At 34.1% G+C, this 144179-nt stretch overlaps 12 protein-coding genes across 14 annotated transcripts; 5 read left to right on the top strand and 7 right to left on the bottom strand.

The window, feature by feature from the left end:
* The first annotated feature begins 40560 nt into the window (after window positions 1-40560).
* Window positions 40561-47806, top strand: sr (zinc finger domain-containing protein striped). The gene is made up of 2 exons (XM_013318103.1): window positions 40561-40849; window positions 43946-47806. Exons 1-2 carry the CDS (start codon window positions 40645-40647, stop codon window positions 44896-44898), a joined length of 1158 nt encoding a protein of 385 aa, XP_013173557.1. The 5' UTR covers window positions 40561-40644; the 3' UTR covers window positions 44899-47806.
* A 2990-nt stretch (window positions 47807-50796) lies between these two features.
* On the bottom strand, window positions 50797-54823 carry LOC106122230 (protein TAPT1 homolog). Of its 2 annotated transcripts, none has more exons than XM_013318138.1 (10): window positions 54591-54823; window positions 54242-54509; window positions 53691-54004; window positions 53462-53559; window positions 52941-53179; window positions 52548-52736; window positions 52076-52225; window positions 51662-51776; window positions 51392-51535; window positions 50797-51162 (listed from the first exon to the last, which is right to left on the bottom strand). In XM_013318138.1, exons 1-10 carry the CDS (start codon window positions 54703-54705, stop codon window positions 50959-50961), a joined length of 1836 nt encoding a protein of 611 aa, XP_013173592.1. In that variant the 5' UTR covers window positions 54706-54823; the 3' UTR covers window positions 50797-50958. The 2 variants fall into 2 exon arrangements, with proteins under 2 accessions (XP_013173592.1, XP_013173593.1); XM_013318139.1 differs by having other exon boundaries at window positions 54242-54506.
* Window positions 54824-55127: 304 nt separating this feature from the next.
* On the top strand, window positions 55128-56439 carry LOC106121909 (8-oxo-dGDP phosphatase NUDT18). Its single transcript, XM_013317742.1, has one exon. The coding sequence runs from the start codon at window positions 55308-55310 to the stop codon at window positions 56307-56309; it is 1002 nt and encodes a 333-aa protein (XP_013173196.1). The 5' UTR covers window positions 55128-55307; the 3' UTR covers window positions 56310-56439.
* A 3282-nt stretch (window positions 56440-59721) lies between these two features.
* LOC106122145 (peroxisomal N(1)-acetyl-spermine/spermidine oxidase) lies at window positions 59722-63518 on the bottom strand. The gene is made up of 3 exons (XM_013318033.1): window positions 61709-63518; window positions 61304-61424; window positions 59722-61061 (listed from the first exon to the last, which is right to left on the bottom strand). The coding sequence occupies exons 1-3, from the start codon at window positions 63061-63063 to the stop codon at window positions 60876-60878; spliced, it is 1662 nt and encodes a 553-aa protein (XP_013173487.1). The 5' UTR covers window positions 63064-63518; the 3' UTR covers window positions 59722-60875.
* A 415-nt stretch (window positions 63519-63933) lies between these two features.
* On the top strand, window positions 63934-68768 carry REPTOR (repressed by TOR). The gene is made up of 6 exons (XM_013318034.1): window positions 63934-65311; window positions 65961-66147; window positions 66766-66970; window positions 67378-67628; window positions 67938-68051; window positions 68331-68768. Exons 1-6 carry the CDS (start codon window positions 64580-64582, stop codon window positions 68423-68425), a joined length of 1584 nt encoding a protein of 527 aa, XP_013173488.1. The 5' UTR covers window positions 63934-64579; the 3' UTR covers window positions 68426-68768.
* Window positions 68769-73126: 4358 nt separating this feature from the next.
* PSMG1 (Proteasome assembly chaperone 1) lies at window positions 73127-74266 on the bottom strand. The gene is made up of 3 exons (XM_013317821.1): window positions 74106-74266; window positions 73614-74035; window positions 73127-73323 (listed from the first exon to the last, which is right to left on the bottom strand). The coding sequence occupies exons 1-3, from the start codon at window positions 74192-74194 to the stop codon at window positions 73151-73153; spliced, it is 684 nt and encodes a 227-aa protein (XP_013173275.1). The 5' UTR covers window positions 74195-74266; the 3' UTR covers window positions 73127-73150.
* Window positions 74267-74563: 297 nt separating this feature from the next.
* Window positions 74564-78257, top strand: Cul5 (cullin 5). Its single transcript, XM_013317980.1, has 4 exons — window positions 74564-74713; window positions 74781-75342; window positions 75716-77346; window positions 77647-78257. Exons 1-4 carry the CDS (start codon window positions 74705-74707, stop codon window positions 77782-77784), a joined length of 2340 nt encoding a protein of 779 aa, XP_013173434.1. The 5' UTR covers window positions 74564-74704; the 3' UTR covers window positions 77785-78257.
* Window positions 78258-78303: 46 nt separating this feature from the next.
* Window positions 78304-85993, bottom strand: Eif2g (translation initiation factor 2 gamma subunit). 2 transcript variants are annotated; one of them, XM_013317982.1, is made up of 10 exons: window positions 85754-85993; window positions 85401-85575; window positions 83128-84660; window positions 81211-81447; window positions 80715-80932; window positions 80273-80458; window positions 79787-79969; window positions 79330-79467; window positions 78847-78995; window positions 78304-78392 (listed from the first exon to the last, which is right to left on the bottom strand). In XM_013317982.1, the coding sequence occupies exons 1-10, from the start codon at window positions 85814-85816 to the stop codon at window positions 78335-78337; spliced, it is 2940 nt and encodes a 979-aa protein (XP_013173436.1). In that variant the 5' UTR covers window positions 85817-85993; the 3' UTR covers window positions 78304-78334. The 2 variants fall into 2 exon arrangements, with proteins under 2 accessions (XP_013173436.1, XP_013173435.1); XM_013317981.1 differs by lacking the exon at window positions 83128-84660 and having other exon boundaries at window positions 85754-85988.
* Window positions 85994-86316: 323 nt separating this feature from the next.
* ATPsynO (ATP synthase subunit O, mitochondrial) lies at window positions 86317-87916 on the top strand. Its single transcript, NM_001312568.1, is given in 4 exon segments — window positions 86317-86415; window positions 86499-86750; window positions 86831-87022; window positions 87674-87916. Coding segments are annotated over 4 exon segments (627 nt in total). The 5' UTR covers window positions 86317-86388; the 3' UTR covers window positions 87830-87916.
* Window positions 87917-89444: 1528 nt separating this feature from the next.
* Window positions 89445-92423, bottom strand: CCT8 (chaperonin containing TCP1 subunit 8). The gene is given in 6 exon segments (NM_001312755.1): window positions 89445-89953; window positions 90372-90567; window positions 90643-90869; window positions 91012-91386; window positions 91466-92023; window positions 92277-92423. Coding segments are annotated over 6 exon segments (1638 nt in total). The 5' UTR covers window positions 92337-92423; the 3' UTR covers window positions 89445-89731.
* A 1302-nt stretch (window positions 92424-93725) lies between these two features.
* LOC106122220 (kelch-like protein 5) lies at window positions 93726-100356 on the bottom strand. Its single transcript, XM_013318129.1, has 10 exons — window positions 100003-100356; window positions 99528-99688; window positions 99248-99450; window positions 98716-98913; window positions 98196-98378; window positions 97766-97918; window positions 97251-97411; window positions 96664-96871; window positions 96067-96256; window positions 93726-95590 (listed from the first exon to the last, which is right to left on the bottom strand). Exons 1-10 carry the CDS (start codon window positions 100233-100235, stop codon window positions 95448-95450), a joined length of 1833 nt encoding a protein of 610 aa, XP_013173583.1. The 5' UTR covers window positions 100236-100356; the 3' UTR covers window positions 93726-95447.
* A 5931-nt stretch (window positions 100357-106287) lies between these two features.
* Window positions 106288-137400, bottom strand: jeb (low-density lipoprotein receptor domain-containing jelly belly protein). Its single transcript, XM_013317661.1, has 3 exons — window positions 137282-137400; window positions 107302-107462; window positions 106288-106692 (listed from the first exon to the last, which is right to left on the bottom strand). Exons 1-3 carry the CDS (start codon window positions 137346-137348, stop codon window positions 106633-106635), a joined length of 288 nt encoding a protein of 95 aa, XP_013173115.1. The 5' UTR covers window positions 137349-137400; the 3' UTR covers window positions 106288-106632.
* Between the last annotated feature and the right edge of the window lie 6779 nt (window positions 137401-144179).

The following is a 144179-nucleotide window of genomic DNA, read 5'->3' as shown; positions in this document are numbered from 1 at the left end:
GATAATCAACTTAAACATAAACTTACCTTTTTCTATCGGTAAGATCGAAAAATATTATTCGTATTTCATCATTGTATTAGCAATTCGTACTTAAATATACCAAAAAAACAAAATTAAAAAAAAAATACCGAGCTAAGCTCGGTCATCCAGATTTTAGGTATTAAGAGAGAACGACTTATCTAAAACAATTGAACTATTACTTTTGTTTTAAAGCTTATAGATTACGCAACTTTCATATATATCTTACATGTAGTTCAAATTACAACTAGACAATCAAATAACACCAAGTAACACCTTTAATAGAAAAATTGAATTCTTGTCGTATCAGATCTAAGTTTTGACTGATCAGCGTTTTCTCTACCTTATCAAACTGTTGTAACCAGAGCCTTGGCGTATCCCCGAAGCTACGATGTCTTCGCCATAACTCAAGACGATAACACGCCCAGCTCCACCGAGTTGTTAACGACAAATAACAAAGATAAGGTAACGGCCGCCTAAACGACCCTATCTGACGTACGATAATATTTAATAATTATTTACATTCTACAATCAGATGGGACACGTGCACGCCATTTACACCGTGTTTACAGAACCAATTTTTAATTATTTATTTCGACCTTTTACCCTTTAACCTAAGAGTAACATATTGTAGAAACTTCGAAAGGTTTTTAAGTTGAAAATGTTGTAGAGCGTCATTAGAACAAGTTGATTATTATATTGTGTTATGTAATAATTAGTCGCGTTGTATTCTAAACTGGCTGTAGCCCGCGACTCCGTCCGCGTGGATATATAAAAATACTTTATTAGTGTTAGCCTATGTGTTCTTTCAGATTCTGTTCTATACATATGCCAAATTTAATCGAGATCCGTTGTGCCGTTCTAGAGAAATCTTCAAACACCCATCCATCCATCTAAACATTCGAATTTATAATATTAGTAATTTAAATAAAAAGCAGCTCTTCAAGGCATAAATTCGAAAAAAAAAGTAAATGAATAAATAGAATCCTATGGTCGTCTCCTGGCTCTATGCTACCTCCTAACCAATTTCCAACCATATCGGTAAAGCCGTTCTTGAGTTATAAATAGTGTAACTAACATGACTTTTTTTTTCATAAATGTAATATAGCAAGGGGTTTACGTCATAGAAAACCTATTACTTACGGTAGATTTCTGAACTTTTATAAAATAGAAAAATGAATTTAATATAAAGTGACCCCAATTGACTAACACAATTTGAAATTTACAGTCTGTACACCAATAAGAAAAAAGAAAAACGTTACTCATATTACGATGTCTCTTGAATTTATTAGGTCACAAATAGAAACCCATCGGTACCATTACGCTTCCCTTAATATGCAAAGTAAACACGATTATGTATTAGCTAGTAATTGAGTTATTCACACCGTAAGCTCGCAGAAGTATCATGCAACCTGTAGAAATATCACACTGTATTTAAAATTTTAAACAAAATGATAAAGTTCAAATAATTGGCTAATTAAATGAAACCCAACACATTTATGATTAACCTAATCAAGTGGAAGTTATTTCATCCTGTACCTCATTAACTTCAATCTATATAATGGCTATTTCTAAAGTGTAATACGTCTTATATTTTATTAAAAACTGCCTTGCCGGTGTCCTATTCCAATGCGGTGATCAGAAGCACTGCCCGACCCAAATGGACTCTGAATTAAATATAAATTTGATCACATTACACCTTTAACCTCACCTACTTTAATCTAATACTATTAACTATTAACTGAACTAGAATATTCTGACAACCAACCTCTGCTTACTCACAAATAATGTTGCAACATGGAAACGTAATAAATACAAAATGAGGATAAATATTGTGTCGTTTTTGAATTAATCTTTGTATCTTTATAATGTACTAACTGTCGCCATCGACACCTTCTGCGCGGAATTTAAAAAAACTTAAGTAGCCTTAGTGTTCTTAGGGTTTTTATCAATGTTCATAACAGTAGCTAATAATTACATTTCACCAAATCTATTGTTTCAATTTAGCGTCAATAGCCTAATGGTTAAGGGTACGGATTTCCGATAACGAGGTCGGGGCTTCGAATCCCGCCATTTGACTACTGTAAACCATATCGTAGCACAAGCCTAGAGCTTAGTTAGAATGGTAAAAGAAATATTAGCAAATTTACAAAAAAATCTGCTAATATTTAAAAAATCTTAACAGCCAGAATCTTACATTGCATATTAAAACTCTTTGTTAGCAAATTAAAAGTTTTAAGTTCAAAACAATCTGATAATTAAACCGTACAACAACAAAAGTAGATAATCTAATTCACTGGCGCCAATTAAAGCACACCAACGCGCTTCTGGTCGTGTCATAACATGTGACAGGAACATGGTCTGCTCTATCAATGTCCATCGGACAAGTGGTTTTATTGCGCGCAGACGGCTAAGCCACTGTTGCTACAAAGAGCCGCAAGCAACCCGAGGCGCCGAACACCGTTCACTACCGCCACAATGAATACGCAATTACTCCGCAACGATTATTTATGCGCCTAGTGACAACCACCTGCTGTCAAAATTGCTTGACGAACCTATCTGTTAAGCTGACCGATTGTTTCCTCCAGTTTGAAAATGTTATATTAAATGTACGTAACACATTGTACTTGAGAAAACATGTGTTCATAAGTTTATGTTATAAGAAAAAGCTAAATATATGGCCACAAATCGGGACTTTTTGAGTACAGTAACATATAAATTGTCAGCGTTAGTATTTCTGTCGAATTATGACGTGGTAACATCGTACGACTTTAGAGCGTAGCTTTTAACCACATACATCCACTAAAAACACCTTAAAAATAGCACACTTGCTATAGTATACGTTTATCAGTAGAGTCTACAAAAGAGGCGTAACATTTTATTTAAGAAGTATTTTATAAAGTTCCAAAATGAAATATAAATACATTTAAAACCGTTTAAATTTATCAGTAGCTCGTAATGTAGCGGGACGCGTTACCTGTAACCGCATTTGTAGCTGTCAATTACAGCGGCCATTGTAAAACAGTGAACGTAATGACACGATACAAAACGCGCTACCACTGATGTTACGATATCCATTTATGACGGCTTCGTCCTGCTGTCACGCAGCTCCTCGCTACTGACCAGAAAACTAGGAAATAGTTTTGTAAAATTCATACAGTGAGAACGAATCTCAAATATTATGATCGTCTTATGTTTTATCTTCGTATATTTTTACTAATTTCAATTTCAAAACTGTTCTCAGGATCCCTAGCGGACATGCGTTTTCAATGTCATAAATAACTTTGTCAATCCGCTAACTTAATAGCATAATTTATCCGTCCCTGGACAACATAACGAGCGCAGCGGATAATAAAGCACAAAAGCACAAGGTGATAATAGCTGTCCGTAAATAATGATTCCTGATTGCCCGCGCACACGGCGAAGAGGTCAGTGCGGATATACCGTTGGTCATGTCGGACCTTGCTTAAGTTCTACTCTTAAAGGTACAGGTAAAAGTTTTCCTAAGGACTATGAAGTCAGCGCAATCTCCTAAATAAAACAACAGCATTAAAACTAACTCGCAAATTTATAAAGCTACGTGTTAATCATATCATTGTTATGAAAGATAATCTATCTGTCCTTGAGAAGAAAACAGATTACTTTTAATGTTATACAGTGACTCACAGTGAGAATGTTTTAGTTACGTCGACCACTAACTAGCAGTTAAAATAAATGTTAAGGTGAACTAACTACTACATTTCCAATGCACCAACTAAGCACGAAGTATATTAAAAAAACTATCCTTTTCATATATGAAACCTTACAAGACAACTTATAGATATCCAAAAAGATAGTAAAATGACATCGTCTAAGTTTCCTACTGCATCAGACCATCGGCATATGAGTTAGAAACTAGGGAGTATGCGTAAAAGACCATTTACATAGTCCCATTCTATTCCGCTGAAACTAAGGTACCGAAAGCCGGACGTACCACACCACAAGCGTCGATGAGTCGGTTGATAGCCCCACGACGCACCATTTATTCACGCTGCAATAAATTCAAATTACCGGATTAACAATAGTACGGATAACATCGAGCGATACACGGCCGACCGCTGTCGATACCCGTGTGCCGTCCACACTACTGAATACCTTTGCAAACTACAAACGCCGTTTGTACTAAACTCATGTTCAACAACATTTCAAACCAACCCCAATAAGTAGCCAACATTCTTAACACGATAAAATTGATAAACTCTCATATAGTTGTACATCTTACTAATATTATAAATGCTAATATTTGGATCGACTGATGGATGGATGTTTCTTTATAGGTATCTCCGATACAGCAGAAAAAATCTCGCTGAAATTCGGCATAGATGTAGAACATTGTCTAGAAGAACTCATAGGATACTAATTAAGTTTTTTTTTTCAATTCCGCGCAGACGGAGTCGCGGGCGAAAAACTTTTACCAATATTCAAGATATAATTTATATTATTTTATAGCTTGATTTCCACGAGCAAAGCTTTTCGAACCTTATACTCTGTGAAGATAAGCAAATAAAATGTTTAAATTATAAGCTAAATACAAAATGCTACGTGTTATCGTTTCTAGAACATGCGAGGTTACAAAATGTTAGAACCCAATAACTATTAGCTAACATGAACGAAAATGTGAATTTAATAGAAATTCATTGGAAATCAAATGTTTTCTTCTGATAAAATATTATTTGATTTTATTTCACATAACTTTATCTACAAGAGATTTAACGGGTGCATAACATTTCGGCTTTTTAATTTTGTTTGTCGGTTATACAAATATTATAAAATAATGCTTAAGTAGGCTTGATAAATATTCATTATGCATGTAACCTGTCTGTAATATATTTATTGTATAGAATTTCTTAAAATGGCTAGTGAAGGTAAGATAAAACATGACAATGCTCGCTGTAATTGCTTAGATATCGGCTAAGTAATTCCGTTCGATTATCCATTGGAAATGGATTTAATGTTGCTTAACGCTATTTGCGTATACAAAACTGTGGTATCAGTAAACGTCGAGGGCTAGAGGCGAGCATGCTCAACTCTCATGAGGTTGCTATCGAATGAGGCGATACAACGCAATGAAAACCAACACCGCGACGAATCGAACGTTGTCCCGTCGCCTTTGAAATTTGTGCAATATTTCGCCCTTTTCACGCAGATATCCCGGCCCGTGTCCGAGCGTCGGACGTGAAACGCAATATCGCCGACTGAACTCAATAAATTATACGCGCTCGAACCGGCTTCGACGCGATTTATATGTCAGCCCGGATGAAATTTTAGATTAGTGTCTATCATATCTATTGTGAATCATATCGACAATACATCATGTCTATTCAATAAAATTTCAACCTGTATTTATTCGCCTACCAACTAATTTATTACCAAATTAATTTGATTAGCATTTCAACAATAACAAAATTAAAATCGATATTATTCATATTTAAATTTTTTCAAATTATATTAATAATATTAATTTTTAATAATCTAAATATATTGTAATGTAAATGCATGCAGATTTTAAAATTAAATAGTACATTTTGAAAATTTTCCAAAGCATAAAATTTTCCCCTCACGCATATTAACTCGTATTACTATCACGTAAGATCCGAAAATACAGTATGTAGTTTAGATGAGAGGAAAGAACCGGCGACTGCGCAATTACTGAACCGTCGCATTCCTGCGGCGGCGGCGCGGCGCGGCGCGTCGCGGACGTTTACTTAAATAGATTCAAACGACTGCATGCGATTAGCGAACTAGCGCACACCGACCATTATCTCTACACAAAAATGAAAAATATTTTCCAACAAATAAATGTAATACAAAAATCTTATTATCATTGTAGTCTTTGTGTCAGAAAGATGGAAATGGAAATTGAATATCGATTGTTATTTGACCATTAACATTTGAAACTGTTAAGTACAGATGTGTTTTCTTTAAAGAAATTAAAGAGATATATTATATAGGAGGTAGTATCGTATAGTATAATGAGTTAAAAATAAATTAATATTATTATAAAAAGCGTCTCTTTAAAGTCTGATGATCAGACTTAACGCAGAAGCCTAAAAACTTCTACTTAAGTCTATCTTATAATATCCTAGTATCTATGTATTTCTTTGCTACGAATTGTTCGTATAAATATAATTAGTGCTAGATGTACAAAATTAAACTTTTTCCAATATCAGGAAATATTCTTGTAAAAACATGTCACAAGGTAAAAAATAGTTTCATTCGATACTACGGGCTTATTATATAAAAATAAATGAAATTCTAATAATAATAGATTTTTATAGAGCAGTCATAACCTCAAAATGCCACGACATTGACAATCTCGTCAATCAAACAGCAGGAAGCGAACAGACAACTTTTATAGATGTCTTTTGTCAGACCGAAACACATACTGTATGTAATAAAATGAAAATTGTGACATCTTCTTTAGAATGTTCTTTTTAACAATATCTAGTTTCGATAAAAATAATTGGATATTGGGAATCTTGCTACTTGTTTATGACGTTAAATGTTTGAGAAATAAAAATAAAGAATACATATACAGGATGTACTAAAGTATTTGATGTCATAATAAATTTACCTTACGTTTTATACAATTTTCCTTAAACAACAAATGAATACAAAAAAATAGTCTAATACAGAAGAAGAGAGAGACAGGGATTGATTTTTCAAGGAGATATTATGTGCCAGAGTTGTTCGTGTCCCCATCATGGGATTCAGAGCATATGCGAGTCAGGCGTGATTAGGACTTTATTACGCTGGGCCAGAGTGTGTTCGTTGTCTTCGTAAGTAAATGCAGGTTGCATCACAATGTTTTCTTTCGAAGTAAGCATGGTTAAATGTACTTATGAGTATAGAAAATTCATAAATACATTTGTACCAATGCAGGGATCGAACAAGACCAGGCCAACGACCGAGTATTTTCAAAGCTTTGAGTTTAACAATACCCAAGTCAACACGTCGTAGTTAAAAATCTCAATTAATATAAATCAAAATCATAACCATACTGTAACTTATATTTTTCCTATTTATTTTTTCGTACCGGATACTTGCGCTAGTAACTCGTTACCTAGAACCCTGGAGCGACAGGCACTATCAAATGAACAACCAGTTCACTATAAAGACAGCTAATTTTAATTTTGTTCTCATCAAATTCAATATAAATTTTACAACTATTGTAATATTACAAGTCTTGCACAATAATCAACTACTTACGATATGTTTAATTGGATAAAGTTGTAAAGAATTTCGAGAAAATTGTGCACCACAGAGTTAAGAATGATTTGTACTGAAATTTTACTTAGTTATATGTATAAATTTAGATTTTTACAACATTCAGCATTGATTTTCGACAAAATATTAAATAAATTGGAAGCGGAAATAGATATAATTCAAACTTGCAGCAGCAAACAGGCAATCAATCTATCGGACAAGCCGCATTGTGCGACCGCAGAGACACCTACCGACCATCCATCAGACTCTATCGATTCATTTACAATCTTCGCTACTACTTATAATTGTATTCAACATTTCCTATATTGTTTTACTAACTATCGAATTGATCCGCGTGGAATTTAAAAAAATCATTAGTATTCTATATGTTCTTCCAAACTATGTTCTATATGTATGCCGAATTTCATCCAAACCCGTTCAGCCGTTCAGGGGGTACCTTCAAACAAACATACATGCATCCATCCATCCATCCAAACAATTGCATTTATAATATTAGAAAGATTTCGACGTCAAAAATAAGTACTCATTTAATATTGTATATCTCCAAAACTATAACAAACCAGATGTTGTTTGATTATCGTTCAATTAACTTTATAGTTTAGGAAAAATAGTAATTTAAAAAAAAGTACTACTTACTTTTGACGTCAAGTATACTAGACCGAATCATTCACTTTGGTTGTTTCCTTCATTTAAATAATTAATTTAATAAGTCTGTTTTTAACGCCAATAAAAATTAAATAAAAAAAGAAATCTTAAAACGAATCTTCATAAAGTTAATTAAAACATTGCGCATGCGTTCAAAAGAGAACATTTCAAATTACCACTGTAACCTAAATTACAAAGAGATTATTAGATAACTAAAAATACTAAAACATTTACAGGCCACATTGGCTTCTATCCAACACAAAGCTATAAAGCCACTGTAAATGATTGTTTTATTTTCTCCTAGTCCTTAAAATCCAATTTTCAAAATAATTAATATTTAATATTAATATTTTTAATGATTTAAATTTATTAATGAAACACAAAATTAAAGAATATTTTTTCAACTTTGATGAATCACCTTAAAGGTTCTTATTAGGTTATTCATCTTATTTACTTATTCACTATGTAAAAGTTTTCTGTTTTGTTTTTCTTTTGTTATACAATTTTGTTGAAAAGATGTGTTCGCCTTTAAGTGTATTACATGATAAGGTGTTCTTAGATATAAACATTTTTTTATGAGATTATAATCATTCATGTAATATGTTGGCTTCCTATTATAAATAAAAATTAATAAAAAAAATGAAAATGACATTTTCATAGAATGTGAAAGTGATTAGTATCTTAGAGTAAGATATTCAAATATAATTGTAGTTATAGTTATAGAGCGATTTATTACGAGAAGTTTTCTATAAATGTTTAAAGCATAACAAATAATCATCAGTACTTGCTATCTGTCACTAGTTTCAAATTAGACAAACGAAACTCTACCCGTAGTAGACGTTTTGAGCGTACGATTTGGTTTCTATGTCCCTTCTATCAATAGTTTTCGTTATATGCTCATTGTCTTTGATTAAGGTATTAGCGCTTCAAATTCCTTACTTTACTTTCAAATTATGATACTATATTATTTATCAAAATGAAATACATCTTATGTTTTTGTTTCTCATGGTTTAGGAATCCCGTACAAAGACGAGTTCGGGATGCTGACGGTGGTCGACGCTTGGAGCGATTTATGCATCGAGTACTGTAATGGCCATATTAATGGAAATTGACACGGGAGACCGCTGAGTCCGTTGAGCCGGCTCGTGAGAGAGCCCTCGCCGTACCCGTTTAAGGAAATATAATATGAACGGCAATCACCATATAATAATATCGTCCTCACACGTTGGACACCCCGGCCGGAGTCGATCATCACGCTAAACGACAACAATTAATTCGTCGACACCGCGGTGTTCTATTACCAGTTTTATATCTCACAATCTTGTTTTATCGTCGTTTAAAAATATAGCACTAGTATCGTTTTTAATGTACTACGCTGAAAGATGCTGTTTACGTTATATTCCGGAAGATATTAATGTCACACGGACCGCATTCTTTTATGCGTTTTATTGCTTTTTTATAACAGTTGTTATCGCTTTGTCACAAACGAAGTTAGTGTTAAACATAGATACACTAGAACCTGGATAAGCGAGAAGCTCTATAATTAAGATTCATTGTCCGATCCCAGCAGACGACCTTCATAAGCGAGAAATTGGCAATCTACTTGCTCAAATACAATTCAAATAAATTTGACTCTGCTGGAAGGTTAAGATGCAGATAATAATTATAAATAACTGAATTGTTTCTATTCTTTCTAAAAACGTAAGTCACTATCTCCGTTAATGTTTCGATATTCATTGTAAGTTAAACGCACTTCAAATTGAAATTATCTTTAAGTGACATTATTTATGTTTGTTCTATAAGTATCCTATAATTCTATTACAGGCAACTATTACTTTAAGCCGCGATAAAGTCAGATTACGGATGGATAGCCTAAGTGTCCCCCGCGTATTATTTATTGGCGAATAATGGCTTCTAATGGCCGCTATTGAATCTGCCACCTGGATATCCTTTATTCCTGCGATCCGCGAGGGGCGGGCCGCTGTCTGGATGCACGTGAATATTCATAACAGCAAACGTTTCGATTCAACTCGTGATTTAATCGATACACGGCCGCACTAACAAACAAAACGTAATTACTCGTTAAGCTCCGATTCTCAATTGTTTTTCGATTCTAAAAAACAAAAATCGTGGACCACGCAAAAGGAAACTTTAAAAGTATTAACGTTCATTTCTTCATACAAGGATGGTATATGGCTTTTAATTCAAAACAAACAAGCAGCGTTTAAAGTTTAAATAAATACGTTTGATTCGGCTTTTACTTTGGTCCAAATAAGCTGTTGACTCCGATAGCTACAAATGGTTTTACTTAGTATCGGCGCTTTGGTTAAGTTCATATTAGTCATAATTTTGCCCGCATTGTACAATAATATCTTTTCTTAACTAACGTGTTATTCTTGTAAAGAACGTAGCATTGCAAGCACTTACTTAAATTTATATTAATACGATATATTTTAAAGATTATGGATGAAAAGAAAAAGTAAAATGCTTTAATAAAATACAAAAAATGTTCTGTATAAAGAACTTTCTTTGAAATACAAAGTAGCCATTAATACGTATAAAACTATTTAATACGACAAAGAAAATGAAATTTTCAATACACTAGTAACCAATACAGACATCTATTCTAAAAGAGTTTAGTATAAAAAGATTAAATAAAATTAATCTTCTTGAATCGAGTCAATATACTTTCAACTTCAATTGTTCGCGTATTGGAATCGCCAGCAGCCAGCAAACAGCAACATTCTAACTAAAAATCACTTACAAAATGGATACATGTAGATGGTCATCAAAAACGAACATAAAAACAAGTGAACATACGAATTTATTTGGTCCGTATGTCGATAACGTGCCGAGTGGCGAGAGTTCAATCTTTTGTTTTCACAGCGCGATGGCATTGAAATTTATTGGTTGTGTACTCGATAACCAGTAGAGGCGTCCCACGCGGCGTTGTACAATGATCGTCCAGCGTCGTCAGTATCGCGCCTTTCGGAAGGCATCGCCGGCACTATGCTAAATACGGTCCATAAATAGCAAAGGTTATGGTCTCGTAAAAACAAAGTCAAGCTGCGTGAACACCCTGCGCGCCTATAAACAACGCACGTCATCGCGCACCGTCCCCAGCCTTTGCTTGCTTGCTTGCATGCATGTTGCACTAAAACGAACACTCGTGCGATATCTCGATGCGGGCGTGGACATAGCCCGCCTAGATTATCTCATCAAATAAGTCACGGGATAATTCTAGATGTTTGTAAGATAATAAGACAAACCCCTGAAGTTTATTGAAACAAGAACAAAAGTGTTATATGGAATAAATAATTATGAAATATCAAGATAAAATATCTCACAAGTTCAAGATACAAGTCGCTTAAGTTTTTTCTTTCCGGTACTAAATACTCTTCGTGTTCGTATATTAATTTCAAAAAATTTACTGCCATATCAACTCTCTTCACAGACGTAATAAACTCTCCGAAAATTACACAATAATTCTTTATCTCACCTGATCTGTAAGGTGAGGAAGGCACATTCCACTCTATTCCATTCTACTTCTTTGAATTCGCTTTAACATTTGCGTCAATAACATGTCACCAGATAACTCGCTTGCCACTGATATCCATAAAAATATCTCCACACTTCTACACCTGTAATGCCGTTAATAACTACTGCCCACATTTATATCTCAATAGTATTATGATAGATATACATTCATATTGGATATTAAGAACTTAATTACTGAAATCTTACCAGTTGTCTAATTGAAAGAAAAACTTCTATTATTTATTCAGTCTGTACTACATTTTAATTGTATAAAAACTCACTAGCTTACTTATTAAGGTCGTATATGTCACAAAATTGTGAAAAAATAAATGTTAAAAAGTTTCATTGCTATATGAAAATAAATGTTAACGTATAACCGTTTATAGCGCGATAAAATGTTTAATAATGTTATATTTATACATTACATTAAATTTTGATTAAATATTGTAAATCAAAGAACTCGACTCTTGTACATTAACATTTGAAATCGATATTAAAAACAAATATGAGGTGACAGTTTACAAGAGGAAGGTATAACAAGGTCTGTGTTATTGGTGTCGCCTACAGAGAGGCACATCAGGGCGCAATTTGAGGCGTCATTTTAGTCACCAAAGCAATCTAAGCATGCTGCGCCGACCCGAGCCTGTCGTATCACAGGGCGTTGTCAAATATCATTATAAGTACCTCTCACATATTATGTGCCCAAGAGGGTGCGATTTTATTGCTTTAGAATATAACACCTTTTTAAAATACGTAATTTAGTATTTTAGGCGAGTGTAATGTGGCCTTAAATATGTTTGATATACCGAACAATGCGAAAGCCACTTAGGTCTTTCTATGTCTCATAGATATCTATAATGTCTAAAAAACTGGCGAGTAATTTTTTCTTATTCCAAAAACAACTCACAAACACATCAGTACTAAAGTTTAAGAAATATATGTAATAAAGTTGAATTACGAAAAAAATGTCTTCCTTGTTTACGTCTTTTCTTATTTATCACTATAATAAATATTGAGTTTTTAAAGTCGCGTATCGGACATAAAATATTTCAAAGTATTTACACCATACTTTTGTTTATTGACATCATCGAAAAGATTATCTCAGGGGAAAGTAATGAAATGCAAACGGATTAAATCATCACGAAGTCTTGTCAGTTCATTCATAGTCTGAAATAGCGAGCTACAATGTAATGTTCTAAAATAATTGTTTGATACATATCCCCTTTCACTATGCAGAGACAATTTTCACACGGCAAAGATAAGGATATCTCAACAATACTGCAAAGCTAGCACAAATTGAGGGAAAGTAACATCCAATTTTGATTACGTTGACCAAACATCTTTAGCCTTTCGGACAGTGTATAAAAACTAAACGAGTCAAAATAATAATTGTTTTCTCTTTGACACTCTCTCAATATAATAAAAAATTATTGAATATTCAACTTTTTTTTCAAATTATTGAACTGCAACTTTTTATGTCATTGTTCTCTATTAATAACTTCCTCCTCTACGTACCTATTTGCCCTTTACTTTAGATCTGTTCAGGATTGCCATGCCATATAATAGGAATGTAGAATAGTGAGAGTAGAATCTTCTTTTCGCAGTGATTTGGAGCAACTCTTTCGTCAGATAAAAAACTCAATACAACTTGGTAGCAGTATGGTGCCAATAAATGCCTTTGCAGCTCCAAATTACACACCGTAAATTCCATAAAACCTCGAAAATATCTTTGTTTCTATATCCGGATAAACGGTGTTCAGATGGCGGTCCTCGTAGGAACACAATTATATCGTAGCTCCAGGCCAAAGCCGCGTCCGATGCGCCCGCGACACTCGGTGCCGACACGCGGCCTGACCTCTGCCACCGATGTATCATTTTGCCCCCAACCAGTTGTTTACATCCTTGCTTTTGAAAGGGCACTAACGAAACCGAATACAACGAATAACTAAAGCGCACAGTAAGAGATCATTTGTTTTTACCCGACTGACTCAGGAATCGCGTAACATCTTAGTACGAATGTACGTAAGTTTGCGGGTTTGTAAGTTCCATTGCGACTGACTATAGACTAAACGATTAAATCTTACATTTATTCAATTTTACTATATTGGTCAATTTAATTCTTTTGTACATTTGGAATGTATTTTATTATCACATCTACTGTCTCGTTAAATATATTTTAAAAGAAAATACCTTGATGTTTGAGAAAATCGAACGACAGATTATAAGGTTACTGACCTTTACTAAATTGTTAAAAATAGATGTTTCTTTGTTAAACATATTTGGTAAATATATTAACTATTTTACCTACTCTGTTATAATATATCGTTGCGATGCTTTATTCAAATGTAAGGTGAATTCAGCGTTGCAATTGCAACGCGAAGTTGAGATTTGATTCTAAGGTGAGATAAATCTGCGAGTTGTCGATAGATCGCGAGCTTTATTAGAGCATGCGAATTGAATACAAATAGGCGACATGACGCGTGCAGTCACGGAACTATGAAAACTTGTCTACTCGAAGTGTTAAAATTAGATTTACTTTAGTTTGTTTTGTCCATATACAAACTGCACTTTTGTCGTAGACCGTTTAAGGTAAAACACTTTTTGACAATCTCTACAGAATGACTGAAAAAGTAAAATAACGTAACTAAGAATTATATCAAGATATTCGAGTAATACCTACTTTTATTTTTCTACTTATCTATCTCAACTGATACGTATTAATTTTGAACCTTTATTCGTAGCTGCATTAGGTACTAGAGACAAGTTGCACGGAGGAGGCTAATGCATAAGCCGCTTACACAGCTATTTTATATAATCCTGTATTTCATGACCTGTATACAGCGTTAACCACTGCCGAATAACCGAACGGAACTGAACATGTGAAGAACCGATTCTAATGCATGTTTTTAAGGGTTTGAGCAAACAGTATGATCTGTTGATGTGATAATTTGCCGGATATGCTTGAGAAGTTGAACAGACACATTAATAACATTGATTCTAATTTTAATTTGTGTACATAAAGTTGTCATACTTTTTGAATTAGTTGTGTAACTTATATACGAAGTTTTATTTGATTATTTCATATATTTATGACTACAGTTAGTTTTATCGATAGTTACTAACAGTGTATCAGAGAGGCGTGTAATTAAAGTTCTAGTTGCTTTAAAAATCAGGTTATTGGTTATAAATAATATGAATATCGTGAGCTTGGCTACTACCACGCTGCGGTCCATCGAGACGTTGATTTATCACATCAAATTGTGTATTTTTCATCGTCAATGATCTCTTGCTGTTTCGGCGTCGATAAGTGCCGTTTAACACTTGATATAGTGTCGGTAATTTGTAGCCGGGACCCGCTTTTTCCTTTTCAATTAGGCCAAAATTGGACTTTATGGCGTAATAACAACGAGCTTGTTTAAAGAATTTAACAAGCCGGCTTGTTCTTAGTTAAAATTAAATTGAACGGAAGTCTATTAGACACGTCTAATAAGGCGTCAACAAGCTAACTCAAGAGAAGCTTTTAAGACATAGATTTTTATAATGTAAATTTTGTATATCATCAACATTTTACAAATACGTAAATTGAAAAACATTGAACCACTATTTAAGGATACTGCGCCAAATTTATGAAAATATAGTCATCCCTCTGATTATTATTAACAAAACAGTGATAATAATATGTTTTAAATAAAGATTTCGATCTCAAAAACGAACGATAATAAAAGCAAAATCTATTTCTTATAGATTCATTAATGAATAAATAACAATTATAGTAGCAATGTTATCTTAGGTCGTCTTTCTATTTTCTTATTTTTCTTAGTCGAGCGTGAAATAAAAGCTTTTTAATTAACCTTTTCTTCTTCGATAATGAACGAAAGGTTTTCTTTGTTTTGATAAACAGAAATTTAAAAAACAGTATAAGTGTACTGATTCTTTACATTTATTATAATATAAATAGAAAATATTATTTGCGAATACATTTCATCTCTAGACATTGTAGATGGAGCTTAAAGTATTAATGTATTGAAAAAAAATGGTGTTAAATTTTTCTATTGAGCAGAATCGATAAATTATCCTAAAAATAAGAACTTTTGAATATAAAAAAACGCAATGATTTGTTAAAGTTATCGCCAGTAAATTATGTATTATCTAGTTGTAGTTAATTACATATATGCGTGGTCAACTGTAAAAGTACGCACTTCGGTCAATGGAACTACGTGTTGCGAGTGTTGACGTAATATTGTAAAAAGTTTGAAAATGGCACTTACCACGTCGATGTCCCGGTCAACGCCTACAGGTGCCTGGTCACTCTGTCGGTGTCTGTCGAGTCAAATAAGTACACACTAAGTCACTACCATACAGTCTAAAGACGCCAGCGAGATGCACCACTTCCCGTAAGCGAGCTATAGACGCGTCATTATCGTACCGAACGCGGAACCGTGAACTTAGCGACCCTGTACTATTAACAAAAGATATTACTTCTGACAACTTCCGATGCTGAAACCCAACTGACTGGCGTTTACTCACTCCCTTTCCCGCACACTACCCGCAGGCCCCGCGGCCGGCCGCAGCGGTGGGGGATTTCAAAACTACCCGCTTGTGCAGGAGAATAAAAGTAACCGACCTACCGTCTCTAACTTATAAACCGCCAAGTTTAAAATGTCATTATTATGACGTCACTACATCGCAATTATACCGAACAATTTAATAAGTATTTCTTTTATAAAAGAAAATGAAAACATCTTTGTCACTTTAAAAAAAACATTAAATTATCTTCTTAAAATATGATGTTAGACATTTACCGTGTAGTATAACAATGTATAAAAATGATTTATCAGGTGAATGCTATAGTAAATGCCCTAAATAATATACAAAACTACATAACTTTTCTCAATTTAACCACAGTTAGTTGGTAAATCTTGGGTTTGACCCGAGTTCGTACATTTACAGTAACATACACATTCGTACAAGTGTTCGGTGAATTACGAATGTGCTTGTAAATGACATTATAACAAATATCTGTTAACCACAACTACCTGCATGACTGATAATAACTGCTCGCTTAGTTTATTATCTTAGTTGTTTAATTAAATAGGGTCCGAGAACTCCATGCCGAAACGTCGTAATGAGATGTGTTGACCATGTTCATTCATGCATGTATTTATCTACAATTAATGTTATACGTTGATTACATTCTATAATATGTATTTTAAATTCAATTAATTTAATCATATCTTTTTTTAACTGCAACGTAAAAAAAATAATTACAGAATGTTAAGAAAAATTACTTATATAGAAATCAAATTTTACGCTTATGGGAACGATTTAAATATTCACAAGAAGTTCATAAGAAAAATTATTTACCTAGCTGGCTACCTAAGATCTAAGATCAGACACAGCATGGCTTTTACGCACTTTTAAATAACCAACTGATATTTATCTTAATATTTTAAGTCGAATAAATCACTTAAATTAATTACAAGAAATAAAAAAGAAAACAAAGTTTAAAAATGCACACACAGTCTACAGACAGCTAAAATGGCGTTGGACGGGACACATGCTAAGAGGAAACAAAGAGAAATGGAATAAGCTAGTAACAGATTGGTATCCAAGAGATAGCAAAAGAAATAGAGGCAGACAAAACAAAAGATGGGAATATGATTTTAAGAAAATAGCTGGACCGTTATGGATCCCCTTAGCAAGAGATAGGAATACTTGGAAATCTTTAGAGGAGGCCTTTGTCAATTGACAAGCTTTTCAATACAAACAAGTTGCCGATCATTTAAATACTAGTAGAATTGTTTAAATTAATTTAGTTTTTTTTGTTAATCATAACTATCATAAATTGTAAAGCAATAAAGGCTATTTTATTTTATTTTATTATTTTTTATTTTATTATTTTTTTATTTTAAATCACTTAAATAGGAAGGTGAATATTGACCATATAACTATCCAAATACTTCTAAATTCAATCAAATTGTAACATTGCTAATATTCAAATAGATAAATAAAGTAAATCGTGTATCCATTTTGGTAACATTTGCTATATAGTTACAACGAACTTATTAATATAAATGTGGGTGTTGATTCTTGACAATATAACCTTAAAAGTACAGTCAATCGAGTTTGTTTTTTATCCAAAAGCTAAACAAGTGATAGGCTAATCGGGCGGTGACGCTATAGCCCGCGTTGAAGCCTTATAAGCCAATGTTCCTACTCGCCCCCGCGCACTCGTCCTAATCACGGAACCTTCGCAGCGAACCGATTTTTTTCCACACAGGCCTTATTTATATGCAAATGTGACAAAATTATTGATACGTGAAATTAGTGATTTGTTCAGATCAAAAATATATGGCCTTAACAGTCTGTAAATCCTTTGTTTCGACAGCTACCGTCGAATACATACCATCATATGGGTTTCAAAATTACATACTTAAAGATGGCGGTATGAAGTCTTGTAGATTTCCTTTTCCATGAGTCGTCTATGTCAAACGCTAAATTAATTACGTCAAATATGATGATAATTAATAATGTTCATGAAACGAAAGTGGAACTAATTAATAAGTGAAAAAGCAATAAGAATAAACAAATATATAGAGAAGCTAAAAATATTTCCGAGATGTCAAATGGCTAACTGGATTAATTAAACAGACAGTCGTCGACTGTTGCTAATTACGAAAACCGTTAATACACCATCCCATGGAAATATCGATGGGCTATTTTCGTTATTCCTGCTAACTGGCCTTCGATATTTATTTATTATCTAAATGAGAAGTTATGAAACGACCGCGTCATTATATAAGAGACAGTGAGCTGATGTGACGGCAGCATGATATATAAGTGCGTCATCGCGCCCCACTCGCCCCACGCACCGTACTTGTCCCATTCACCCCATGCTCCTCTACAGTGTTATCAACGCAATCTGTCATTGCTCTCATTATCTAACCGATATAATTCCTTATTGGAAATTATTACTACCTATGCCCGCGATTTCGTCCGCATAAAATACTGGTCTCGGGTATTAATTTAATTAGGCTTATTATTTTACTTAAACTTATCATATTTACATAACCCTTGCATACTCCCATATAAACTTTCATCCCCTATTCCCTTTTGTTATTTTTCACTCTGAAGGAAAAAACATTTACAAACTTTGAAGACAAATATCCAATACAAATTTTCATCCCCACTTTCAACCCCTTACAACGTTAAAAAGTAGCCTATTCTCTTTCTCACGCTCTATACTATCTGGGTACCAAATTTATATTGGCTCAGTAGTTTTGGCGAGAAAGCGAGGCAAAGAGATAGATAGGGTTTACTTTCGCATTTACAATAGTAGTAAGAATTTTGGCGGTATTTTATCACTACTTCTTGTATAAAAACAAAACATCATTTGAAGAAAAGTTAATTTTTTACGTGGGTGTGAATATCTTGTAGTTTAAAGGGCCTGACCTATTTATAGTGTGGGATGACATGTAATTTATTTTTCGCCGACGTAACGTCAATCCAATTCAATGGTTTCTTTAATAAATAATGGCTTGTTCTATTTATCTACGTACGAAAAGTTACTGGGCTCGCGTCCTTTACCTTTAAATGCCATAATACCACGTGGGCGTCGGAAGTACGTGGGCTTAAATGATTAGATTTTTTCAAATTTATTCCCACCTAAGTTTTTGATTTTCATTTACACCTGTTCCTTATATTGCATAACTATTTACCACGACTTCGTGGTATCTCATGTCAAAGTTCGATAAGATGTGCTGAACTATGCAGAGTTGTCGAGGAAATGTAAATCAAAAGTATCCCAAGGGAACCCTGTGCATTTCCAGGATCTTAGATAGCCTATATGTTGTTCCGGACTATGTTCTACATCTATACCAAATTTCATCGACTTCCATACAGCCGTTCCAGATGCCCCTTCTAAAACCATTCCCATTTATAAAAATAGTAAGATAATAAGATTTTGTTTATTCCTAACAAATCATCCTATTGCAAATGTTTCGACTACAGACTTTGCTCTTGATGGCTTTAACAAGGTATTTACTCTAAAAATAAATATTCGAGTACACTTACAAAGAAAATGTGAAAGAACGTATTCTATTCAAAAAACAATGCTTACTCTACGAAAGTATTATTTTAACGAAATCTCTCAGAAATAGAAATTTAAACGAAGCCAAATAAAATAAATTATTTCTAAATATTAATGTAAGAACACGAAACTGGTAGCTCCATGAAAATTAGAAATACTGAGAAAGTATTATACATTTGCATAGTTAAAAAATTTTGCGTATTGCAGTAATAATCAAATTATAAATATCACATTTATTGAACGGAAAATGAAAAACAATTGCACTGAAGATTTTCCTCATACTTTTCATATAACCTTGGAGCACAATTTAATCGTGAACTTTGACCTTTACATTGTAAGAACGGAGATCAACAGATGGTTTGTTGGCATGGCAACGCTCAAACGATTACCGTCTAAACTCTTAGCTTTATTTTTGTTAAGCTTTGTACTTTATCCTTTTAAGCTTCTTACTAAATTAGTAAAAGTTTGTAGATTTCATTAAATAATAATCTTTTTTGTATGTAACATCTTTAGAGAAATAACTCGTAACAACCAATTCGCATCGTCAAATATTTTTTTTAGTCTATATTTCATTAATTTCTCTCTCGCTCACTTATTACGTCTCCTCATGACCAGGTGTTTATTTTTAGTGTGAGCGAATGATTTATCCGACGTACGTAACTCGGTAACTATCTCGAGCGCCAACGTCACGGGAGCGCGTGGCGTGCGGCTAATTGTGGCATCGCCAAAACGGTCCCTGCCGGCCAGAGTAAAAGCGGAGCGTGATTCAGCGCGGAGAAAGCGGTCGGCAGGCTGCTGAACGGCCGAGCCTCCTCGCCCGCGCCATGCCGCGCGCCGCTACGCCCGTACGACCCAAGCTTTTCGCACCTTCCGTCGTCGTCGCGACGCCGCGCCATTTTCCCGCGCACGTGGGCGACGCCGGCCTAGCGAGGGCGTCCGGCCCGCGCGCCATTAACGCGTCCGTCGTGAATGAACGCCGACCTCGAGCGGGTGGCTGCCATCCATTGACAGGGCGCGCGCTCCTCGCTCGCCGCACGCCGCACGCCGCACGGGGGCGCGCCGCACGCCCTCGCGTCTCGCCGCCTCGCGCGCACCAGTCGAGGATGTGGCGCTCGACGCGCGACTCTCGTTCGCGAAACCCGTGTTCATTTATCAGTAGACGCTCGGATCCGCCGTGGTGCTGAGCTTTAGTTAACCACACGTGCTGTGATTGTGTCGATTAGTCGATAAGTAGTCTCAATACTCGTGGATCGTGTCGTGCGTATCGGCGTCTCGGCGCAGGAGTGGCCGGTCGCAAGTCTGTGCGTGCAGTGCGCAGGTGTGTGTGTCGTGGTCGGCGCGGGGATGCGAGCGTGCGATGCTCTCGGTGATCGCGATGCGTCGGCCGGAGGACGAGGAGCTCGGCCACGGCGACGGCGACGAGTTTGTGGACATATCACAGATGCAGCTGGTCGTGGAGGCGGGCCCGAGCGGGCTGCAGTATGCGGGCCCGGCGCCGCCGCTCGCGCAGCCCGCGCCCCCCTCCGCCGACACCGCCTCCACCGCCTCTACTTCCGTCGACGACCTCTTCGCGCTCTACTTCACACCGGCAACACAGGGTAAGGTTGCGACTCCTGTAGTCACGTGTCTAATCAGATATAGGTATACCCAAGTGCTGCTGTTGCTTTACATCGTCAATTAAATACAAAAGTATATTAAAATAAACTGATATTTTTAACAGTAAACAAATATCAAAGAAGAACAAGGTATATTTAAAAAAAAGTAGCCTCGGTTCAGTATATTTTTCCGAACGCTTCAAAATATATTACAAGTGTTTGTAGTGACAAACTATGATGCATAACATACTACGTACCTTGATCTTTACACATGCATTAAATATTGTACTGTGTCTTCCTTTTTTAATATCGATCAAAATATTAATTCGGAATGCTGACATAAATAAAGATTGACACAACAAACTTTGTAGAATGGTCAAAAACAAATACTACCTTTGTACATTCAATTTTTACTTCTATAAGAGGGGCCTTGAAGGTGCTTATTAAACCTTCAACTTGTATGACGCAGTAACAACCACAGATGACAATATTCTCGTAATCTTTGCTTATGCGAACGGGTTTAATAATACCGAAAAGTACCTGTTTATATGCAGATATCCAGTAAAATAAAAAACTAGCATTCGTCCATGACTCCGTCCGCGTCGAATTTAAAAAAAACTTAATTAATAGCCTATATGTTCTTCCAGATTATGTTCTACATCTATGCCAAATTCCGTTCTTAAGATACCTTCAAACAATCATCCATCCATCCATCTAAAAGTTGGCATTTATAATATTAGTAAGAAGTAAAATAAGATGTCAGGTGGATGAAATATTTTTAGGAAGATTATTATTTTACTTCTCCACTAAATTAGCGTGAACCTGCTCGGAAATCTGGCCAGATAAGAACTCCCAGAAGGAATATAACCTACGCCTAACGTGGAAGAAGAATATTTAATGATCGATAACGTTGTCCATTTCTAAAATTCATTGGGGTGCATTTCACCTATCGAATCGGCCCATTTATGCAACAGATAAAGTCTAATTAGAAGTTATGTTTGATGTCAAATTAACGCCTCTTTATTTAAATGGTTACTTGAGAGCTCCTTATTATAGTTATCTCATACTCTAAGTGCGGCGGTTTAGATACAACCGAAAGTCACAACTGCGTAGCCAGTTTAATGATGCTAATAGAAAAACATTGTTCTATTAGCATCATTAAACTGGCTACGCAGGAGCACTTGTTACTGATTAATTGATAATATTCTGGGAACGAGTTCCTAGCACCGCGCTCCTACAATTGCAAGATCAGAAGCAGTGATTCCGTTGTCTGCTATTAACAATCCAGTATGGCCTGCCGCATGCAAACTCTGTGATACTGAATTAAACCCTACAAAATGGTTGACATCGATAACGATTTGTATTGTCTGATATTAACACATATCTCTCTATATTGAACAGACATTTAAAATATGTATCAATAGATAAATCAAAAATTAATTCACAGGTATTTTGCAATTATGTCTCATTCTTTATTGAATATCATACTAGTGTTCATAGTCGCTGGATGCGAGAAACAGAGGTCCACGTATTGTGATACTCATTGGGGATGGCTTATACCTAGCAGTGAAGGGATACAGATGATGAGAATAGTTGTAACGTTTCGTAACTCATAGTGAAAATAATAAAATTCATAGCACATTAGACTACACTTGATATATAAAATATTAGTAAATAAACAACACAGTTTTAGAAGAATAAAATGCTTCATAGATAACAATATGTTCAAAAGGATTCAAGAAAAGAATGATCCAAGTCTGAACTTCAAATCCAAAACGATTACTCCAAAGACTATAAGAAACTTGAGCAAGCTAATCATAAACATGCACATACTCCAGCAGTTGAAATTAAAAAAAATGTCACGCATGCCTTTCAAATAGATTCTTAACATGCTTATAACATAATCATAGATTAAGAAAAACAATAAACACATCGACAGCACAAAGTGTTGCACAACGAACATTCGAATATCTCTTAATGCGACAATATTCCAATTTACGACTACTTTATATCAATATCTCCAATTAATGCTCTTTATAACGTTTACGAGGCAATTAGATATGCAAAGTGGTCATTGGGTATAGCATTAAACAGAAAAATGTGTTGCGGACTCATCCTCGGCATTCCACAGATGTACGTACGTAAGTGTTCATAGTCCGTGGCGTCAGTTCCCTTCGTAATAATTAGGATCAGCGTTCGTATAATGTTATCTGGGACGGATGCTGCTAATCGACTGAGTGTCACCAACAAAATGTTATCTTGTCCTCCGGACAAACTACAAACATTGTGCAAAAACAATCTCATATGTCTTTTCATTATTTTTTTTTGCAATACGATGGTAAACGTGCAAGCAGGTCATCGATGTTATGTTCTGTCCATAGGCAGTTGACGCTGATCAACTAACGCCTAACGCTCTGGGCTTAGATGGTAGACAGATACCACGGACATCCATTTGGATTGGATTGTGGACCAAACGAACCCGCAATCTACTTTTCGCCTTTTCGGGAGACGGAACGTGATGGGTGGCGAGTCGCGTCGCCGCCATTTTCTGCCGGAAATTCCCACATATCTTTAAAATTTATTTGCTGATGTGTGCGGCTTACATCACGATATTTTGCTTTATTGTAAGAACCTGCAGATTACATAATGTGCTGCAACCCCTGAGGCACCGACGTTCCTCCTTAAATCACATTGAATAATTATATTGTGAAAAAAATCCTAATCGTATTAAATATTTGTTACGACTCAAAATAATAAAAAGATTTAAAGAATGTAAAATAAGGAAAAAGTCTTATGATACGAAATAAAGATATTGCTACAAAAAGCAAGGAAATGTTCCCGTCACTCAAACGGATGAGCAACGAAGAATTTTCGATTCCATTTCCTTTGTACTTTTAGTCTATTTTTGTTTTAGGATATTTTATAATAAATACGGTTTTGTTTTTCGTTAAAATTTTAAACATTGCATCCTCGGAACATCATAGCATAATTTCGTTGAAACTATTCAATAATTATGGAACACAAGCATACGGAGATTTTTTATGTATTCATGTAGACAAAAAGGTTATTAATATTTAACTATACATATATTTATGAACATATAATAAATTAATTTGGTGCAGACAAAATTCACGAGAATTTTGTCTACACCTAAATAATAATAATGGCCTAATCTATAACATCTGAAAAGAGGTGGGACTAGGGTATACTCATTCGTCTCTGATTGGATGTTATCAGAGCAAAGGCGTTGGTAATATCTAAATTCTATGAAAAATAATAACATTCACTGGAAGCAAATGTGAGGGCTTCTTCGTTCTTCTCATAAAAGTACATAGGTATCTGCTTGCTATAAGCTCATCAAAAATGGCGAATATTCCATTACGTCTAAAACAAGCAAAACTAATTCCATTTTGAAATGCTTATCAGTTTTGAGAATATTAATTCTTACATCTGAATAGAATTTATTACTAAAGCGACGTCTGATGATATTTGGAGTTTTAATAATTGGAGTGTAGAAAAATTAAAACTGTTGGATTAACAATTATTTAGTAAGAGCTGTATATTAAGGTCAACTCTTTTTAAACACCCTATGTATAGATACAAACATATAGATAAAATTATTACAATAGAACAAGAGCTCATCTTAACATATGAAGAGTTTCAAAAGGGACATAAAAGGGCTGAATTGAAACCACGCACCCATACATGGCACCTAAATTATCTGATAAAGATATCAAATATATCTGAGCTCCTGGTAATGCGTGCCGATACTGTCAAAAAAGGTGCATCCCACGCCCAGCGCGTCAGATGAAGAGGTCGGCTCGTCAGAGGTGCCCACACTAGGGGCCGTTACACCTTGCCGTTCCCAGATGTGCGATAGCCAAGTCTTTGTATGGCCGCGGGCAGGGGCCACGCACGTGCTTTTGTACCGGGCCGCGCCGTCTCACGTCGCCGCACATAAATCGACAATCTAGTCCTTACCAGACAAATGCCAACCATGTAGACGCCGATTTGCATCTCGAAGATCACTAGCGACCGCGACTTAATCGCCGGATGCTTTTATCCATGTATTTTAATAAAACTTCATAGCGTATTATGAAATAACTTAAACAGCGGCACATAAGTTTTCTGGATACAGTGCCTACATCTGTTTACTTAAATGCTTAAAAAAATACCTTGCTACAAAACTAATTGTTTTCTTTCAATCGAACACAATGACACTGAAAGCACAACTCGGCAACCGGAGAGGTTAGTATCCTTTGAAATTACACAGATCAGATGTACTTAAGTGTTATGTTTTGGCGACTTATCCTTGTATCCCCTTCCTTCAAGTGCAACAGTTTAAGCCAATTCGAGTGTCTATTGTGCCGGGAAGTAAGTTCCCGCGCTTGCGGCGCACCTGCGGCCAATGATGGAGAACAATTGCTATCATTAGCGACCATCGTCGTCCGTCGGGGCGCACGCTAAACATATTCAAATAGTCCCAACTACAATGCGACTTAATTTTAAAGTCAATAAATTATCGCTAATGCTCAATTTGCGTCGACCGGTTAACAATGCCCGTTCCCGCAATTACTTAAACGCATGTAACAGAACGATACGATCTGAGTTCGGTCGTCCGGCGTCATTGTCTCACCAGATACGAACACACGGGCCGCAATTACACCGCATCGAGTGCCACTGACTCACGGCCGCGATACGGCCGATTGATTGCGCCATAAAACTTCGCTCTCGGTCAACGTAATTAGTATTGCACTATAACAACATCCTTAAACAGACGAAAACGTCGCCTCTATCTTTACACTGGCTTTTACCCTTGTGTACAATTATCATACTGTTGTTTCCAATACAATTTTTCTTTTTAGAAATCGAGGAAGCGTGCACGTCAAATGACTTTGTTTCAAGGTCAGTAATAGTAAAGCCGGCTTGAAATTCCCGTAGACTTGGACGAAATGAAATAACAATCGCGTAACACTTACGACCATAACAGCAATGAGTTATATGTACGGGAATTTTCTTTTTAAAGTGTCTTGACGTTCATTCTCCATATTACCTTTCCTCGTAGTATTTTATCCAAAGTTTCTAGACCAAATGCAGAAGTATAATACTGCAGTCATCTTAAGTGAAGCTGCTGCGATTGTCCAACAAACCTTTGATATCTGAGACTGATCTTTGACACAATAGAGATAGCAATAGGTTTTAAAAGGTGGTTTTGGTCTCAGAGACTCATGATTAATCCGACAATACAAGCATTACTGACAAATGAGAACATTTTACTGAGGTTGGCCGTCAGTTCAGCGAAACCATCCCTGTCCTGTGTCAAGCGAAAAAGTTACTCGTATGTACGTACTGCATTAGTGTATATTTTTACAATTCTGATTGCGGAATTTCTGCCATTACAACGTATGAATAATGAGATATATGTAAACATCCTTGTACGCAAGTAGAATTATGTTTAATATGGCATATGAGCTTTCGTTAAGATAACTCATGTTATATTCAGGTAACGTAGTATAAAACAGCTTCTGGTAACAACTGAGTATAATAACACGTTCGTGTTGTCCGGGACGTTATCGCGACACGAAATGTTTTTAACCGTAGATTTCCACTGTCGAAACATCGAACAAAAAAACATGTTTTTATTTTAGATAAAAATAAACTAGTTCATCACCATTATTATCAACCTGCCCTTATCCCTATTGAGGGTCGGCACAGTATGTACTACTCCTCCATACATCGCTATCAGCCGTCATATCCGAATCAACCTCCTTCCTACGCATATCCTCTTTCACATAGTCATTCAATACTTTTTTTCATCTTCCTCTACCTTTGTAGCCATGCACATTCAATCTCATTACTTTTTTGCTTATATTATCATCATCCCTCCGCATAACATGTCCAAACCACTCTAATCTTTTACTCCTCATTGTAGTAAACATTACTCCTAATTTCTCGATTACTGGCGCTACTTTCAAACTTCCTCAAATATACACATTTTTAACTTTATCCTTTCTTGTCGCACCACAATAAAAATGAACTAGTTGTTTAGATGAAAACGCCAACATATTAATTGTAACATTTAAAATTTTAAGAATTTAACTCATAATACAATAACTAGCCGTAATGTCAATCTGTCTGAACTTGGTACAATTATGTTGAAGGAACGGCGGACAATGCGAGTTTATTTGATGATAATCTCTGCTAGAATTCCACAGAGTGCGACCATGTCTGTGAGTACGTGACCGACTGTGGAATAGATACTGAGCTAGGATCACAACACTTTCTATCGGTTTACCATCATAAGTTAAATTAGTAAGATATTTTTAAGGAAAGTCGGACTCAGTTCGAGGTTTTTTGGGAGTTTCCTTCCAAAAAATTGGCAGATTTTATACCACAAATTGTTTGTTGTTCAGTTGAGAGGAAAAAAAATGACAAAATGAAGAGTTTTACACTTCTTCAGTTGTGCATTGACTGACTTTTTGTGTTAGATGACGCAGATTTAGCTGCGAAGGGGAACTTGCTAGTTAAAATGTTAAATCGGTTCTACACTGAAAGGCGATGAGCGTTTTACTCACGTTAATCTTGGACAAGCGATTTTTCAAGATTTACGAGAAGACGACAAATTGAATAGTATCTGTTGTGAAGCTGGAGCGTCGCCAATGTCCCTCTCGTTTTAGTCTTTGTGCAATCGCCCTATTTTTCTAAAGTGTACCAGTTGCACGCGTCACGCCCGTGCGTTTCTGTAACGACTGCTTCCAAAATTAATACATTTAGCTTTACTTACGAATACTTTAAAATTTCGCATCTTTGTACTCGTGTATAATATTTTAAGCATTATTTTTTTGTGAGGTTCCTTAAGCCACTGTTTATTCATTCAATATCCTCTGTCTTCGGGAAAGATGTTTTGATGAATCGATGGATGTTTGTTTCAAGGTATCTACGGAACAGCTCAACGAATCTCGCTGAAATTTTCCATAGATGTAGAACATAGTCCGGAAGAACTCATAGACTACTTATTAAGATTTTTTTTAATTCCGCGCGGTCCAAGCCGTGGGCGACAGCTAGTATATAATTAAATACACAATGATTGTTTCGTAATTTCTGGACATTCTTTATAATCAAATTTAATTAGTGTTCAATCTCGTAAAAGTTTAAAAGACAATTGAATGATGTAGAGATACAATTAAAAATTAAAACACTTTATGGTTCATTAAAACATGACATAAAATAATGTTACACTTCACTGTCAACGTCTTGACCATAAACAGCAAGACAATATCACGTCTCGGAGCGTTCATTACTGCATTAATACTAATTATCTTCGTCGTCTCGGTCGCGTGCCCTCGCTTTTGACTCATTGCGATCTCTCACAACTAATGTAATAAGCAGCATAATAGAAAAAAAGCGGATCCTCTAATTGACTGACAAGTGCAAGACCCTGACCGCTGTGATGAATATTGAACAAAATTAGTTGCCTCATCGAAACTATAAGCGACGTTCCATTTGCAATAACCTTGTCTAGTGAAGTATTGTGCCCTACTAAATGTGTTATACCGTGTCAGACGGCGGACCATCAATCTTTTATTCAGTCGACCATAAAACACTTCAGCGGCCAACGCAGTATGTGGTCGTTTGATGATATTTCCGATTTTAAATTATGTTAAAACCCCTTCTATTAGTTCTCAGTGTCTATTTTATGTTATTAAAATCTTCAATGTTTATTATTTTATTTATTTTCATATATTATATTTATATGATTTGATATTTTTCACGTAACAATGCAAAAATGTTATTTGTAACAAAATTGTTAAACTACTTACGTCCATAACTGTGAAATAAACAACTTAAAAGCATAGCAATAGTAACAGGGCGTTTGCCTAATACTAGAACTCCACTTACCTGACGTACATATTTTCGTCCCATTCATTCTCTTTTACAAAACAGGGACAACAATATTTATTGTCACACATGTCATTGCAGTCAAAACCTATAATAAGAATGCATAAATATGAAGTATCGTGATGCCACGGAACGTTTACAACATTGGCTGCATCAATCAATTCCAATTTGAAATTTATTTTTAATTGAATCGCCAGTGACGTATAGATATTATTAATTTAGCTTTAGTGTTTGAAAAAGAGTTTTGAATCGTGCAAATTGAAATAAATATTTCAATTCGAAGATGATAACTGTCCGGTTAATGTTATATGACTGCCAGGTGGCAATGATAGTTATATCTGACACATTTTTGGCTGGATTAGTTGATGACAGCGTTGTGTAATCCAAATTTTATTAGGTCAATAAAACCAAGAAAGTTTGTTACATTTACAATTTTTTATTACTTTTTTTCTTGTCTCTACAATGACAATTTTAAGTGTCAGGGCCACAACTCTAGATGTGAATCGTATTCTCTCTTTATTAATTAGTATAGTAACTTAAGTAAGGGAATCACTAAAGTAGAATTTAAGGCATGATGGTATTTAAAATTTAAAACAAAACACTGAAGTCGATTCCTTGAAACCTAATAGTTATGATTGTAAATGTGCAGCGAGAGACAAAGCCAGCGCAATCACATCCAAGCCGAAGGTTTGGTGACCGAGTTAGCTGTGTGAGTCACAGGTTCTCGGACGAGTGGTGTCCTATATCGCTCATTATTTATGGGTTGCAGAGTAGCAGTAATTGCGGTCGGGACCTCGCAGCACAACGCTCATTTATCTAATTAGTGTTGCCTGCTCGCCCGTCTGCAAGTCTGTCTGCGCGTGCGCGTGCCCGCGCGACCGCATGCTCACTCGCACGACTGAGTCTTAGCCCTCCAGACAAAACTAGCTGCTAATTCACACGTTTGATATATACATTGTACTAAAAGTATTTAATATTGTACTAAACTGCTCTTAATATTATATAATAAGTTTTTATGGTAACAGAAAACTATAAATACTGGATAAAAGAAAACAATGAAAAAATAATATACATGTTTTCTCAGGATGCTTATTCCGATGCAGTAATAGTTTATTGAATAGATTGAAAAATTGAATACAACAATAATTTATATAAACTATACGAATAATTAAATGTCATTAAATTAAGAAATATAATATTCTAATAGTTCATCTAAACAATAACAAAGTTCATTAATTTCTATTTGATCTCTGACGCACACTATCTTTTTATTACTTAATTAATTTCATAAATTTATTTATTTTTGTGTCATGATAATGCTATCATTATTGGTTGCTTGATTAGAAGTTTAGAGAAATTTTATTAGAAATTAAAATTATTCAATGTAATCCCTCGTCAAATTACAAAGATGAACTTGTTTCCACAATAACTAAGTTAAATTAAGTCCTTAGATAGCGATGAATAAATAAATAATAATATATAAATTAGAGTTATAAACATTGAACTTAATAGCTGTTGTGTTCTGAGAAATAGACTTGAAGCCATTTATGGCTTCGCCAAACTAGCGCAGTTGGATAAATAAACATATAATATAAACCTATCATTATCCCCTTAATTAAAACAATGTTGTTTATTAATAAATATGCTTTCAGTCAGGATTAATATCGTATCCAATCTAGGACAAAATGTTCTATGTTACCACGAAAGCGAACTGGAATCAAAGCGAAGCGTAACGTGAAAACGTATTATAGCAATTTAAGGTAGAGTTTGCTTCACGGTTTTATTTGTCTTGCAAGTAATAAGTCTAATTTAGTCCTCTTTCCCTTCCCACCCTTTTTCTCAAAAGGAAAAGATGGGAAGTGGAAGTGGACTTTCCGGATGAGAGGATGCATGGAAAGGGAACATATTTTCTTTCACTACATCCTATCCTCCGTCGATTAAAGGTAGGCAACGCATATGCAATTACGTATGTCTATGGGCAACAGTCAATTCGCTATTTCAGCGATTTCAGGTGGCCGCTCGCTCGTTTGCCACCTTGAATAGAAAAATATATATATATATTTTATCGATAGTTCTCTATAAATAAATAAAAACGTATAAATGATTATTAAATTGTATTACGCTTCAATTTGTTACAAATTACTCGAGCAAAAACGTATCAGAAGAAGAAAATTGACTCAATTCATCTGTTAAATTTATTAAATTAATTTGAAGTTTATACCAAAATAATATTGAGGTACTAACGGTGGTGGTTAGACAATTTTAAATTGGCTGAAAAAGTACGATTGTATTGTGTAGGTGTTGATGTCAATGATATACTGTAGGCGGAAGGTTATAAGGCAGTCACGGCAAACCGGAATAGATCATCGATTGTTCCTATTAACATAGTAGTGTAATTTTGCTTCTACGACATTGCACCACATTAAGACATGCAATCGAAAACAAAGTTAGAAATTCTTCTATCTTACTTCTTACTAATATAATAAATGCGAATGTTTGGATGGATGTTTGTTAAAATTTATCTCCGAAACGGCTGCATGGATCTTGATAAAATTTGGTATAGATGTAGAACATAGTCTGGAAGATTCATAGGCTATTAATTAAGTTTTTGTTTTTAATCTCGCGTGGACGGAGTTGCGAGCAACAACTAGTGAGAAAGGTGACGTGAAAATGTTGAAAACAAAATTTATCATTTTGCAAGATAAGTTTACGTAGGCGAAATTTCCTAATACGTTGTAAAGAAACATTCACAGTTTAGTTTTGAACACCGAGCTAATGCAAGTCTCGTATGAGTCAAGCACGGTTCGCAAGAGCAGCCGGCAGATGGCAACTGTGTGTTGGCGGCAATGTTTCTAATCCGTAGAACCTGCAGACCTTACCTTGACTCCTACGCTTCGCTGTGCCTTTTACTGAATGACTACATCTCGTCCGTGCCCCAACATGCGCACCACAAAGTTATGAAGTTCAATCAGAATTCAAACATTTAAAGTAAGGTAGAATCTTTTCACTAACAACTAAATTTTCGAATTGCGAATAAAAAAAGAATTAATAATTAATTGTTGTTCCTTAAATTTTGACTGGACAAAAGAATTCTAATGATTAATTTAGGATGCTTTTTGATTATTAACCAAAGTAAACATTAAAAATCTCTGCGTTGTATGTTAATACAAAGTCATGTCCCAATCGCGTTTACTATATAATTAGTGGTACAGTTTCCTTGTGATATTATTCATGAGCAATGGCCTCTAAGCTAATGAATGAATGAACGGAGCACGCTTGCGCCGCCCACAGCGGGTTCATTCATACGTAGCCGAGCGCCCGACCAGCCTGTCAATGTAGACCTACAGTGTGTACCAACCTTTATGTCAACATTAAAACCATAGACGAAACGAGTTTTTCCTTCTAAATTGTCTATGTCAATGTCGAGAAGCTAAAATGAAACACTCTTAATAATATTAGCAAGAGATCTCTACTTTCTATGATTTCAAACAATTTTATAACTTTTGTACTTATATGTTCAGATCGGAGAGGCGCTATAAACCTACTTATCAAATAGGATCTGAATTAGAAACGTCACTTTTTATAAACAGTTTTAATCACAGTACGAGCAGAAATCGTAATTAAAGTTCTTGAAATCATAAAACCTTGAACTTTTTATTAAAATTTGACGAAAGTCATTATTCAATTAAAAAATTTGAGGGCAAAGGTCGTGATCGATAGGTAAAGGGCAAAGTTGACGGTACACTTTAGACGGTTGCGGTCGACGGATGCCGAACGATGAATGGAAGTTAAAGGGGGAAGTTGGCTGAGGGTGTGGGTAGGGGAGACTTGTGTAGGAGAATGGGTAGGAAGGGTTTTCGTGGCCATGGCCACAAGATGACGTGCAGGGAGGCGCACGCGCGGCAAGCGCAGGTTCAAGGACGAAGCATCGACCGGCGGCAGTGGCGCGCCGGGCCGGCACGCGCCCGCACGTCCGATCGATGCTGTCGCTATGCCAGGGTTAAATGCTTACTCAAGGCCTCCATACACGTTTTAAGGTAGAGACATCTTTAAGCAACCGACATTGGATGATCAACAGTTGAATTTCGCCATTCATGGACTGCAGTTTGCAGGCTTCGAAAAAAAAACGCAAACCGCTTGAAGCAGTTCACATATGGCGGTCTTTACATTTATTCCTAGAAGTAAATAATAGCTGTCAGTTATGAGAGATGCATTGATGTAAATAAATCAAATGGAAAATTACTTTAACCTAGTTTCTATACTAACATTAGTCTTAGCATTTACAAGTATTAAACAGAAAATTTTAAAACACGTCAGAAATTGATTCTTTATCAGTCGAAGCACAATAAATATTTTCGATCAGATCTTTGATATAATCACGTGAAGTCTCACAGCCGCAACTCTACTTTTGAATCTATTATTTAAAAAAATACAGCTAATAAAGTATTGTATAAATATAATTTTGACAAAAATCAAACAATTTTTGATTCACTATAAAGTCTGTTACCAGAACATAAAGTACAAAAAAAGATACATAATCGGCTCGTTATAACAAACATAAATCGGTATCGTGACACCGTATCGAATAGCGGACTTACAAATGTGATGTTTAAGACATAATGGTACATTATCTTGTAGGTAACACACGCGACGTGTGCTACTCTAGTGCTTATTTTTCCAGCGGGACTTGATTGCGAGCGTAATCCGCCGTAAATAAGAGGCGCGTGCTCGTGCGCGTGCGCATGCGCCTCACTGATTGCATTACTGCGCTACCCGCACTACGCCGCCCATGGAGCCGCTGTTTCAATAATTATTAAATTATAAATTAATCTTTCGGAAACGGAGACTCGACGGAAACTATGTTCATATATTTCTGAATGCAATGTGAGTTTATTATTTTTTAATTATGCGTAACATATTTTTCTTCTCTTTGCTGACAAACAATAGAAACATTCATTACGAAGAAAATTTATTGATCGAAGTCAATTGAATCACTTTTAATGCCATGTAATTTCAATGCAAAATTATTATTATAATAGTATTTATGCATTCGAAATAAGTGTAGAAATATGAAATAGTCGAGTCAATGGTTTCAATCGCTGATTGCAAATGCAAGTGTCACAGGCGCGTGTCAAATCGCGGCGCGCCCACGCGGCCCGCGCCATTCCTGCGCCTGCACATCCCAGTCGCCATGATTCAGTTATGTTACGGACATTCCCGTTTCAGTCTAGAGAAATTATACCTCTATGAAGTTGTTTTTAAATGCAGCAATTGCACCACAAACGCATTTTGTAAACTGTTAAATATAAATTCAGAAAAACAACTCTACAAATTGGTCTATTACAGGAAACTAGATATGACTATTTAATATATTATAGTTAAACATTAACGCTAAAGATCTGGAAATTTTTATTGCAATATTTTAATTGCTAGACGATTTATAAAATAACTTTTTACTGTTAATAACTTTGGATTAAAATTTACTTGATGCTTTTTTACTCTGTCCGTTGCTTAACAAATTTCTGGCTACCCTACGGTGTTGGTTGCATCGATAATAATTTTGTTTTGCTTCTTTGTGCTCGCCTATTTGTATCATCGTTTAGTTTAGTCTAGAAACCACATGTTCAAGTAACATTCGACACTGACACTCGCATTCTTAAGCCTGTAGTACACTGCCAAAGCAAACCGCATTCGCAGCAAAACTTAATGCTTGTAACACACAAACGGGAAAAGGAAATGCTCTTAATTTAACTTCGCGTATTAAGCGTGTCTGCTATAGAGTTCAACGGAACTAATTAAACAAAACATAAAAGCACCTTTAAATTAATAAAACCCTATACATATTTACTGAAGCTTCTTGATCTTTTCCGCCCGCATTATCTCTTCTTTATTCGTCTCTACACGAACTGTTATTCAAGCGAGCGATGTGCCTTTGACATTTGAGTTGTCCATGTGTGCGGCCGCAGAGTGTAAACAGTCGGCGGTGGTGTGTGCGCCATTCATGAATTTCCCACCGGTTCACGGAAAACGAAGCCGTGGTGTGGGGCAATATGGGGGTGAAGGTTGAGAGCGGCGAGGGGGATGGGGCCGCTCCCCGTTTATGAATGAGGCCGTACGTCATCGGCATCGATCCGCACCGGCCCCGGCCGTGGCCGCGCGCAAGGCCAGCTCGCTTAGAGCCACAGGTGTCGGTTGACGCAAGCCGCCCAGGACTTTTCCGCAAAACTAATTTTTGTCACTTGACGTCATAGCAATTGATAATCGAGCACAAATACGTTCACACTTTCACGTTATCTTCATAAGCTCCAGTGATAAAAGTGCGATTGTCTTTATTGACGCAACCGTTGGAGCAGCTGACGACTTGTTGACTCTTTGTGTACGTAAAGCATTCGCTTCTAACCTTTTACGTACTAACATTGCGCACCTGTAATAATAAGTAAAGCTTTTCAGTAACAGAAACCTACATTCACTTATTTCTGTACTATTATAACAACTTTCTTAACGTTTTAAAAATGAGCTTTCGATCTACAAAGCTTGTTTGTCATAACCTGTGAGATCTTGTGATCTATTTAGTAATTTTAATTAACTGTTTTAAACGAAACGGGCATTATTTAGGCATTGTTGATGAGGAAAATATTTGTCTGTGTAAAGCTTGTTACGTTCACATTTTCTTCACAAATCTATTGTAAATGTTACAGTTGCTATGCAAATTAAAATCGCAAGTAACTTAACATTAGATGGCATGTTTGTATGTATAGTTTTATAGAAATTGAATTATTTCGACTTGGGTATACTGGAGTGTAATTTATATATTGTTGACAATAAGCAAGTGTCAGCTGAAATGTGTTCGGAGGAGCGGCGTTCGTGCGTCACGAATACTTAATACGGGTGGGGGTAGGGGGTTGTGGGGATGATAACCGCGTCACGTCACGCCACTGACCACCCTGTTTCACTCCCGCCGGTAATTCATTACGCTCGATTACTGTCCTTAAGTAAAGTAAGGGCGATTTTTGCTTTAATACATATAAGTAATTTTTTAAATTGAATCAGTTAACCACTTAATATGCGCTATGCACGAAAACAAGAAATCATCGTGATGTATGAGATTTGTGCAGCGATTCAATCGTTCGGAAAATGCACTGACAAATAACTTTGGTTGAAGTCGAGAGGAATGCTTTCACACAAATTTTAGTGACAAGCCCATTGATGTTAGGGTGATGTGGTCGAAAAATGCTACGCCCTACACACGAACTTTAGTAAAACACTACTTATATCGCATTAGGCGATATTTAAATTATGTACTTCTGCGGCTTCAATGCTTCATACAAGTAAGGTACTGAATTAGATATGATAAAGATAAACACATTAAATTCGGTATAGTCGTCGTCAAAAATCGTCGAAATATTGTTATAGCCAATTCAGAAAAAATGCTTCCGTTAATATGGATTTTTCATCGTTTAAATACAAAAGAAAGACTTTATTTGGAAACGAATAATTTACTAGGGAAGAATTTCCCTTTCGTTTGCGCAGTTTATCTCTGGTCATGCGCCGGTTCGTGCAATGCTCTGTACGTCAACTACGTAAGAGCGGTTACGTCGCCGCTTCGATTACATAGATTCTAAATGTGGCAAGATAAACATTTGCAAGCTTTTTCGAGCGCGACCCACGTCATGGGCTGATGTATGTGTTTCGAGATTACTTTTCGAGTGTCCGTGTAATTATAAGCGTGACAGCGACGTGACGCGCCTCAGCCGGCGTCACGTCGCACGCTTGACCGATGAGCCGCGCTAATCACGTCACGTCATGCCATTTTAGCAGAGAGTTATCGGTCATCGGGATTCGACGTATCGTTTTCAGCTTTCACAATATCGGCATAATTGTAAATAGGAGTGAAAAAAACTTATAACTTATTTTACCTTAAACTTTTACTCAAACTTAAAAAAGGACCAAAAAAGGCCGCTAGCACACACGTATCAGACAAAACGCGGAATTGATTCAACTTGACGCCTGTCTTCAGTTTTATAGTTACAAATACAGTCAGAAGATAGACATAGAATTTAAAAGTGATCTACACGAATCGAGTTACAAACTAGGGCTGTATAGATTAATAACATTACTAGGTCGCAGTTCTAACTGTGTCATAAATCATGCGGCAGTGAAATGTATCACGCGTATCTCACCGTTAATGACTCTAGAGATGATATTCATTGAAGTACATTCATCAAAGCTATATTTATCAATAGAGCATCGTCACCTCGGATTGCATTTGCAATGTGATTATTATTAGCGCTTCCCTAGCCTCGCCACCTCGCCAAACGACCTGATAGTTATTTTGATATCACTTTCTATGCATTAGCGTACGTTTACACTGTTTATAATCTATCAAATTGATAGTACTAACTATAGGCTTTTATTGAAACACCTCAAAATTTAAATATTATCTCACATTCATCGCCGGATTTAGAGTACCGCGAGTTTGAATGACCATCCGGGGTGCTGGACATAAAGGGCGCTACGAATTTCAAAATCTCACATAAACCTGTGCCCCCTTCAAGGCATGGTAAAAAGAGTGCTTTAGAAATCTCGCGCTATGCGCTAGTAAAGTTTAATCTGTCTAGATCAAATATCAGTCTCCAAAAGAGGACACCTTGTTCAAGGCTGAAAAATAGGTTTAGATGACCTTATTTGTTGGTAATTGCTAAATGTAAATATATCTATAAATATCATTCATATTGCCATTCAATTACCTATATCACATATTTAATAATGTATCTGTTTTGTTTATAAACATAGCCATCATTGATGTCATTGAAACGATCTCTTGTAAATTCTTGACAATTTCAATTGCTGACAAGATCAAATTACGATGTGAAACCTATTAAATGTCAGTGGATAATATTAATAGTCAATTCAGTTGCGGTGCGTGCGAAAGTCCCCGTCTGAGACGTCTACCCACCAATAAGTGTCTCTCGGCCGTGGGAAGCCGACCGTACGGTGGCGACGCTACTCGTAGCAAATAGTAAACACTTCGGGCCTGTAGGTTGTAGCTCTGCCACTCTATAACTACTAAGACATGACATTTCTGACACTCTACTTGCATGAGATACCCTCGATTAATCTATTGTAAATGTCAGGTACCTAAATTTAGTTTTTGATTATAAGGTAATCGACACTAAAGTAAGCTACATGTAAACAGTAGAAATTAAACATTTTGGATGGATTCGTAAACCACTCAGAATTGGTTCTTTAACCGATAAGCTACGGAAATAACATATATAGCCTCATCCATTTCAAAAGTTTACGCACTAAATAAATCGTCAAAATAACTTGTACAAGTCGATAAAATTAATGATTCCTCTAGAAGCACAGCTAATGACGTTCGTGATATCGTATAAAAATGTAGACGAGATGAAACACCCGCACGTTACAAATAGACAACGCGCATTGAGGTAACGTTCAGAAATAGAACCCCGCCTCCGAACTCCGAACCAAAAGTAGTCAAGTTAATTTTAGAGCGATCCCAGCTGGGACGTTTCGGTGGTGTGATTCACCTGCTGAAGAGTCGATTGTTCGCGTTGCACGTCAATCGGCCGCGTGGTGTTTACGCGCTCGTCAGCTGACGGCCGGGAATAGTCCTGACGCCGCGGCCGAGCTATGCGCCCGCGCACCCGCCACCGCCCGCGCCCGCGCACACGCAAATAGCGCGCTATAATTAGATGTCGGTGAAATCGTGGGTTTGTTATTTTTCTTTATCGTGTCCGTTATGCGATAATTGGGTTAGCCGCTGCCGACTGCATGTGGGCCCGTGGCGCCGTAGTGTCTCGCGCGGCGCATGTCCTGGCGCCTGCTCTCGTCCTTCCTTCGCACTTCGCTCCCACTTTTGTTATGACGCACTTTATTTTAATAGTTCGTTATCTGCCAAACTATTTTTGTATGCGTCACGTGTGCCGCATAAACGGATTCTACTAATAGTCTTTTGTGTTATATTAAAACTCATAACAAAATGTGAAACGGAGTTACAAACTATCAATCAAGCGTTTCGAAGTCGATTTCTTATCGTTCGGACAATATGACTTTTTGACATCTTTATTAGTGGCTGGATATGCCAATACCCAGCCTGTAAGCTATCGGTGGAGAAATCATGAAAGAAAACCAACTTAATTTTGTAATTGTATAAAGGGAGTGAATAGATGGACGAAGGAAGTTGAGCGAGGCAATGCGACGCCGACCTCATAATACACTTAGATATGTTGCGCCAGAGGGAGATTGAATTTAAATCTTATAAAATAAAATCAATCTTTCCTCATTGGTTTATTTATTATATGAAAATGAAAACATCAAAACGATATTTTAGCAATCATCTTTGGTGGTAATGATGTTAATTTTTAAGAGCCGCTTCGCATTAGTGTAAAACACTGAACACTTAGGTTTGGTTGGTTTTAAAGTATCCGAAGCAATATAATTCAACAATCAAAGACGAGCGAAGCGAATCCGTTTACCTAATTGAGAAGTTTCGCATTTGCTCGATTAGTTTATTTACTTTGAACTCAAGAAAAAAAAAGAAAAAAAAATATTATTTATATTAGCGGTCAAGGTTACTTTGTCAGAGAAGAATTTAAAAAAACTGTGGCCTAATAAGTCCGCATGCATAAGCTGCCATCCCATAAATGAACAGTCAACATAGGTCCAGCCGTTCCGAAGATTTCCCGGACCAAACGCCGCTTTGCGGACTAACTTTAAACTTAATTAACCTCTTGTAAAAAGTTGCAAACAAGAAAAAAATTATTTTTTTTGAATAATATAAAATAAGCACACCATGTTCGGTGTGGTTTGACACACCAAAAAAATCCATTATTTTTAATAGGGTAATTTTAAAAGGGTTAGTGATGGAAATCACAGTTCCATCAGTAGTAGTTCCATACTACTGATGGAACTGTGATTCGATACAAACTAAAATCATTTTTGTCTATAACTCATTTGTATAAAATATTAACGAATCCTTTGTCCTTTGGGTTTTTGGAGGTGTAAATTAAAAAAAATATATATTTTTATAATTTTATGACAAATAAAATTTACATCAACTTTCGAGTTAAGTACTACGGTAAAAAAACACGCACACAAAATAAAAAATAAAAAGCGGCACTGTGACAACGCCGTAGCAGCTTAGCTACATCAAACAATAACTTCAGTAGAGTATTGAAACTGTAAAGGCGTTCAAAACAAACAGAAACACCTGGCCGTCACAGAGCAGTGAGAAACGAAACGCGCCCGAGCGCTTGGCGCGGAGGCTCGCGGCGAGACGGGCGTGCGGCGGTGAACGGGCCCGCGGGGGGCGAGGGTGGCGGGTGGCGCAGGGCGGCGGGGGCGGTGGGCGGGCCGGGTGGTGACGTCACGCGGGGGGCCGCCGCCGTGCGATTGGCCGGTCTGCGCGCGCCGATACCGAATATGGGACCGCGGCTTCATTGATAAAACGGGCGCGCGGCACGCGCGGCGCCAGTCCCCGTCGCGCCGGCCGCACGCTCGGCCGTTTCCACACTGGCGCTGTTCGTAATCCCGCTGGGCCCGTGGGCCGAGGAGCAGGTGGTGCCGGACGGCATGGGCACGGATGCGGAGCCACCGGCCGGGCCGCACCTGCTGTCGCTGGCGGACATGGGCGCGCTCGGCTTCGACTGCGCGCTCAAGCCAGCGCCTGCGCTACCCGCCGGCGCCGGCGGCGCGCCCGCAGATCTCAACACGCCCGTCTCTACCTCCGATCTGCCGGCCTTCTTCCCCAGCCTGCTGGAGCCACCACCCATATCAGGTGCGCTGCTCGCCTAATGTTGATGAGCCGTGGTGCAGTGGTCTCGTGCAGTGTACCGTCGCGCAGTATCTCGCGGATCGCGTCGTCGCCCGTGTGTTTTCAGTGATTGCCATTGCCATTCATGTTCAGTTAACTAGTGACGTAACGAAATCCAAGATTCGGTAAATATATCTTTGTTTTCAAACAAGACAAAATATAAATATAAACATACTAAAGAAAGTTGACGTTGGCTGGCTAAACCGCCGGAACTAACAATATTGTGTAGTAATTTAATTCAAAGCCTTCTTTCTTTCCTAAAAAAATACATATTTTTGAAAAAATTGATTGTCTATTTACATATAAGTTGATAAGATCATTCAAATTAAATAGGCAATCATGTTTTTACTGACCGTGACCTTCATGCAGTAGGATAATGCAACAGTACAATGAAAACATACGAACGTTAAACTTTATACGCGGCGGCTATATACGCTATTTAATTTCAATTAATTTGTAAAAGAAAATATCGAGTGATAAAATATTTTATTTATTTATTAAGACAGGTCAACAGCATACATATAAAAATAGCAGAAAAACAAAAATCACACAAACATTTTACATATGTATGCCAATAACAGGCATGCACAAATTTCGTTAGACACATTTTTATTTATACAATTTTATACACTTTCTTTTTTATAATTTGGATAGTATATTTTTAAATATAATATGGATAGCTAATTAAAACAGCTGTTATATAGAAAAAAAGATATACCAGGAATATTAAGCCATATAAGACTTAAATGAAAAAATGCTTTGTTTATAAAAAAAATATAGTTATAAATATTAAGGCTTTAAAGGGTTAAGGCGATGACAAAATAAACATCATCATTTCATTCAAAGTCTCTCTAGCGTTAGTTTTATTAGTTATTACTTTTTATTACTTGAATTATTCTTTGACGTTACCAACTAACCATCAAATCATATACAAAAAAACATGTCAATTACAAAAGCACAAGAAAATTTAAATTAAGAACGAAAAAAACAAGATAATAGTTGGATGAAATTAGGAGATAGTATTGTAAATAAATAAACAACGTAGTAAACACTTGTCTTTATAATTTAATTACAGTTAATATAAACATGACAAAAATATTTATTATTTTTCCCTAAACAAAGTCTCTTCCCTTTTTGCACTAAGGTCATTGATCTCATTTTCAAGAGAGTAAACACATCGCATACTTCATTTACCCTAAAAATAATAGATACTGACATTTCAATAGCTTTTGTATAAAAGGATATAAATTCATGCAATTTGATAATAGTAGAGTGATAAGTAAGTTACACTTGGTTACATATTACAAAATAAAATGCTAAGTCATTATAGGTAGCCTACTATATCTATATGTACTAAACATCGTGAACCATTATAAACATGATTAAAATAAACCTCGATAGCCTAGTAATAAAGTTTAATAGTTAGTGAGGGTGGACGGCATAAGTTGATATACATAGATATGATAACTCACTAGCACACCCCTGTTAAACTTACTAATAAATACGAATATTTAAATGGATAGATTGATGTTAGTTTAAAGTTATCTCTAGAACAGCTCGATGGATCTCGATAAAATTTGACATAGATGTAGAACATAGTCTGAAAAACACATAGGCTACAAATTAACTTTTTTTTTAATTCCCCGCGAAGGGAATTCCGGGTGATAGTTTGTTTGAGATAAGTGAATTAAGGTTCGTATCGTACTGGAGCTATCTTGTCATTACTTTCATGTTATCTTATGTGCCTATGTAAGTTTTACATATTTTGTGACAGAATAAAACAGCTGGACTTGTAGCGCTATACCGCAAATCCAGTGCAATGACACTTATATTATATTAACACATATTGTTGTCTTTGTTTAAAAAATTTTTTTTAAACAAAATGAAAGAGATGTCAATATTTATCAATACAAATGTGACGGCGATCGAAAACTACTGTTAAGCCCATCGTTTTATTTATAACGAGCAATATATCGGTGATGTTCAGAGCGTATGCTAGCCACGGCACCTCGCAGTGATACTGGCTATCAGCTTCCGGACGCACTTATCAACGTTTCCCGCGCCACGCGAACGAATGTACGCTAAAACTTCTACAACTACTAACAACACTATTAAACAAAACATAAATCATAGGTATACTTTAAACTTAAAAATACGTAGGTTAAAAAATTATAAGCCATCTAAAGTTCGTTTGCCCAAACTCTTATATAAATGAGTACAAAATCATGATACTAGCTACTAAGGTGATACAAATTAAAATAAAATTAAGAATACTAAGCTTTTCAAATGCAAAAGTTGGAATGGTTGCAAGAAAACTCTTAATAAGTTATTTTTTAATCTAAATAAACCTTCGATTGTTATCAGGACGTCACTGTTACACTAATCTTATAGGACAATGCCATGGGCCACGACAGCGTAGTAAATTATAATTTTTTTTTAACTTGTTACTACGTTTTCCGCATAGAGTCAGGCGATAATTAAACTCTCAGCCAGATTATGACATGCTACGTACAAATTAAAATGTTACAACAGGTTTGACAACAGGTTAGGCGACAGCTAATGTCTTATATTCAGGGCATAAGACCGATCGTGTACATCACGTACTACGCTGTATTAGTTTTGGTGGAGATAGTATCTGGTACTGCGACGCGAGCATCGAGCCTAATTAGCTCACGCCGGCCGTAAGACGAACAATGACTAATGAGAGACAATGTATGGCGAGGGCATGTCACCACAACGAACCAATCTTACGTCTTCATTTGCCCCTTTCTAATTAAGATTGATGAACAAGTTAAAAATCTGCATCAATATTGAGTGCACAAGTTGCTGTGCACCGAGCTCTGCGTCGACATCTTTATCATCAAAATCTCAGGCTCGCACAGGTGGTCACAGTACGACGCGAAAATTGCATTCAAATCGTTAGAGACGTTTTTGACACAAGTGCAGTATAATGTAATCGTGTAATAAGGATCAATAATTTTACAGGCCGTAACTTTGAAAGAGAAACTATTATTGTACGCACATTGGCACGTACTAATGTGGGATATTCGTTTGTTGCAGGATCTCTAGCGGGCGACGAGCTGTCGTTGGGGTGTTCCCCGCGGCGCCACAAGCACGAGGCGTCGCTATCGCCAGGTGCGCGGGCCGAGGACGCCAGCAACGCATCCAGCGCTAGCGCCAGTGCGTCACTGTACGGGCCGCCGACCGCCAAACGTGCGCCCTCGCCGCCGCTACAGTGGCTGCTGCCGCCCGGCCCTGGCCCCGGCCTCGACAAGTATTTCCAGCATGAGTACGAGGAGCGCGTCGACTTGTTGCCTCCCGAGTGCCAACCCGCGTACTGCGCACCGCAGCAACCCTGCGCGCCCCAGCACTGCGAGTACCGCCCGCCGCCCCCGCATCACACACAGCATCAACCGCACCAGCCGCACCCGTCGCACCAGCCACACCCGGCGCAGCAGCACTGGGAAGCGCAGGAGTACTCCGCGCCGCCGCAGCCTGCGCCCGGTCCCTCCGGCCTGCCCAAGCGCGAGCCCTACCCCAGCCCTGTTGGCGACCGACCCGTGCAGCTCGCAGAGTACAACCCCTCCACGAGCAAGGGCCACGAGATCCTCTCGCAGGTGTACCAGCAGAGTGCGCAGCCTCTGCGACTCGTGGCCGTTAAGCCGCGCAAGTACCCCAATCGGCCGAGCAAGACGCCCGTGCACGAGCGGCCGTACGCCTGTCCAGTGGACGGCTGCGACCGCCGCTTCTCGCGCTCAGATGAGCTCACACGGCACATTCGTATCCACACGGGCCAGAAGCCGTTCCAATGTCGCATATGTATGCGCTCCTTCAGCCGCTCCGATCACCTCACGACACACGTGCGCACACACACTGGCGAAAAGCCGTTCGCGTGCGATGTTTGTGGCCGCAAGTTCGCGCGCTCCGACGAAAAGAAGCGGCACGCTAAAGTGCACCTCAAGCAGCGGCTGAAGCGCGAGCGCGGCTCCGCGCCCCCGCACGAGCCGCTCTAGCGCACGCGCCACCCTGCGCTCGCGCCCCGCCGACACATTCCACTCGCGCCGCGCCTTCTCTCAGCGGCCACGGCACACGTTGAAGTTATCAAATAATTTCATCGCCTAGGTGTAAGCACTGTCTTAAATGAAGCTTTATTAAGTCTACATTTGTAAATTCACTGAAATTTATATGTAGGTAATATATCTTTTTATACACATTTGTAATTAATATGTTGGATATGATCGACCCGAAGTATTCGTTGAACTATCATCAGATTTAATCGATCTGGATCGGGAACAAGTGTAGACTGCTAGCGGTGCGGCCTAAAACTATGTATGAAACGCATCCGAGGTATTGTAGAATCGCCGCCGAGGATCCTCTGCGCGACGTCCGCACATATCTAGATTGCGCGGCGCGCACCTGACGAAGGAAAAAAACTTCTTTTATAAACTAAATTGTTTAAATTCGATGTGAGTGCATTATTATTAATTACTCTTAGAGAAGTGAAATGAACTGTGCCTACATATGAGTAGGGGAAATGTGAAGGGTGAGACGAGGCACACCGGCCGGGCGTGTACTTCAACCGCGAGGCGACTCTCGGTCGGTAAACTTTGTTTGACTTTGTTAATTATTTAAGTATTGTATTATATATTTATTAATCTTATATACTTGACTAAACTAACGTGAAATTGTGCCATTCGTTTAACTTAATACTGCGTGCCACGGCAGTTTGAATGATACTAAATGTAACACGACTGCTATTTAAGTGATAGGTGTAAAACCTGATGTTAATATAACGCTACGTATTTTGTTTTATAATATTTCTAGTCGAAAATGTGAACGAGTGAATGTCGACTATTGTTTTTTCTTCATATACTTTATTTTATTGTTTTATTTTTACATTTTATATTAATTTTCGACAGCCACTGTCAATCTTTACTCTTGCTCAATTGATTTGTTTAACAAAATTTGCTCAAATCTCTCTGACACGAACATTATTGCACTAACGCCTGTTTAGTATAATGCCTTGCTCTCTCTTTTATTTGTTCTAACACATTACTTCTCTTACTTCCTGCCAGTGGTATTTTGTGCTTGTATCCTCGTGCGTGTAGACTAATCTAGCTAAATTAATTAACGTGTAGGTATAAAATTATGATCTCTTAATCTTTATTAATAATTTGCGAGTATAGCCCTCGGAGTGATGGGCTTTTTATTTATAATACTCATAAGTACATGTAGTTACTTATAAGATTAATTTTGTATTTAGTTTAAAGTTACTGTGATTAAGTTACAACTCGTTGTCAAGTCACCGTTGCTTTCGCTCGGTTTGTACAATTACATCGAATTGTTACTCTAGCATTTTCACGATCAAAATCTGTCTACGATTGTTTATCAGTACAAAATTAAGCACAAATAGCCTAACTTAATACATGAAAACGTGACTCGTATTGTTAATATTATAATCGCCCTGCCTTATACCTATAAGGTAGGTTTGGTGCAATGTCTGTTTAAAATTTATATTTATTATATATTTAATTATGCGTTGCATTGTTCTGTTAATCGTTCAAACTATTTATCATGTGTAATTTAAGAACAAACGTTCCACCAGAAAAAAGTGTTAAGTACTTTTTTTAACAATGATATAAAAACAGACAGGGTGGTACTTTGAATGGCGATGGTCTTTATAAATTTAGGACATCTGACAATAATATTACTGACCCTCGCTCCGCCGGTTTTTACAATGAAACTGCAATTTTTTTTGCTGAAATCAACTATCAAATCGATAAATTACAAACGTAAAAGAACACTGAGACCAAAGCGAGTTTGATATCAAAATGACACGGATTTGGTTCGTATCGCCACATTATTTGTCAGGAAAGCTAATTTCGCGAAACCTTATGCCTAGGTGATTCTACATTCCGCTTATATCTGTTGACTTTAGATGTTACGCTTCGCTTTGGTTTCGGTTCGCTTTTACGACTGTTTACAGCGTTTACAAGTCCATGAGGTAGTTCCGTTTTAAATTCAAACCACTTTATGTTACACAGCATTGGAAAAACATCCTACATATGTCCACTAAGATCGCCTTGTTATTGTTTACAGATTGCATATCTCTACCTAAATTATTTCTAACGACTATTTCATATATAACTAGAGAAGCTGTTAAACTATTATACATTTTATAGATATATTTCACGCCCTCCACGATGCCAGAGCTCGTCAATTAGAATAAGCGCCAAAAGATAAACATTTGCGTACAACAAATATATGATATGGATACGACATGTAATGTACGCGTTTACAATGTTTTTACTATTTTAAAGGAGACAAAGTCTCTGTTAGACAATGCTAGCGTAGATAGATATATATATAATTAATGCATGATAGACAAACGAGTGACGATGGAAACTGAGAAGACTAAATTCTTGAATTGTTTACGTAAGCATCTCGTTGACGTTGTTGTATACGGTACGGCGACTGTGCGAAGTTCGGGTCGCTACAGCGCCGAACCTTGTTTGTGTTCGCTCTGTGGCGGTGCTACGCATTGTTACTACTTTTTACTTTCACGTTGATGTTCTAGCTCTTAGTCGATTTTCAAATTGAAACAAAAATATTTCAAGGTGTTCACCTGATAGTGAGTAAGTACGAATTTCTGTATGAGAGTTATTTAAGCGAGTGCGCATGCGCAGTCGTCCGTGCTGCGCTCTACTGAACGGTGTTGTTGATGTTTTAAACATATTGTAATTAGTTTTTAATAGGCTTTAAGTATATTGTTAAATCTCACTAATTTTTACTAAATTCTATTTAATATATTTGTAAATACACTCGGACTAAATTTGAATTTAATGTGTATATAAGAGAAAAAGAAATTTTTATTTAATATGAAATCACCTAAGGTGCGAAAATACAAATTGTTGAAAACTGAAATCATATTGTTTACATTTACTTTGATATATTCTTACCTATACTTCCCGTCCTATCCCTGTGTTCTTCAGAAATTTTATCAAATCTTTTGAATGATAAGTGACAAGCTTCTTGTGAAAATAATCATATTTTATCAGAAGCACCAAATGCAAAAAGCGAAGAATCATCCTGTAATTCGCAACAGTCAGTTTATATATCTTTAAATTCATGGTATGACTTGCAAAAGTTATCACAAATCGACAAAACGTCGTGTAGTTTTTTTATCATATAAAGTGATTAAGTTCGGTATATTTCTGTATGGTTACAACTAATTGTCCAGAGTGAGTGCTTATCAGCATATTGTTTGCTTTAATTCACTTTTCATACAATACAACAAGTCTGTTAACTCTTCACGCAAGTCTTCTACAAAAGTGCCACAGGATTCGAACTTAACATTCCGCTCGAAAGAACGTCGAGAAATCAATTAACAGAATATGGCTTGTAAATCTTTGAATATTAACGAATTAAGTTCAAGTACGATAATTGAAGAACTTTCCTACAATAGCATAACCGTGTTTGGACTTTTACTGAAATATTGTTATCTCGTCGTTTTCTATCCAACAGGAAAGGGATAGCACTATTGTTTTTGTTTTCAATAGTGTAATGTTAAGCTCATATCACAATAAAGCTCGATATTTAAATAAAAGGTCAACACGACATACGACGGCTTTGTTTTTCTAATCTTGCATAATCAATAAGAAAATCAAAGTGCTAAGCTATGTAAATGTAATGCAAACAAGTTCTTATGCGAGCAAAAAATATCGTACTACATGTATAGTAGCGACATCTATATTTCATTTTTGTAACCAAATTAGTAAGTATTGATGTAACAAAAAACAAAGCTATGTTGGAGGCATTTTGTTCATAGATGGCACTATCAAATAATTTTTAGGTTATAAAATACACAAATAATATTCTTCACAATAACAATTATTAAAATAAATGTTGCTTGATTTACGTTGTACTTTGTTGATTGACTACATGACTCTTGATAAAGTAGTGTGATTCATACTTTATTAATTAAAATCATATACAAATAAAACACAAAGTAATTTTTGTCTTTATTACGTAAATATTTTTTTTTACTTCAAACATAAAAAAAATTTAGGAACATAAAAAATCAATTTAGAATTACTGTAAATATAAATAAGAAATAAGTTAAATCTATTGTCTTTTATAATAAATAATATTTTAACTCGTTTTCCAGCAGAAACAATTTCGTTTACTTAAATTATACAATTTTATACGCTAATACAAAACCAATATATTATATTTTAATGTACATAACCAATGACCTTAGTACCACTGTCTTCATAAATCAAAGCCCAAAAAACTTTAAATATTGTCTTAAAATATAACATGTGCGTTAAAAATAATTAAACATGTTGTTTTCTAAAAGTTTCATTAACATTTATCCTTTATTCAGTTAGCAGTTCGAATAATGGCCGGTTTACATTATTCCAGTCCAGCGCTGATTTCGATCACTGGACTGGAATAATGTGAACCGGGCTATAATCAGTCTAATGATATTTAATTTCAAACCCGACAATTACCAGTCTTTACAAATAAGCTAGAAGATATTAACTGCATGCTAAAAGCCCATATTATGAAATACTATACCAACTATTTTTTTTTTTTATTATATTTACGTCGATTAAGTAAAAGAGGATTTAACCATGAACTATTATATATCTATATATTTATTATGTAACATTATATATGTCCATGCTTATGCCACCAAACTGCTATACTTACCGTGAGTTTCTAAGAACAAAATCTCCGTTTAAAATGTATTGCTATCTCTGTTTTTTTTTATGGTAATGACAGAGATGACGATATATTTTATACATAGATTTTGATGTCAGAAAAAAACGGTTAAACAGATATAAAGTTTATGTAACTTTTTCAACAATTAAAAAACACACACACAAATAATAATATAAAAATATAACACAAATCGATATAAAATTTATAGACCCATTTATTATAAAATCTTCAAACAGATCGCGTTTGTGAGTTTCGACTGTCGAGACACTTTTACACAAAGACAACTCACATTGTCTTTGGAAAAACAGAGACAATGTTGTCACCATGACACTCGAAAAACACAATTAAGATGTATTCAATACTACTAGAAGTAGCCGTTGCCCGCGGTTCTGTCCGCGCGAAATTAAAAAAAAAACAAAATTACGTTCAACATCTATGTTAAATTTCAACGAAATCTGTTAACGCGTTATGGAAATACCTTCGCAACATTCATCCATGCATCCAAATTTTCATATTTATAATATTAGAGTAGGATTATAGAAAGTAGGATTGTCAACACGACTAGAAATGAAAATCCTTTCAGAGACAAAAACAAGACACTCCAATTAATATTATCTAAAATGATAGCAATATAAATAAATTAGTACTCAACCATTAAGTTGGCACGTCTCGTACTAGTTTACGCTTGAGCCAGACGTGCCAACTCGAAAACTTATCATGTTTTTGTACACTATTTCGGCGGCTGAAAGCAACGGATATAGAGTTTTCTGTATGTAACTTGGAATGTATTTTCACTATTCTAGACACAATATTCCAATAAACATTCGTCAACTTTTTAGCAAACAATTTGTACGAGTATTTTATAATTGTCGCCCGATTGACTCGTTTGTATATATTGAAGACTGGGATGTCATAAAATTTGACTTAGTCAAAGTGTTCATACACTTTAATAAAGTTTGTATCAATAAAAAGGGAAACGTCAAAATATTAATCAGAATCGTGGAGTGTGGGGTGTGAGTGTGGGGTGTGGGGTGTGCGGGGCGTGCAGGGTATATGGTGTGTACGGGGCGTTGTCGGGCGTGGCGCGGTTTGATGTGTTAATCAGAAACATATTGAGTGGACCGTGTGGTGCTTGTGAAGCGTGCGAACGTGTGGGGTGTGTGTGATGCGTGTGGGGCGTGGGGCGTGTGGGGTGTGTGTGGGGCGTGGGGCGTGTGGGGTGTGTGGTACGTGTTGGGAATGTGGTATGTATGGGACCTGGTGAGATTGAGTGTCAGTGTTAGGTGTGTGGAATCTGTTGGGCTAGTGGGGTACGTGGGGCGTGTGGGATATGGCAACTTTAGGTGTCAGTGAGAGGCGTGTGGAGCATGTGGGGCGTGTGGGGAGTGTGGGGAGTGTGGGGCGTGGGCGTCGTCATCGGGCGTGGCGAGGTTGGGCTCGGACTCGGCGCGGCGCTTGAGGCCGTCTGCGTCGGGAGAGAGCGGCCGCTCCGGCGCAGTGGGTTCACCCGAGGCTGCCTTTATGTCAGGCGCACTGCGGCTTACGTCCGCCTGCATATTAACAAAATCAATTATAATCTTACTAATATTATAAATGCGAATATTTGGATGGATGGATAGATGTTTGTTTCAAGGTATATGTAGATTATATATGTAGGTATATGTTAATTATTAATTCCGCGCGAACAGACTCGCAGGCAATCGGTAGTGTATGTATGTTATCATCGCACGGGACTCTGTCCACTCGATTTATTCTTAAATGAAATATGTATAACATTACCAGTTCTGTATCGAGGAAGTCTCCCGATTCCTGTTTCACTTGGGGGTTCATTTTGTCGTTTAAATAACACACGCCGTTTAAATCAATGGCACTGTTTGAGAATATGGCTGCCGCGCCTGCAGACGCATCCACTAGGGGCTCGCTCTAAAACATTTATAAAAAATGTCCACATCAATCTCCACTACTCGGAAGAAACATATTTAAAAAAAACATTGTATGGCATTATTTTTTTTTTAACTTAATCTATAATTATAAAATATAAATACTAACAATAACCACATCCTCTGGAATCTGGAATTTCAGTTGCACTGGTTTCCTTGCGAGGGGCACTTCACACTCTGCGGGCTTACTAAATGATATTTCTTTCGTAACTTCTTTCGGTTCTCTGAAAAACATAATAACTTCAATTTAATCCCTAAAAAAACTTATAATTAGTTACTTTCGCAATATTATAAATATTGATTCTAAAACAAATCACAAACTTGACAACTAATTTGCAATCTTTCGTTCTTTATTTCAGATGCGTTTTCGAGCCTTCCTTTACAATATTTTCTATTAAAAATATAGAAGGACAAGTAGATGCAGCAGGGTAGGGAAAGAAAAGAAAAAAATCCTTTCCTGTGCATACCATCCTGTCTATTAGTGACATGTTATGACATGACATCTGTCAAAATTGAAGGTTACCTTTTGGGTGTTGTGTGAAAGCTGTCATTTTTGTCCATTTGATGTTGTGATATAAGAGCACAGGCCTTGCCCAGTATCACTATTGAAATCAAAACCCTCACCGTTATCAAGCATAAGTAAGCCAAAATTATAAGGAACATTGCTGCAAATCTGAAAAGATAAACAAAAACATATAGTTGTCTTTGTTTTTCCTAAGAGAATGAAAGGGATAGCAATATGTAAAATTGTCATGACTTTTATTTTTTCCTACATAAAAACTTTGCATTGAAAAAGTTCAGTGCCACTAAAAAGTCAGTGAAGGCAAAGGTATTTTTTGATCCATTATTTATCATCAAATTATAAAAATAAACATATGACCATAGGTTTCTATGTTGTGAAACTTGTTTTGACAACACTCTCATTTAAAAAAAACAGACGATATGTGTCCATAAGTGTCATGTCTGTGGAATTTTAAAGTTAAACAAATACGAACCCATCAATTTTGACAGCATGGACTAGAACTCTTGTAATCACAACTCCAAGTGGTAGAGGAATAAAACCCATTCTCCGAGCCACCAGATCTGAATGATCACTAAATGCATACTTCTGCCTTGTCTGTGCAACGTCGTAGGCCAAACTCACTGTGTATTCTCTGTATACACCATACGGTATTTCATTAAACCTGGAAAAATTAAATAAAAGTAACAAAGATAAATTAAAAAGAATTAAAAACTGTGTAACACTATCTTCTTATACCCTAGTAATTTGTTCTCATTTATTTATCATAAATTACACAATAAAATCAATAAAAAAAATCCACAGTCAATGCACACAGATACAAAAACATGATTAAACCATAAACAAGTAGAAATAAAAAAATATATACCTAGTGATAAATGCATGTTTAACCCAGTCAATTATAACTTCAAATGTCAACACAAGAACACAATCAGGAGCGAGTATCCAAAAACGATCTTCTCTCCATAAATACTCTTTCATAGTTTGCAGCACAACTATAAAGAGCAGGACAGAGAGATGCAGCCTCTCTCTCACATCACTGCATGACACTTGAAATAAGTTGTTCTTGTCGAATTTCTTGAAAACACTCCCTTTTAACTCTACAAACTGTAATATATTAAATACAACACAAATCAAACACAAAAACATAACACATAAAATTCTATTACATTTGAAACTTTTTACTTCTCCAAATTGTCTGTGGGCAGTGTCTATCATTTAGCTATTTTATTGAAATCAGGTGACAAGCTTTATACCAGTTTCATCTAGTGTAGATTTGCCATTATGGTTCTTATAGATGTCAGATATGACAAGACTTAAAAAAAATCCCAACAACACCCGAGGGTTGGTTACAAGTTACGTCTGAAGTGATAATATTCATTTACTTACATTATTTGACATCATTATCATAAGGAGGCTTTTGTTATTAGAGTTGAAAGCAACATTTAATGTGGTAGCTTGGAACAACACTAGTAGACTGTGGAGGACTGTTGAATATTGTTAAGAAAAATATGAAAAGAATTTATAATAATAATAATATAAAGCATAAAAAATATGTATGTTTTTGATTAATTTAATATTATCATTTTTCATTCATGTTTAAAAAATAAAAGGATACACACATAAGTCATTGCAAATATAAAATGTGGAATAACACCAAGGTGTTCTCTTCTCCGGTCCCGAGGTTCAGTGGCCGTCCAGAACAAAGCATCAATAATGTCCTGACCAAATGCTGAGAATAAACGATCCCCAACTTCCAACATGTTGTAAAATATATATAACTTCATAACACTCTGGCTTTTAACTAAGTGGTACATCATGTTTGTGTCAATATAACACATTAATATGCTACATATTAATAATATAAAACCTTTAAGCACATCACAAGTTTCTGCCGGTTTTAATATACTTTCGTGTTGATGTGAATTAAACCTAAAAATTAATGTCAATTATTACAATTTTACAGTTGTATGTTAGTTATATTTAGGGCAATTTTCTATTTCTTTACCAAGATATCTTGTTTCAAATCAGAATCTAAATAATGTCATAAATAGTAGCATTGACAAACATGTAAAATATTAAATGATGAATATAATTTTGTTACACTCTCCTTTGGTTTAAGTGTATACATGAGTCCTTGTTTATGAATATTAACATTATTATACTCACCGAAAACATCTTCTAAATAATCTTTGAAAAAAAGACCAAAATGCCATTATAAACCGTAGTGGTAAAAATGTATAAACAAACAGCAGCGAATCGGCGCATTGGAAAAAACCGTATGCCATGAACTTCTCCAACTCCTGTGGAATTTTGATAAATGAGTAAACTTTCTCTCTTCTTGCTGAAAACCTTTCCTCATCGTGCTCCAAAAGATATCCTCGAGTCAATTCAACGTGCAAAAATGCAAATAATGATGATGATTTCTCAGACACTTCTGGAAAAATTACAATATTGTATGTATTAAGTCGATTATTATACTTGAATGAGGCAATCGTGTCGTAAATAAAATGCACACCTTTTTGTTTTGTTTCTTTTGCAAACTTTGAATCTATATCTCCAGAACTATGAACATTTGTTTTGAACCGTAACCTTTTCGTTTGTTCTTGTAGTTCTTCATTTTTTATTACCATGTTTAGAATTAAAATGAACTAAAAAATCATGACATATATTAAACAACTATAAAAGTTTAAGTCAGAATTTTATTAGTAAATATTCTGTAAACTGAAAAGCGAATAATCATGAGCTTGAGTCAAGTGTATAAATATATGTGACAGTTGTTTGTCAATGTCAAAAACGTTTCAATTTTTTATTACATTCAAACAGTTGATATGATAAAAGTTTAAAATATTTTAGGAAACTGAACTACGCTAACTACAGCTATAGTGAATAACTATTTATTTTCAGTTTTTATTTTTTGCAGAATTTAAACGATTCGTCAGTAAAATATTTAAAAGATATAAGCAGAATCTTTAAAAGTGTGTCAACTGGTCAATTTCCCAATTGTCACTGTCAAATGAAATGTCAAATGGCAATTGTCACTCGCCAACGTTTCTTGAAACGTCTCAGTCGCGTCATGGTTGTTTATTTACCGAAATTCAAACACTGTTCGAAAATCTAATTTAAATTCATTGAACATTATAAAATATGTTGTGTAAGAAAAACAAGACACTGTGAATATATTTATTGAAGATTTTATTTTAGGAGTTATCAAAATTACGGAATCTAGGTAACTATGTCGCGACAGGTCGATTCCAACATTGCACTTTTGTTAGATGGTTTAGGCCTCGAGGGTGAAGAAAATGACTTTTGTGATTTTACAATAGCAGATCAAAACTCAGTTGCAGAAGCTCAAGGTATTACTCCAACTACTCCATCAAATTTTAAACCCGTGTTAGGCAAAAACGTAACTTACGTTGTCGCATGTGTAATTCTTAACGAACACAATGACTTACTTATGATGCAAGAAGCTAAGGAAAGTTGCGCTGGAAAATGGTATCTTCCCGCTGGTCGTATGGAAAAGGGTGAAACAATTGTCCAGGCAGCATGTAGAGAAGTTTTGGAGGAAACAGGCTTAGAATGTGAACCTAAGACTTTGTTGACTGTAGAGACTGCCGGCGGCTCTTGGTTCAGATTTGTGTTAACCGCTGATGTTGTTGGTGGTGAACTTAAAACTCCTGCAAAAGCAGATAAAGAATCTTTGCAAGCCAAGTGGATATCCAATCTTCAAGAGATATCTTTAAGGTCCAATGACATACTGCATCTTATTGATAAAGCTAAATTGCAAAAACAAAGTAAACCTGGACAAACATGGCATCAAAACATTCTGCCAGCTTTAACACCACACTCCAAAAATCTAATGAGACTGATTATTGTAATAAAAAAAAGAAGTACAAATAGAATGCATGTATTGTTAAGTGAAAAAACTTCAATACATTTCCCAACTTGTGAAATTAACCCAGCCAAGAGTGTACATTCTACATTGAGGAGGTTCATGGTTGAAATGTTTGGTGCTGATGTAGGACAACACCGACCTTTGGGCCTGCTCAACCTGGAGGCCGATCCATCCGCTGATGGCTGCTGTATCTCTTTACTTGTGGTATTCAGGGCTCCTCTGGAAGAAGTACCTATCATTGGTAAATGTGCATGGCATGAAATACCCAGAGAATTTGAAAACAAATTTCTACCAATGATAACAACTAAAAATTCCACAATAGAACTACATGTTGTTCGTTGATTTTGATGTAATATTGTATTCATGACAATATTTGTGTATATTACTCTTATATAATCCCATTTAGCTCTCTTAATTTTTAAAAGTACCTTAACATTATTAACAATCATTTAATCATCCACTATGTATGTATTTTAGTAATGAAAAACCATCCACATTGTATAAGCTTTTAAAATTAAAATTCCATGTAATATTTCAAGCTTTTACGAATATCAAAATATGTAGTATTAAAATTAATTTTTTCATTGATTTACGAAGCAAAATAATAACCTGATTTTAAATATATTTTATCTATCTTGACATAGTATATAATTGCTGTAGGTGCTATTTTATAAAATAACTATCTTTATAGTTAGCTGAAGAGTACATACCCAAGCCTTGGGTAACACAATAGTTTTTTTTTAAACAATTTTACAGAACACAGAAATGATATTTACGACAGTAACAAAAGATTGGTTAAGTAAGTAATAGGCAATTTGGACGATAAAATGTCAACAAATGTTGTACATTTGTTGTTAAAAATTGTTTTTATCCTTGCTAAACTAACCATATAATGAATCTCTTCTAATTTGATCTTTAGTTATTCAGTTTTAAGACATATATTAAAAATTATGCTGTTAAAACTTTTTTCTCAACAATAACATTTTAAATGCAATTTTAATATTTTATTGTAACAACAAAAAATATTAATATTGCTAATGATCATCACTTTCATTTAAACAAATATTTTTGATAATCGTCAATTTAATCAAAAATAGTTTTATAATTTGTTTTGACTCTGACGTTTTGTTTTTCATTGAAACTTTATTTGTTTTATGTTAGTCTCCATTTTGACTTGTTTTTCCAAAAGCTAAACAATGTGCCTTATAAACTATAAAGGTCAATAAATTTAGATCAACTAATTTACGACATAAAATGTCTGAAGAAAATGTACCTCTAATTTTAATCATATAATTTCTTCTCTCTAATGGCTTTAATTATATTATTTTTACACTTTTTTTTTAAATTATTTTTATTTTGTTGTTTTTATTCATCGTCAGTCATATTATACCAGTTTCTTATAATGAAATGCGTTTTATTGTATAACCTGTATGTGCAACTGCTAAAAACATATTGTTATAATTTTTTTAACAAATATGCAGGAGTGCAGAATGGCAATATCCTATTGTACGAGTGCTTCGAAAGTAAAACCACAGAAATGAAGACTGACAGAGATCGAGAAACTAATCAATCTTATTTCGTATATAACACGAACAGTTGAACGCCACTTCCTCCGCGCAGAATTAAAAAGAAATCTGATAATATTCAGCCTACATCACCCGAAGAGAGCGTTGTTTCCAAAGGTCAAAGAATATTAAAATCGGTTTAGCAGTTTCGGAGCTTATTTAATGCAAACAATGTTTTGATTGAGAGATGGGAATTAATTACCAAATAATTTTCCTTTATAACTGTGGTGTCTATTCATAGTTAGTTATTATTAAACAGTCATCTCATGAATTCTAAAAACTTAAGAAAGAAAAAAACAAACCGAGCTACGCGCCAAGTCATAATGAGCTCATTCGGCGAAGGACTGACAAAAATAACTATGATTATCCGCAAATATGTTAGGCGATGCGCTACAGTCCGCTCTCTTATTATGTGCTCAAATACAAAAAAGGACTTGACAGACAGACGGACGGGCAACAAAATGATTCTATAAGGCTTCCTTTTTTCCCTTTCGAGGTACAGAACCCTAAAATGTATCTAAATGTTAGGATACCAAGAAATTTATTAGTATAAAAGGTTCGTCAATGCCCGCCTTTCACTGTGAGTGGAAATGCGGGGCAGAAATAAGTTTCCAAGTGTATATGATTTTCACTTTCGTTTTGAACGTACGAGCAAACGGGTAACAAAGTTGAACTCGTTTTCGAGAACATATAAACCTCTCGTACTGCTTTCAACCGTGTTACTGTTATGTGTAAATTTTTACATGAAAAAAATTGTTAAAAAGACTTGGCTACAAGCCAGCCTTCTCAAATGTTATACTGCTGTTTTATTTCAATACATTTTTACTCTCGTTAAATATTATTAATTATTAAGAAACTTACAACACTTGCAATTATAACAATTACTAAATTAACTTATGAAAGTTTGCCGCGCAGCCGGCGTCTAGTAGTAGGTAAAGGTATTTGATATCTCAAACAGGTATAGGTGATTCATACCGTACTGGGCCTTCGCATTCCATTCGTTTTAAATAAGTAAAGTTTTGCAGATATCTACGTTAATCTAGTATCAGTACTGAGCATAATAAACCTTGATTTTTAAATACACTTACCACTACCTTCTAACATGCAGATGAGTTGATAATTTTGATTCGAGCAAACTGTAAATAAACATAATAAAATATGCCGGAGGCCAAATTTTCGTCTTCCACTTCCCATCCTTTTCCCATAAGGAAAAGGTGGATTTGGTTGAGGAGATGCATAGGAAGTTGGAATATCTTGTTTCTTCTGTCCCCCCTTCTCTGTTGATTTAAGGTAGGCAACGCATCTGCAAATGCAGATGTCTGACTCACTTCGTTATTTTCACGAATGCAACTAGCCGCTAGCTCGTTTGCTACATTTTACTATAAAAAAAGTTACAAAAGCACGCGTCGATGTCTTTTATAAGTCTTAACTTATGCGCATTCTGACCGTAATCCAACTTTTTGTTACAACTTTAGTGACCATAGTATATTCCAGACATATATATAGATACGTCAACAGTAGAGCTAAGTTGATATAAAAGCGTAGAACAAATACAAAACTTAGTGCAAAATAAAACTAAACGTATAATATACAGCAAGATTTTAAACAACTACCGCTTAAAATTAAGCATTTAATTGACCATGAACATTAATATCCTATCATGTAATCTTACATTGCGTGCTCAACATAAATACTGTTGTTATTTAATTAGTATGTGTAATACGCTTTCCGAGCTATGGCCTTCACAGCTTCGGCGCCGGTGAGACTAAGTTAAAAAAATTAAAAACACGTTTATTTTAACCTTTGTATCGACTACATAAGTTTATAAAATAACAATTTATTACCTACAATGTAACCACTGCAACGAAGCTGCGACAAATTTTTTTATACGATTGTTTAGACGGTTCTATATTCGAAGGTATTTCCAGTATTTGGTATATGCAGTTATAGGACTTACCGTAGGTTTCCGAGGCCTAGATCCTCGTTTAAAACATATCGATATCTCTGTTTTGTCAAAGATAATATTGTTATGTATTGTTATTATCCTTGTGGATTACGATACGTTTTATACAGAGATATTGGTCTTAAAAACCAATGGTTCGCCTGATATAAGCTACTTAAGAAAGGTTCTTAACTCTGCGCACAATTCGCGGGATAGTGCTAATTAAAAAATAAAAAGGCTATTTTAATTTTGTATGATTTATTTAAGCGACATAAAAAAACTTCGCTCTGACTAGAAAAATCCAATAGGCAAAACAAGCTACGAACTGAACGAGTCTTTGATTGTACACCATTTCATTTATAGAAAAGTACTACATGGTTAAATAGCTTTTACATTATTTATGTATCCATAAAAATGAAAAACTAAATCTATGATTTATCTCAAATCACAAACATATATGCACTAATTTATATAAATACAAAAATTGTATTCATCACCTATAATTTTAAGCTAAATTAAATTTCTATACACTAATGTTTACGACAAAATTTTTAACCTAAATCCTGTCATGTTTTACAATTTTTATTCTCGCGTCAAATTTCTTCTATTTACTATATTGTTGTACATATAAAAAATGTTTGTGAGCCAAATCTACAAAGATAAATAATTATAACCACAGGCTGTTTGATTAAATATTTCATTTACTAAGCAATCATTGGAATGGCTTCCAAATTAAATAATCGGTTACATTGAATAATATCGAATTTTTAGAATAACTTAACCTATTTTAATACTGGTAGTTTTAAAAATGCGCTTGTGTGAAAGACAAAAAAAATCTCTTTAAAATTCAACTAAATTTGACATCTATATACATTTTATACAAACAATACATAATAAAGTGTCTTTAATTTTCGTTTAACTTGATTGTTTAGAATTCGAGTGTCTTATATTGAGCGTTTTAATTTTATAGCAGGAATGTGTATGAAATATTTGTCAAAATTTAAATTTCCAGATTTTTTTACAATTGAATTAGAAGTACAAACAATACAATTTGTCTTGATTATAAAAATAGAACACCCATTGTGACAGATTTAGTTGCCAATTTATGAAAATTTTGTAATATAATACAAAAGACTGTTGCTAAATGCATGTCAAATTCATAAATGTTGCCACATTAAAAAAGTATAGGAACAAAATCACAAATTCTTTGGCTCTATGGTAGTCAAACAGTAGGCCATTAAACAACAATTATAATAAATAACAAAAATTGTAAGTGCATTTATAATTGCAGTTAAAAACTGCCTTGCATATCACTTTATCTTGTAAAGAAACAAAATAACGGATCCTATGGATCAATTTCATTCACAACTTTCAACATACAAACAAATTAAACAATAATATTTATCCTAATTGTACGCCTTGTATCCACGTGTTCAAGTCAGCTGTTCCGGGGCAATCCAATGTGCTCTCCGGGATATCATCTGGAGCTAATAAGCGACGAGCTGCTGTCTGACCTGATAAATATGCGCCATGGACTGTCGAATAGAAACTACTGTGTGTGTGCTCACCCGCAAAAAGCAATGTGGGCTGAAAATAACAACAATTGATAAATAAGATTAATTTTTCTTCACATATTACTTGTTATTTTAATATGATATATATTGGAATAAAGGACAAAAGCAGTCTGTTTCCTAGACCACAGAATACCTATTTTAATTGTGCACAATTTGTCAGTCAGATAACACATCTCGAACCGAACACCTGTCTTGTATTCGTACACAGTGACTAAATTAAATGATATTTTATTAAAGAAGCAGTGTTTTACATACCTTCTTATCATGAACATTTTTAAATAATGGTTGTGCCAAACTCTCAATATCACTTTGACTAGCACCAACAGCAATTGCTGTATACGACCCTCTTGTGTAAGGCTGCTTTTTCCAACTTGTGCTGAAAAAAAAAATTATTAATTAAATCTTTTAAATGTAAATTTAAAATGTAATCCAAATGATTTAATAAATAGGTAATATTTAATATGATAAATGGTGAGATATTAAACTGTTTATATCTAATGCCAAAGTCTATATATGATAGTGCAGAATTTTATTGCGTAAAATGACCATAAGTTTGCAGATAATGGTTAGCTTATCATTAACAATCTTTCTACTCTTTTAATCTATATCATTTGGTATTATTTTTCTTACACAATTATTACTTAATCCAAATATACTAACCAAACACATGTTTGTGGCTCTGGTACAAAAGGATCATTCAAAAACTTGCGTAAAATTTTTGTGCATGTAACGGCTACTTCATCCATAGAGAGTGTTTCCATATATTCAGCTTCTTTACCAGATACCCAGCCAAGTAGCAATGTTTCTGTTACTTTACTAAAAGAGTAAATTTTTTTATACCATGACTGTGCTAGGTCTTCTGGACATGATGGTGTCTCCCAAAGAAGCATAATTTCTGTTATATCAGGATTCAAAAATGGCCTTTCATACTCTAAAAATATTTTATCAACTGCACTAAAAAGCAGTCTGTCTATAGATTCAATTTTGTACCGTGGTAATGCAGGCTCAAACATTGTATTTGCATTATCTTTTAAAACACCTAAAGGAATTGTACATATGACATGATTTGCATAAAAGCTCTGGCCATTTTCACAAATAACCTCTACATTATGCAATAACTTTTTCTTTGGTTTCTGAGGTGTTTCTGTAAGTGGTGCAGTCACTTCGGAATTATTTGCCTTATCAGAATTTGCTCTTGAAATGTCTTCAATTACTGTTTGATCTGAATCCTCTGATTCCTCTCCCATATCATCTAGTTGTCTAGCAGTGTGTTGGTCAGAATCCCATATGACCTTTTTTACTGGATGATTGGTCAATATTTTTTCTGGAGCTATCAGCTTCTTTAATGGTTCCAAAATACCACTATAACCTGACGGAATCATTATGTTCCCTCCTTGTAATTCTGTATAACTGCCTAATTCTAAAAGATCAATGTCATCCATATTATTACAACCTGATATGCAGGTTTCACGCTTCAATAGGCAGTCAAATATTAGGCGTCTCAATTTCTTTTCTTCCGACGATGGCAGACGCTCGAGGTATATTGTGGCTTCGAGATTTATATGCTCACCTACGCTATTAATGTCAGGTGGTGGTAGGTACTGGCACAAAAAGTATTCTTCGCACCGTCTTAGAAAACAAACGTATGCTTCGTGTATTTCTTGTAGAACACCAAAGGGTACTTGTTTCCCATCCTCAGTCGCCGCTATAACTTTATGAGGCTTAGGTATGTTAATAATGTTTACAAGTCCATTGGCAGTAGCAATTTCAAATATTGGATTACCCAAAACACCGTGGATCCAATTCGCACCTAGTTCAACCTTGTGGTTTTTCATAGGTATTGAAATTATTCTTCCGCCGATACGATTCCTAGCTTCAAGTATAATAAAGTCCTCCATACCATTTTTAATAAAGTAATTTGCAGCGGCAAGACCAGCCATTCCACCGCCAATTATTATAACATTATACCTACGTGTTTCACATTTTATACTAGAATTTAATTCTTCGTCGCCCATAATATAAAAATATAAATTACAATATTAATTTGTCAGTGAGTTTTTGACGCTCAGCTGTTGGTTATAATTTGTTGTCTATCTTTTTGTCTTTATTGTAAAATCCCTTGTCTATGAGCACATTACAGGTAATAAAATAAGATTAATTAAAAAAAATTCGGAGACATCTTCAAATTGAATTTATAAGTAAAAATGGTTGTTTGCATAGGCCACCCAGAAAAATACCACTACATGCCATATTGCGGAAAACCTACGGAATAAATTTCTTATAATAGCAACAACAAACAACAATTTCACTAAAAAAATCGTTTTCGGTATTGACATTACTGATTGTTGTCGAGTTGTCATAGGGCTTTATTTTATTCTTCTATTCGCTATTCGCAGAGTAATTTATGAGGCTCCGATAATTTGTTGTGTTAATATGCTGAAAAATATTGTTAGAAGAAATGTATAGAGAACTAATTTAGTATAATATGTCGAAAATACTATATTTTAATAGAAATTTTTGAAATGGCATTGGTTCTTTTGTATTGACTAAAATGTAGTGTTGCAATATCAATAGAGATTGAAGCGCCCTCATGACATGGTTTTTATATTATTTGTGAGCATTTGTGAAGCTTAAGTGTTTTAAAGTAGTCAGTTATTGATTCGTAGCTAAAACTATTCAAAGAAAAATATTTGTTTATCACTATTGCAGAAATCTGTACCATTTACTTACTACATGTAATAAATATTGTATACTTTAGTTGGCTCAGTAAATTAGTAATTTTATTTATTACGTTTGTTAATTTACTTAAATTATATACCATTTAGTTTGATTATTCTTTTAGTATCACTGTAATTTTAATATAAAACTATTCATAATAACTATAAATTTCGCAAGGTTGTGCCACTTACAATTGGAATGTTTATTTGTATAGTTGTTTGTCTAGTTAGGCGAGCCCCTATGACGTCCCCTTCCCCTCCTCGTATGACTTTCGACGTTACCTGTCCTTTTCTTTCCTTTGCAAAATAAATATATCTGTCTCGTCCACATGACCTTTGAATTTGCTGAATAATAATACCCACCGTAAAATCTTTGTTTACTTCTCGACTTGTCTCGTGGTAGTGTTTTTGTTATTGTGCGAAAATATAATCTTTGTAAGCTTATTATTCTTCAAGGAATAAAGTGTAATAGATTATCAATGTGAAATTAAAGATTTGGTGTGTAATTATGTAACTTTTCGGGTATTTCGGGCAAATAAAATAATACCTTGCCTCTATTCGATAACAAGTCATTGTGGATAAACAAGTGCTTATATTTTTCAATTCGTTGATTTACGTAATGTGATTAAAGAATGAATATTACTTGTGAGATCCTGGTAAAACTTTTATTTCTAAGCTAAATGTTGAGGCTTGAAATAGTAAACTGCGACACGTGGGTCTTAGCGTGAATTAAAATCGATAAGGACATAAGCGTGCGCCAGTCTATCAACGAGACGATTCTACTACGTCAAGGTCATCCTACACAACACGTGCAATGTCGGACTCTATTTACACGAATGATTTCTTTCTGGAACCTGGAATGGAAATAAAACAGGAATCACCTTACGAACTCGGCACAATGTCAGCTTCCGTACCAATTCCGCAGCGGCGCAACGACTTGTGCGACTTCACCGCAGACTTGGATATGTGTCTCCAGGATAATTTTGGATCTTCCTTCCATAATGTACCAACAATGCAATATAATAAGTTGCTTTTTGAAGCAGATAATACCAAACTGGACACATTCAAAATGGAAGATGATGATATTTTCCAAGTAGATAAAGCTGACTTGATTTCAGGGCCGACTCTTGCTGAGTTGAATGCAAACCCAGATACTTTATTGGACGATCTTAATTTTGATGACTTACTCTTGCCAGAGGAGAATGGATATTGTATTCAAATTGGAGGAGCAATGAGCGGCTCACGTCGTGCCATTAATACTTTGCAAGCTTCTAATTTACGCCCTTCAGAGAGTCCGTCTAGTCCGTACAGTAGGACGCAACTTGCGTTTTCACCGTCAAGCCAGCATTCGTCCGCTTCGTCTAGCTTTGCTCAGCCAAACAATCAGATATCTGAGTTACTGCTAAGGATGGACGGTTACAATGGGGAGATTGCGCTTGGACAATCAGTTCCCGCCTCAACTGTTTTGCCTCCATTTACTTCTACAATCAAACCACAACAGTCACAACTTTCATCATCAGCTCCAACTCATCTAACAATGGAACAGGTATGTTTATTGATTTACAATAAAAATACTATGTTTTTCTTCTATGTTTGTATGTTTTTAACGGTGCAAATATTTGTTGATTTTTAATTTATATCTTGTGGAAAGATATCAAATATTTCAATTAGATATTGTTATGTATACTTTATCAAGGTTTTGTGCTTTCCAATATTTTATAACATATTTTCCTCATCTTATCTAGTAAGGAATTGCTAAACAAAATTCCCAAATATTTTAAGTTTTAATACTAAAGTAATAAAATTAACTATATAATTCAAATTGTTGTTTTTATATTCCTATTTATATGAGAAGGAAAGTATTTATGGCAACCAAAGTGTTACAACCCAAAAGTTGTCTTGAGAATAATTTTAGCATAAATATTTATAAATTATTCAAAAACGACATGTAGGCGATTATTAACATAACAATAAGGAAATACTTTAAGCATATTAAAGTGGAGCGAACTATAAAGATGTGAAATCAATGATAATTATAAAAGATATATATATATTAGAATAGTAGTTAATCATGTATGCAAAAGTTGTGATTGCAAAATCAAGGATACAAAAAAACATCCTTTGTTAAGATGCATGGTTATTTAAAAAAAAAAATTGAAAAATAATAATTATTTACATGTGTATAATAATTACAGATCTGGCAGCGCAGGGAGCCTCGCAAGCATTTGCTATCAACTAGCTCTTTAGCGGAGGCAGGATCTGTGTCATCTTTGTCAGGAAGTCTGCTCAGCCCTGGTGCTGGTGATTTCTCTCAAGATGAAGAGGAAAAAGAGGCGGAATCAGATGAAGATAGTGACAGATATGAGGATTTTTCTTCTGATGGTAATATACAAGTATACATAAGATATTTACATATTGTCAAACCTTGAAAAGCGAGAATCATTTTCTGGTCTCGACGGACAACCTCCATAGGCGAAAAACTCTGGTTAGAGAGAAAGCGAGAAATTGCCAGGGCCGTATTTCAAACAAGTCTTTAAATTATTATTACTGTCAGTTTTAATTGTTGAAATTATTGTGTAAAGTAATTTTACCATCCATATAATTTTATTTTAAAAAAACCAGAGACAATTATATGTGTCACATGACCTTGAAATGTCATAGATTTTTCTTGTAGATTTTTTCTAGTACCTGTTTGTCTGCAGAATTAACTAATTTCTAACAGACTTTTTTTATTGTCTTTTGTCAATTTTGATAAATTATTTTTATTATTAATTGAAAAATTATTATGTGTTAGGTTCAAAACAAATGTTTACTTTTATATGAAGTAAATATATGGAAATGATTATTCATACATAATACAAAGTTTATTTAATCTTTAACTATCCTAGAAGAGTTAGTATTGGTTACATATAATTTTATTAACATGATGCAATAAAAACAAATTGTTAAGTGTAGCAAAGTGTTTCAGGTTTCAATTAAACATAAACTTGTTATTTTTAGAATCCAATGATGAGGGGTCAGAGAACAAACATGCGCGCAGCATATCAAGGAAAGAGAAATATTTCTGGCAGTACAATGTCCAGGCTAAAGGTCCTAAAGGTCAACGTTTGATCTTGAAGAAGAAATCAGAAGACCCGCACGTATTAAATTCAGTTACAGACCCTGTTTTTAGTCCCAGCTGCAGTGTCCGAGGCATCAAGCACAGGTAAATATATTTTTTTATATCATAAGGTAGACGAGCGCTTACTATAGACATACACAATTGCAGATGAGTTACCTATCCCCAAACGATGAAAGAGGGGAGGCACAGAGTACATTTCCCCTACCTCTTGCCTCCTTCGTCAAAGCCACTGCTCCTTCCAAATCTTACCATATAAGAGAAAGGTGGAGATGAAAAGAGGATCTCCAGGACGCACACTTATCAGGCGAAACGCGGTATTGCTTCCACTTGACGCCTGCCTTCTGTTAGATCGTGGTATTTCAATGGCCAAGCCAGCACATTCATGCAACAGATTTTATTATTGCTGGCATCTAGTAATGCTAAATATTAAATAAAAACGAGAATTTCTTTTTCTTTTTTATTGGCGTATAAATATAGCATAATTATTTCAGTGGAAAAGCAAGGAAAGGTGATGGAAATGACTTAACCCCAAATCCAAAGAAGTTGTATATGATTGGCCTCGAACTTGATAATTTGAGCAAAGTCATTACTGATATGATACCAGTTAGCGAGCTGCCGTTTAACGTGAGGCCTAAGACAAGGAAGGAAAAGAACAAACTTGCCTCAAGGGCCTGCCGATTAAAGAAGAAAGCACAGCATGAAGCTAATAAATTAAAATTGTACGGGCTACAGCAAGAGCACAGTAAGTTTTATGCATGATAATATTATGTGAGGCATCAAACTAATAATTAATTTAAAAGATAACTTTTCGGAAAAAAATATGAATACCAGGTCACATTCATTCCAGCAATTCAGTCTAAAAGTTGTTAAGTTCATACATAAATTTCAAAGTTCAAATTGGTCAAAATTAATAGATTAAATAATAATTAAAGAGAGCTAAAAGAGAAGAATTAAACGATTAAAAAAATCGAGAAATTAATAAATAAATGTGGGTTCCATGTTATCCAGAGGTGCATTTAAATAAATTTCAATGTGAATTATATAATTTCAGAACGCCTTATGAATGGCATATCGCAAATGAAGCAAATATTAAACAGTCGGATAAGTAATCCGGAAAATGTCGATTGGTCAACACATACCGCGAATATTGTGTCTACAGCTACAGGTATGTATTTACAATTTTGCCATTTGGATTTTTTTTTTGCAAAAAATATTTTTTTTATTATGACTACAGATTTCAAATCAAGTCTTAAAATTTTTAACAAATTACATTTTTCCGAAAATTTTGGTTCCATAAGATTTTTTTTAATTCAATGATTTTGCCACAAAGTTTAGATAAAGATTTTTTATATACAATTATATCTTGGAACAAAGTTAGTCTATTAATTTGTTTTTATTAAAATACTCGTACTTAAATACAATGTACTCTTAAATTCTATTACAGAGGTTAAAATAGCGGGACAGACTTCAGAATTTGTCAACAAAATACTCGAGAATGTAAAGGCTGGACAAAACAACGGTGGCATCAATGACATTTAGAAATGAAACTGAGATAATAGAAAATAGTAAAACAAAAGGCTGTTCTATGTACCTCCAAAGCTATTTAGAGAAAAAACTTTTATATATAACATATAAAAATTGAGTCGGAGTCATTTTTATATAAATAGATTTAGTCATTAGAAGCTACGCAGGGCAACTAAGAGGTATGTATAAGTAATTCTCATTTAACATTTTTATAACTTAATGTTGATTTGGTGTTAGCAATTTTAAGTGATAAGTTTTTATATAAAATTATATATCATCTTAAATATATAATGGGTATTGCACCATTGCGATTTTCAAGCTTAAAGCATTTCATATTATCAATAATAAACTTATCGGGTAAAAAAGATATTTAGACTTTCTAATATCTGTATTATATAATTTACACTTGTTAATGTTTTTTGTTTAAATGTGGAATTATATATATATATATATATTTTAATGTACAAAAAGTACTTTAAAAATGGAATTAATTGAAAAAAAAATCGGAAAAAAATTCATAATTTCTGTTATTTTTGGTCATAGATTGATATAACTGTAGTATATATTTATTATACGTTTGATAATATACTCACGATATACAAGTTGTATGTCATATTGATAAGTGATAACCTTTTATGTGGATTAAACATATATATTGCCCTCAATATTGCTTAATCATATTTTATAATGAAGAGCATCCAATAATCATTTAAACCATAGATTGTAGAAATAGAATTTATAAATTAGATTTATTAATCAATTAAGAAGTTTTTAATAATAAAATTATTAACATGCAAGCATTTTTCATATTAAAATACATTTTTTATATAATAAATAATAATAAACATGGTAAGAAATACATTTTTTAATATTTACGAAACGGATCTTTAATAATAACTCATTTATACAGCTCAAATATTATAAAAACATTGATATAGCTATATTTTATAAAAATTTTATACCAATAGACGTTTAGAATTGAAACATTTAACATAAATTACGTATAATTTTTTATTGTAAAAACAAATGTCCCGGCAACTTTATTGTTAAATAAAATATAGTGACCATAAAACACTGGCTTGTCATAATGGACCAAGTAATAAACATGAAAAAAATAATATGTATAAAAAATTACAAAAAATTTAAATTACAGTATCAATAAAATCAGAATTGCCTTAAAAATAAAATATACATGTACTAACAATATTAACTTCTATTATAAAATAACATAGTTTGAAATTTTTTTTGCAATGCATATTTTCTAAACAAAACGCCTGGACTTGTAAATCTTTCTGCACGGAACCTAGTCTTTAAAAAAGGTGATGAAGAGTAATAACGAAGAACCAAAGACAATTTTTGATATAACCCGTTAAAACTGTCTAAAAAGAAATAAAAATCTGTGATTCAGAAACTTTGGTGACTTAAATTCAACAATTTTTTTTTCACAAAAATCAAAAGGCGAGTTTAATATTTATTTTTGCCTTATGGCATTTTTCCCTTATTTTTTATTTCTTACTATAAAAGTAATATGATAATGATCAAACAGTATTCTTGGAATAATCTACGTATCACGAATCAAAGATTTTTTACGAGAAGCAAAAAATTTGTACCACCTTTTATAAGGAAATTGCAAGAGCTGAAAAACGTGAAATTTGACAAAGGTTAAGTTAGTAGGAGACTAAAATAATGATATTTTTTGTATATGTAACTTCTCGAGAGGATATAATCAACTCTGAAAGTTGCAAAAGTATTAATGTTAACTTTCTTACCTCGTCTTTCTGACATTACTTATTACCACCTATAGATTACATCAATATATTTTTGATATACAAACAAACATACAAATTATATATTATATATAATATTTATATTTAAAAGAAGCAAAAAGAGATTAAAATTCAACATACGCACATTTAGAGAAGAGTATACCAAAATATACATTTGACATTAAGTATATAAAAATTAATTGCACTTACATTCTGAAAATATATATTTTTTTTAAAGTGCAGAAAAATTTATGTCAGTTAATATAGAAATATATTTTATCATTAAAATGCAAAAATAAGCATATATTTTACATATACAGTAGAAACTTGATAAACCAGACTAATCGTTTAGTAATGCCGAAGAAAATCGATTAGTAACGAATTGGATAATCGAGTCTACTATATCGATATATTTTACACTAAGAGTACATTTAATATTTATTAAAGTTAAGCTTTTTATAAGTGATTTTTTCTAGTAGTGATCTGTATGTTTAGTTTGTAGAATTCAATAATACTAATAACCTATTTTTATGCATATAATAATATGACTAAATAATATTATAATTATAAGTATTCATAATAGTATTCTAGTGAGAAAAACTCATCTGGTCTGGTGGACCAAAGTGGAACTAAATAATTACAAATGAATGTCAAATTATGACTTCTACGCTATTTTATTGCTTCGTTGTAAATTTGAGAGTTAAAAAAATTACGTAGAAATTTTATGGGACATGTTTCCGAACAAATGCAGTTTATTAAAAAAAAATTTTGATAAAAAAGACATGACAAGTTGGTTATTTGATGTTGAACTTTAGTTTCAATTTTGTCCACCGGGCTAGATGAATTTTACTTTTAATTAGTCTATATAAACTACGCATGCCGTGGCCATAGACATATATCATTGAGAAATAAGCTTTCAATATCAAAATTAAAAAAAAATTAATCATAAGAATATGCTAATTTAAAAATTTGTAGGAAGATTTACTTCAAACATTAAAATTATATGTAAATTGTTTAAGAATTATAATCAAATTATTTTGTTCAAATTGTTACCAATGTTATTTTTGAATCATGCAATTGTATTAAAAATATGGGGATTTAAACATATGGAACTACATTCGCTTTTTAGTGTTATTATTATATTATGTATTGTTATATAAATTGTTTAAAATTTAGTATCGTGTTATTTTTGATATTTAATTTTTCAAAATATATATATACCAAAAAAGATTTTCATGTATTATGTCAAACTGACAATGAAAAAATTGCAAGATTTCCAACGTAATAAAAAATTATAAAGGATGCTTCACAGAGTATAAATTGCATTCATTAAAATATAATATTTATAAACTTATTGCCATTACATACTTATTACAGGATCGCAGTTTAAATGTTACATTTAAGGACAGTAAAATATTTATGTTATAAAAGACAATTTCTATTATAATAATTACACTGACCTCTATATGTCATTGAACTGGCGATAGGCCTTGGTATTTTGTGCCTATTTGATTTTCGCCATTTTGGCGCTGGCTGTAGCGGTGTTGGGAACTCTAACAAATAAGCTAGATAGAGATCAGTGGTTAATTATATTAAAGTTGCTCTCAAAGTATAATTTTCATTGTCGCACAGATATGTATTAATAAATTGTTACTGTTAAAATTTCTATTTATATAACCGTGAGTTTCCACTGACGAAACCTTTATAAAAGATATCTTTATTTGGAAAAGAGGTTTTATTCAGGTCTTACCACAGTGTAGGTTTGTGGTAATGTTAAAAAAAATTGTTTTTAAATTTTACATATTTGACTATATTTTGATTTATTATTTAGTTGTCATTAAAAATTAATAATGTAATTAATTTTAATCAGATATAACAATTTTGGTAATATGGCGTTGAAAGCAGCATGGATAAAATATATTTTTTATACTTTATAGAATAAGGTTAAGAGGTAATTTAAAATGATTATTTATATTAATTGATATCATTTCTAAGCGGGTCATCGAATTTTTATATGCTTACTAATTTAAGGTATTTTGTATAGCCATAGAAATGTTAATATTTCGAATCTTACATTTCTCACTAGCTCTTATATTAATAAAATATATTGAATAAAACATACAATAAAAATTAAAGATAAATACGAACGATGAATAATTTTAATATTTCTGCTGAATATAAAAACAAACAATTTAAGCGTGCAGTTTAATAAATTTCACCAAATTCGAAAGCCCATTATTTTTTTTTATATGTGTATTCCAAAATTACCTTTTTCTCTAACATATCTTTCCTTAATATGTAAATGTTGTAAAAAGTGAAAAATATATTTTATGGGTGATTTTCATCAGAAAAGTATTTTTTTTTTTATAAAATGCTTAGTTTTTTCTGAATAAACAACTGTTCTGCGATTCAATAGGCTGTGCTAATTTTGTATAAATTATGAGTTTCTTATGTTATGTTTTGTTAATTAATTTATGTAAAATATTATTTTTTTTTAATGTAATATTGTGTTACACTGGTATTGATGTTAATTAAATAATTTTTAAGATATATTATTGTTTTTTTTATTGATTACCAATATTACGTAAGCAAACTTAAAATACTGGCAGCTATGTCAGCTTTAAATATTCACATGTAACAGTAAGAGTTATATAGTTACTGGCTTTATATATATTAAGAAATAACTAAATTAGCAGCCTATGTGTTTCTCTAGCCTATCCGCATCTACATGCGGAATTTCAGGGAGATCCATTCAGCCATTCTGAAGATACTTTCAAACATTCATCCATCCAAACATTCACATTTATGTATTAGTAAGATTAAATCAGTGATTGTGAAATGCACCATATTTATTACTTGGGGGAGGCCTATGCCCAGCAGTGGGCGTAACATAGCTGAAAAGAGATTGAGTATGCCATTTTGGGTAGCAAAGGCCAATGAAAGAATTAGATTGTAAGATATTATTTAATGTAAATCAAATATATAAATTAGAACTAATAACATTACTAATTGTCGGTTTGTAAACTGAACCAAGATCGAGTTTATTAAATAACTTTTGTAATTCTTCCACTTGATAGTCATCTGTATTCTCCATATAACATATTAATGCAATTCCATTTTGATTTAATCTTTCCCTTAAAGATATGACTGAAAAGAAAAAAAATATATAAAACCTATTTCTTGTGAAATAAAATACTGGTTTGCTCTATATCTCTATGATAGTGTGAAGATACAAAAGTTTTAAAAATGTGTTCTAGGTTATGGGTTCTGTGTTAAGGTTTATAACAGCTATTACCATGATCTCATATGAAATAAGGTGATAATACTAATATTATAATGGTCAACAACATAACATTGTATTATTGAGAATTTTATTTCACACAAAAAGAATTCACATAAAATACATGTCTACAACAAATCAGGAAATTTATTCTTACCTCCTGCCACAACTCCAGATATTATATTAGGTTGCTCTAGTTTTGGAAACTCAAATTCAGATTTATTTGCTACTGCCGATGTATATAGTCCTCTTATGACGCATGGTTGTACATGAAACTGGGTACTTCGATACTCCGAAATTGGAATGGTTTGGATGGTTATAATATTTTTACATGATTCTAGATATGGTTCTAATAATTGAACTATTTCACTGCTTAAAACAATATCATAATCTTTTATTGTACACAGATATTTATGGAGTAATTTAATTTTATAAAGTCTTAAATTCACTTCTTTTATTTCATTAATTAATTGCAATTGTTGTGATTGCAGATCTATGAAATGTTTTAAATATTTTCCATCAATAAAATAAAATGTATCAATGTCTTGGTTTATATCGATTTTATTCTGCCACTGCAACCTGAAAAAAAACGTTTGATATAATAATGCAATATAATAATGTAAATATACTCATTGAAAACTTTTTTTACTTAGAATCATCTCTTTCTGGTAAAACATCATCCCAATCTTCCCAAATAGTTCGGCTTGCAGGTTCAACAATTTCACCAAATAAACTCATTTTTAATTCAGTATTATGAAAGGTCTTTCACGTAATTTTATATATTAAAAAATTGGTTACAAATATACAAGTTAATAAAATAAAAAAAACTTTTGTCTGCGCACTTTTCAAACTGTCAATGTCAAATGAGTTCGCATTTTTTGACAACTTATAATTAAATTTACAAACGGCAAAGGCATCATGCATCTCATCAGCTTTTTACTTTAAAAAAAAATGAATAATACAAGATATTTTACGTTTTATATAAAAATAAGCCTTATTACAAACATTAAGAGATACTGCGGAATAATATTAACAATTTGTTTTTCATCTTCCGGAAAAAGTTCTTTGCTGTATGGCTGATTCTGATTGCCTTGGCCTTCGGTAGTAACTTTTGAGTATCGTAAAAATCGCTATATTCTCTTTGGCTTTGATCAAAAAGTGAAGAAAAATAGAAATAATACACAGTGGTTGTATGTTATGCGTTTTGTGATTTTTTTATTGTAAAATACAAAATCCTTTCAATAAACCATGTTAAAGGTATCGTATCATATTATAAAACTAACATTTTTCTTGTGCATCGGATTACAAAAGCTGTTATTTTCAGGATAGAGGGCAGGTTACTTTTGAAGATAAATGGCCTTTTATGCGTCCAATAGTCTTGAAGCTTTTAAAACAGGAGGCGGTTACCCAAATAGAATGGCAAGATCTATTCGGAGCTGTACATTCCGTATGCCTGTGGGACGAAAGGGGTCCTTACAAGTTACGAGATGCTCTTCAGCAAGATATAACGATGTACATAAAGCAAGCTCAGGCTCGTGTACTCGCGCAAAGAGAAGACCAAGCTCTTCTTAAAGCATACATAGCAGAATGGGGCAAATTTTTCACGCAATGCAACTATTTACCGACACCATTTCGTCAATTAGAAAATTCAATTAACAATATAAGCAAAGTTGCAATTTCCAACACATCAAATGCCCTGAAAAAGAATAACAACAACAATATAGAGGATAGTTTGGTCCGAAAACTAATGTTAGATTCATGGAACCAAAGTATATTTGTGGATATCAAGCAGAGGTTGCAGGATTCTGCCATGAAATTAGTCCAAGCTGAGAGGAATGGAGAGTCATTTGATTCTCAGCTGGTCATTGGTGTAAGAGAATCATATGGTAAGGTTACATTTTCTGCTATTACATGTCTTACATATACTTCTATAGTGTGTCAAGTATGCAGAAATAATAAGGCAGATGTGCCAAGATTGCACTAAACCAAATGCTTATCTTTCCAAACCTCTTGGGTTTATTATCATCAGTGTTGATTATTAATCATTAGAAATCATAGTAACTTATATAAACTATAATATAACCAATAATTTTTTTACTTATTCATAAATTTAGATTGCTCACTACTTTTGATAATATTAAACAAAACTAAAGAAATTAAGGTCTTGCCCTGTTATTTGCTCTAGATCTTAGATTGAACTATCAACCATTGAGTTACATGTAAAAACTTACTTCTTACACAAGTAATATGTTGTTTCAGTTAATTTATGTTCAAAAACAAATGATAAATTGCAAATATACAGAGAAAATTTTGAAGCAGCTTACATGCAAGCCACTGAAGAATTCTATAAATACAAAGCTAATGAATATTTGTTGGCTAATGGTGTACAGTCCTATATGAAGTATGCTGATCAACGTATAAAGGAAGAAGAGGCTAGGGCTCACAGGTATTTGGAGCCGGGCAGTGGAAGCGTTGCAGCACTGACACAATGCTGTGAGAAAGTTATAATAACTGAACATTTGCCTACATTATTAGCTGAAAGTGCACCATTAATTAAAGCTGGAGAGACAGAGAAGTTGCAGCTTATGTTCCGTTTGCTAGACAGAGTGCCAGGGGGAGTTACTCCCATACTGAGAGACTTAGAAGCTCATATTGTATCAGCTGGTTTAGCTGACATGGTGGCTTCTGCTGACATTATAACCACAGACTCAGAAAAGTATGTGGAACGCTTACTAGATTTATTCAAAAGGTTCAGTAGTCTTGTTAAGGAAGCTTTTATGGACGATCCTAGGTTTTTGACTGCAAGGGACAAAGCCTACAAATGTGTAGTGAATGACACAACAGTTTTTAAGTTAGAGCTTCCATCATCAGCGCTTCTTCGCGGTAGTAAAGGTACCGCTCCTGAAAGTAAGTGTCCCGAACTGCTTGCAAATTACTGTGATATGTTACTACGGAAAACTCCTCTTAGTAAACGCTTAACTAGTGAACAAATAGAATCTCGTTTAAAAGATGTACTCTTAGTATTGAAGTATATTGAGAACAAAGATGTTTTTATGAGATATCATAAGGCGCATTTAACAAGAAGGTTGATATTAGACTCTAGTGCAGACTCTGAAAAAGAGGAAGATATGGTTGAGTGGTTAAGAGAAGTTGGTATGCCTGCTGATTATGTAAATAAGTTAGCTCGAATGTTCCAAGATATTAAAGTAAGTGAAGATCTCAATATTCAATTCAGAGGAGAAACAACTCGTCATGATGCAATCAATATAAAGATTCTGAATGCAGGAGCTTGGGCTCGAGGCTCCGAAAGAGTAACGGTTAGTTTGCCCTTGGAGTTGGAGGATTATATACCAGAGGTGGAGGAGTTTTATAAGAAGAAGCATTCCGGTAGGAAGTTGCAGTGGTACCATCATATGAGTAATGGTACAATTACATTTGCAAACTCAGTTGGTAGATTTGATTTGGATGTAACTACTTTCCAAATGGCAGTTTTGTTTGCATGGAACCAAAGACCATTGGACCGGGTGACATATGAAAACTTAAGACTTGCAACTGAACTTCCTGATCCTGAATTAAGAAGGACATTATGGTCCCTAGTTGCTTTTCCTAAACTCAAACGGCAATTACTCTGTTATCAACCGGTCGTACAGAATCCTAAAGATTTTGCAGAAAACACTGCCTTTTGGGTAAATCAAGATTTTGCTCTTATAAAGAATGGGAAACCTCAAAGGCGTGGAAAATTAAATTTGATTGGCAGACTGCAGCTGAGCACTGAACGTTCTCAGATTGAGGATAACCATTCTATTGTACAATTAAGAATTCTAAGAACTCAGGAGGCCATTATCAAAATATTAAAGATGAGAAAGCGCATTACGAACACAGCACTGCAGGTAAAAAGTAGTTCCAGCAACTCCATCTTTCAGTTCTGTAATTGTGTATCTTTTTGAAGTAAAATATATTTGGGGTAATTATTTTATGCATGACTAGCTGTCGCCCGCGACTACGTCCACGCGGAATAAAAAAATTTAATAAGTAGCCTATGTATTCTTCCAGACTATGTTATACATGTGTGTCAAATTTCATTACAATCCGTTGAGCCGTTCCGGAGATAACATCAAATAAACATCCATCCACCCAAACATCTAAACATTTGCATTTATATAAGTAAGATATAAAACTTTTTTTTTCAGAGCGAACTAATTGAAATATTGAAAAACATGTTCTTGCCTTCCAAGAAGATGATCAAGGAACAACTGGAATGGCTTATCGAACATAAATATATGCGACGAGATGATGAAGACATAAACACTTTTATATACATGGCCTAGCAGCAGAAGTAATAAATAAAATCATGTAAATTATTTACCCAAAATTGATAAGTTTTTTATTTAACAAAAAACTTAAATGGACTCTAAATGGTAATAAAATTGAAACATCGTTTTATTCTAAGAGATTTAGTCAGTAAATATTGATGTTTAATGGTTTTTAAGTGGAATATACTGAGAATTGTATAAAATTCATAATATGACATTATCAATAATATCTAAAATATATTAAATCAAAATTTAAATCAATTGTTTATTATTCTATTAATAAAAAGTTTGTGCTTATAATGTTATGCCAAATGAATGTCTTCATTCTAGATTTCCAATGCTGAAACAACTATACAAAAACGTGATTCTTATTATTTTTGAAAAACTGTAATATGTTTCTATAGTGAAAACACATAGTAATGTAAATAAAAACATTATAAGATTAAAGTTTGTTAGTGTAAACAGCTTATATAATAGAATAAATAAAACAAATGTACTTTGTTTTAGTTGTTTTTATTACATAATATGACAATAGATAAATATATAAAAGGATCTATAAACAGCTTCAGTTCTTCACGGGGTCGATAGTTTCTCCTCCTTGGATTTGTCCCCAGCCAATTAACCTGTTAAAAAAAAAAAATATATATTTTATAAAAAACTTGTTTTTTTCCTCAACATCGGTCGCAAACTCTTTCGATAACCAATGTTTATGTTACCGGTTAGTCGTGCATGCCGCCTGTTAATAAATTGCCTAGACAAATTGTAAAAACTCGTCACAATGGGGGAAAAACTGCCTTTTGCTTATTATAAATGTCAGCATGATCATGTAACAGTAGCATTAAAATACACCACAGATGTACAAAAAAGGAAGTACTCTGTGGACTGTTGTCATAGCAACGATATACGTCAACATTTTACAGCAAAAATTATTTATAATCAATTTGACAAGGCATAATTTTTTTTTAAACAGCTGGAACCTATTTAGACGTTTCATCTTTGCTTCCTATGAATTCTTTGACGAATTTACTTGTTTTCTTTAGACACAGTGTTAAAGTTAGAAAGTCACAGTCAACTTACCGCCAATGGTTCTCCACTCGTCTGCTGAGAGCGACCTTTTCTCCTATTTCAGTGCAGACGGGGTTGTTGAGGGCGATCTTGGCCAAGTCGGCCTTAGTCGCGATGACTCGCCCGCCGGTACTCAGCGAGCCGATGTTTACAAGCAACATCTAAAATTAATGTTACATTAACGAGAAATCAATAAATTTTAAGAAAGTTAATACGCCAACCTAACATTTAATTTTACTCTTAATTTATAATATTTAATACTAGCTGTGGCCCGCGACTCCGTCCGCACCGAATTAAAAAAAACATTTATATCCAGACTATGTTCTACATCTCTGCCAAATTTCAACAAGATCCGTTATGCCATTCCGGAGATTCCTCCAAACAAACACCCATCCATCTAAACATTCGCATTTACAATATTAGTAAGAAGTAAAATAAATAGTATTCTTGTAGTCTCGCGCGAAGTTACCAAGATATGAAAAACATCCCACTTACCTCGTGGCGAGTAAGCTTCTGCACCTTGGCAGCCTTCTTGTCGCCTTCAGTACGCACGCCCAGCAATCGCTTCAGCAAGTGATACGACACCTCCAGCTTCACAAAGATGCCAGGCAAAGTGCCCACCGCGCCCAGCACCTACACACGGAAAATTTTGATTGTTTACATTAAATAAGCTACTAAACCAATCTGAAAAATTCTTTCACCCTTTAAGAAGATAACTATCCACCCTGACGACGTCGCGGGAGTCTAATTGAGTATTACTATTGAAATTTATAGAAATAGGCCACTTTTTAGGTTAATTTTTATGAATTTTGCATAGTAAATTAATATTGTCATATAGTTACTTCAAAACTTTTCAACCATGGGTGTCGTTTTTTTTTAACTTTCTATGTCAGCATAAATCAAATGTGTTAATCGCAGTGTGAGCAGACTGTTGAAGAAGTGGTGTTCATACCTGTCCGACGAGTCTGTCAGCTCGGCAGAGCGTGGGTTCGATCTTAGTACCGACGCCGATGAGTCCTCCCGGCACCGCGTACTGCAGCTCGTTCTGCTCCGCGAACAGCGACACGATGCGCGAGAAGATCGGCTGGCATGTCAGACGACCCTCCGCGTCCTTGCTCACCAAGCCCGGCCGCACCTGCGCATACGCACGTACACATTATACCTCAAATCAATGGAAATTACACATTACATACAAAAATATTATTAGAAACAAACATATTGTGTCAGTTAATAAAACAGTAATATATCCAAAATAAATCTATAGACCAAAAATGATATTGTCAAAGAAATGTGTAACTTTTAAAATCTTAAATGGAAAAACACATTAGTACATAACAGGATTTGAACCCAGGAATTACAGATTACAAGTTACTTACCCACTGAGCCATCGATGCCTTTTATACGTTTATTGTTCCTTATAATTAAAAAGTTTGATTACCTCGATCTCCATTCCTACAGTGAGCACGCCCTGCAGTATGGAGCCGCCGGCGACTCCGCCGCGCAGGTCCTCCACCTCACAGCCCGGCTTGTTCACGTCGAACGACCGGATCACGATCATACGCGGCGGCGATGTGAAATCTCGCAACGGTACTGGGATTTTCTTTGTTATGTATTCACATAGAACCTATATAAAAAGTTATTTATTTATTTTATAATAATAATATTTTAAATGCGAATATTTGAATGTATGGATGGATGTTTGTTTGTAGGTATATCCAGAACGGCTCAGTAGATCTCGATGAAGTACGTCATAGATGTAGAACGCAGGTTGGAAAAACATAGGCTCCTAATTAAGGTTTTTCTTACAATTTTGCGCAGACGAAATCGCTAGCAATAGCTAGCAAATTGATAAAAAATGACACTTTACAAAGTGTTTATACCTCAATGTTGTATTTGAGCTGGGCGGATATCGGTATAATGGGCGAGCCTTCAGCCACTGTGCCCTGCACGAACTTGACGATCTGTTCGTGCTGCTCCTTCGCCTGCCCTTCTTTCACCAAGTCTATCTTATTCTGCAGGATCAGGATGTGTTTCAACTTCATGATTTCTATCGCGGCCAAATGCTCGCTCGTTTGAGGCTGGGGGCACGACTCGTTACCTATAATAATTATTTTAAAATGTTTATACACATTCCTTTTTTTTATAAAAGGTAGTTAATTTACATATCTTACACAAAAAAACCATCCATACATTCCTCAATCCTCTAACTTTGCAAACATTTACATATCTTACAGGTAGGCATACGTCTTCAATCAGTCTTGAAAAAGAAAATAATACTTTAAAGACGCTTGTTGTCTCTTTCGTACAAAGTAATTAGAATAATCTTTTGGATCGAATATTGGGTTCGAGCATAATTCTAGAGATTGCATTAATTACCAGCGATAAGTAGTAACGCTGCATCCATAACAGCGGCTCCGTTAAGCATAGTTGCCATAAGAATGTCGTGACCAGGACAGTCGACGAAGCTGACGTGACGCACGAGCTGGAAGCGACCGGTGCACGCGGGCCGCAGGCATGGGAAGTTATCATCCTTAGACGACCCCCCAGATATGTAACTAGTCGGTCGGGGGCACTTCGGGTTATCGCATTTGTAGATCTTCGCATTAGCATAACCTAAAAACATTTATCTTTATGCATACATACTTACGAATTTCTATATATAAAGAACTATAGGCTTGATTTGCTCAGTTAAATAATTCGTAATTACGAAGTAACAAAAAAACACCTACAGACAAATTGAGAACCTTCTTCCTTTTGAATTCTAATATAAATACAACTCAATTAGAAAAATTACAGATTATAAAAAGGCAAATGATAAAGAAGTACTTTCAAAATAAATCACATTTTTTTTAATCTCCATAATAAATCTTTTGCATTAACTATTGTAACGCTTTATAGTTACAAAATGAAACAGAGAGAATTGCTATAAAGAAATTGCTTACTTCTTTTCGTTTATGATTTAAAAAGATATTTACCTGGGAAATTTCTATGACAAAAGTTTTTCAAATTAAAGTACTCAGTTTATATTTATTGCATTTAATTAACTAAAGTGTATAGAAAAACTAAATAATAACTAAATATTAGCTAAAAAATCAAAAGTGTACTTATATTCAATGACAGATCAAGAAAAAATATATATTTTTTTAAACATAATACATAACTCAATGTTCAACATTTAAATTGTATATTTTATAGTAGAAATAGTGATAAATACACTAATATTAGCATATTATCAAAAACATTTATTACAAAAAATAAGAGTTCCAACATAGAACATGTACAGTTGAATTTATTCCATGGGTTTCTCATACCAAAATCCTCATTTAAAACATATTTTTATGTCTGTTTCACCAAAGATGAAAGACAGGAATGACGATATATTTTATTCAGAGATTTTGGTATCAAAAACTCACTGTAAACAAGTTTACCTATACAAGGATGTAAGGGAACATAACCATACTACGTAACCTATTTTTTTTTAGTTTTTTCGACTCCTCCCTCCACTCGGTGACCACTCGTAGTACATGCCAGACCCGCTCCCCCTTTAGTTTTTACGTATTAATTCAAAAATCATGATTAAAGAAACAGGACCGAAGTGAAATTTAAATGCTGAAGTAGAACGCCAGTGTTCATACAGATGTTGTCTTAAAACTAATATAATAAAAAATGTACTATTCCAAAATAACAAAAAAGGTTACACTTATAACCTCTAATTAATACTTTGCAAGAATTTAACAGTCTCTTAGTATACTGGGAAATTACATCTAGATTTTGTATTATTCTAGATTTTTATCTAATCTTATATCGCAATACTTTATGATGTACTTTTAGTAAATATTCCCAATTTTCACGTGTATTTTTTTTTAATTTCGGTAATATTTATCTTTCCGTCAATTTTACAAATTATAGGTACTCATTTATAATTTTATTATAAAATACATATATTTCATATAAATATATATTTATATATCTTAAAATATAGATATTAACATATCTTACAATTAATTATTTTTAGTGCAAAAGATTTTTTCCATTGTGCCATACATAGATAATAAATTGAAAAACTATACCATTGTTTTGATAGTCAAAAAAACATTGTGATATGATATACCAACATAATTATACTATGTCATAATATAAATCAATTGTATTTTACTAATAAAAACTTTTTTGTTCATTGAGATGCAATCTAGAAGTTGCTTGTTTGCTTGCACATGAATTAAAAAAAAAGATTCACATTGAAAATCATTCGCCTCACACTTCAATATCTTTATCAAAACAAATACTTCCTACATTTTAGTGACCCACATTTACATTCTGTATTTTTAAGGGACGTATTACTTTGCTGTTGAATCTCAAACCTCGATTTAGATGGAGAACTAGGTGTTATACCCATACTTGCTTCTGCAGTATTTGGACTTGCCCGATCAACATCTCCATTTATAGACCCATTGACATTGTCAGATACCTCTGTTGAATTATTTACATCTGCCACATCACAATCCGATGATTTCTGTAAATAATCAAAACATACCTCCTCGCCTGGCTCAATATCACGTGTTGCGAACAGCGCTAACATAGGAAGGTTGGGATCTAAACAATCTGCCCACACCGCCCAAACACCCAAGTTAGGATCACAAGAATGATTTATAAAATGTGACACGTTACCTAAATGTGCTGCATCAACAACATAAGGATTCTCAACAGAATTAAAATCAAGGTCAAACAAATAAGTTAAACCATTAGCATCATATTCTCTACCTCTCTTTTCTGCTTCTTCAAATGTTATAACTTCACCTACATATTGACATAAAAATTGTCCATTTTTTATTTTCTGTTCTGCCCGTACACCCCACCCGCAACCATTTGATGTTCGGAAAATTGTTAATTTAACATTTCTTCCCCTTTGAACTACTCTATTGGTGCATTCTATTGAACATTTACATGCTTTATTGCATTCATAAATTGGTATGCCCGAGGCAATACGTAATCTTTTATTATATGCATATGCAAAGATACCACCTTGCATGCCACAACACGATTTTGATCTACAGTTACATGATGTGCATTCACAACCAATGGGTGGATTTTCAGGAATATCAACTCCAACACCAGGTATGGAATGATTAATATAAGTGAAATTTTCCGGTGGGCCAGCAAAGTCTACATTATTTTCTACGCTTAACCTCTTGCAATCATCGACTTGATTTAAATGCTCCTCCCATTCTTGAAGTGCCATCATTTGACGACATCGTTTTCTTGCTGCTACATACAGTTGTAATAAGTTTCGACTATTCTGAACCAACTCTGTGGCATGACATTCCTCATGTTCCTGTAGTAATATCATAGCTAGTAATTTAATTGTTAAACTCTGTTTCAAGTTTGATACTGAATCATCTTCAACCTCATCTATCCTTTTCAGCAGGTTTTCTTCGCTTAATAAATTATCAAATGATAATTCTTTCTTTAGTTTTTCAATATTTTCACAATATCTGAGCTCCTTTTGCAGTAAAAAACTCTTTAATATTGCTGGGCAGTTATCCAAGTGGTCAATTGGTTCCCATGTATTTTCACTATCAGGCCACCCCTTCCATTTGATATGAAAATACTCATTTCCGGACTCAAATTTGAAACCAATTATTTTCTCAATAATAAATTCATCTTTTTTCTGTTTACTCTTCTTCTGTTTCTTTGATGGAGGTAACATTTCAGGTTCTGGTGACATCACTCTTTTCCGGGATCTTCTTTTTCTTTCGTAAAATAAATTTTCTCTCTTTTCCTCAGCCATGTCACGGTACACTCTTATATAAGATTCCGACAGGCGCTCTGCAACATACCATGTGATTTAATTAATAATTGTTCTAATTTTCTTTTAAATAATAAAGTAGCAATATTAAAAGTTATTCTAAATAATTCAGATTCTATTCACATGGTATATTGCAAAGATCTGTTTATACACAAAGCGCATGAGCATTATTAAATCTAACCATGATTTTCCACTTCTGAAACAACTCTATAAAATAAATTATTCTATTATTGTTTTCGGAGACTGGAATGATGACTAAAAGGTTTCATATAAGTATCATAATGGAAACCTAAATGAGGTTAACACATACATCTTAGATTTTTCATGGATATACAGATTTGTTATTAGTACATAAGTTATAAGAAAATGTTATGCCATGATGCCCAGAAAAGGTGAATTGTGCAAATAAAAAAAAGGGCATTATGGATAGAGTGACATAGGATATTCTGAACATATGTACATAAACAGTCTCAGAAATGCTAACAAAATTATAAATTGTTGGATACAATCACATATCAACATCATCATCATAGTAGTCTCTCACATATTCTTTTCTTTAACTTTTGTTTTCCTTTTTAGAAAGTAATCAAAAATAGTTTTAAATTTATTGGGAAAATAAAAACCGTGGAATCTATTCTCATCAACATGTGTACTGCTAATCATAACACAATTTTTGAGCAATTTTACTGACAATGAATAATACCAAAATAGCAATGCTAAACATTTTTATATGTTGTTTTAAATTAAAGGAAGAACTTACCCAATTTAATAGTGATATTTCGTTCAAGCTCGTTTTTGAATCTGACAGTTTGGACGCCTGATATGGCCTTTACCACTGTTGATTTTCCATGAGCTACATGACCGATAGTACCAATGTTGATGGTGGCTTGTCTTGATATTACTTCAGGTGATAAAGCTGATAACTTTGTAACATCCTGGAAAGTAAGAAGATACTCTTGTAATTGAATATCGCCAAGAAACAAAACCGTAATGTATAAAGTATGTTTTGGTTTAGTAATAATTTCAATAAAAGTAAGTCTTAATATAATTAAATGGGTTATATAGTATTATACATCTAGCATTTAGTTCTCAAAATAACAATTTCCAGCTTACAAGTTTGGTTAGGTCTTGCTGATGCAAGTTTGACTGTACACTTCGGCCCTCATTTGAAGCCATTTTCAAATTTTAAACTCAATTCTAATATAGAAATTAGAAGTTTAACTGTTTTCAAGTAAATTAATTCAAGTTAAAGATATTAAAACTACATAAGTATTTTCACAAGATTCTCTGTGGCGTGGCTCACATAGACATCAGACATTTACACCATCACCATTGACATGACAATTGACATAAAAAAATCTCAAAGATGGGGAAAATGAAGGGAAGCATGGATATGTTATCTGTGTTCCGTTTTCTAGTACAAGGAAAGTTTTACTATTCTTTACTGTTGCACAAGAATCTGATTTATTGCCTTAACTAATTTAGATATGGTCGAAATACTATTTTACATTGAGGCCGGAAGATGCACTTTATAATGATTCACTTTATCTTTTCCTAATAATAAAACAATTTTTAATTGTTATTGCTTAGGTTTCATTTTGTGCACATGTATGATCTGTGTACCTGATAACAGCTGACAGTTTGTCTGTTCGTCTATCTGTTATCTGTGGCTGTATCTGTCAGAGTCAGACATTGATCCAAAATCGTGTAAAATTTAAGGAATAGTAGAATAAACTACGATACTTAATATGTCTCTGATCAAGACAAATATGCTTGTAATTATTTATCTTCCTTTCAAATATACTATTTAAATTTAACATGTAATATAAAAAAAGTTATTACGTAATATTGCCCTCAGGTGCGGTCGCTGAGCACATCTGCCGCATCTCAACTCATCAAACCTTCCGTTCAAGTGTTCGGCTTGGAAGGCAGATATGCTACTGCTTTATATTCTGCGGCTTCCAAATCCAAGAGCTTAGATGTTGTGGAAAAAGAGTTGCGCCAGTTCCAGCAGTCTATCAAGGCTGATGCTAAACTGAAAGAATTTATCATCAATCCTACTTTGAAGAGAAGTTTGAAAGTGGATGCCTTAAAACATGTTTCATCAAAGGTTGGTAACTTACAAAGTTAAAATTTAAATGTAAAAATATTGCAGGTATGAATTTTTTACATGAAAAGTCTTGTTTTTAGATCAACCTCTCAGCCACTACTAGCAATTTGTTGGGCCTTATGGCTGAAAATGGTCGACTTGGCAAATTAGATGCTGTTATCAATGCCTTCAAGATCATGATGGCTGGTCACAGAGGTGAAGTAACTTGCGAAGTAATCACCGCAAAACCTTTAGATCAAGCTCAAACCCAAAGCTTGGAAGCTGCTTTGAAGGTACTTTTTCAAAGTAATTTTCGATTTCATAGAAATATCTACACCTTACAACTTTAATTTCATAAAATATAAATTTCCATTATATAGTGCTTATGGTTGGTAAAGTCCATGGTGCCGGCTCAGGTTTTATTCGATTTCTAGGTTACAAGTATTATATGATTGTAGGCTTGTCATATTTCTAATCCTCTGCTGTTGTTCTCCCATAAGGAGATCAAGTATTTGTCTAAATGGTGGAATAGGAATTTATTTTTATTTTCTTAAGTAATGAAGTAAGATTAATATACAAAATGTTTTTGGATAAAGAATACACAATACTTGAAAAGTCTGCTGCACTTCTTATTGGATATTGATTAAAAAATATTTGTTCCCAATTAATTTATGGAAAGAAAAACTAAATAACTACTTAATATTACTTATTTTAATGTTACTACTTAAATTACACTAGCTTTTATTCATAAAATGTTATTTGTTTTAATGCTTACGAAGTAAAAGATTCAATAGCTGCCATAAATAGTATTTGATGTTCCTCTATTTCACTTTATTTTTAGTATATTAGCTTTATATTAGGGTACTGTATTTTGATGCATAACTTACATATTGAAACTTATAAAACTTACAATGACATAATCCACAGTAACTTTTTAATTACAGAAATTCCTGAAAGGTAATGAGACAATCCAACTCACAGCAAAAGTTGATCCTGCCCTGATTGGTGGAATGATTGTATCTATTGGAGACAAATATGTAGACATGAGTGTTGCCAGCAAAGTTAAGAAGTACACAGAGATCATCAGTGCTGCCGCTTAAAAAAAATGCAATAAAATCATCTAGATGATATGCAATCAATCAAATGATGGATTAGTAAACGATTAAATTAAATGATATGTTACAGTCCATTTTTGTTTTTAATACTTCACCTACTGTTTTTCTTTACTAACCTTACATTTTTAGCATGCATTTTTGTTTTTGGTGACGTAAATAAAAATACACTTCTTTCATTTAGTGCTGCAGGCTCCTAGCAAGTTCATATTAAATTTATTATAGTGCTGGCTGCTTGGCAGTGCAGTGAATAGATAGATGATACTTTGAGAATTTTAGTAGTAGTAGGTTAATTTTTTTATTACTTACTGGTGACAGGTTATTGAGATCTACACAATTTATATAAATTATTGTTTAGAAGCAACTTTTCATACAAGAATGCTACTTAATGCTGACATCTCTTCAAGTATGACTCAAAGTTGAAATGAAACGACATGTAAAAGAACAAAAATTTAATGTGCTCTTCTGCACTCAAACTTAAAACATATCTAAATTATAACGAAATAGTCTTTGTGTGCACACAATATTTGCTTTATATCTTTAAAGGATCAACAATTATGTTTTTGAGATCATCTATTGTGCCTGAGATCATTTGTACAATTGGCAATGGTTATTTTTACTTTAGCCTTCCGCTGGGGCTGTTTCACCTTTCAAAAGTGCATTTTCCGCTTCCAATTCAGCGATTCGAGCCCTGGCTGCTTCTAATTCATCTTCTCCACCGTCAGTACCTAGATGTTTACGAACATATTCTAAGGCATCTTCTGGTTTATCTGGTTCTTCGTACAAGCTGACCAGTACTTTCGTCAATGCGTCCATAACCCCAGCTCTTTCTAAATACCGCCTAAACTCCTCTCTTTTAGAGTCAATGGGCTACAAACAACAACATACACATTAGGCTTGCACTGGATTGCTTATAAAACATATATAAAGTGTTCCAATTATCATAAATGTCCAAAGAGGTTAAATCATATTTGATAAAAAAAGGCAACTTACTTTGTAGGACGACATTATTTATTATTATTCGCTAAATGTAAATTAATAATATATATAAGAATAATTGTTTAATTTAAATCTGCAACGATAAAATTCCCTTCGCTATTTGACAACAGGTTGACAGCATGTATTTTTCTTCAGTTAATAAAATCATTGGTCATTCTTTTTATGCATTATACAAGCCTGTTATTTTAGAACTTTGTAATTAAAAAATATGCATTTACAACTAAGTGTGTATTTGCTAAATGATTATTAATAAAAAATTATGTGAGATAGATATCATGTTAAAATTGTATTATTAATATTGTATGAAAATTTCAAAAGAAGGACTTTCCACAAGGATATCTGAGCCGTTGGTCCTATCAGAAAATATACAAAAGCCACATGGACATAGAAAATGCCGTGGAAGACGCAGACAGCAGAAAAAAACATGTCAGCTACAGTAGAAGAATCTTGTGACATTTTTTGATGTTGACAGGGGGGCGCTAGTGAGCTGTTATAATTTAGTTTGATTATGACCACCGCTTTAAACACTTGTTGGTCTATAGACAGCACTAGCACTGCTTCAAATTTAGGTTTCTTTAGTTTGAGAAAGAAATACACTTTACACTTGTTGTTAACTATTTATTAAAGGTCTTAAGACGTGAACCAAAGTTAAGCTAGAGAACATAATATTAAATTCAATTAAAGCAAAGCTGTTTAAATTAACATATAATAAGGTTAAAAGTTACATTAAACAATGTGTTTAAAGAAAAGAAAATACATTAAGCTCTTACAACACACCTAGAGCCATCTAATAGTTCTGCTGTAGATTTGTTTTTACGAAATCTTTAGCAAGTCTCTCAGTGACAAATTAATTACTATGTGTGTCAGTAAATAAATGCTGTGAAACTAAATTTAAGATTCATCATCACTGCCTGCTGGCTGTTTAGGTTTGGGTCCACCAGCTCTCTTCGCCATAATAATTTGATTTACTTTCAAAATTGTGGTAGCCACGCCAACCGCATACTTGATACCCCAGTGCTTAAGTAGGAATGCATCTAATACTCCTTTTATTTTTGCATCACAAACTTCACCACTGTCTGATTCAATGTCATATCCATAGGTTTGTTTACCATCCTGAAAGGTAATATTCAAAATCAATTTGTTAATGATGAATAAGAAAATAAAGTTTGTATTAAGATTAGTTGTTCTTCCAGACTATGTTCTACATGTATACCAAATTTTAGCTAGATCCGTTCAACTGTTTCGGAGATACCTTCAAACAAACATTCATCCATGCAAACATTTGCATTTATTATATTAGTAAGATTGTGACTAATAATAAACCTAAGAACAAACAATAATAAGGAAATAGTAATAAATGCAATAAAAATTCTTGTGTTTAACAAATTCAATTGCCAATGTTTTGCTTGGTTAGTTGACTTTAATATAAAAAATCATAGTGGCATGATATTAGGACAAACATTAGGTACATTTTTAGACATGGTTGCAAAAGCCTTTTACAAAGTTATATAGATATAAAAAGAACAAATACCTTATGTGCCTTATACAAGTTGTTAATAACTTCAGTTGCATTAGCTCCAGAATTGTCAGCTAATGCCCTGGGAATACTTTCTAACGCAACTGCAACCTTCCTGATTGCATACTGTTCAAGGCCTGGTAGTGTATCAGCATATTGGAGGAGTTTCTGCGCCAACTCTATCTCTGTTGCACCAGCTCCAGGTAAAAATCTGAATACAAAGAAAATAATTTGAATATATGGTAAAAATATTATACAAGTTACTTTAAATATGGATTAATCTTACCTTCCATCTCTAGCAATAGCTTTGAAAGTGTTGACACCATCATCAATTGCTCTCTCAATGTCATCCATATAATTGTCGGTGGAACCGCGAATAACAACTGTTGAAATTCTTGACTCTGAAGCCTCCATTACAAATGCTACAACTCTGGTGTCTCCCACTTCATCTACTCGCACTGAGTCACAATAACCTTGTTCTTCTGCTGTTGGAGTAGTCAATCTTGGAAGAACCTGAAAAAAAATGTCTCATATATTTCTTGAGAATTAAATTTTTCTTTCCATAGTTAAGAGGCACAAAATGTAAAATGCATACTTCCGTTTATTTATAAATATTGTAAAAAAGAAAATTACTATCAAGGTATATGTAACTTACAGTAGCATTGACTGTCTTTGCTAAACGGCGCAAGTCAAATTTAGAATTTAGTCGAACTGCCATCACTCCATATTTGTTCAGGAAATGTAGAGCCATGTCACCAAATTTAGCACCAGCTACAACAACCTTAATTCCAGCATCTGCAATTTCCTTTATCTGTTTCTCTAGAAGTGATTCCTCTCCACGACTAAAGTTGAGAAGTTCATCTGCTGTCTTAATAAGCACTGTGCCCTTGGTCTCTGTCTGCGTAACATCTACGGGACATGAGTAGACTGCTACTTTGGCTTTGGTGGCTGAAGTTACATCTCCTTCTACCTCACGTTTGAATACCATCCCAGAAAGAACTTCAGACTGTTGAAGGCCAGCTCCCAATATCTAAATAGAAAAGTTAGTTTGAAATGTATATTACTGCTTGTTACATTTTAGTTATTCTTCAAATTAATAATTAACATACCTTACAAATGCGAACATTGTCAACATTGAAAGTTGTTTTTTCCGGTAGAATAGCAATACACGCCTTTGCTACAAGTTGGGCGATAAAGTCTTCATTGCCATATTGTTTTGACATAATTGCTGGTTTGATTCCAGCCACAACAGCATCAACATTCTTATAGTCCTTTATTTCATGGCAAACCAATCCTGGCAACAATTCAATGCATTTATCAAGAGCTCTTTCGTACCCATCTGCGATTTCACTGGGTTTCAGCCCTAAAGTTAAGAGCTCTTCTGCCGCTTCCAATAACGCTCCACAGAAAACAATGACAAAGTTGGTACCATCACCAACTTCAGAGTCTTGCATTTGACTCGCAAGGACCATTAATTTTGCAGCTGGATGCTCAACGTCGAGCTCTCTGATTATAGTTCCGGCATCACTTGTAACAAACTGTTTCTCAATATGATTGATAATCATTTTATTCATGCCATTAGGTCCGTAAGCTGAACGAACACTTTGTGCAAATTGCTTACATGCGTTTATATTACTAAACACAGCTTCATCTAAGCCTGTTAACATCTGAAAAGTAGCAATAAAGAAATTTGTAACTAACGAGATTCACGAATTCATTATGAATAATTTTCTTTAACGAATATGCATTTAATTTTTTGTCTTAATTAATATTTATTGTATCGTCAACTATTTGGACTATTATTCAAACTATTTATGTTTGGTATATATGATTTTTTTTGCAAAAATAAAATCATGCTGGATTGTCGGCATTAGCACACACATGACTCGCCTATAGTTTTTGGTTATGAATTTAACTTACCCGAGCTCCATCTTTTAGCATTTGGGGTACTCCGGGTGCTTTGGGAACGTGAAGAGCCATTTTTATTGTAAATTATTTTGTGATTATAATTATATTTTCACACAATAAATTAATATTTACGGCACAAAAAGCAGAAATGGAATCTATGAAAATGAAAAGACGACACTCGAATCAATGTTGCCAGCATTTCAGATGATTATCCTGGTGTTGCCTCAAATCTACAAAAAAATTGCTTTTGGGAATTTTTTATTAATTACAATTTACACGATCTTTTTCCCTCTTTTTAAGATTTTAAAAATGAGCTATGTATATTATCCTAAATTCTTAATTGGGCCATTTTTAATAGATGCCCTAAAGTATTATCTCTTTCATCGAGTCATAAAATAGTTATAACAAATTCAATGAAAAAAGTACGAAGATAAACAAAATAAAAGGAAGAAAATATAAATAAGGGAAATAAAAGTAATATAAATTTTAATCTCTTTATTTGATACACCGATATACTGCTTTAAGAATTACAACTATAAAAGCACTTAGGATTCGTCCAATAATCACGTGACTTTTTATATCTTTTGAACCCATTATAGTCCCCCAATAATGACATTTTCAAAATAAATGCAATGTGTTTAAATTAGTTAGATTATTATCAATATAATTTTCGAACTCTGTAAGAAAAAAGAAATACATGTGACATCTCATTTTAAACGTTGTTTAATGGACGAACCCTTATAATATACTCAAAGCTTTTCATTGTGATGTTACATAAATGGCTTAAAAAAACAGTAATTTAATTTTATACTTATAATTAAATCCCGCTTTTTTTTTCTTACTCTGTCATCACACGGTCCTCAAACATATATTGTAAAAATTGTTTAAAATTAACATTAATAATACTGAAAATATTTAATTAAATCAATCCGACCTGGTATATTGATTAAATTTGTTTCATGTCCCATACTGCTTTTATACTGTACATGAGAGATGCAACAATAAAAAAAATATTGCGACGCATTTTAAATTCGTTCGGGTTTGAAAAAATAACATAAATATAATTTAGGGACCATCCACATTCATTGCATATTGTAATACTTAATTTAATATCCGAGTAAGTTTTTGTTAAATGTACTTTAGCGGAAAAAAGTTCTTTAGTGTAAATATATGATAAAAATTATATAAAAAATAAAATACATACATTGATTACATGTTATTATACATAAACACATTATTAATAATAATTAAATGCTATTAATACTTGCGATTGGAATTATTTTCAGATTCAAAATGAATGATGTAAGTAAAAATTTTTTCGACAAAAAAATTTGAGATCATTTTTTTCAATTCGTCAATAGACAATATCACTATAATCGAAATGAATAGTAAAATATAAATGCATTATGATATTTAAATGCGAATAACGTATAAAAATATAGCAGAGTTGGTTATGTTGGAGATGTTACGTTTTCTTATTTTTAACCGTAATAATTATTCATATGTAAGCAAAATGAGAGGAATAAAATGTTTTCATACAAGTATTTGACAATGAAAAAATATCTGCAGTTAAAATATACTGTATGAAATCACAAACATCGAAAAAATGCGGTCGAAAAATCAGAAAGTTAAATTCGGATTTGCCAGCCTCCTACGATCGCACTTTCGGAGATAGCAAGTTGACGGATGTCAAGGAGCACATTATGAGATCATCTAGAATCGATCTATTGAGCTTATTAACTGTGGGTTTTTGATACCAAAATCTCAGTATAAAACCTACCGTAATCCCCGTTATTATCTTAGACAAAAGAAAGATTTTAAACAGAGGTTTTTGTCTCGGAAACCCACGGTAAGTTACTTAAGTTAGTTCATGAACTTATCTCATGAAAATGGGTGATTTTAATTTACTTATATAAACCGAAAGAAGCACATGTCAACTATAATCTTACTAATATTATAAATGGGACAGTTTAGATGTATGGATGTTTGTTAGCAGGTGAATACAAAATGGCGAAATGTATCTGTATAAAATTTGGCACAGAGTAGTCGCGGGTAAGCTATACAATAGTTTGATTGTATCTGTGGGTTTTGAATATAGTGAAACTTGACATGTTTCAATACAAGTATCACAACAATCGAAACACACAGTAAGGCAGCACAAATACAATTGAATATACACTTATAATAAATATCGGTTTATGATTTTTTTAACAAAAATATGTTTGATTTAAGGTTTATATGATCACAGTAAATAATTAATATTAAGCACCATACTTATAGGTTGGTGGATCTAAATAGAGAAACTTTAATACCAACCGTGGGTTTCTGAGACCAAAATATCTGTTTTTTTATATAAGAGAAGGGGGCAAACGAGGGGCGTGAACACCGAGGTGATCAACGATACCCATGGACATCTGCAACACCAGAGGAACTGCAGATGCGTCGCCGGCCTTAAAGGAAATTGTGTGCTCGCTTCTTGAAGCTTGTTTAAAACATATTGTTAACTCTGTTTTGTCAAAGACGAAGTTTTATACACAGATTTTGGTGTCAGAAACCAACGGTAAATGATCTAAGCTTAATTTTAGGTTAAACAAATTTAATAAATGAGGAACTTATAAAAGTTTTGTAATATGTTAGTTACACGTCTTTTATACTTTTTGGATGATAAATCTAGTCGTTAGCGATCACAAGTAAAAGTCTTTTTTTAATTATCTAATGTAAAGTCAAAAGTTTAATAAATTTTTATTAAGAAAGTAAACTAAAAATGCTGCCATGCGAAAAAGAAAAATGACTTTTTTATTAAAAAAAGAAATTAAAACTTACAATTTATTTCTACTTCACTCTTCTACGTTACAAACGATATTCCAATCGTTTTATTTATTCGCAATTTTTTTGGATTTTCATTAACTATAAAGATCATATAATATTCAAAAGCATATTATTTAAAAAAAAATGTTACGCTCAACATAATAGAAACATAAAACCTTTAAGTACAAATAGCACAAGTGAATTATTTATCTTTTTGTGATCCTTTGCGTGCAATAAACTAAACCAATGATACCTTCTTACGTTCCGTACAATACATTGTTTATTCAGATATAATAATGAAGAGTAAATCAGTTATTTTTAATCTGTGTTTCTTTGTCTTTCAAAATACAAACGATTCAGACGAAACAATCCGTATCAAAGGATTTTGTTGGTCGGCGGTATGGCGACAACAGCGGCGCCCGCACGACCTATTGATAATGGAGCCAGATTACGCCAAGTGTTGTTCTCCGCGTCGTAAATTTCCACTAAATTTAAGTACTGCGCACCATCGTACCCACCTGATGGAGAATAGAAAGTATTATACTTTATATTATAAGGTGGAAAACGATCATTACTGAATTCGTCGAAATGGTGAAGTGACCACTGCTTGAAACACGTTGTCTGCCTTTAATCGACGGACGGAGAACACGCACAGAAAGAAAATCTTCCCTTCCCTATCCTTTCCTTATAAGTAAAGGATGGGAAAGAAACGAGGACTGAAACGTGGACTAAAATTAGGCCTTTTTCTACTTTACACCTATCTGTGTGCCGACAGTGTTTGACTTTTTTGAAGACATAGTTTATTACAAAGCTAGAAATTAACACACTCGTCGCCACCGTCTGAAAATCATCGGATCGCATACATTTTCATAGATTTGTAAACATGCTGAGATGCGTCGATAATTGGTTTGGTGATAACTGATAGAAATATCGGAGACTCGCGCTTAGTACGAATTTCGAAGATTTAAGTTGCCTTGTGTAAGGTGGTACATACCGACGGCGACGATCTTGTCACCGAGAAGACATGAGCCGATGGCGTCTCGCGCGTAGGAGAGTCGCGCCAGCAAGGTCCACGTGTCGGTGGTGGGGTCGTAGCGCTCCACACAGGCCAGTCGCCCTCCCACAGTGTTGGCCGGCGCCTCGTGCCCGCCCAGCGCGTACAGGTACCCGCCCGCAGCGCACATCTAACACAGGACATACTAATAAACAGAGATACCTAATTTTGTAAACTTCGGTAGATCTACGGAACTTGTACTACCGTCGCTAATTTAATATTGCCATCATGTTTAAATGACTTAATCTCATCTAATGTCTCATTACTAAAGGGCTAGGTGTCTATACATATTAATAAAATTGGAGTGTTTGCATGTAATATACAAAAAAATGTATATACGTGATATATTTGTGATACTGGGAAAGAAAATAATTTTGAAAAGTTTTAATCTCTCTGTCTGTCAAGGTCGCGTTCGCGATTGGACCGATTTTGACGAGACTTAGAGGCGATGGTAGCTGATGAACACGGGCGTGTTAAAGGTTTTGTTGCGTGGGCGTCGCCGGCGAGCGCTAGTTTGAAAGTAAAGTAGGTAGGTACACTGAGTCCGCAGCGACGACGCGTCATGGGCGCGCAGTTGTGCCAGTGGTTGGTGGCGGGGTCGTAGCACTCGAGCGAGCGCAGACAGGCGCCGCCGTCGCGTCCCCCCGCCGCGTACAGCCTCCCGCCCAGCACCGCCACGCCGCACGTGCTGCGCGCACCCGCCATCGGCGCCACCATTGTCCACGACCGCGTTATACAGTCCCATCTATACACATCGCGAATATTTAAATGGACGGATAAAACCAGAACGACTGCATGGATCTTTCTAAAATTTGGCATACATGTATAATCTGTAAGAACACGTAGGCTAAAAATTATTTCTTTTTTTATTTTGCATTGACGGATTTGTGTATATATAAACGAGAATATTTAAATAGATGGATATGTCAAAGTTTGTTAGAAGGCATCTCTAGAAAGGCTACGATTCTCCATGAAATTTCGTATTGTAAACACAATTTGGACAAAACATAAGTTGGATTGCTATGGGCTCAGTGGCGCCAGTTTACATTATGCCAGTTGTATGCCTGCGATGATTTTGAGCGCTACTGTCCTTCTGTACTGGAATAATGTAAATCAAGCATTACCTTTCAACGGAGTTGAGATATATCCAGCCGTCGTGTCCGCCGACCGCGTAGACGGGGGCATTGGGCCCTTCGCCCAGCACGGCCACGCCCAGCCCGTGCCGGTGCGTGTTCATCGGCGCCAGCGTGCTCCAGCTCAACGTCGAAATGTCGAAAGAATCCACCTGTATACACAATCTATGTACAACTAACCGTTGGCTTCTGAGACCGACATTTTTGTATGAAGAATATAGAAATATGGACTGGGAAACCCACAGTGAGTAGCTACATAATAATAAAATTGGAATGTCTGTTTGTAATAACGAATAAATCAACAACTGTTTTGTATTAATTAAAATTAATATGAACCGAGACAAATTAGATTTAAAAAGAGAATTTTAGCTAAGGCGAAAACATTGTTGATTTATATCACAAAGATGTAATTGGCAACAAAAATAATATTATACAATGATACAAAAGAAATAGAAAAAAAAATTGTTTATGGAAATTCTATATCTATATTTATACTGTCAACTTACAGTATTCAATGTCTTCAAGCCATCCCTGCCACCCACAATGATCAGCCTGCGTGGGAGGATTGCAACTCCAAATTGTAATCGTCTAGTGCCCATTCTCATGTATGGACTCCAAGTATTAGTCCGAGGGTCATAGATTTCCATATTACTTGCACCCTATTTAAAAAAGTGTAAATTATCTATTAGCTATATATTAGAAAATTTCGAATATGCTTATTGGTACTTATCAGATCTAAACTTTGAAAACACCTCAATACATATCGCTAAAATTACTAACATTCTAAATATTTGAGTACTACAAAATATTCTTAATTTTATAAAATTATATCGTAAATACAATGTTTTACTAAGCTTTTATTCACACATTTCTAAGTTTCTTTCTGAATTAAAATAATATTTAAAAAAACTATTGCATTTCAATAGAAATAATTACCTTGTTACCATCCATTCCACCGATAGCCAAGAGTCGACCAATCGTAGAAGTCCTTGGTCTTGTTCTATAAGATGCAAGTGAACCTCGTCTTTCCGGCAGTAGATGCCACTTCACTGCTTCCATGATTAATGGTTGACACTCTTTTATTTTACCACAAGTCTGCTCCACTTTGTCAATTAAATACTGAAAATTTAACAACATTACAAAATTTAAATTGTTAAAACAAAATATTGGCATTTGGTACATTATTTGACTTCAATTGGAGGAAAAATCTTTAGTATTAAACAATTAAAGTTGATAAATAACTTATGAAACTTTTTTCTCTAGTACTTTATTTACATTAATGTTTTGTTTGCCTGTAATTGAAATATATTTTAGTTTACTAACTAAGATGTAACTTATGTACTACATATATATAATAGTATATAACATATTTAATTGGCAATTCTAAATAAATTAAATAAATATACTTAACGGCGGAAATCTACATATTGGTAATACTGAAGTGAGCAATACATACCTCCGATGATAGTAAGGGTAATTTAACAAGTTTTAATAAAGTTGGTAAATATTTTTCCCTGTTTTCTTTATCATGGTGTACCCACGTTAAAACACAATCACACACATCCTCTTCCGAGATTACATTAAGTTCATCTGATTTGAGCAAGTTGGCTAACTGATCTACATGTAAAGATAGAAATTCTGGCTGCTTCATTACCTGAAATTTATTTTTTACATAAATATTGCGCTATATATCTACATTTTTAATAACACAAAAAGATAAAAGGAGTTCCTACATCAATTAAAACTACTGAACATAATATTCATACTATTCTTTGTGCTGTAATAATTATTCTTATGGCTAAAGCAATAGATTTGTGCTATAGTAAAATAATCTTATATTCTAATCACCATAGACAAGCAATTTATATCAAAAATCTCTCACAATCACCTGAAATGTGTGCTACTTACAAATAATTAAGTTACATTCTTAATTAATTATACAATGCTACAGCTTATTCTAAGTTAAAATAAATTCTTTAATTATTGACCTCCATGAAATGTTGATAAGTGTACTCCAAAGCACTTTTGTGTAAAGTGAGGCAAGATTGTTGTTCAGCAAACAAAGCAATCCCTAAAGAATTACAAGGATCAAGCTGGTTCATCAAGAAAGTGCAGCAAGCTTTTGTAACAGCATCTAGCTGTAATAAACTTGATGTTGCCAGTAACATCTCAACTGATTCCTCCTTTAGCTCTGCAAATAAAAATGTATTGTGAACGCAAGCTCTAGCATAACAAAACCAAATATGCTTGATAAAAGAAAATATTAACCTATTATACCAGTGTAGCAATAATGCACCAATGATTTGAGAGCTGTTGAGTCAACTCTTTCCAATACAATTTCATTTTGCTTTGCTTCTTTCAAAGAGCCTGTAAACATTGCTGCAAAATACTCGCTGCATGATGATAATACTACTTTATGTGCAGGAACCCTGTTATAAAAATAAGTGGGAACTTGAATTATAGAATGTGAAACATCCAAAATTGTCACCATTACAAAATAGCATATATTTGTACAACCAGTACAGCATGGTAATCAAATGAAAAAGCAGTTTAACTTTACCCTAAATATGGGTATAAAATTATAAGATTTGCCTAATCTGGTAAGGTACAATTTAAAATATTAACTAATAACTTAAAAATGAATTGCTAATAGTAGGAATAGATTTTGTTTCATTACTTTTTCTTTGTGAACAAACAAAGGAATTATAAGCCGAACAAAACAAAGGATGTGAATGGGACTCACCTGCAACCTTCGGCAATCAGTACTACGTCACAAAGCGTCTGTGATCGATAATATCCATATAAATTTTTTAAAGCAAGTTCGGAATGGCCATTGCTATAAAATTCATCTGGTTTCGATGTGCTTATAAGACTTATTTGACTGAAGTCTCGAGGCAATCCTTCGTCCGTCGAATTTGTGGAAATATTATCATTAGATGTCATAGAATCTAAGTTTCGGGGATCACGAGCTGACATCGTGAAAATTAGTGAGCATCAAACCAAACTTTACTGCATTAACTAAGACTGAGCGGCAATAAATCAATAAATAAAAACAAAGGCATGTCAGACGCAGACGCTATAACGTCGAGTTGCGGCATCTGACACTGACAATTCTGTGAGACAGAGAAGAGAGATGTCACTGTCAGTGTTATTGATTCACCATGCATGGACAGGCTACGAGGCGTAGTATTTTGTGCCTATTAGATTTTTATCATTTTGCCGCAAAATGCGGGATCGGATGGTGACGGTGAGGATTCGAACTATAATGTGTCTATTTAAAGCCGGCTCTAAGTCTACAATGTTTATGTTTGTTATTTGATATTAGCTGGTTATTTCGTGTCTTTGAGTTAATTGTACGATACGTAGCCAAATAACTGTAATAAATTCAAAAAGTAATAAAACACCTAAATTACGGTACGTTCGTTCGATGAATTTAATTACAAGACCGATGTTTGGTAGTTCATAGTTGGTCGCTATGCGTGTACGGTCCGTCAATAGACAAACGGCTATTAATAAAAACATATATACTTATACAAAATTAATTCGATACATCATAGGCGTTGGTTGTCAAAGTAATCATCCTTAAATATACACACTTTAACAATAAAGATAGCTTTTAAGTCGCAATAAAACAAAAGCTGTCATTTCCAAGCAGCGCCCGGTCCATATCTGTAGAGGTCAGCGGTGTTAGTTTTCATTTTTATTAGTTGCTATCATTAAATTATACCTTTAACTATGCTATGAAAGCTTTGTATGTAGTAAAAAAATTTAAATATTAACAATTAATGTTATTATAGTAAAAACCACGAATGTTTATAGTTATACAATAAAAATTATGGTTTATTTTTTATAACTCCCTGTAGTTTTCTAATTCATGTTTTTTTCTGTAATTGTTACTTATTTCTTTATTGTTTATTCAATAATATAGTATATATGGTTTTTTAATCGGCTATAGCTCCCCCAGGTTACGCAGTGGCGTTGTCGAGTTGAGACAGAAGATCCAACTGCCACATTAACTCGTCGACGTTCCGAAGCCAGATTCAGATTAGATTAATACTATAACGAGCTAAGTTATGAAATTACGATAGTTAAGGGGTTAGGGGAACTGGAATTCGTCTCTTAGTTTTTTCTAGTTATAATCAAGGACGTTACATTATGCTACTTTTATTTATGAATGGTGTGATTTTATGTATTTAGTGATAAGCATATTTATTAATGTACTGTAACCGTCTCCAAACCATGTTGACAAACTCCTTGTGCGCATTTTACCCCGCCATTTCTCCAGCCTTTAGGACATTAGATCAGGAAGTTTGTTAAAATTCTATGTTGAAAAGACTTTGTTATGGATAGAATATCTTAATAAATAGATTTTTTCCTACTCAGTTCTTCTCTGCCGTTAAAGTCTTGTCTGGTTGGTCGTGGACTCGCTTAACATTGCGTAAATGTAGGTCGGATTAGTAGAATTTTTGCGATCAGAATGTTTACTGCTTATAATTTTAATTAGATTATGTGTATGCTTCGAGTATGCCTTGGCTGCAAATTTAACGGTCTGTTAGTAGCTATTATTTCAAGCGATTGGTATAATAAAATAATAGTTGTCGTCTGGCTGAGGCATTTATTAACATTTATTTTAATTATTTATCTTAATACAACATATATAGTAATTAACAATACATAATAAATAGTCCAAAAGTATATTACGCCTACAAAATAGCGTAGTCGTTATAAGATTATCGCCAAGTGAGTTGCGTACACATGTTCTACGAAATGTAAAGGCAACTCATCTATGACACTGTTGAAGGAATAGGAATTTTCTCAGGTAGAATGAAAATTGTTAGGTGTCATAGAATTAACAAGACGCCGTTCTGTCTGTATGCTGTATAGTGCTGTGTTACTTTCCATTGTTGATGGTTATTCCTAAGCGACGCAATGACGACTATCCAATCGAGTATTAGGGAAAACTTAGGACCCTCGAACCCGAACCTCGTAGTAATGTGTTTTTGTTTGCGTTGTAAACATTAATATGAAAAATGTTTTCAATCCTCATAGGGAGATAACGATAACGATTCTTTGTGCGGTAGTCTATACTTTATTGTTTGTCCGTTTTGGCAAACATAACATTCTGTGGAAATATAATGTAAATCTCTATCTAGTGGTAGTGAAACAGATATAAGTATCTACAAAAATAGTTGCATTTTCAAATAATATTATTATGAAATCATCTGAAGCTATGTAACATCGCGTCAGTGGAAAACGGCTTACAAATTTATAGACATCGTTTCTATGAAAACATTTCCTTTTATAAATTCTATTTAACTGAGTCATAGGTATAAAGAGTAACAACTACAAGTGTGACATCTAAAAATATTTTTAATTAGCCCTCAACAATAAATAAGTCGAAGTCGTTCATTTCAATTGAGCGCAAAGATAAACCACTTTAGGCAGACGAATGGTAAAGTTACAGTGATTTGTAATAGCATCTGTCCACCTAAATGTAATTTAAAATCGCTTCGGAAGAATATGTGAGCATATTAATTGACCTCGGTGAAGAGGTGGGTGTACCAAGTAATGTTAGGAGACGGTTTAGCTTTGCGCGTTAGTTAGGTACACGTTTAGCTGAAAGGTGGATGAATGGGTAAGAGTCAAGGCAGGTGCGACTAACGAGCTAGCCAGTAGCGGGTGTCAGTGCAGCTCCGGCGGGCAGCGAGGTGCTGGGATGGAGTCGATGTTGATTGCAACTCTCTTGATCCTACAACGAGTACAATGAAAACTGCGTCAACATTTAACATTTCAAATAGACGTTAAACATCAATGGTATTTTATTTCTCTATGTACAAAAAATTGACAGAGAATTGCTAACTGTTTACAAATTATGTGTACATATGTAAATAAATAGTAGCTTATAAATAAAATGTACATAACTAAATGAAAAGGAAAGACTGAATTGACAAACAATTGTTGCCTTTCGGCATGGTTTAACTAGAAAAACATTTAGCCCGCATCTTATACAGACCCGTATAGATTTACAAGTATGTAAATAAGATAATAATCACATAGATAGGTACATAGACTATATACGAGATCATGATTTGCATCTTATCCTATAATATTTAAAATATCACAATAAATTGCTGTGCACATACGAAACAGGCAAATTTTGAGTGCAATTACGTTAATATATTTTTAGCAATACTATTAAGTACTAAGAAATAAAATACATTTAAGAAATTATAGATTTAATTACATTCTATTTAAAACCACGAATATTTATGAATGTAAGTTCGCCGAAAGATCGAATAAAATTTTCTGAATTTTTATAAGAATAAAAAAAGTTTAGAGATATAGTATCTAGTGAGTTAAATAAATGCTGAGGTACCTAGGTTAGTATCCATTTAATTGTTTCTTAAATGAATATAATTGCTTAACAAGTTTTTCAAGATGAATTGTTATATTTTTTTTATTATTTGAGGGTTGCAAAACTTTTTTGTTATGATAAAAAATAATAAAGAAAAAACTAAATAGGCAGTAAAAGAAAACTAAATTTGGTATTTACAAACGTGTCACTATAATAAACATATATATTTTTAGTTGTATAATTCAAATGCTGCGATCGCGACCTTATGGAAATACTAAAAGATCGGGCAATCAAACTTTTTTTAATAGTAGAAGAACGTAAAGCTGTCACCTGACAACTAAAACATGACAGTGATAATTCTACCATACATCTGAAGGAAAAAGACATTTTCTTTCCAAATAGTAATGGTTAGGAATCTTTAATATTTAGAAAAGGCTGGGATAAGGGAAAAGGATTAGTATCAGGCCACCGGTACTCCATATAAAAGGCACAACGTGGAATACTTCCGCCTGTCTTCTATGAGGTCGTAATATTTCACTGTACCGGCCGGCAAATCAGTTTACTTCTTTCTAAGAACTAAATCTCATTCATAATCAAGTTCGGTCACGATCGCGGACATTCGAAATAAACTTTTTGAGTATTTACAATTATCAATAGTTTAATATGATACTTATTGGTACGTACAGATAAATCAACGATAAGATTCACATCAAAGCAAATTTTTTACTTACTAGAAGACCAAAATATAAATATAAGTACCACGAAGTCTGATGGCTCAAGAACAATATAGTGCGACAAACTTATCTGACCTTATAAGCTATTATAACTAAGGGATAACAGTCCATAGGGCGATTCCTGTCAATGTCAAAAAGTGTCACAAGATCCTTGGTAGATGACAGCGGTCGCGGTGAGTTCCTTGATCGTAATTTGCATACTAACTTCTAACAACATTCACCATTCTCATTATTTGAAGAAAAGAGATAACAATATCTTCTTATTCTTACAGAACTAACCGTAACAGAAGCGCCTCTCTTACAGGGTCAGATAATTTTGTCGGACTATGATGTCCTCACAGACTTTAAGGGTATTTTATTTAATTTTAAGTCTGCAATTAACAAAATTTATTTTAATTTTATTTATCTTCGTATAACAAAATTTAGTTCATGACTCTCGTGTTTAGCAGAATTGAATTGAAAATGGTGTATAAATAACTAATCCAAAACATGATGACGATTGGATTAAACATTTTGCGTAATGCGCTCGACACCCCAAGAATAAAGGATATCTGTCGCAGATATGACTTTCTCGGATAGGTAAAATATGCTAAAGGTCATAGAGTAATATTAATTTGAACAAAAATTAAAGTATGCTTTGATGCGCCTCCTTAATCTTATTCGGATTTATCATCTTCAATTACACTATGTTCACATCCTATGTTAAAATATGTTACATTTACAATATTTTTTTCAGGGTGCCGTTGTTGGAAGATGGCCGCCGCCGCATTATTTATTATAAGCCAAACAGAATAGCACTTCTATTCTAACCTCTGCGGATCGTTTGAAGTAACTTTTACTTTACTAATCTTATAGCTTCGCTTATATAAATTTTGTGCACTACAGACACCAAAGTTTTTTTTACCTAGATCACTACACATTTAAATGTGCATATTTTTTTTACATACACCAATTTTTTTTGTATTTTTTTTGTGCAATAAAAACAATTATACAATAGGAATAAATCGAATTAATATTTACATACATCACACGCGACTAACTTCTAAAATAAGCTTAAAAAACTTTCAAGACATTTTAAAATAAGTTACTATGTCATAAAATTTATATTTATCAACATTATAATAAATCTTAAATCCAATATAATTAGTAATTTATATTAATAATTGATTTACACCTAAAATCTAAAATTCTTAGGATGTGAACAATAGTGACTTGTTATTATTTTCGTGTAATTTTTAAACTTTATGAGAATATGTTTATTAAATTAATGACACATTTGTAAATAAAAAAAGCAAGACTAAAAAAACCGATTTGTTAAATATAAAAATAAAACAGCTGTACATTTAGGTACCTCAAAATAGTGATGTGCTTGTTTTATATGCGAGTAAAAAATGTAAAACAATGAATATATTATGTAAAAAAATCTAATGTAGTTAAACTATACAATAGGAACTGATTCATGACTAGAATCGATAACAGTTCAGACTTCTTCGGCAAATGATATATCTTCGATCTTGTTCAGTCGACATAATTGTGTTACCATATTAATATAAAATATTACTAAATAAAAATATCTACGGAATGATTTACAAGGAATTAACGGTTATAAATAGCTGCCATAATGAAGACCATTGTTAGGTAACATTCGAACCTTACCCGATTGGGGAAACCCAAGTCACCAGTTACATATAGGCCGAACATTAAAATCAATTCAGTAAAATCGTTTGGTTTACTTATGTACACAGATCTCCTATTTACTTTACAACCCTCATAAATATAAGGAATGTAATGAATATAAAATTAAAATAAAATAACAAGAGAATGTACAATAAATAAATATTACAATCTGTCTGTGAAATTAAGAACATTTTATACTAAACATTTATCCATTAAATTACAGTCTTAAATTGTTTTACATTAATAAATTTAATAATTAGAAGGGAAATAAATAAGCTGCACGTAGATAGGATATTGGGACGAACCAGAATTACTTAGTGTGCTCATCAAACCTCAGGCGTACGAAGTCACCCTTTCTGTTCGCAGTCTGATTTCTTACACACTTTGAGTGCTCATGTTTTGGCATAGACTGCACCACTTCTGATATGTTTTTTATTGAAGGCATCAAGTCCCACGTCTGGTTGCGCCCGAATGTTATCTTGTGTATTCGCAGCTTCCACTGAACTCTCGCACATGTCGGTTGATTGTATTTATGTCAGTCTGTTTGGGTTCGTGCAGTACTGTCGGTTCGGTAACACTAGGGAATGTTGTCGGAGGGATGGATTGTTTAGCGGCCGCGCGCCCATCGCAGGAGCGCATCTGCCAACACGTCTAGATGAGCTTTTGTCTGAAAACAAAAGAAACATTTTGTTAGTTACCACACATTCAGACTTATGGTACGTTGTATTAAATTAATATTTTGTTACAGTTAAATAACAAATATGACGTCAATATTGGTATGTTTCATATACTAACAGTTGAAATAAACAAACTCAAGTAATTTTATTTACGATCACTAATGGAATTGCTTATTTAAACCTTTCCGATACTTTATTATTTGTAACAGTATGTTTTTTCTGCTACAATAAATAAAGAACTTTTATCTTTCTATGAAATTACATTAGTCGTACAAGTAAGTTGTCTATTATTAAAAAAACTAGATGTCACCCGCGACTCTGTTCGCACGGAATTAAAAAAAAACTTAATAAATAGCCTATGTGTTCTTCCAGACTATTTTCTACATTTATGCAAAATTTTATCGTGATCTAATGAACCGTTTCGGAGATACCTTCACACAAACATCCATCCATCCATATTAACATTTGCATTTATAACATTAGTCTGATACTATAAGAAGTAAAAATTAAATTTTGAAGTGCCAATAATACTGGTTCAATGACCAAATCTTGAAAATAAGCTCATTTGGATTTAGTTGTGTAATTGTATATAACATTACCGTTTTATAAAACATGCAGGCCTGACGGTCCTCGTCCTCGCCATTGGGGCAGTCAATGAAGCCGTCGCACAGCACGTGGTCGTCGATGCAGCGGTAGCGGCCCTGTCGGTCGGGCGTCGGGCAGGCGAACCGCTCCATACCATCCGCCGCCGGCGGACACTCTGCGGGACAATCATATCTTGTATTACACACAATGGTTACAGCTCAACATGTCACTGCACACGTGTTCCACCCGTGTAGATGTCGAAATAGATACGCATACTGACTCAAAAAGCTACACAAATTTACGTTGTGATGTAATTTTTTTTAAAAATTAAATGAATTTGTATTCTTCTATGTTCGAATTTCGAAGATAAGCAGAATTATAAATCGTCCTTTAAATTCTTAAGGTTGCTGAATAAACCCAGAACAATATGTAGCAATGTAAATTACATACAGGCAATTAAGTATCGTTTGCAGAACAATAGACTGAAAACTCACCGTTTATTACGTTCGTGCAAATAAACTTTTATTAGAGGTTATTTCGTATAATTACAGATTTCTCTACCTCTTTCTATTCAATTACGGTAATGGACAATATTGAAGATATACTTGTATGTTAAGGTCTTTAATAAAGTACATCCTAAGTCGCTTGTATTAATACAACTTCCATTCACTTTACTGGATAATTGTTCTACACAAGAACTTTCTCGAACAGTTGCAAGTTAACAAGTTCCTTGAATACTCACTTAACTAATCCCACTAAAGTGTATTGAACAGATCTGTTAAATAGAACCAACAGATGATGTTGAAATCAATTCTGTTATTTTTTTAAAGAGTCTTTAAGGCATTGTACTCGATACAGATGCACTATACTTCGTCATCTTCAATAACTATAGTTTTGAATTTCGCGGTTTGATATACACTGTATTACGAAGGTAGTTCGATTTAATTTTTATTATTCTGAAAAAGCGGGTAGTTAGAAATCACTACGGTCGGGCGTGGGGCCGGCGGGGGCTAGTGCGGGGAAGGCAGAGAGGCGACAGTCAAGTGTCAGCTTCGGGAATCGACGGAATTTGGACCGAAGAAGTTACACATCGGTCGCGTCGGTTTCCTAGCGTATAGGGATAGCGTTGCCGGCGCTTTTAGACTATTTGACAGTGACTTCATTGACTAGACCGATATCTACAGAGTGACCAGGCAGACAGCGACCGGGGCATCGTGTTGGTAAGTGCTACTTGATATATTTACAATATTACGCCAACCCTTGAAACGCGTAGTCTATGGATGGTTGTGCCGTGGGAACCGAACCCGTCGTGTGCGACATACAGTGTGACTTCCTTTAAGTATCTGAAGTTTGGATTCCAAACCATCGCAGTAAACTATTCACTAAACACGCAAAAAGACAATGTTGTATGCGAATATTTTAATAGTAAAAGTTTTGAAATCTAAAACAGTAGCGATAAAAATACAAAAAGATTTATTTAAAACCTCAGACGTCTGCATTATGGAAGAAAACAAAGCTTTTACTTAGCACAACATTTGCCGTAAATTTAAATCCCACGACATCAGATGCAAGTTGTAGCAATATATCAAGGTGGTGTAGGAGAATGCGTGGAACGGTTTCTTTAAGTTAGCCCCGTTCGGTGAAGTGAGGCGGTCGGCTACTCTATTGCGAGCGTCTATTTTTAGCACTGCCGGGGAAAGTGTTGCTCGCGGCGGTTGCGCGCGCTCTCTGTACTCTATATCTATTCCGTAGAGCCCGAGACCACTTGTGCATTCGTAAACAGGCTCAGTATTATTATGTTGGGTCCAATTTCGGTTACAACCTGTCTCTAGAACTTTTAATGTTATTATCACAATGAATATAGGTTGAATAACTATTCATTATATATAAATCTTCAAATATATAAAAACTTCTTGTGGTAAATATGTTTTAAAGAAAATACGTGTTCTTATTTGTAATTAGCAAAGTTAAGGTTGAGTAACTTTTGTTATAATTGCTATTTTTTTTTCTAATTCTTCAGCTTCAATTAGAATTTATTATGTAAACTAGACTGCGTTGACATTTACCATTCAATCAGAATTAAGAGGTATCAGGAGTTTATTAATGACCCAAATGTTAGTTTAACATCTTAAAGACCGGGAGACGAGAGCGCCGTAACCGAAATAAAGTTTGCGGACCAGTTACGCAAATAGAAAACGTTCCCTTGACATTAAAGACGGATTCAAACGATATTTCTTAACCTATTAATATTGATAATACTAATAGGTATTATATTAGAAATATGATAAATAAATGTATATGAATTTGATAATACTAAAAATTTACTACCTGGAGTCAAAATAACTAACTATAATAACAATAAGGTATTTAATGAATTTTATTAAATGCGCAAATCGGACATATAACAATAACATTTTACATAAGTTTCATCACGATTCGATCAATACAGCAATGTTTAAGGACATATGTGCAATCAAAAAGTTACACAATCAAGTTGATTTTCATTTGTTAAGGAAATTAAAAATCTTATTTTTTTAATATACATATTAGATAGTATAGCAGGTGTTAATACTATATTGATCTTGCAATCTCTTAGAAGAGTAAGAAAATTTAAGTGCTTGTTACATCATATCGCGGTCACTGCATCGTCAACCATATACGAAAATAAATCGTGCAACTTGTTAGTGGAATTGCCACTTTATAACGTACCTGCAGCTTGTTTTTAACTTGCCGGAACAAACAGATAAAATTACATAAATTTTAAAATTTATCGACAACATTTCAACTTTGCTGGTAATACTTCTATAAGTGACGGTATACATAAAAGTAATATAGTTATAGTGTTATAACTTGGCTTTTAATAATGCATACATTCCAAATGAGATTTATAAAAAGCATTCTTTTGTTCGCATTCTTGGAGGATTCTAAATGTGATCGAGATAAAAAGACAAAAGAGACACGCATTTCACATGTCAAGCTGGTCCATTCGACAATCGGTTGAGTATACTAAAATTAAATTGTTACATTGGTTGATGAGCAAAGATAATTACTAAAGAAAACAATATAGGATTAGCCAGTACACGTGCGATACGGGGGTGGGTTAGGGGTACATGTACTTTAATAAATAATTGACTTTAATTATACGTTATTTGAAAGCTTTCGCCTTCAGTACTATTATTTATAAAAATTATTTACGGCGAAGGGTGTCGTACACCCACTTAATTGGTGTCCTATCGCGGCCTACGCTTTATCATGTTTATACTCGAAACAAACAAAGTATTCTTACTGCTGTTGCCCGCTTATGTTTAACTTTCATTCTCGCATTTCACAAAAGAGGCGCTTTCGTTCCGCTTGTTACAATTACTAAGGTATTAACAACACGACAAAGAAAAACATCACGCTCTCCTAACCTTTTAAATACAACATTTTGTTAAATCTGAAAAAGTAAACACTTTTAAAATTCTTTATAGATTATGATATCCTACATCTTCTTTTCTTTTAAGAATGGAATAAAAGTAGTTAACGTAGGTTACAATTCTTTAAACGACATTTATTATTCTTAAACGTCAACAAATTAGATTAGTAGAAAAATACTGTTGTAAATTACTATTGGGCTATTTTTGTACTGTACAATATATTACAAAGTTATCCTGGCATTTCGTCGTCACTTATTTTTTTTTTATTAAGAGAAATACATAACTAATCATTTCGATTATGCCAAATATTAATTTAACTCGAGTTACAAAAGAAAATAATTTTCAGTTATGCATTTATTAGCTATACTGTAATTAGGTATCTTAAGATATATCTATTTGTAAGATAAATGAAAGAATTCTATTCAAGTTTATATTAGACTAGCTGTCGCCCGCGACTCCGTCCGCGCGGGATTATTATAAAAATAGATGTTAGCCGATTCTCAGACCTACTTAATATGCTCACAAAATTTCATGAGAATCGGTCAAGCCGTTTCGGAGGAGTATGGGAACGAAAATTGTGACACGACAATTTTATATATGAGATTTAAAACGTAGATTATAAATAATTTTCAACAACCGCAAACCTTGTTTTAGTTTAATTAACCATTATAATTAATTGTTTTTCTTTTATTACACGTTATTAAGAATCAAGATAATGCGAGCAGTACCCAATTTAATGACTAACTTCTTAATTATGACATTTTTCATTTCCAACGGTTAATGTGCAAATAAACGCGCTTCGCTGCTGGATACGTAAGTCTAATTTATGAGTTTTTGTTACGTTAAGTAGTATATTTAGTGCTATAAAAGACTTATTATACTAGGTTGATTTGAATCACAATTATTAAAAAAAAATACCACTTCACAATTTTGCGATCTCATCAAGGGAATCTTACTCCTTGTATGAAACCAAAATATAATTGAGTGCTTCGTTGTTCAGTTTTAATATACAAGAACAGTGGTAGAGCCCGCTTTAACATCTTCGCACGAATGGGCCGGCTCGCCCGGAGAAATACCACGACCACACAGAAGACAAGCGTGAAGTGGGAGCAATTCCGCGTTTCGTCTGATGAGTGTGCGTCCCGGAGGCCTAATTTAGTTCCCTTTCCCTTCCCACCCTTTTTCTTATAAGGAAAGAATGGGAAATGGAAGTGGACTTTCCGCATGAGAGGATGCATGAAAAGGGAAAATATTTTCTCTCTGTGCATCCTTTCCTCCGTCGATTAAAGGTAGGCAAATTTGTAAAAAAAATAAGGAAGTGCATTTTGATAAAAATGTCTTTGAGGTATCATTTACTCACGAAATATTTACATTACGTTTACTAGCTTATTACTTACTTATTTTTGTATGTTTGTTGCAAATAACACCCACTTACAAAACCGTCGGGATAAAAATGAATATAAGATTTATAATACTAGTTGAGACAAGTTATTCGATGTTCTGTTCAACAATAGTTAAAAACAAAGTCGTTTATTCTAGGGACATATACTTTTGATATCTGTTTCATACTTGTTTTTAACATCTAAGAACGTTCCCGTCGGTTTGCGTAGGCGATTTTATCGCTGCTACGAGCAAAAGTCGTAGAATAGCTACGACGTTATTGCGATTTTGTATATACTATTTTGTATAAGCTAGGATTTAATGATAATGATAATTTTAGTTAGTAATCTTCGTAAAATAATTATTAAAGAAGTATAGTGAATATCTGAAAATATATAAAATATATTTTAAACTAATTAAATCTTCGATATAAAACATGTAATATTCAACATTAATACTTTTGGGCATATCTTACTTCTTAATATAATATTATAAAAGTGAATGTTTAGATGAACGGATAGATAGATGATGAACGGATCTTGGTGAAATTTGGCATACATATAGAACACAGTCTGGAAGAATACATAGGCTAATTAAGTTTTTTTTAATTCCATGTGGACCGAGTCGCGGGCAACAGTTAGTTGTGTTATTAAAATATCAATTTTCGTTTAATACAATTTTGACTAAAACATTAATTTATGATAGTGAAGCGCATCGCCTAATATAATCAGGGACAAGACCCTGAGTATACATTTTCCACGACATGAATATATAGCGTGGGCATTTTACCGTAATTGCTTTGAGGGAGGCTTGCTCGTTACGCTAAAATGATCGATGGATTTGTTTCACCAACACAAAGGAGCTGCCGGAATTTCAAATGTTTACTATATTCTCATCATGCCCAAGAGTTTGCCTCGCTTCGCACTGCTGATGTTTCATTGCCAATATCATTTTTAGTTTTTACTGGTTGTCGACCGCGACTCCGTTTGCGCGGAATTAAAAAAAAAACTTAATTAGTAGCCTATGTTTTCTTGCAGACTATGTTCTACATCTGTACCAGATTTCAGAGAGATCTATGAAGCCGTTCTGGAGGTACCTTCGATTAAACATCCGTCTATCCAAACATTCGCATTTATAATATTAGTAAGATACTATCGAAAATAAATTATGGTTGTTTGTTACCCCCGTAACGCGTAAAACGGTAGACAAATTTGTCGAACTATTATAATTGTTCCCGAGAAAAAAATATCTCCGTAATAAAATCTATAGTAGGACAGACATAGATATAACGACGTATCTATAGTAGAACAGACGTAGATACCTAATCTGGAATACAAAAATAAGGCATTGTTATTGTAAGGTTTTTACAATATAAAATGACATCCCTAAAACCGACTCTCGATTAGACGTCAAACCTGTATAAAATAGGGTAGGCTATATTATGTACTACTGAATTAAAAAAAACCCTAATAAATGGCCCATATGTTCTTTCGGACTATTTTCTACATGTGTGCCAAATTTCAAACCTTCTATCAAACATCAATTCATCCATCTATGTATATAAACTTTCGAATTTACAATATTAGTAAAATTACAAGCTTGACGCTTTTGATGAAGATTCGTAATAATAAATATAAGGCTATTTATTTATAAATACTCTGACATGCATTATTAATAGCAATACATTTTAACCCGAGATGATATACAGGGGGATCCAAAAATAAAGTGCCCTTTAATATTCGACTTGGAATATTTTATTATACTTAAAGTATATTGAGTTTGTGAATGAAGCTGTGTATAGGGAGTCAGGTTGAGAAAACGACGAGGCAGGGAGACGGTGCACATCCATTAATCATTTTATAGACAGTTTATTGGTTCAATGGTACGACAGTGTATGAGGAGGATCAGAATGACTCAACACTACGACAGGCGTATTGTCGCCGTGATGAGTGTTTCTTATTGTGGTATTGAACATTTGGCAAGATGTAATGCTTTTAGAAATGAAATTGCCTCCGTTATTGTAACTTCTATTAAGCATCTTAAATTGCTTTGTCGTTTTAAAAGCGGCTGATGGCTTTATAGTTTCTAATAGGTTCTTTTTAGAACTCATTTAAGGTACAATGTTCATGAAGTTTTATAAACAAAAAGACACGTAGATGAATTATAATTTGTTTAATGTCATTTTTATTCAAAGCTTTTCAGCTTTAAAGTCACTGTATTGTAACGTAATCTATTATTGTGCATAAATGAACTTTATAAATAGCGTATAGATTGACCTTACAACGTTTGTACAGATAATAATAGAATTTTGCTATCAATAAAATCTACCGGAATAATATATCGATCGTTAAACGTGTATACACCTAATGGTTAAACTCCCAGCTAACTGCCTGAAATATTTATTATAACATCGACTACCAAATAGTAGGGTCATGTTGGAAACGTAAAGGTCAAGCTTATAATAAATTCGATTAAATTACAATTAGTAAAGTTTGATAAAGTTGATCGCGTTCATCAATTTCAATTGTTTATATGTTCTTAAAATATACATTTGATTTAGACCGTTATTGCCGAAACAATTGTACAAAGACGTATATATTGTCTTCATATTATTTACCTCATGAATCTTTACTCACCTACATGATATGACTCATTGCTATTTGTATTATATCTTTAAATGAGCAATTCTTGTATAGATATAATATATAATTGGAATCTCGAAATCGGCTCCAACGATTTTCATAAAATTTTGTATATAGGGTTTCAGGGGCGATAAGTCGATCTAGCTAGGAATCATTTTTAGAAAATGTCATTTTATTCGTGTTTTATCGATATTCAACTTAAACATAAAGTTAACTTTTTCTATCGGTAAGATCGAAAAATATTATTCATAGTTCATCATTTTATTAGTAATTCGTACTTAAATATAATTTCCAAAAAACACAATTAAAAAAAAATCAGGTACTGAATCTTAGACAGTGGAAATTCATATCAGTACAAACGTTAAAGTTAATTTAATGTTGCTAACGATTCTTTTAACACCCTGTTTAATCTTTCATATTTCATGGGTCACAAATATACTGAATACAAAGTAAGCGAGCTTATTCGGAAATCATTTATTAAAATTCAATGCTTTAATTAATTGGAAACGTAATCAGAAATCTACGTAACACAAAATATGATGTTTTCTTTTTAAATGCAAATGTAAGCAAATTAAAAATGAATTCGAAATCATATCCATTAATTATCAAACATGTAAATTGACCTTTTAAATTATTAAATTGTTGATTCAAAGTAATTTTATTTCTTTATAATAGCTAATAATATAATATGTCATTTCTAGACATTTAAATTGTTATATTTTGGAAACTTATGCTTTAATATTCATAGGGTAAAGTACTTACGCTGACAGTGCACTTGGGCGGTGTAGTATTTAAAGTTCGATGCCAAGAGTTGAAGATGCCAAACAATAGGCAATATGGCTCTGTGGCTCACTTGTATAGTTCCGTATACGAGTTGTCGAACTTGCGCCCCGGAAGTAATTCGCCTCGTACCATGTGCTCGTTTTGGTTACGCTTATATTTATATACAAGCTGTCGTCCGCTACTCCGTCCGTGCGTAATTAAAAAAAACTTAATTAGTAACCTATGGGTTCCCGACTGCTCTGCATCTATGCCAAATTTTATCGAGATCCTTCGAGCCGTTTTGGAGATACCTTCTAACAAACATCCATGCATCCATTAATACATCCAAACATTTGCATTTAAAAATATTAGGAATATAAGAAGATCTAAATATAAGTTTAGACTATGAAAGGTAGCCTTTGGATTTGGCAGGATGTCTTGCCGAGTACATTTCTTATTTTTCAAGTAATTAATATTAGATAAATTAATTTTCCTTGCCTATATTTAACAGAAAAAAATAACTTAAATGGTCTATTTCGCTCCAAATGATGACTAATGTGAAATGTGCATATTAAATGTTCAAAGTTTTACGATAAAAGGGCAACAAAATACGCATTGTTTTGCTTTGACGTCGCTTAGAATAGCGACGTTGAGTTCAATACACTTAAATTTTATCGAGCGATATGAATCGGTGTGGAGCTATGGAGCGTAGAAAAGAATTCATACGCAAACCGCAGTCACAACACTTCCATTCTTTTCACATTTACCTTATGCCTTTTAAATCAATTGTTTTTTTGTAGGTCAAATACATACAAACGGCTTTATAATAACTGTTTTACGACCAAACATAATTCCGTTGTTTTGGTACCGACTTTAGATTATAATGTGATTACTACTAAGTCGAAAGAAATCGTATTGCGTGCTAAGTGGACCATAAAACAGGTTCAAATAATTTACTCACTTAATATTCTCAATATTTTTGATAACTCTACCAAATTCTCAAAAGTGATTAAGGACAGCAATTTTCATATATTTAGGTAACTAGCTGTCGCCCACGACACTCCGCACTGAATAATTAGAAGCCTATGTGTTCTTCCAGGCTATGTTCTAAATTTCAGTGCGATACTTGTAACCGTTCAGTAAATATCATATAACAAACATCCATATAATCATGCATCCAAACATATGTACGCATTTATAATATTAGTAAGGTTTACTTTAAGTTAGGCAAATTACATTTTTAAGTAAATAGACGGAGTCTTAGAAAAGTTTGCTAACGTTATTTTCAAATACAAAAATGTGTGTAGCATGATTCACACAGGAAACCAGCTTTTACTCGGTGTGCTATTAAACCTGGAAGGTGTAATAAAATGAGTAACAAACTTTATGAATCTGCACGATATTCTACGTTGCATAAAATTTTATCTGTGTACTAATGCAGTGATGACAACATGCGATTTTATGAAAAATCGAGGTATGAGAAAGTTTATTACAAACTAGCTATCGCCCGCGTTTCCGTCTGGGTGGAATTAAAAACAAAACTTAATTCGTAGCTTATGTGTTGTTAATTGGGAATGATCTACCTAGATACCTTTTAACAAATATTCTTCAATCCGTCCATCCAAACATTCACATTTATAATATTAGTAAGATAAATTGGTTGCACGAGCTCGTTATAAAAGTTTTTAACGCCAGTTCGTGTCATAACGTGTTGTTTTAAATCAATTCAACGTATAGCGTTGTTTGCCAGGCTGGTTGAGCATTACGTCAACACTTGTTTTCACTTTTCCGTGTCACATTTGCGTAGGGCCGGGCGGTAAGTGCGGCGAGCGACGGACCACATTCACGGTCCAACTGGCTTCATGCCAACACCCTCTATCACTCGTTTGCTTCTGAACAACTCCCCAGTTGTAATAGTTTTGTCGTCTTACCGCTTGTTTATATTCCCAGAATCTGGAGCACCGGTCAATTTAAAGCAGCTCTTGGTCTCTTCATCGTTGTTATTTTTCTTCAAGGAACATTTAATGAACATAAATTCGTATGCAATCTACTTTTGTAGCTATCTTATTCTTAAATGTTGAAATAAAACGTAACGTAATGTAGTATTTTAATAATACTCGTTTAATCCTATTTATCATTTCTTTTTATTTCAGCATTAACAGTAACAGGTGGAAGAGAGTTAAGAATTGCATTTCTTCTAACAACTTACTATTTTTTAAACATGTAGAAAATAAGTTACTAAAGTCATAATATTTTTTTAATAAAAGTCTAAATAGCGTAAAAGAGTTTTAAAAATATTCCATCGTGAAAATATTTTCTTTTAATATCATACAAAATCTGCGGTCATGCCCTTTGAATCTCTGCGAAGCTTAACATCTTGACCCTTGTCAGTGAAAACGTTCATATGTAAAAAAATGTTATAATGCTTTACAAATGAATATCTTCTATATATATAAAAGAAAGTCGCGTTAGTTACACTTTTTATAACTCAAGAACGGCTTTACCGATATATCTGAAAATTGGCGAGGAGGTAGCTTAGAGCCAGGAGACGGACATAGGATTCTATTTATTAATTTTTTTTCGAATTTATGCCTTGAAGAGCTGCTTTTTATTTAACTTACTAATATTATAAATGCGAATGTTTAGATGGATGTGACGTGGATGGATGGATGGGTGTTTGAAGATATCTCTAGAACGACTGAACGAATCTCGATTAAATTTGGCATACGTATAGAACATAGTCTGAAAGAACACATAGGCTACACTAATTAGGTTTTTTATATATCCACGCGGACGGAGTCGCAGGTGACAGCAAGTTATGTATGAAATCAGATTTATAACTCATGTTATTGTCGAAAAATCAATTAATACGTATATGCATAATACTTATTGAATTTGTGTTATTAAATTGAAGTTTACAGTGCAAAAGTATCAAGATTGTTTCAAATACAGCAATTATTTGTGTTGGTGTAATTCTTTGAAACGGAAGATACCCTAATTAACTAAATATAGTACAGATGGCGCTGATTCTATGGCGCGTTACTGAACTCTAATCGGGGTCTTGGTTGTAACCGACAATCGTAAGATACTTCCGACGCGGACTAAAAATAAATTTTATAGATGCGTGAGAAGGTTTCGAACTACTGGTATGGCCGCGAAGAACGAGGTCATTTCCCTTTCATCGTTGGTTTTGTTGAACTTTATACTTTTTTATTAAATTAGGTTAAAGAACAAGTACGTAAGGTTTTATTTTCGGATTGTTCGGCTATAAATAGCACTTTTTATGTGAACATTTTCTGTAAGTTACAGTCTGTAAAAACAATTTCATAAATTTGCTGCTCCTAATTTCTACCTTTGCTTCTATATTATTAACAGGTTTTTATTATTTACATTGAATTGCTTTCAGTTTCATTTTAATAAATTTCCTTTATTCCAAGCAAATTCCGCTTACGTTTCTTGTAATTATCTAAATAATAAAATTGGATATTATATATATATATAATCATATATATATATTGTCATGATCATCATCATCTCCTTGTCCTTGTCACACTCGCGTATCGTCACCGCCAAAATTCTCATGATTGACCGCGAAAAGAAACTTATTTAAAATCATTTGTATTACGTCTCCTCTATAACAGGATCAAAATCATTAACTATTTACTTATGTATATTTTTTCCTTGATTATGCATTTCTGTTATTTTTCTTAAAATGACCGGATAATATTTTCGTTAATGTAAAGTATAGCGTTTGCTATCACGAGTGTTGGGCGGCAAGTTTATAATGTTGTTTACATGGTTGCAAACTTTACTATTCTCTATTTTCACGAAGTATGACGGCACGATAAAAATAAAGCCGTAACTTGCTTTTATTATTATAGTTGAAAAGACTGAAGGAATAAGAATTTTTCATACCAATTCTTTAACCTTTTAAAATAAAAGACAACATGTGGAAAGAGTTATTTTTAAATATAAACGATATATAAGTAAAATTCTTCTTCTTCTTTAAATCTTTAACCGTTTCAAATGACGTGATCCTTGTATTGAGACATCGCTGGCTGGCTGTTTTTGTATTAAAATATCTATTGCGACAGTTTCAAATAATTTCTAGTTATAGTAATTAAAAACATATTGGGTGTTACTTCGACCATTATTTATTATCACGGAGCACTATTTATTTGCGGTTAAATAGTATAAACATAATTTGTTGAAAATAAATAATTTGGAATGTAAAATGAGAATTGCGGCAGGTAGGGATATTGAAAGTGGCGGGGTAGCGAGGTAGCTGGGTAGTCGGGGAGAACGCACCTGCCCCGAGTGCATCATGGGCCGTGCAGCCGCGCCAGCCAGACTGGCGCCGACGCCCCCGCGACTACAAACCGATACCAATCCGCCCCATTCTCCCGTCCTGCCCCGCTCCCACGCTCGCCGCTTGTTTTTAACTGTGATTGATAATTTGTTATTGAAGTGCGTATCTCGTTTCAAAAATAAAATAATTGTTTCCGTTTTAATCGAGTTTTTATTTAGGTTATTTAATGTTACATCTTTAACTCTGTTATTTATCGCTATTGTCATACGTAATTATATAATAGATACTAAACCATAAGTAGAATGTTAATTTCTATAATTTCTCATCATATGCTAATTTTATATTTTATTTAGTCTCTGAGCGTAAGAATCATGAGTCTTTCATGAATTTCAGGGTTAATTTATAAATATTATGAAGGGCTCGAATATAATTATTTAATTGATGGACGGTTTCTTGGAATTCATGTTTTAGTTAAAGATTCCTTTGTCTTATTACTAGTTTCCACGAAATTTATCGAATGACTGAATAACTATAAAATAAAGAGACAGTCCACTGGTTTATGTCTATGTTGGAACGACCAAATAAGATTTATAAATAAAACTACAGCGTTTGTCTAGACTCAGTACTGATCTTATTATATTTTTCTTTTTTTAAAATATTGGATCAAAAGACAGAAAGGCTTAAAGGAAGGTTTTATATAATAAAATAAATAATAACGCGGTGTAACAATAAGGTAGACGAAATGATTTCGGTTATACTTGTCCTTGATTAGTGCTTACGTACAGTACAAGTACTTAAGTGACATGCGAAGCGTCGATTATCTATTTCAGTCTGCGTCACGGTCGGAAGTACTTTTATTTATAACTTTAACTTAAGTTTTCATTGTTTGTTTTACAAATATATAGAAAATAGAGTTTATCAGAAGTAACGTAATTTGTCTTCGAAATTTCGTAATCTTTGTCAACATTTGGTTACGTGAATCTTTAAAGAAACCTCTAGTTATATTCTGACAAAAATAATGACTACTAGTTTAAAATTTCCGCATTATTCGACCACTCCAAACTTATTTTATTCCGTTTTAACAACCAAAAGCTGACCTTATACTGTTTTTTATGTCATGTTTATTGTATAATAAAAAAAGAGAGTGTACTTACGTAGGCGCTTTAAATGTTATATGTCATTTCAGTAAATAAAAAGACTTTTTTACACGTTTGTGCAGGATTAAGGAATTTAAAGGAAGGAAACGAATAAAGATTGCTTTAATAACTTATTAAGGATATGTTTATCCTACCATCATCAGCTCACTATACCTCCCTACCGTGTGGCTCGAAGCCTACCCTAAGTTAAGGGTGATTAGGCCATAGTCAACCACGCTGACCACGTGCACGTTGGATGACTTCACACATATCTTTGAATTTCTTCATAGATATGTGCAGGTTGCATCACGATGTTTTCCTTCACTGTGAGAAGGTCGGATAAATGTAAATATATAAATCAGAAATCGAAATACATTGGAACATGGCGGGATTCGAGCCCGGGACCTGCAGATTGCTAGTCAAGTGCTTGACCCTTGAGCCACCGACGCTCTCAACCTATTATTATGTTGAAAATAAATGTTGATATAGTAACGAAATTTTCAAAAACAAAAAAAAATACTTAAGAATTTTAAATTATTATATATTTACTCAGTACTGACCGTGATCTTTAAAGTAAAAAGTGGAAGAGGATTTTCCGACCGATAAATACTACGATTTGCTAAAAGTTAAATTAACTTTTGGAACTTGAAATGGTAACAATATTGCACAGCTCTACGTTTTGAAATTCAGATTTGAATTCTATTTTCGTATAAATGTTTATGTAATTCCACATGTTTCTGAGAATAGTTTTCGTAGTATGTATGTGCAGAAGCTGAACTCAACATTTATATGGTTTTTCCTGTTTTGAAAATGAGGAAAATTTATTTGTGATTTCTCTACTTATATATATATATATATAGTATTTTTTATTTAATCTTAACCTGTTCATAATAATTTTTCTTGTGTATCTTTGGGAGGTAATGGCAGAATATAAAAAGATTTGGATGGTACAGATAATTAAAATTATAGAATAAAAATGTATTTGATCCTTTTTGTATATTTTAACTCATGAAAACTATTTATATCTATAAAAGAACAACTAAATGGCAACTAAATATATATCTTAACCAAAATTGAATATCGGATTAGGAGAAAGAGAACAGTCCGGCGAGGCAAGTGACGCGGATGGCATATTTAAACAACGGCACAGAGAAATGTTAAGCAAATTCCACCCTCGTTACTGTAGCTCGGGCTCTGGCCTAATCTGAAAGCGAATGTTTATTTCTTAAATAAAACAAGCTTTTCCAAGAAGAAGCAGTAGCTCTTTTTGTAGGACTTAGATCTATTTTAGAAATAAACAAGGAATTTATGAATACGTACATTTTTTTAATATAATAAAGTGAGGCAAACGAATACGTGGCTACCTCAAACAACCGAAATGGCAAAGCGACCGATGTCAGCCATCCGGAATTACAGTTGCATTACCTTTAATAAAAAAAGAAGGGGACGCATACAAAGATAATATCCTCACATATACAAGTACATAAATAATAAATTTACTAACATGATCTTGTATTGTGACGCAAAACGTGAGAGTGCTTTGGAGATTTGGCACAAAAGTAAATCACAAACATGCAGCCTTGGCTCACACAAGAACGTGGGCGTAGAGGGCGCCGCGGAGTATACCAGAATCATCCGCAATAGATAAATATTTCTCCTAAATAATAAAAACATTCTGAGCAATAGTAGTAAAATTCCTACTTTGTTTTTTATATATCTGTACGTCTGAATAAAATGTTTTCATTTTATTACATTTTAAAGCCACGGTTTTTATCTTAAATAATAAAATTGGTCTCTGGAAATAAAATAAAAATATTCATAATGAAACATAATCTTCTCATGATAACAATTGGGATATCACAATAGAAGAAACCAAAATTTCAATGTAGTCAAGTTTTACGAGTAGATGGGAAGTTCCAACTTGCAACTAACACTTAAGTATATTGAAATGCGAAATTGGAAGTTTTGAATTTAAGCCAATTTATAACAATGAGTTTCTTTTTATTCTATATAATACGGTGTTTTTATTTATGTTATTACTTAGCGTTTCCAGTGCAGTAACACATGTTTCGTGTATGCGCTTGCACAGCGCGTGTTTCCAAACGAGCGGCTGCATCTGCCGCCAATGTGACATCTACTTAAACAGCCTGCGCTAAGCTAACATTTTACTACTCTCAATACATAACAACATGTATATAATATAGCACTGTTTTTATAAGAGATACAATTAAAGTACATAAAGAGTATTACGCTCCGCTTCGTTTGTTAATATAGTAAATTTAGAATTAATTATGTTTAAATGCCGCTTTTACGACAGTAGGCGTGTTGAGTTTGAAAACGTTTTTAATATTCAGTACGTTCCGGCCGCGTATCTCGTTTATTAAATGATTACTTTATATTGTCGGCAATCAGGCGAATTAGAGATGGAACTTTGTAAGCGAAATTCTCTGATTCAATTACTTGTGATGTAAAATTATTTTACTTGTGTTCGTAATATTTTTAGTATTTGAAGCGAGTTCAGAAATCGATGATGTTGAACGAGCATTTTAGTGAATTATAGAAATAAAAAAATATATATATAAATCAGAATTTCGTCGGCTATTAGGTTTGGATAGATTCCATCCGTTTTCAATGACCTGCCCCGGAAGACATGGAAATGTTTTGCCTCACCTTTTTTGTGGGAACGGTCAAGAAATGGAGAATGTTTCCGTTCCGGCATTAGCCATTTACAAGTGCTTTTAACTTATTAGTATTTTAAGATCAATGAAAATTATATATAGGATTTTTTAAACACAAACTGTACAATGACATGTATTAACTATGTATTGAGAGTTATTTTATTGTAACTAAGTAACGCATTGTCGGCTTTTACTAATTGTACTAGCAGTGGTAGTATACTTTCAACATAATACTAGGTTGCGTAGTAAGCATACATACTTAAAGTTAATTAGAAACTAGAGGTCGCCCGCGACTCAGTTCGCGCGGAATTAATAAAAAAAATAGTTATATGGTCTTCCAGACTATGTTATATATGTATGCCAAATTTCAATTAGATCCGTTCAGCCGTTCTGGAGATACCTTCAAACAAACATTCGCATTTATAATGTTAGTAACTTCTTACAAAGATAAGAAAATGTTATATGTAGTTATTTGATTTGAACCATGACTCTAACTAAACAATGTTTAGGATGATACGATAACTAACGTAGTTATTAATATCCTACTCAAATAGTGAGACCCTTTTCATCTTTGTGTGATTATATTTTGTCTGTTTGTATGTACCTTTATTCATTGAATGGATACGAGTGTTGTCCGAGCTCGCAGTTCGTTTATTTCATAAGCTTAACACATTTACCTACGGCCCTTCTATGTGACGTGAACCAAAGTTTATCCTATTGGGACGTAATATATTGCTTATACGGTAAATTTATGATCATGATACGGCAACCCCTCGCTGTTTGTTGAAATGTTGAACTTTGCACTTCAAATCCAATCAATCGAGCCAAGGGTCGTCACAGTTTCGTATAAACATTTTACATTTAACGTTGATACTCAAATATATATCGTTACGTGTCGATTGATTGAAATGCGATTTAAATTTTAGCTGTTATAATTTGTTTTGATTTTTTTAGCGCGGGATTTTTTTTTGCGAAATATAAATGCTTGATTGAATTAATAAAGCGAGTTAGTGATAAATTAAACGAGCTTGTTTATTAACGGCAATATTCATTGTAAAATATTACATGAATGATCATTTCCACTAAATAATTTATTAACGGTGGGTTTCGGAGACTAAAATTTCTGTATAAAACATGTCATTATCTTTGATAAAACAGAGACGACAATATGGTTGAAACGAAGATTTAGGTTCCAGAAACCCACTGTGAAAACATCTGAATGTTATCGTTTTTCGTGCCACTTAAGGACGTCTTTGCATCACACATTTTTCTTTTTTCTTCTCCTTTGGAGTTATAATCTTTAAATCAGTGGTGGTTAGCTTCTTTCCATTATTCATAACATTTGGTTATCAAGCGGACTTTGCAGTATGAAATGAGATGCGTAAAATATTCTACTCCATTTCTCACATTGCCTCTACATAAGTTTACATTTCAATTATTATGCTGTGTTCTTCGGGAAACTTGTTCAGCTGAAGTTGTCCATGTCCGTCTATCATGCAAAAACATGCGCTACTATTAACTGCGGGTTTAATTCGTAAATTCTAAATGTAGCTAGTATGAGTCACTGAAATAAAATGATAAAGAGTCGTGTATTGAAACCGTTTATAAGTGGACAATAAATACTCTGAAAACATTTCAACTTCAATAGAACAAAACATAAATGTTATACTTTCTTGTCTCGAGATAAGTCGAGAGTCGGTTGACAATAACGATAAATGAAATCCATGTTGCATCTGTGTCACGATTTCTATCAGTAGATGCCGTCCCCCGGCTCCACGAGGATTATTGAAAGCCGGTGCTTGTTTAATATCAATGATCTGAAAGGCAGTTCCCGCCGCGGCTCACAGGCAACGTTTCTTTATTAAATAATAAAAAGCAAGCGAGCGTACACCGACGTCGTAAATTCCTCGACACCTACAGCTCTAACAGGAAACACGTCGTAAATCAAAACTTAGGTGCAACTTTTATTCTATGTTTTATCAAAGGAAATCTGCGATAAAACGGATAACCCATTAACAAAATTGGTCAAGTGCATAAACCAAGTTTTTCAGTATTCGCTGAGAACTCGCAAATCAATGAGAGTGTTCTAGTTTAGACCATCATTAACTGCAGATCGATAGGTCATTGACATTTAGAATTCCATTGAGAAAATCTTTTTATACACTATAGAAGTAAGCGAGTATCATTCACAAAAAAGTTGAATCAGTTTTATATATTCAAAAACAGTTATTTCCATAGGAATGTTATGCAACTTAAGATTGAGAGAGCATTATGCCTGCGAGGAGAATATTACAATTGTGATATTATTTTGCACTACGACTATACGGGAGACATGTAAAGTGGAAGTTGTTCGCTATTTCGGCGTTTTCAGATGGCTGCTTACTTATTTATCATATTTTAATAAAAACATAGCCAACTTCCTGGTGTAGCAAATGTAATAGAGACAGTAAAGGGCCCTAGTCTTTTTGTGAATTAACTTCTATCGTTACTAATGAACTAAACGTGGATCAATATGTAGGTATAAGTATCAATAATAAAGTTAAGAAATTACCTGAAGTAATCGTACAAAGTTCTGTTAACCTTGGTGAAACATTTCTTTTTTGCATTTCAGAGTCAATCGCGCAAAGTTAAACATTTTTGGGCTTAAATTGCACAAGGTCTTGTCGACCCCAATCTACGTCGCTTAATAAAGTCGCAATTTCCGACACGACTTTTTTTAGATTTAGAGATTTTTATCCCATAATTAAATGATGCAAAATTGTAAAAATAATTGTATGTGAGACGAAGACTAACACACTGTTAATATGACATAACAAAATGTGTATATTCTCTGTTAAAAATATATTTTAAATATTACAAACACAAAGAATTTGATATCTATTGCCGCTATAAATATAATATGCAAAAAAGATTGCGGCGTTAGATGTGTCCAAAGGTACGTTATTCAGAAAATTCCATTTGGCACAGGTCGCTTACGTCAAACCGATGTCACTATAAAGGGTATGAGTTTGCTCGCGTCACGCTCGCGTTGACCCGAAGGTCGAAATTGATCCGCGATTGGATTCTATCAAATACATCTCACATTTATTCCTCGATTTGCCCTGATGATATCCAACAAATGGAACGTATTACATGACAATTTGTCATGCCTGTACGTCATAAATCTGTATTCCCTATACACTTTTATCAAACATTTTTTACCTTTCTTTCTATTTAATAATTTAAATATTATAATAGCGATGAAAATTTACTACGTTTGATGGTTATTAAGTTTATTACAAGTAGTTATAACTTTGATGTATTTTGTACGTTACATAAACTAAAGGCATTGTTTGGAATAATGAACTATAACTTTCTATCAATCAATATTCGGTTTATACAGCTTTTTAGGTATTAATGTATTTTGGAAAAAAAATTGTTAATATTGATAGCTCCAAACAGTCGTTAAATAAATTAAAATGAACAAGCATTAAGAATGCAACTTGCGATTACACTAATGTTTTCTTTAAATGACGCAACAGTGTGATAACTCTTCCTCGGCCAGTAACAAGTGGTCGCGTGTTCTACTAAGAATTCCCATCTAAAAAGCTTTGCCGTAGCTCCGGAATTAAATTCTGGATAAATGATACGTCCACGTTCTGTGCTCGGCACGCGTGCCTGGCGAAGTTTGCGCCGTCGAAATATCGTCAGAGAATGGCGCTAAATTAATATTTTAGTAGCTTTTCACCATATGTGCTACAAATTACATCTGTTTGTAGAACGATTTCATTGTATGCTCATCAAACGTGATATCATTTTCATTTCATTTATGCAACTTGTTAAATTTATATTATCTTTACGATATTAATTTTACAAACATAAAGTGTTAGATTTTACATACAGAATCTATGAATGTCAACTCTCATATATAACGAACAGGTTTTCATATACTATCATCAATCTATCCTTATTCATACAATTCAGTTAAGGTAGTTTGTAGTATGATTACATTTAAATTATTTTCAAGTTTATTTTCTTTCTAAGCAGAAGATAAAGAACAAAAGGAATTATTATAATTCATACAGAATTATCCTTACTTTTCCTAAGCGTTTTCATACAACAAAATACAAAAGATCGATCGGAATTTGTAACGAGCCATTAGGCTGCGTGCTCGGCACGAAGGCTCTTGGCTTCACTGCTCACTCGGCTTGCCGTGAAATATGTCGTAACAAATTCATTGAAGTTTTGTTGACCACAAATGTGCTGACAACATAAGCATCATTACCGAAACAATATATTAATATATAAATAATATTGTAATTGTTTTTATTAAACGCTAGCTGTCGCCCGCGACTCCATCCTCGAGGAATTAAAAAAAACGTATGTGTGCAACATAATTGCATTTGGGTCTACGAATAGTGCTACGTCGGCTCTACGAGTATTTTATTAAAAGGCAGATTTGCTAGCAAGTTTTTAAATACCGCCTTTCTTTGTTATGTTTTTAATAAAATTAACAATTGTTTCTTATTTATTTGCGACGTTTTATAGCTTAAACAAATTGAACGATATTAAAGAGAAAGTTGTTGGCGTAATATTTTACACAGAGTGTCATAGGAGAGCAATATTGCGTCGGTATTTTAAGTATTTTCTTATTAATCATTAGCTTTTAATAGCTACTATTAATTCTTAAGTTGCAATTCTAAATCATACTATTATTCATTTGCAAATTGCTAAGGAAAAAATTAACTAATCAGAATAATTTTATGCTAAAAAGAACATTTAAAAGTATAAGAAAACAATATTACTTACATAGATTTACAGAAACAAACGTTGGTATAGTTGAAGGTTAACGTAACATTACTAGAAATGTGGAATTACTAGTTCCTAGTAACCATTACAGTTCTGTATTCACGAGGGATCACATAAATTAATGTTGGGTTACATACAATTAATTAGAATTTTAATTCTTAGTACTAGCTGTAGATTTATTTAGAAATATTTATCAGTAGCTATAGCCTGTGATTCCGTCCGTGCAGGATTAAAAAAAACTTATTTATGGCTATGTGTTCTTCCAGACTATGCTCTTCATCTGTGCCAAATTTTATCAAGATCCGTTGAGCTGTACTGGAGATACAATTAAACAAACATCCATCCATCCATGCAAACATTTGCATTTATAATATTAGTAAGAAGTAAGATTTGTACGATCAAATTTATATGTAGTTTTTATATGTATTTTTGATTTTTTTCTAAAATAATACTTTAAGAGTTAAAAAAAATTATTCATATTTAAAAGGATTTTAGGAACTAATTTGATATATTGATAGCTTTTATCAAATTTTCAAATGTCAATGTCCTATTCCATCGTATTACCAACAACTCGCGATGTATCCCAAAGGAACATTGGGTAATAGGGAGTTAGGGAGTTTGTTCGCGTAGGCGGTCCCTAAGCTATAATTATTGATTGTGGTCTCAGGTTTTCCTATTATTTTTAGCTACTACTCATAAATGTAATAGTGTAAAATTACACCAAACAAATCATTCTAGAGGTCGCCCGCGATCCTTTCTCGAGGATAAAAAAAACCTTTATTAGTAGTCTATGTATTCTTTCAGACTTTGTTCTACGTCTATGCCAAATTTTAGCGCGATCCATGCAGCCGTTGTGAAGACACCTTCTAAGAAACATCCATCTATTCAAACATTCGTATTAATAATATTAGTAAGATTCTCGCTAAACAGTTGGATTAAGGCCTCGATGCAAAAGGCAGTTATCCTAAAATATCGCGCATCGTGAGAAGGTTCCCGTCTCTGCATCCCTGACCACTGGTTGTTTGAGTCATGGGACTCCGCACCCGGTGGTGCTCTATTTTTAATATAATATGTTTTTTATATTTTAAGAATTAGATAAATAAATGAATGTGTTAGTAAGATTAGTAGTATGCTTGCTAATTTTTACTTTCTCTATCTAACAGAGCTGTCTAGTCTGTTTTATCTCTTTATAGATTAATTATAATTTAGAAGTATGCTTTAAAATTGTATTTGATATTTACAATAAGTTATTTTACAATCTTTTAAAATTAAAAAAATAGTAAACGATTTTTGTTAACGTTATCAAAGGATACAATATCATTGAGCTTTGTTACAATAATTTCAAACGTTTAATATTATTTGTATAAACGTAACAATATGGTATTATACTTATTGTCCTCTTGTTCGCACTACTCCTATCATTTTGTCTGTCTGTTACTCTGGGGACTTGTCGGTCAATGTTACGTAGTCATTAAATGCGAAACGTGAACTAAATACTAGTGTTTACGCTGTACTATATCTAAACGCTTTGGATTAATCTTACTAATATTATAAATGGGAATGTTTAGATGGATGTTTGTCTGAAGGTCACCAGAACGGCCAACCGATCTCGATGAAATTTGACACATATGTAGAACATAGTCTGGAAGAACATATAGGTTAGGTTATTTTTATTTCGCGCGGACAGAGTTGCGAGCAAAAGCTAGTTATCTACACATATTTGACGACGAAGAAGACTAGTTAGAGCTTGCGGCAGCTTCTTATGAGCTCAATAATAACAATGTAATAATTATTTTCTTTGGTTTGGCATTGCTACAATAAGATTAAAAAAAGTATATATATATATATATATATATAGAATTTTATTACGTCAACAATTAAGTAAGCCAAGAATTTCGGTATGTAGAGTCGGCTATACGTCTCTCGGAAATAATTTACCTTCCTTTCCTTGGCATTTATTTCGTCGCGCATTTTCTGGTTCCTGTGTATAATTAACTGACTTAAATATTAACAAGAATAAATATTAGGAAATTTATACTTGCCTAACAATATTTTACTTTGTTGCCAATTTGAAATAATGTAGAGTAAGGTTTGTCTACTAACATTGTATTTGTGTATTTGATCAAGAAAACGCCAATAATTTTTAGTTGTATTTAGTAATTATTTTTATTTATAAATGTATCATAACATTATGTACCTTATCAATTTTCCAAAAAATAAAACTACAAATTCAAAGAAAATCCTTTGTTGATGATGTAAAAAACGTATGTAAAAATTTAAGTTTTATTAATAACGTAACTGTAAAATTTGAAACGTTACGTAATTTATCTTGGGGCGCAGTATCTAGCAATACAAGGCAGAAATCGATGACACCAACAATTTTAAGGTTCAAGCTACGCGTTGAAACGTACAGTTTCGAAACGTAACGTAATCGGCTCGACAGACCCAGAACGTGTCACAGTTACCACGCCTTTACGATATAAAATGCCAGTTAAGTATCGGATATTGTTTTTTTGATGACGTATTTAATCTATATTAAAATTATATTAATTCTATTGCTTTAAGAGGCCTCATAAATACTTGTTAATTTTCAATTTCAATTTAAGGTGGAAAGGCAATAATTGGCCACCTGAATTTGCCGAAACAGTGAAGCGACCGTTGCCCATAGACATACGCATTTGCATATGCGTTGCCTACCTTTAATCGACGGAGGAGAGGATGCGCAGAAAGAAAATATTTTCCCTTTCCATGCATCCTCACATCCGTAAAGTCAACTTCCACATCCCATCCTCTCCTTATAAGAAAAGGGTGGGAAGGGAAAGAGGACTAAATTAGGCCTCCGGGACGCACACTCATCAGACGAAACGCGGAATTGCTTCCATTTCACGCCTGTCTTCTGTGTGGTCGTGGTATTTTACCGGGCGAGCCGGGCCAATTCGTGCGAAGATGTTAAAGCGGGCTCTACCACTGTTTAAACCACCTTCCACTTCTCCTTCCAATTATTTCTTTATAAGTGGCAGTCATCTACCGCTGTTAAAGCTCTCGTGTCTTTCTAATAACAAAAAAACTTGAATCAGTCATTGTCTATTTGTCATTTGTCATTGACACACCGTTGAAAAATACGAATCGAATGACCTCTCAATCAACTAGTCAATCTGTTATATAAGGTGTATAATATATATGTGTATATACTCGTGACACTATTACCTATTATGTCATCAAACAATAATAGGTATATAGTCATAGAAAAAAAACATTAATAAGTTTTGAACTTGTTGTGACTAATGAAATGAAATTAAAGCTTTCCCTCGTAAACTTTTTCATTACATTAATTTAATTCGAAGAATATTTAAATAACAGGAAATGACGGAAATGTCATGTTATATTAATCATTGTGGCTTTATGAAAATAATTTGATGATAAGTTATTATTGCATGTGTGGGTGAATGCGGGGGTTGGTGTGCGTGGCGTGAATGATCGAGGGTTAGTGTTGGCTGCGGGGCGCGGGGTTCAAGGCTTGGGACGCGGGTTGTGGGGTGCGGGACGCGGGGTGGCGGGGGTGTATCGACGCACTCGCCACGCCTGCGCCGCAACACTCACCTGTTGCTGTCAGGCTGTGGAAAGATACTCTTTCAAATTAAAGCGGACACCTGATATAAAAAAGGAGTACCAGAGTAGACGATACAACTACTTCATAGGGTTATACTCCTGTTGTAAGTCTTTGAATACGCTTAAATACTATGAGGAACGTTATATAAATTAATTAACTTATTTTTGCACGAATAGTTCGGTGAAAATGGATTTGAAATGTATCTAAAGGCTATTGTTTAGATTTGAAAGTGAGGCCTCTCATGACTGTTAGGTTTTCGTAACTGAAAGTTACGTAGAAAGCATACGTTTGGTTTATTACAATCCCCACAAAGTTTAATATTTTATATAAAAACTCAAGTGTTTTTTCAGTAAAGTATTTTAAATATTACATAAAAATCAATAAGGCAGAAATTCATTAATAAACATAGAATCCGATAAATATAACAATACTATGCTACATGAAAAAAATAGCCTTGTCGAAAGGAATAAGCCAGTCATTCAATTGAATATGTTGTTTCGACGGATTCCATTAGGATTATTTCTGAACTGAAATAAATGTAATGAAATATATGGAATCAAAAAGGTGTAATAAAAATACAAAGCAATGTTATTTTTGTACCAGCTTTTGAGAGATACGAGATACGAATTTATTACGATGCAGCTATCGGGACAGTTTAGCTTGTTCATAAGCACTAATAACCATCAAAATTTACGTAAATTAAATACTAAAATCATTATTGTTAATGTTATATTAATAAACATGCATGATATCTTATAATTATTTGGTAACATTCGCGTAAAACGTTAAGAAAATTACAACATGTTGAAATTTAAAATAATAAAAAAAGTAATTATCAAATGATACTTCAAGTTATAAAGAGTTTATAATACTTAATCGAAAGTAAATTCTGTAACGCAAAATGAAATAACAAAATGTATGTCATTTTTATGTGTTTTAATTTGAAAACATCCCATTTCATGCATCATTTTAGGCCACCAGAACTGTGTCGTATATTTTCCTTATGGTTTTTTATGTCGTTCGAATAGACGGCATTTATCATCTCGAAATTGTATTTTATTGCCTGACGGGATACGTTTCGTAAACGATCTAACGTATGAAGATGGCAAGTGATGCTTTTGCATCTATCGATTTTTATAACAAGAAGTTTATTAACGGATAAGCAATAAAACTGGTATAAGGGATGTTCGAAACATTACCTTTTATATTGTGAATGTAAGTGCAATAAAGTGATTCTAAACGATAGTTTAAAGGTTCACGGTCTAGCGTGGGTGTTTACAGCTTCTCCGAACGACGGCAGCGGGGCACGCGTGAGTTCGCCGCTCGCCGCTCGCCGTAATGTTCAAAGAAAAGGTTAATTGTATTTTATTTCACTCTCTACAAATGAGCTTTATAACTTTTATATAATCTCTTTGTTTACTCATTTAAAATTTACACGGTATAAATTTATTACATGACGTAAATTTATTTAAAATTAAAGCACTTGTTAGAAATAACATTTAAAATAAGGACAGATATTAAACTAACTAACAGATATTAACCTATCAAGCATGTTTCTAAAGATCAATACCAAATGTGTAATTAGATTCAACGCTCCTACCTTCTTGCTCTGCTTTGAAATCAACTCGTTACTTAAACTATTAGGCATTGAACCGAAGCAGTATATAATTACAAATTAGTGTATCAAACGGTTTCCCATTTCCGTAATTTCCAACTAGTACGAGGACCGTTCAGTTTGACAGAGGTTAGATTAATGTGCGTTGCGTAATTATTGAGCGTTCATTGCAGGAATAGTTGGACATAAATATTGTGATCCCTTTCATGTTAAAGGGTATCAGTGGGATGCCAATATGTTTTTGTATACGTATATTGGCAATGAAAACTCACGTATGAACGTTTATTCCCAAGTGAATTGGTGACGTAGTGTCTCGGCAATTTGTTCTTGTTAGCAAGTGTTGTGCTGTAGCCTGTCGAGAACAACTAATGAACCTGTTGCTCGTGACTGACAGGTCGCGCCGGCCTTCGCTTCCGGTGTGCACAGATTATACACACGTCAATCCGATTGTCTATGGTATAGTAAATACTAGTGTGCCAGTGACATGGGTTTGAAATGTTGGTTTTTAGTCTATAGAAGTACAACATCTCAGGTGGCCGCTCGCTCGTTTGCCACCTTGTGATATATAAAAAAAAACATACTCTGAAAGAACACATAGGGAATTAAGATTTATTTACTTAGCGCGGCCGGACTCGCGGGCGACAGCTAGTTTGTAATAAACCGCTTAATCCAAAGAATTTGATGCACTTAGTGTACTCTAATAGATAAACGTAGAATTTTATTTCACATACGGAGCGGTCAAAATTTTATTATTTTAAACATAAACCCCGAGGAGTCGACAAATTTATTTGTGTTATGATCATGAAAACGGTGAGAGGTATTACATAAAAGTTTCATGTCCATACCTTAATAAGCTTTGTGTGTATATCTATATATGAAAACCTTTATGCACTTTAATCTTACTTCTTACTATTATTATAAATGCGAATGTTTGGATGGATGGATATTCAGAACGGCTACATGAATCTCAGTTAAATTTGGCATAGATGTATGAAGAAGATAGTCCTAAAGAACACACAGGCTGCTTAATAACTTTTTTTTTAACTTGACATTTTTTATTCAAGTTGCGGTCGACAGCTACTATCACAATAACATTTGCTTATTTCATAAATTGTAATATATATTATTTGTAGCCTAAATCAATATTAGTTTCTTAAGGGATCTGAACATCATTTTGATTACTTTGTACTAAAAACAGTAGACAACATTTTGGTCGGTTAAAGAATCAATTGATAAAATGCCGCGGATAAACAAAAAGAATCGAGTATTGATTTTGGCCTTTTACAATTGTTTGTTTTGATAACTTCACAAAGGCAGAAGCGTGGGTATTGGAAAGTCTAAGTTACAAGACTGGTTGTTTTGTAGAACTTTGTCATTTTAGTTGATACAACACACTACAAACGATGTCAAAGAGAGCTTTGTAAACTATGATACTACGATGTACTTAGCTTCTAGAACGAAATAAATCGGTTGCAATGAGAAAAAGTATCAAGATGCCGAGTTTTGGTAAATGTAAATGCGAAATACAACGAAAACGAAACGCGTGAAGTAGTCACTTTTCTGTGTTCGTCTGACCTAATAGATATTCGTAATACATTTCTCCTTACAGTCATTTTGTAATAAGGAAAAGGAAGTAAAAGTTATCCTTTTCTGCAAGTTGATGTTTCTCTATAGATATCTTTTAGTAGCGTTGTTCATTTAATATCATATGAATTGTTTGTGAAGTACTCAGATCTTAGCCTATTGCTATTATAACAAAAACTCAAAATTTGAACTATCATTTTTATTTACGGTAAGCATCAAAAGTTATTGAGAGTACGTAACTTTTAAACACTCTTCGTGTGCTGCTTTTTTCTGTAATTACTCGCCCTACCCAGCAACTAGAGCGTTAATAATCTTGAGTCTTGAGATCCATCGTTCTGTTTAGTAAGTTGTCATAAGATTTGCATCCATCATTATAAATTTTTAATAAATAACTTTTTAAAACTTTCATAAAGAAGTACTAGACCCAAATATTTTGTTGCTCGTTGGTTTCTATATACAGTTTAATATTAATTTAATTCACATGCATAAATTTATTAAATTCTAATGTCTTTTTTCCTTTAATATAGCATAGCATATTAAAGGAAAAACGGAGCATAGTTTAAGTAACGGTCGCCCGCGACTCCGTCCGCGCGGTGTAAAAGAAACATAATTAGTTGCCTATGTGTTCTTCCAGACTATGTTCCGTATGTATGACAAACTTTATCGAGATCTGTTTAGCCGTTCCGGAGATACCTTCGAACAAACATCCATCCATCTAAACATTTGTAATACGTACGGCTATAGTAAGATAGCCAGTATTTATCCCTCATATGTCTACAATTCTAAGTACGTCAGACACGTGGAGCATGCGACAATATTAGATTGTTTTAGGTTAGTACGACTGCAGGTGTGCAGAGTAAAGTTTATGAAGATTAAACTATAAATAATAGTCGACAGTAATTGGTAACAGTTGCACGTAGGGCTCGGCTCGTACGTGGCAGCACTTTCCAATCGTTGAGACGTGTAGGTAGTACGTGTCCATAATCCGAGCACAATAACCTTTCAAAATGCCCGAAGCCCGACACGCGATACACCTGAGCCGAACACCTTCGTCCTGTGGGACGCAGACTAATCCACACTCTGATGGCCCCAGCCCACTCGTGTTGCTTCATCCAATCTCTACGTTGGCGAGAGGAGCTTAAAGCGCCCGTCGTAACATAAAATGAACAGAGAACCTAGCACGAATATTCGCACACGCGCCTTCGTAACGTCTTTGGCAAAATATGTCAAAATTTGTATGAGATTTGCTGGTTTACTTTACGCTCGATAAGCTTTGCCGGGCCCAAATTTTGTCGCTAACATCACGAAGATTTCCTCACGAATATTCGTGCTAGACCCCCAGGATAAAACATGTCGTCCCGTAGCCGAGACAATTACAGGTCTTGACTGTTATATTGATAGTCTTAAAACGTCTTATGATTATGGTTGCTGTTTCAGTTTATCATGGCAGATATAATGGAAATTAATCACCAAAACTAGCCACAAATTATGTAATATATTAATTCGCATAAGCTTGCGGTGTTTAAAATTAAAGAGTACGAGTATCGATCGTGGAATAAATGATAGCGACTGACATTTGATCATCAATGGACGTGGCGCTCGTGACATTGCGATGTACATTTGACACCTCCGTAATCCCGTGCAGGCTGAATTCAGATGAGCCATTGAATATGAAAAGCTTACGCGACGGCGTTAGTTCTGCTCGTATGTTATTATGTAAAGTAGCTCCCACAGAAGCTAGATAATTTCTCATTTAACCGAGATCATTTGTACATATTATGTATTAATTTTTCGTAAAAATTTCTGCAAGTTAGTTTTGAAAAACTAAATATAATCACGCTAAATATACCTAAGATTCTTATATTGTTATGTTTATTGTTTGGGAAATAAGATCGCAGCTTAAATAATAATAGGCTTACAACAAAATCATATAATGTCAGTCTATAGATTTTTTAAGCGTTTCTGAAACCAAATTTAATTCGGATGTGCTTGATTATATTATGACAAACTATAAAACCTAAATGAATTTTAAATCTATACTACAATGTAGAACTAATGCGAAAATGTAACTTACCAATTTGCGGTACATCATAAGGTCGGTTCGAGCGCGAGGCTCGCAGCATAGTCTGGCTGCCGGGCATTTCCGCGGGCAGGTAGGGGGTGCGCTTGGAATTTCGAGCGCGGCGGCGCTCGCGGTGCTCGGCGACAGAAGAGGAGGCAGCAGCTGGCTCGGGCTCGAGCAGGTCGCGCAGGGGACGCGCTAGTTCGCGCGAGCCGCGAGCGGCGCGGGCAGTGCGCCATTCGGAGCGGTACCGACGCGGCGCCGGTTCGGCCGCGGCCCGCAACGCCACCACTATGAGCACCGCGGCAACGCACCACACGCGCATGCTGACCCCCCGGCACCACCACACGCACATATTAGCTAAGTGCACTCGAAATGCTCAACCGCCGGGCTCGCGCCCGACCACATTATTTGGCTTTGGCGAACGATAAGAGACTCCTCGTTTTTCGTCTCAGTTATAATCTGCTTATTCTTTTACTGGCACTGATCGGTTATTTCTTCCAACCTGCAACAAAATAAAACATATTTAATAATCTATTGTAATATTAAAAAGAGAAATTATTTATTTCATATGTGACTAATAAACTCAAAAACTATTGGACTAATGATAAAAATATTTCGTCATGAGAAAGCAACATTTATTCTCAGTTTCGGAGGGACAAAACTAGACATTATTTTTATCTGGTGAAGTCGCGGACAAAATCTTATTTTTCCTCCGTTGAGATTGGAGGCTCCGATTAAATATGGAATTTAAGGGACACTATTTACTGATTTTTACTTGCCATTTATAACCGACTTTGTATGTTTAAATATGTAAGTTGAATCTTGAGCGTGATTGTGAGAATTAAGTCGATAAATGTCTCCGAAGCCGACAGAATGTGAAAACTTGTACAATAAAAAGAAATTAGCTGTATTCTAAGCGACGCCGTTTGCCACTTCTATCTGCGTTAAGTTTTAGAATAAAACTTTGTCCTCGTTTTATTCACGGCTTACACAGTCTCAGTCCAACGGGGAAACATTAAGGAATTCATAACGGAAAACAAACAGTTGAGAGAGACTTTTGCCAGTTTTATATGGAAGCGTCGTTTGACGTGCAAATTATTATAGAAAACTATATAACAAGTCAAAAACCTAATCGTCATGATTTTATATTTATTGTGAATATAATATGTCAAGTAATAGAAACATTAGTTTAAGGTTGATGTGATAAAACGTTAAGTTTGATTAAAAGTACAGAATAAATCATTGTTCCGGAAACTGTAGCTCAAAAGACGTGATTATCGTGTGTGTCTACGAGCGTAGGCACATCCTACGTAGACGCTACGACCTACGATGTATTGGTAAAATGGTAGGTGTAGCAAGGCGTTTGTAATTTATTCTTAGACTAGCTATCACCCGTATCCGTCCTCGCGGAATTAAAAAATAGAGATGGGCTAAACATAATGAGTAGCCTATCTCTCCTTCCAGACTATGTTCAAACATCTGTGCCAAATTTCATCAAGATCCGTTGAGCTGTTCTGGAGATACCTTTAAACAAATATCCATCTAAACATTCGCATTTATAATATTAGATAGATGTATCCTTCCCTTCCTTCCTGTCAGCCATGAGACGCCCACTGCTGGGCATAGGCCTCCCCCAAAATCGCCCCGATGACCGGTCTTGTGCCACCTGCATCCAGGACGATGGTAGGTTTAGGTACGTTTTAGATGTATGTATAAGCGTATATATGAAATGCAGTTAGAATAGATTTTAGTTTTTTTTACAAAATAAAAATTAAGTTATAAAAAAAATCTGAAATCCATTGGTTGTTTATTTTCGTCGCGATGACGGACATAAATTCATTCTGTAATTAAGATGCATGATTTGGTATTTTCATATTCCGTTAACCATTTATTATCAAAGGTTCTAAGGAATGATGAATTACCGAGTCATTTTCATTTAAATATCCTAAGACCTATTTAATTAATTGAAGCTATCTTGATTACTGTTATAAGTAACGTTTATTACTTACGGTGTTCGTCGGTATAATAATTTTAATTAATATTTCAAGTTAAGAGTACATTAATTGTTTATCTGATCCGTCGTATCAAACTACGTCTGATATTTTAACGTACAACTTATATAAGTTTACGGCAATTTAACCTTTAAACGCCTACGGAACGATATAGCACCCTTTTGCCATCACTTTGTTTATTTGTTTTTTATTATTTTTTTATAATTTAATTTCTAATCTTTGTAAATCTCTGCTGCATCTTTTGCATTGGTTACTATAAACCGGCCGTGAAGTGTTCATAGCAGATGCCAATTTTTTTTTTATCTTTTAGATGATGATAACATTCCTTTTTTAATATTTCTATTTAGTGACGTTATAAATCAGCCTGTCCTTTTCCCTGTAGACAGTAGGTATGGTATGTACTACTCTTCCATATATTTATATCAGCTGTCATACCTGAAATCACTATCTTACGCATATCCTCTTTTATATGCTTTTAGTGACAAATATACATATATGTATAATAAAATTGGAGTGTCTGCATAAAATAGTATAATTCATATTTCGAATAGACGATGTAGTTGTGTTGCAAATAAAGAAAAAAAAATTCACTCCGTCTGTTCACTGATCTGCGTTTCTTCCAGATAATTCTAGAAGGGCTGGACTGACTTTCACGGGACTTGGACTGGAAGTTAGCGTGAATGTTTTTGACCGCTAATCATGAATAAAGATATGAAAGAGTACTATGTATTATGTCTTTCTAAAAGAAGCAAGATAAGTGAGCCATGATCGCAATTTATCGAAATTCCTAATCTGTGCCTACCCCCTTGTGTTATCTATATCCATATAACGTTGACATTTGTTACCTTAAATTGTAACGTAGTGATGTTTAAATAAGATTTTTTACATCAAATGAAGCATAAAACAGTCTCAATGAAGAAAAGGTTTATGATAACGTTAACATTTCACAAAAATAATGAGTCAGCAGTCTTTTCATAATATAAAATATGTTTTACATCATCTAAGGTAATGGAGTTGATACGTTGTTGCCAGGGTTGTACTTACGTTTCATAATACCTTTGTATTCTTATTCTACTGACATGTTAAAAGGCGGTACAATGGTGATATACAAATATTATAAATAAGAAAAATTATAAAGTCAAATAATTTTTTTTGAGACATTTACTTATGTTTCTTTCACCTTTTTATTTGCGAAATTTTAAATAATCTTACTAATTTTATAATATATGCGAATGCTTGGATGGATGTTTGTCAGAAGACATCTCCAGAAAGACTGCTGGATATCGCTGAAATTTGGCATAGATGAAGAAAATAGTCTGGAAGAACACAGGCTACAATTTTTTTTTAAATTCTACGCAAACGGAGGTGCGGTCGACAAATCTATTGTTCAAAGTTAATAGTGTTTAACCTTTCAGTGTACCGTCAAATTAAATTCTACACTAATATAGAGGTTACTTTACAAAGACTATGAATTGTTATGAGTTGCCGTGCATATTCAATTAAAAAACTAATTATTAGTGGCTGAAAATAGCTCGTTACCCGGCACAGAGCATCTTTATTATGAGAGGATATAAAAGCTCATTTCACCGCATAGCTTCGCTGCACGCTGGTAAATTTCAATACTTTCATATTACGCTTTTGAGACTTTGTTTGAATGTGAAATATAATGTAAAAATCTGTAAAGATCGCGTTTCAATAGTTACTTTAAATTCAATCGGCTTTAAATTTTATTAGATAACTAAGAAAAAAATTAACTAGAGATTTAGCAAAGCTTTGTCAACTAAACTTCCCCTGAGTTATTTCTGACTAGGCCTTAGTCAGCCACTATAGCCCAATTCGGATTAATTAACTAGACATCTATTCTTTGTGAATAATATACAAGTTTCGTTATTTTACCTTTGCCGTAAAAAGTAAAGACGTAATTTTTCATAAATAAATTCAATGACGTAAGGCAAATACCATAACATCTTAACAATGCTTTTCAAGTTACGTACTGAAATACTTGACCTATTTGAGTATGCTGTTTGCAGTATTCCTGTGTTCAAATCTGAGAAAGGTGATGATGTGATTTAGAGAGTCTAAAATTAGAAGCCTTTGATAGACTTTGCAATTGTTTTAGTGAAATCAAAAAGCCTGTCTGACTGTGTATATCAGTATCATTACGTATTATAAAACATAAATTAAATTAAAATACAAATAATAGATAAATATAAATTGAATATTACATTGTATTTCATTAGAAGTTTTTTAATACTTATGTAGTTATGCCTACAACATTTGGCTATTTCGTGTAAAACCAGACTTTCGACATTTGCTGTACTTTACTTCTTTAGGACATTACGGTGAATAGTAATTAACTAACTTTCGCAACATAAACTTTTACATTAGAAGTTGTTTGTGTAGGCTGTACAGTTAGCTGCGTAAATATGTGTACATTTACAAAACATTAGAAACGTGTATAGCTCCCGGTTTAAAAAATATGCATGCAAATATCCGTCAATACCATGAAGCATGCATACAGTCGGAAGCATACGGACGAACTCGAGTATACATTTTTCAAAAACCAATGGCTTGTACGAGTCTCTAAACTTTAGTAAATATTTATGCAGCTGACTGTACTACACGCGTGTTTTGTCGCTTAGGTATTTTGTTCTGTGCAACTACGTCAACGTACGCAGCGTCGGCTTATGGTTTTATGGAAATGTTTGTGAGCGAATGTAATACAGTACTTTTTCCAATTAGTATTCATCAATTGTTGAACCAACTCTTCACCAATACAAAGGCGAAGGTTAAATCTATCTATAATACAAACATTTTATTAATATCTCTGAATTACAAGATCTGTACTCACATTAAAAGATCTAATAAATCTAGTGTTTGCAATATTTTGTTAAATATTTTTGTTACCAGATTATGTGCGAATAATATGATTTTATTACTTTAAACTAATAAATGTACAGAATACCTATAGTTAAGGGGTCTTCTTGTATCTTCTTACAGGTTAGTTATAAGAAATAGAGGGGCCGAAACCTGTGGCGTGCGCGTAATCGGCACGGCTATATTTATAATCGGGCGGCGTGGAGGCTCGTTGACGTCATCGCGTGGCGCGGGGCGGGGCGGGGCGGCGGGACGCGCGGAGGGGTGTTGGTGGTGGCACACCCTCGAATACGCACTCACAAATTCGCACCTCCATGAATGGAGAAATTACATTATACCTCCTTCGAAACTACAAGAACCTGACCTGAACCCTCAATCACTCTGTTCTATTGCATGTCGCAATTCCTTTGTTGGATATCATAAATACATTGATACAATATACATAACAGTATATAATATATTACATAAAATATACATTGTTTTGCTTCTTAAGAATTAACCGATCATTTTTCCGAGCATCAACTTTAATTTCTGTAGAAAATGTAAAAATACTACGGTGTGTTTCTTTAAGCAAAATAAAATGACAATCTATTTTTCTGTCAGTAATAAAAGGCTAAGTTGTTTGTAAAATAAGACTTTGAATGAAGTCTTTTGACACCGATTTCATTTAACGCTGAATTGAATAGATTATTGTTACAAAAGGTTACGTCTATTTAGTTGTATTTAGGAATTTATTCAAACTTTTTTTAATAAAAAAATAAATAAATTGTTAGCCAAGTATCAAATATTGAATCAAATATCAATAAGATTATTATTCAGTAAAATATAGTTTGCATAACTGTAGACTATGTTATTTGCGTGCAAACATCATACTGTTTCTATTTAACAATATAGAGGATATGTTCAACTTATAGACCAAGTTATATTTTGTTATTAGATAATAAGCTCTAAGTTGCGGGCGTAAAGTAAGGTTAAGTGTAACATTAAGATATTAACCATTTCATTTATTATTCATCTTTTCTATACTTTGCATTACTTTGTAGTGTAAATTCGCTTTAACACGATTAGTTTGAATAGTCTGTTATTTAAATGCGTTGTATATTTTAAGCTGTTGTTTTAATGGAATCTAATACGCCGCTTTAAATGGAAATTAAAGTGTCTTTAGATTAAAGTGGAAATGTAGAATAGAGCGGAAACAATTTTGATATCGAATATCTTGTTTAACTATTTGTTTTGAAAGTAACACTTAATTTTATCTTCTACGAGATTCCGTAACCTGTCGAACGGAATTAATATGCCTTTTACTGCTTTGTAGGACTTTTTGATATAAAACCCACTAAATTGAAAAACAAAAAAAATTGGTAGTTAAAAAATTACGATGCAATTATTTTTCCCGTTTTTAAAAGCATCTTTAATGAATATGACTACACGTTTATTAAACACGATTCACGGTACATTTTCTCTCGCCTCAGCTAGGAGTTTAACGCGATCGTAAAGATTATGCCTAAATGTCAGCGTTAAAGCAACGTTGCTTTGAGGCAGCAACGCAAAACAAACGAGCGCTGACAGGCAGCGGACGCAACTTTGTCTAGTGTCGAGTGCAAGCTCATATTTACCTTACACGTGCCGATCATGAATATGTTGATATACGATCTCTTCATAATGTATTTCCGTCACAATGTTGTCACATAAAGCAGTATATAGCTTTAATGTGACACCTTTTATATATTAAGCACTGTTATCTAGGTACCATTATTCCAGCTCTAGAGATTATTGGTCACTTTACGAAAATGTCAAATGAAAAGGAGCGTCGGAGGCTTAGGAGTTTAAGCAATTGACTTGTAATCTCCAGGTCCAGGGTTCGAATCCCGCCATGTACCAATGTGCTCTTCGATTTACATATGTACAGTTAGCCGACGTTCTTACGGTGAAAACATCGTTATGCAACCTGCACATATCTTCGAAGAAATTCAAAGATATGTGTGAAGTGTGAAGGCTATGGCCTAGTCACCCCTAAC

This window comes from Papilio xuthus, unplaced genomic scaffold (assembly GCF_000836235.2).
Source record: "Papilio xuthus unplaced genomic scaffold, Pxut_1.1 DF826933.1, whole genome shotgun sequence".
Classification (NCBI taxonomy): Eukaryota; Metazoa; Arthropoda; class Insecta; order Lepidoptera; family Papilionidae; genus Papilio; species Papilio xuthus.
This window is presented reverse-complemented; position numbering and strand designations above follow the sequence as displayed.

Bases quoted from the DNA above. Each gene is read 5' to 3' on its own strand.
- sr (XM_013318103.1), top strand. From the start codon at position 40,645: ATGGGCACGGATGCGGAGCCACCGGCCGGGCCGCACCTGCTGTCGCTG. The intron at 40,850-43,945 runs GTGCGCTGCTCG...CGTTTGTTGCAG, and splicing joins GGAGCCACCACCCATATCAG to GATCTCTAGCGGGCGACGAG.
- LOC106122230 (XM_013318138.1), bottom strand. From the start codon at position 54,705: ATGGTAATAAAAAATGAAGAACTACAAGAACAAACGAAAAGGTTACGG. The intron at 53,560-53,690 runs GTATCCTTTTAT...AATATTCAACAG, and splicing joins ATTTGCAATGACTTATGTGT to TCCTCCACAGTCTACTAGTG. The intron at 52,226-52,547 runs GTTCGTATTTGT...TTATCTTTTCAG, and splicing joins CATGCTGTCAAAATTGATGG to ATTTGCAGCAATGTTCCTTA.
- LOC106121909 (XM_013317742.1), top strand. From the start codon at position 55,308: ATGTCGCGACAGGTCGATTCCAACATTGCACTTTTGTTAGATGGTTTA.
- LOC106122145 (XM_013318033.1), bottom strand. From the start codon at position 63,063: ATGGGCGACGAAGAATTAAATTCTAGTATAAAATGTGAAACACGTAGG. The intron at 61,425-61,708 runs GTTAGTATATTT...TTTTTTTTTCAG, and splicing joins GAGCCACAAACATGTGTTTG to CACAAGTTGGAAAAAGCAGC. The intron at 61,062-61,303 runs GTATGTAAAACA...TGTTATTTTCAG, and splicing joins AAAATGTTCATGATAAGAAG to CCCACATTGCTTTTTGCGGG.
- REPTOR (XM_013318034.1), top strand. From the start codon at position 64,580: ATGTCGGACTCTATTTACACGAATGATTTCTTTCTGGAACCTGGAATG. The intron at 66,148-66,765 runs GTAATATACAAG...TGTTATTTTTAG, and splicing joins TGAGGATTTTTCTTCTGATG to AATCCAATGATGAGGGGTCA. The intron at 67,629-67,937 runs GTAAGTTTTATG...ATATAATTTCAG, and splicing joins CGGGCTACAGCAAGAGCACA to AACGCCTTATGAATGGCATA.
- PSMG1 (XM_013317821.1), bottom strand. From the start codon at position 74,194: ATGAGTTTATTTGGTGAAATTGTTGAACCTGCAAGCCGAACTATTTGG. The intron at 74,036-74,105 runs GTAAAAAAAGTT...GTTTTTTTTCAG, and splicing joins CCAGAAAGAGATGATTCTAA to GTTGCAGTGGCAGAATAAAA. The intron at 73,324-73,613 runs GTAAGAATAAAT...TTTTCTTTTCAG, and splicing joins ATCTGGAGTTGTGGCAGGAG to TCATATCTTTAAGGGAAAGA.
- Cul5 (XM_013317980.1), top strand. The intron at 75,343-75,715 runs GTAAGGTTACAT...ATGTTGTTTCAG, and splicing joins TGGTGTAAGAGAATCATATG to TTAATTTATGTTCAAAAACA. The intron at 77,347-77,646 runs GTAAAAAGTAGT...TTTTTTTTTCAG, and splicing joins TTACGAACACAGCACTGCAG to AGCGAACTAATTGAAATATT.
- Eif2g (XM_013317982.1), bottom strand. From the start codon at position 85,816: ATGGCTTCAAATGAGGGCCGAAGTGTACAGTCAAACTTGCATCAGCAA. The intron at 80,459-80,714 runs GTATAAACACTT...CTTTTTATATAG, and splicing joins AGCTCAAATACAACATTGAG to GTTCTATGTGAATACATAAC. The intron at 78,996-79,329 runs GTAAGTGGGATG...CATTAATTTTAG, and splicing joins AGAAGCTTACTCGCCACGAG to ATGTTGCTTGTAAACATCGG.
- LOC106122220 (XM_013318129.1), bottom strand. From the start codon at position 100,235: ATGTCAGCTCGTGATCCCCGAAACTTAGATTCTATGACATCTAATGAT. The intron at 99,689-100,002 runs GTGAGTCCCATT...TTTTTATAACAG, and splicing joins CTGATTGCCGAAGGTTGCAG to GGTTCCTGCACATAAAGTAG. The intron at 96,872-97,250 runs GTAATGCTTGAT...CGATGTGTATAG, and splicing joins TATCTCAACTCCGTTGAAAG to ATGGGACTGTATAACGCGGT.
- jeb (XM_013317661.1), bottom strand. From the start codon at position 137,348: ATGCCCGGCAGCCAGACTATGCTGCGAGCCTCGCGCTCGAACCGACCT. The intron at 107,463-137,281 runs GTAAGTTACATT...ATTGTCCCGCAG, and splicing joins TTATGATGTACCGCAAATTG to AGTGTCCGCCGGCGGCGGAT. The intron at 106,693-107,301 runs GTAATGTTATAT...TTTTGTTTTCAG, and splicing joins CCTGCATGTTTTATAAAACG to ACAAAAGCTCATCTAGACGT.